Source organism: Anomaloglossus baeobatrachus, chromosome 6 (genome assembly GCF_048569485.1).
Source record: "Anomaloglossus baeobatrachus isolate aAnoBae1 chromosome 6, aAnoBae1.hap1, whole genome shotgun sequence".
NCBI lineage: Eukaryota > Metazoa > Chordata > Amphibia > Anura > Aromobatidae > Anomaloglossus > Anomaloglossus baeobatrachus.
In genome coordinates this window covers 10,626,737-10,770,915 of record NC_134358.1, presented here as the reverse complement: position 1 = coordinate 10,770,915, position 144,179 = coordinate 10,626,737, and the positions used below count along the sequence as shown (strand labels likewise).

Below are 144,179 nucleotides of genomic sequence, written 5' to 3'. Positions count from 1 at the left end.
AATAATGGCGGCGATGGGGAAAATGGCCGTGACATGCACAGCCTATGACACATGCCCTTGCTTGTCTGGCAAAAATCCACTTAGCTGTGTGTGTGTCTGTGATTTGCTGACAGCCTGGCCCGCCCCACTGTACGCGCGGTTAGGAAGGAAAAAAAAATGGCGATCAGCATTCTCTCAGCACTCAGCAGCACTGATCTAAACCCCGTCCCCCTGCACACTATACGCTGAATTTTGATAATATCATGATTCACAGTGACTCACACTATCACAGTTAGAAGCCAGCTAGTAACTAGCTAGGCTTTTTGGTGATCGAACCGTTCTCGAACGTATCTCAAACTACCGAACTTTTACCAAATCGTTCGAGGTCGTCGAACGACTCAAACACCCCCCAAAATCACTCGAACATGAAATTGGCGAACCTCGAACATCGCTCATCTCTACTAAGAAGTCTGACACATAGTGAACGACTAGAGAGGATGGTGCAGAAGTATTTAGAGCTCAATATCAATGCCATAAGGGGGAATTGGACCCTTTGGCATTTTAGTGTTCAAAAATGGAGGATTGGCCAGAGCTCATCAGTCATGCCTTGGAATATTTTACCTGCCCGGCAGCCATCGTTCTCTCAGAACGTGTCATCAGCGCTGCTGCCGATGTATTCACAGATAAGCACATCCAGCTGTCCTCTGAAAGCCTAGACTGCCTAACTGTCACCAACAGGGGGAAGCATATTGTATATTTCAAGCAAGAACTCAAGATGGTTCAAGCAACAGAGTCTCACGCTTCCGCTGCTCCACTAGGGATTAGAATATTCAGGACTTCGGGGCTTCCAGGGCCAACTATATCAGTCCAGCAGCACCCCGCTTTTGGCAGGCACCCACTGAGAAGAGATGGCAGCAAGCTTAGAAAGCTGACTGAGTACTGCAAAATATGTAGCAAGGTAACTGAGTATCCCCAACCTGGGTTCTCCGAGTGAATTTGTGGGCAGTGGTGAGCAGAGAAGCAGCTCTGTGTATTTTCAGCTGCAACCTTCCATCCTAAGCTGAAATCCTGTAGAATATCCGAAGTGAAGCAGTTCTGTGTTTCCTCAGCTGGAACCAAAGCTCCTCAGCTGAGATGATGTAGAATCCTTTTCTCTGGTGACAGAAACAAGGTAGTTTTATAGCTCTCAGTTCTCAATTCAGGGTATTATGTCTTACAGGACTGGAGATGACTGCTCTCTCATTGGTCGCAGGTTCAGTCCGACTGCGTAATTTTCCTCTGAGCTAGTTAGTCAGAAGTAGAGTTGAGCGCGGTTCGTGGTTCGTGGTTCTCCAGTTCGCGGCTCGAGTGATTTTTGGGCTGTTCGAGATCGAACTAGAACTCGAGCTTTTTGCTAAAAGCTCGATAGTTCTAGATACGTTCGAGAACGGTTCTAGCAGCAAAAAGCAGGGCTTTTTACAGCTACAGTGAGCAGGAGCCATCGCTGGCAGCCTGCCACAAGCTGGTAACCAAGATAAACATCGGGTATCCAAGCAAAGCGCTTTGGTTAGTAACCCGATGTTTATCTTAGTTACGTGCAGGAAGCCCACACTTTCCCGCTCAGCTCGCTCCACCCCGTCCTGCCCGCGGCATGTACACATACATACACATACACAAACACACACACACACACATCCACCCCCCCCCCCCCGCCGGCCCCCCCCCCCCGCCCGCCCGCTCGCTCGCTCGCTCGCTCGCTCGGCTTACCTGCGGTGATGAAGTCCCGCCATCCCGACCTCAGCGCTGTCACTGTCCTCCATGGCCGCCGCTTGTCACATCACCTATCGCTTCCGACCCGAGACTGACTAGCGGTGACGTCACGGACCTCTCGCGATACTTGATGTGAAGGCGCCGGTCATTGACCTCAGTGACAGGGGCTGTCAGTGTGCTGGAGATCAGCGCAGGTAATGTACCTCACTGACAGCAGCACTTGTCACCCCCCTGCAGTGACCTGGGCTGACCCATTGATGTTAGCTCAGGTCACTGCACTGCTCTCCCAGCCAATGGGGAACATCCTGCTCTTCATTGACTGGGACAGTGTGCATCGTCATGGCAACCCCTTGGATTTCACCAGACCTGGATTTGTTTTTCAATCTAATAAATTGGTTAAAGAGGGAATGTTTTGGGGAGTGTTTTTTCAAATAAAAATGTGTTTGTCGTGTATTTTTTTTTTATTACTGACTGGGTTGGTGATGTCGGGTATCTGATAGACGCCTGACCTCACCAACCCCAGGGCTTGATGCCAGGTGACATTACACATCTGGTATTAACCCCAAATATTACCCCGTTTGCCACCGCACCAGGGCGCGGGATGAGCTGGGGCGAAGCACCAGGATTGGCGCATCTAATGGATGCGCCACTTCTGGGGCGGCTGCGGCCTGCTATTTTTAGGCTGGGGAGATTCCAATAACCATGGACCTCCCTAGTCTGAGAATATCAGGCCCCAGCTGTCTGCTTTACCTTGGCTGGTGATCCAATTTTGGGGGACCCCTACGTGTTTTTTTTTTTTAATTATTTATTTAATTTAAAATAACAGCGTGGGGTGCCCTCAGTTTTGGATTACCAGCCAAGGTGAGGTTGCCAGCTGTGGTCTGCAGGCTGCAGCCGTCTGCTTTACCCTAGCTGGCTACAAAACTAGGGGGAACCCTATGTCATTTTTTTTTCATTTTTTTGGCTAAATACAAAGCTAAGCACCCCTTAGTGCCACATGAAAGGTACCAAAGGGTGTTCCACTTTTTCTCCATTTTTTTCTCCACTTTCTCTCCACTTTTTCTCCACTTTTTCTCCATTTTTTTCTCCACTTATTCTCCACTTTTTCTCCTCTTATTCTCCACTTTTTCTCCACTTTTTCTCCACTTTTTCTCCTCTTATTCTCCACTTTTTCTCCACTTTTTCTCCACTTTTTCTCCACTTTTTTCTCCACTTTTTCTCCTCTTATGCTCCACTTTTTCTCCACTTTTTCTCCACTTTTTCTCCACTTTTTCTCCTCTTAATCTCCACTTTTTCTCCTCTTATGCTCCACTTTTTCTCCACTTTTTCTCCACTTTTTCTCCACGTTTTCTCCACTTTTTTCTCCACTTTTTCTCCACTTTTTCTCCACTTTTTCTCCACTTTTTCTCCACGTTTTCTCCACGTTTTCTCCACTTTTTTCTCCACTTTTTCTCCTCTTATGCTCCACTTTTTCTCCACTTTTTCTCCACTTTTTCTCCTCTTAATCTCCACTTTTTCTCCACTTTTTCTCCACTTTTTCTCCACTTTTTCTCCACTTTTTCTCCTCTTATGCTCCACTTTTTCTCCACTTTTTCTCCACTTTTTCTCCTCTTATGCTCCACTTTTTCTCCACTTTTTCTCCACTTTTTTCTCCACTTTTTCTCCTCTTATGCTCCACTTTTTCTCCACTTTTTCTCCACTTTTTCTCCTCTTATGCTCCACTTTTTCTCCACTTTTTCTCCACTTTTTCTCCATTTTTTTCTCCACTTATTCTCCACTTTTTCTCCTCTTATTCTCCACTTTTTCTCCACTTTTTCTCCACTTTTTCTCCTCTTATTCTCCACTTTTTCTCCACTTTTTCTCCATTTTTTTCTCCACTTTCTCCACTTTTTCTCCACTTTTTTCTCCACTTTTTCTCCTCTTATGCTCCACTTTTTCTCCTCTTAATCTCCACTTTTTCTCCACTTTTTCTCCACTTTTTTCTCCACTTTTTCTCCTCTTATGCTCCACTTTTTCTCCACTTTTTCTCCACTTTTTCTCCACTTTTTCTCCTCTTAATCTCCACTTTTTCTCCTCTTATGCTCCACTTTTTCTCCACTTTTTCTCCACGTTTTCTCCACTTTTTTCTCCACTTTTTCTCCTCTTATGCTCCACTTTTTCTCCACTTTTTCTCCACTTTTTCTCCACTTTTTCTCCTCTTATGCTCCACTTTTTCTCCACTTTTTCTCCACTTTTTCTCCTCTTAATCTCCACTTTTTCTCCACTTTTTCTCCACTTTTTCTCCACTTTTACTCCACTTTTTCTCCACTTTTTTCTCCACTTTTTCTCCACTTTTTCTCCTCTTATGCTCCACTTTTTCTCCACTTTTTCTCCACTTTTTCTCCACTTTTTTCTCCACTTTTTCTCCTCTTATGCTCCACTTTTTCTCCACTTTTTCTCCACTTTTTCTCCACTTTTTCTCCTCTTAATCTCCACTTTTTCTCCTCTTATGCTCCACTTTTTCTCCACTTTTTCTCCACTTTTTCTCCACTTTTTCTCCACTTTTTCTCCTCTTATGCTCCACTTTTTCTCCACTTTTTCTCCACTTTTTCTCCATTTTTTTCTCCACTTATTCTCCACTTTTTCTCCTCTTATTCTCCACTTTTTCTCCACTTTTTCTCCACTTTTCTCCTCTTATTCTCCACTTTTTCTCCACTTTTTCTCCATTTTTTTCTCCACTTTCTCCACTTTTTCTCCACTTTTTTCTCCACTTTTTCTCCTCTTATGCTCCACTTTTTCTCCTCTTAATCTCCACTTTTTCTCCACTTTTTCTCCACTTTTTCTCCACTTTTTTCTCCACTTTTTCTCCTCTTATGCTCCACTTTTTCTCCACTTTTTCTCCACTTTTTCTCCACTTTTTCTCCTCTTAATCTCCACTTTTTCTCCTCTTATGCTCCACTTTTTCTCCACTTTTTCTCCACGTTTTCTCCACTTTTTTCTCCACTTTTTCTCCTCTTATGCTCCACTTTTTCTCCACTTTTTCTCCACTTTTTCTCCACTTTTTCTCCTCTTATGCTCCACTTTTTCTCCACTTTTTCTCCACTTTTTCTCCTCTTAATCTCCACTTTTTCTCCACTTTTTCTCCACTTTTTCTCCACTTTTACTCCACTTTTTCTCCACTTTTTTCTCCACTTTTTCTCCACTTTTTCTCCTCTTATGCTCCACTTTTTCTCCACTTTTTCTCCACTTTTTCTCCACTTTTTTCTCCACTTTTTCTCCTCTTATGCTCCACTTTTTCTCCACTTTTTCTCCACTTTTTCTCCACTTTTTCTCCTCTTAATCTCCACTTTTTCTCCTCTTATGCTCCACTTTTTCTCCACTTTTTCTCCACTTTTTCTCCACGTTTTCTCCACTTTTTTCTCCACTTTTTCTCCTCTTATGCTCCACTTTTTCTCCACGTTTTCTCCACTTTTTTCTCCACTTTTTCTCCTCTTATGCTCCACTTTTTCTCCACTTTTTCTCCACTTTTTCTCCTCTTAATCTCCACTTTTTCTCCACTTTTTCTCCACTTTTTCTCCACTTTTACTCCACTTTTTCTCCACTTTTTTCTCCACTTTTTCTCCACTTTTTCTCCTCTTATGCTCCACTTTTTCTCCACTTTTTCTCCACTTTTTCTCCACGTTTTCTCCACGTTTTCTCCACTTTTTTCTCCACTTTTTCTCCTCTTATGCTCCACTTTTTCTCCACTTTTTCTCCACTTTTTCTCCTCTTAATCTCCACTTTTTCTCCACTTTTTCTCCACTTTTTCTCCACTTTTTCTCCACTTTTTCTCCACTTTTTTCTCCACTTTTTCTCCACTTTTTCTCCTCTTATGCTCCACTTTTTCTCCACTTTTTCTCCACTTTTTCTCCACTTTTTCTCCTCTTATGCTCCACTTTTTCTCCACTTTTTCTCCACTTTTTCTCCTCTTATGCTCCACTTTTTCTCCACTTTTTCTCCACTTTTTTCTCCACTTTTTCTCCTCTTATGCTCCACTTTTTCTCCACTTTTTCTCCACTTTTTCTCCACTTATGCTCCACTTTTTCTCCACTTTTTCTCCACTTTTTTCTCCACTTTTTCTCCTCTTAATCTCCACTTTTTCTCCACTTTTTCTCCACTTTTTCTCCACTTTTTCTCCACTTTTTCTCCACTTTTTTCTCCACTTTTTCTCCACTTTTTCTCCTCTTATGTTCCACTTATTCTCCACTTTTTCTCCACTTTTTCTCTACTTTTTCTATGGTCGGTCTACCCATTAGCTCTGCCATGCATAGTGTAGCTCTACACCTACTGCACATGTTACTTTATGATTGACATCTCTTTCGTACCAGAGCTGTCTAAGTCTACTCTGACCCCATATTTGTCATTACTATATTGTCCTTGTACTGTATTATGACATTTGTATCATGTGTTTCATTTCTTGCTGTGTTGCAATTTTTTTGCTGCATCCCAATTGTACCTCTACATTGTTCGAGTTTATGTTATTGTTCTCTCACTCTTATGTGATACTGATTATTGTCATTTTTCATGATTACATGCAGATAAGTCCAATCTGACGAAGGCTCAGGCCGAAACGTCATTTGTAACTTGTTTTGGACAAAAACATATATGGTTATGAAAAAAAAAATTTCTTAATACGGACCAATAAAGAGTGATTTTGCATTACTATCCGTTGTGACTTACTGACTTAGTCTGGGAGATATAGAGTGCCGAGGTTACTCACTAATTTTATCTATTATTACCTCTGAGCACCTATATACCAGTGAGCAGAGCTTCCTCTACAGTAGTTCTCCTGATTAGGCATGCCCTTACCTCATGAGCAGGGCATTGCAGCTTTGGTAGCAACCATTACGACATGGACTCTGCTGCTGTGGACCCGGGGAGAGTGAGTGCAGATTCATTGCACCCACACTCCTCACATGAAGGGTCCGCACTCCTAGAAAATGGGGGATACGTTCCCTGAGTGTCTCCCCCCCATATTCTAGACGGTCCAGAGTCGTCGTGGGACCCCTTTATTTTTTTTCTTACAATAAATTGGTGAAAGAGGAAATGTTTTGGGGACTGTTTTTTCAAATAAATTTCTTTTGTCGATTTTTTGTTTTTGTTAGTACTGACAGTTTATGATGTTGGGTATCTAATAGACGCCATGACATCACAAACTGCTGGGCTTGATCTCAGGTGACTTTACAGCTAGTATCAACCCGATTTATTACCCCGTTTGCCACTGCACCAGGGCACGGGATGAGCTGGGGTGAAGCGCCAGGATTGGCGCATCTAGTGGATGCGCCACGTCTGGGGTGCCTGCGGCCTGCTATTTTTAGGCTGTGAAGGCCCAATAACTATGGACCTTCCCACCCTGAGAATACCAGACCACAGCTGTCCGCTTTACCTTGGCTGGTGATCCAATTTGGGGGGTCCCCTACTTTTATTGTGTAATTATTAATATTTATAAAATAATTATAAAAAAGAGCCTGAGGGGACCTCCACATTGGATCCCCAACCACGGTAAAGCTGCCAGCTGTGGTTTTCAGGCTACAGCCGTCTGCTTTACCCTAGCTGGCTATCAAAAATGGGGGGACCCAACGTAATTTTTTTTTTTAACTATTTTTTAAATAGAAAAAATTAATGGGCTTCCCTGTATTTTGATTGCCAACCAAGGTAACGGCAGGCAGATGGGGGTGGCAACCCATAGCTGTCTGCTTTATCTGCGCTGAGAATCAAAAATACCGCGGAGCGCTACGTCATTTTTTTAAAGATTTATTTTTACAGCACTGTGATGTCCAGCAATCAAAATACAGGGAAGCCCATTTTATTTTTAGTTATTTAAATAAATAATTAAAAAAAATATATGTTAGCTCCCACTGCATTTTTTGTATTGCTAGCTAAGGGTAATCCAAGCAGCTACTGGCTGCTAACCCCCACTGCTTGGTGTTACCTTCACTGGCAATGGAAAATCCAGGGAAGCATTTTTTTTTTTTTTGCCAAAAAGCTACAAAAAAAGGACGTGAGCTTCGCCATATTTTTGTATGCTAGCCAGGTATAGCAGGCAGGTGCTGGAAGAGTTGGATACAGCGCCAGAAGATGGCGCTTCTATGAAAATGCCATTTTCTGAGGTGGCTGCAGACTGCAATTCGCAGCAGTGGGGCCCAGAAAGCTCAGGCCAACCGGTGGTGCGGATTCCAATCCCAGCTGCCTAGTTGTACCTGGCTGGACACAAAAATGGGGCAAAGCCTACGTCATTTGTTTTCTAATTATTTCATGAAATTCATGAAATAATAAAAAAAGGGCTTCCCTTTATTTTTGGTTCCCAGCCGGGTACAAATAGGCAACTGGGGGTTGGGGGCAGCCGTACCTGCCTGCTGTACCTGGCTAGCATACAAAAATATGGCGAAGCCACATAATTTTTTCAGGGGGCAAAAAACTTCTGCATACAGTCCTGGATGGAGTATGCTGAGCCTTGTAGTTCTGCAGCTGCTGTCTGTCTGTATGGAGAAGAGCAGACAGCAGCTGCAGAACTACAAGGCTCAGCATACTCCATCCAGGACTGCATGCAGAAGTTTTTTGCCCACCAAAAAAATGACGTGGGCTTCGCCATATTTTTGTATGCTAGCCAGGTACAGCTGGCAGCCACGGGCTGCCTCCAACCCCCAGTTGCCTATTTGTACCCGGCTGGGAACCAAAAATATAGGGAAGCCCGTTTTTTTTAATTATTTCACTTATTTCATGAAATAATTAAAAAACAAATGACGTGGGCTTCGCCCTATTTTTGTGTCCAGCCGGGTACAACTAGGCAGCTGGGGATTGGAATCCGCAGCACAGGTTAGCCCGAGGTTTGTGGGCGCCTCTGCTGCGGATTTCAGTCCGCAGCCGTCCCAGAAAATGGCGCTCTCATAGAAGCGCCATCATCTGGCGCTGTATCCAACTCTTCCAACAGCCCTGGAGCCGGGTGGCTTGTTGGGTAATCATGAGTTAATACTGGCTTTGTTTTACCAGCCAGTATTAAGCCAGAGATTCTTAATGTCAGGCACGTTTGACCCAGCCATTAAGAATCTCCAATAAAGGGTTAAAAAAAGACACCACACAGAGAAAAAATACTTTAATAGAAATAAATACACAGACACATTAGAGACTCCATCTTTATTACCCCTGTCAGCCCTCCACGATCCTGCTCTTCTGTCTTCTTTCTTTCTAGTGTAGTAGTAGTGACGATTGTAGTGAGGGGCATCACTTGGGGCTGGGGAACCTCCATCCTCACTACAATGCTCACTACAATCGGGAAGCAGCATGCAGCCTTCACTCCGTGAGTGATCACTGCTGGCTGCTAGCGGTAACAGCGGTAACGCTGACAGACGCGTTACCATAGCAACGGTGCTCCCGGAGCCGCGGTTAGCGGTGACGTCACCGCTAACTGCGTTGCTATGGCAACGGTGATCTCCGTTAATGACCGGCTGTGTCAGCCGGTCCCTAACGGAACGGGGAGTCGACCGTGTGCTAGAGCATGTCGCCGGTACACGGCGATACACATATGTGCACCGTGTACCGGAGAGATGCACTCGCAGGTCCTACATGACGTGTCATAGTCATGTGACCAGTCTGTAGCCAATGAGATAATAGCCACGTGACTGGTCACATGGCTATTTTGACGTCACGATAGGTCCTGCTTCTCTGCTGGCAGTGCAGGTCACCGGGAGGATTCAGCGATCATCGGATGGAATAGCGGCAGGAGACAGAGTGCAGAAGGGATCGCGAGGACCGGTAAGTGTTATGGCAATGTTTATTAACTGTTTGTGTACATTTATAATGCATTTTTATGTGTTTGTGATTGCCTCCCATTCTAGCCTATTGGTTCTAGTTCGGTTCGTCGAACGTTCGACGAACCGAACTCGAACGGGACCCCCGTTCGGCGAACCGGCCTCGAGCCGAACCGGGACCGGTTCGCTCATCTCTAGTCAGAAGGGTTGAGGGAACACACATTTACCGACAATAGCAATCAGTCTGTAAAGAGACAATGGTTAACTTCTCTTGATTTAACAAACAATAGGACCCATACAGTCCCTGACAGAAGTTCTGTCGCTTCTCCATGTAATGTAAATAAAAGCTTATAACCTGACTTTAAATTCATCCATCGGTTTTATAAATTACTCTTTTGAAAGCTGAAACCCTTCCAAATTTGGTTTAGGTTATGAAAATAAAGTTGCTGCAAAGCTAAAATATTGATCATCTAATGAACACAGAAAGGTGACATTTTGGCAAGACAAAAGTTTTGTCATCCACAGAAAGTAATGTGTTCACCAAAGAGAAATGGAAAACAAAACAAAAAGCGCTCCGATCTAAATGTAGCTGTATAGATAATTTGTAGGTGAATGTTATATTTTCATACACTCACCTTTAGCAAGCCTTGTTAACTTGCTTATCGATCCTTTAGGACCTCAGATCTCAATTCAGAGTTTCTCCTTCCCAAATGGTATGCTGCAGACTCCAGGTGGCTATTCTGTAACTCAGCCCAAGTTACCATAGGAATAATATCAATGTCAAATCCTCCAGGCTGTGTGCGCTCCCAAACAATTTGATCATACAGGCTGTAATTATTTCCTGAACAATTTTTTATTATTTTTACAAGAACAAACAACGCGTTTCGACAAACAAATGTCTTCCTCAGGTATATTGACATTTGTTTCTGTCGAAATGATCAAATTGTTTGGGAGCGCACACAGCCTGGATGATTTGACATTGACAGAAAGTAATGTGAAATTCAAACAAATAATTAACTTCTAATACAAAGATATGAAACTCAGCAAAATTAGTGGTACTAATCCAATATTTTATTTAAAATGATTTATTTTATTTTAATCCAAAACAAAACCAAAATTGCATGTAACTGTGTGATTTGGGTTCTGTCGTATGTGCGACTCCTTATACTGTGATCTTCTTGCTTCATTTTTTAATGATATTTTATGTGTTTTGGATTAAAATAAAATAAATCATTTTAAATAAAATATTGGATTAGTACCACTAATTTCGCTGACTTTCATATTTAGATGGGTGGTTTTCCATTATGTAGTTTACATAGGTCCTGTTTAGTGACTTATAGATCTATAATACAAAGATATGTTGCATAACATTGGTGAATGAAGTTGTGCTGCTATTAAAGCCATCTATATATATAATTGCCTTATTCTGTCTGTCTGTCTGTCTGTCTGTCTATCTGTCTGTCTGTCATGCTCCAAAATTGTGTCCTTATGGTGACACAAAGCTGATTGGCCGCTGGGCTCGCCATGGCCCCGCCCCCCCACACCGATTGGCCGCTCGCCCAGGCTGCGCCCCCACACGGATTGGCCAGCCGCTCGCCCAGGCTCCACCCCCCCCACAGATTGGCCTCTCGCCCCGGCACCCTGCAGGCATTGGCAATTCGGCCCCGCCACGCCCCGCCCCCCTCACGCAATGCACACTAGCTCTGGCCCCGCCCCCTCCCTCCCCCCGCGCATTCCCCGAACTGACACGGCTGTCACGGAGGTGAGTACTGTACTCCCCCCCCACCCCCACCCCCCCCGGCCCCCGCTCGCACGGGAGTGGTGTGGATACGTTGGTAACCATGCTCGCATGGTTACAAGCGCATCAAGGTCCTGCTGCGGCGGAAGATCCACACGCACACACATAACAGCACACACACAAACATACACACACATCAGATCACACTCTCATCTCACACAAATCTCACACACACACCTCACACACACCTCACACACACATCACATCGCATCCACACACTCACAGCATCCGGCGATATCGCTTGCTTCTCGGCCTCGATACTGTGCTGTTGTGACCTTCCAGGACCTGACGGAGGATCACATGGCCAGAGGCATGTGATATCTCCGGATGTTGTGAGTATCAGCGCGTATGTGCGATATCGTCAGTGTCTGTGTGTGTGAGTGTATGCGATCGGGTGTGTGTGAGTGTATGCGATCGGGTGTGTGTGAGTTTATGCGATCGGGTGTGTGTGAGTGGATGCGATCGGGTGTGTGTGAGTGGATGCGATCGGGTGTGTGTGAGTGTCGGCAGAGGAGCACGGCGTGCTGGAGGAGGCTGGGAGCAGAGAGGCTGATCATGGGGAAAGCTGGGAGGGGGAGGCTGATGCTGGGGGAGACTGGGAGGGGAAGGCTGATGCTGAAGGAGGCTGGGAGGGGGAGGCTGGGAGGAAGGAGGCTGGGAGGAGAGAGGCTGATCCTGGGGAAGGCTGGGAAGGGGAGGCTGATGCTGAGGGAGGCTGGAAGGAGAGAGGCTGATGCTGGGGGAGGCTGGAAGGAGAGAGGCTGAGGCTGGGAGGAGAGAGGCTGATGCTGGGGAAGGCTGATGCTGAGGGAGGCTGGGAGGGGAAAGCTGATGCTGGGGAAGGCTGGGAGGACGGAGGCTGGGAGGAGAGAGGCTGATCCTGGGGAAGTCTGGGAGAGGGAGGCTGATGCTGGGGGAGGCTGGAAGGAGAGAGGCTGATGCTGGGGGAGGCTGGAAGAAGAGAGGCTGATGCTGGGGGAGGCTGATGCTGGGGGAGGCTGGGAGGAGAGAGGCTGATGCTGGGGAAGGCTGGGAGGAGAGAGGCTGATGCTGGGGACAGAGAGGAGAGGCTGATGCTGGGAGGAGAGAGGCTGATCTGGGATGAGAGAGGCTGATGCTGGGAGGAGAGAGGCTGATGCTGGGGGAGGCTGGGAGGGGGAGGCTGATGCTGGGGGAGGCTGGGACGAGGGAGGCTGATGCTGGTGGAGGCTGATGCTTGGGGAGGCTGATGCTGGGGAAGGCTGGAAGGAGAGAGGCTAATGCTGGTGGAGGCTGATGCTTGGGGAGGCTGATGCTGCGGGAGACTGGGAGGGGAAGGCTGATGCTGAGGGAGGCTGGGAGGGGGAGGCTGGGAGGAAGGAGGCTGGGAGGAGAAAGGCTGATCCTGGGGAAGGCTGGGAACGGGAGGCTGATGCTGAGGGAGGCTGGAAGGAGAGAGGCTGATGCTGGTGGAGGCTGATGCTGGTGGAGGCTGATGCTTGGGGAGGCTGATGCTGGGGGAGACTGGGAGCGGAAGGCTGATGCTGAGGGAGGCTGGGAGGGGGAGGCTGGGATGAAGGAGGCTGGGAAGAAGGAGGCTGGGAGGAGAGAGGCTGATCCTGGGGAAGGCTGGGAAGAGGAGGCTGATGCTGAGGGAGGCTGGAAGGAGAGAGGCTGATGCTGGGGGAGGCTGGAAGGAGAGAGGCTGAGGCTGGGAGGAGAGAGGCTGATGCTGGGGAAGGCTGATGCTGAGGGAGGCTGGGACGGGAAAGCTGATGCTGGGGAAGGCTGGGAGGACGGAGGCTGGGAGGAGAGAGGCTGATCCTGGGGAAGGCTGGGAGAGGGAGGCTGATGCTGGAGGAGGCTGGAAGGAGAGAGGCTGATGCTGGCGGAGGCTGATGCTGGGGGAGGCTGGAAGGAGAGAGGCTGATGCTGGTGGAGGCTGATGCTTGGGGAGGCTGGGAGAGGGAGGCTGATGCTGAGGGAGGCTGGGAGGAGGGAGGCTGGGAGAGGTAGGCTGAGAGAAGAGAGGCTGATGCGCACACACACACACACGCGCGCGCACTGCACAACACACCACACACACACACACACACTGGGAACCACAAACTGCCCTACACAGACACCCACACACACAGACAACGCTGCACACACACAACACCCAACACACAAACACCGCGGCACACACAAATATACGCACATACCGCACAACACACACATTGCACAAAACATACCTCCCCCAAAACACACCACACACACACAACGCTACAGACACACAGCGCTCCACAAACAACGCAACACACACAACACACATACAACACCACTCTCACCCCCCGTCACACCCAGACAACACCCAGAACATGTACAGCGCCTACACAAACACTTGGTAACTACACACAACAACATCTCTCTCTATATATATATATATATATATATATAACAAAAATCATACATGAACTACACAATACGTAAATTCTAGAATACCCGATGCGTAGAATCGGGCCACCTTCTAGTATTTAATATTTTGTGTGACTTCCATGAGCTTGAAGGACGGCATCAGTGCGGTACAACAATGATTCATACAATTTATTGATGAAGTCATCAGGAATAGCAGAGAATGCATCTTACATGCCTCCCAGAGCTCATCTAGATTCTTTGGTTTTGTCTTCCAATCTTCCTCTTTCATCCTACCCCAAACATGCTCAATGATGTTCATGTCTGGTGACTGGGCTGGCCAGACTAATTAACCGATCATTTAGTGAGCACAGGTGAGGATGGGTGCAATATATGACAAGGCGACAACTTTTGTCTTGCCAAAATCTGACCTTCCTGTGTTCATTAAATGATCAATATTTCAGCTTTGCAGAAATTTTATTTTCATAACCTAAACCAAATTTGGGAGGGTTTCAGCTTTCAAAAGGGTAATTTATAAAACCAATGGATGAATTTAAAGTCAGGTTATAAGCTTTTATTTACATAACATGGATAAGCAAAAGAACTTCTGTCAGGGAGTGTGTGTGGCCTAATTAAAAAAAGTTCACCCCCCCACAAGTGGCCAAATACTGAGACATCATACGCTTTCCACATGTTATCACTCAGGAGATGTGTTGTGTCTCAGGAGCCTACATTATTACCTTCGCCACCGGTTTACATTATTGGTGACTGTTAGGGTCCTGAGGCCCCTCGTATAAGGGGAGTACTGTCATGAATGTCTCTCATAATTAGGAGATGTATGACACCTCTAGGATCTGATTCTCACATTGCCCTGTGAAATTCTGTGTTTTTAAATTTGTTTGCTTTCTCTTGGTGCAGCAACGGTTAATGCCGTCTTCCTTTCTAGCAGCTTCTGCTTAGTTCTCCTCAGATACAGCCGGATTGGGACCGCTCCCATCTCCTTTAAATAGTCACAAGTTCCATAGCATGATGCCGGTAATAGAATCTCATTCTTAACTGGCCACTTTGGAAGAAGGAAGCATCTAGGCGCTGCTGATAATCTGCTGCTAGAGACTTGTTGTTCGAGTTCTGTTAGTTGCAGCCCTGGTAGCTGGCTGCAGTAGAGGAAGTCGTTTGTATATCCTTTTGTCGATGTCCCCCTGTCTGTCCTCCTCCCCCTATTTCGAATTACCATTTTTAGTGACATCTAGTGCACCCACCAACCTTGGCACTATACAGGATGTGGGGACAGTTAGGGATTAAGCATGTGATGGTGAAGAGAGGAAGGACTCTTTAAGGGACCTTAGGGGAGCTTAGGGTACAGACACAGGTAGTATCAGAAGGTGTCCCGACTCCCACTCCCTATCCTCAGGACCTTCTTCTTCCTTACCATTCACATTCAAACATGTGTATTTCACCATGCGCTGGACAGTCGTTGGTCCAAGCGTGTCTATCACACTGTGTGTTCAGTCTGAGCATGACAGCAGGTCTTTGAGTGGTGGTATCTCAGTAGCCAGGAGTTTGTGTGGTAGTATCTCAGTGGGCAGGAGCGCTTGGTTGCTATGTCCGTAAGCAGGTCAGGTCGTAGTGGTATCTCAGTGGACAGGATTTTATGTGTTGATATCCCAATAGGCAGGTCTTTGTGTGATAATATCTCAGTTTGCAGGTCTTTGTGTGGTGCTATGTCAATTGGCAGGACTTTGTGTGGTGGTATTGCAGTAGGCAGGACCATGTGGATGCTATATCAGTAAACAGGTCTTTGTGTAATAGTACCAGCAGGCAGCAGGTCATTGTGAGGTAGTATCTCTGTAGGCAAGTCTCTACATGGGGATATTTCAATAGGCTGCAGGACTTTTGTGTTGATATCCTAGGAGGCAGGTCTTTGTCTGAAGGTATCCAAGTATGCAGGTGTTTGTGTTGTGGTATTTCAATAATGACTTCTTTGCGTGGTGGTATCTCAGGAGGCAGGACTTTGTGTGATGGTATCTCAGTATGTAGCAGGTCTTTGTGTGGTGGTATTTCAGTAGGAAGGTTTTTGTGTGGTGGTGTTGTCGCGGGCGGGGAGGAAGCCGCCGCCGCTGCGCTCTCACTGGCGCTCGGGTCCGGCGCTGCTGCTGCTGCTCGGTGGCTCGAGAAGTGAGCCGGATCCGGGGACTCGAGCGGCGCTCCTTGCCCGTGAGTGAAAAGGGGTGGTTTGGGTTTGGGGAGTTGGTCTGTGATGCCACCCACGGTTTGTGGTGAGGTTGGGACACCACCGCTGCTCTGGACGGGGATCCCGGGAGCGATGACAGGGAGCAGCCGAGATGTTTCTCTCCCCTCCGTGGGTAGGGGGGTTGGTGGTCCCGGGGCCCTGTGAGGTGGGACGGGGAGGCAGGGTTGGTGAGGTGCAGGGTCGCGGGGGCAGTGCGGTGCCAGATGGCACAGTGGTACTCACTCAGCCAAGAATGGATACAGAGTCTCCGGTAAAACAAACGGCTGCTGTGGTTACTCCCGGTAGGTTGGTGGTGGCTGCCTTTCCCTGCACCTGTTGTGTATCTTCGGTCCTGATGGCTTCCCACCGGTAACCCGCTCCCCAGCTTGGATATGGGCCGGAGGAGCTCCTTTTGCCCGCAGGCTCTGGCCCTGGGAATTCTAGCCTTGGTGGTGGCTGTATTTCCCTTACTCGGTTTGGACGGTTGCCTTCAGTCGGGTCTTTGCTGCTAGGAAACCCCGGAGGTTCCGGTCGCTAACGGATTTGACCGGTTTAACGGCGACTCCAAGCCTGATCGGTGTCCATAGGCCCTGCCGGTTTGTGCTGGCTACTCTTCGCTCCCCGGTTCGGTACCGGCGGGCCACCGCCCGTCCCCGGTCCTATGGTTCCGCGTTGATTGGCCTCTCCTGCAGACGGCCACCACCGTCTGCCAACCTTGCTCTTGGTGCCCGGGCCATGTACCCGGACACGGTCAGTCTGCTCCTCTACTACTCCTTCTTACTCCTTCTCTTTCACTCTCCCTAACTTGACTGCCTTCCTTTTCCCGCCTCCAGGACTGTGAACTCCTCAGTGGGTGGGGCCAACCGCCTGGCTCCACCCCACCTGGTGTGGACATCAGCCCCTGGAGGGAGGCAACAAGGATTTGTGTGCGACTGGTGTGCCTATCTCGGGGTGTGGGGTGTGTTGTTGCAGTACCTGTGACGACCTGGTTTGCCCAGGGCGCCACATTCCCCCTTGGTTAAATGCAGACCGTCCGCGGGCTGCCCGTCCATCACCGGTTTTATTTTTGTAAAACTGTAGAAAAAGGTAGAAAACATTTAAACAAAGCATTTTTAGGTACCTTCCCTTAACGGGAGGCACGGCACTTAAACATTACTAACAGTAGTCACTTTTATTAAAACATACGGCTTCCGCTCTCTCCCGCCCAAACAACCTGGCCCTGATGCTGCCCCTAAGAAGTGGGCAGCACCCCTTGACCCCAGTCCATCTCCAGGCTGCCCAAGCGGGTACGGGTACGGTGTTTCGCACCCTACGCGCTTTTCAGGGGACCCACGTCCATGGGGAACCCCTGACCCCCGGAGGATCGCCACCGGTTACGGTAGTGGCGGGCCTGGGCCATCTCTTTCCTCCATGCCCATCCTCCAAATCAGCCTCTCCGGAGGCGGTAACGGATTTATGCCAAATATTTTTATTTCCACTAGTTTGTGGTTGCCCTGCAAGTTCTCGGGCGTGTCCGTAAGCAGTTCCTTACGCATGGTGCAAAGGGTCCCTACGGGGACAACTTGCCGGCAACGGCCGGTTCAATCACGGTTGACAATCAGGTTAACTTCTCGGTTGATTACTTTCATTCATTTACTCATTTATACAATCAGTGGACTGCACCCCTAAATGTCGGTTTCCCTGTACCTAAGCGGGGGCCTGCCTAGGTTGGAACGTGTGGACCTACCGGGCCCCGTGTCAGTGGCAATAAGCGAGGGGACAGAGGAGACAACCGGTTCCTCTTCCCGTACATCGTGTGGGGCAGACAGAGGCATAGGGGAACTAGGTACAGGTGCATCCCTGGGCACTGGTTCATCATCAGCTACTTCCATCTCTTTTTCCTCCACGGGTTGTGGGAACAGTATCACTGGAAGAATCACTGTGCCATTCTGCGTAGGCCAATCTGCCGGGAAATCGCCCATCATGGTGTGGATTACCCCTTTGCCTTTCTCTTCAGCCGGTCTGGGGGCCGGAGCCTCAGTTGCTACCCTCAATGGTGGTGGGCACCTCTTCAGGTGGTCCCTGGAAACCGTGGCCAAGGTCTTCCCCTGGTTACGACTGATCTGGTAGGCCTTCCCGTTCTCCCATTCGGTGGGTTGGATAACATACGGGGTCTTCTCCCATTAATCATCCAGCTTATGGGTTCTTCTCTTCCGCTTCAGCACTACATCCCCAGGCGGGAAGGACCTGCAGGGGCCTTCCTGTTGAAGCACTGCTCCTGCTGCTCTCGACTCCGGCACAAGTTCTTTTCTACGTATTCTTGAACCTGTCGGTGCTGCGCCCTTCGCTGGGCATCCCATCTAGCAGTCGAAGGGAGGGCTTCTGGGGCTTCCAGACCCATTTCCAGGTCCACCGGCAGCCGACCGGGCTGAGCTCTCATCAGGTACGTCGGGGTGCACTTCGTAGAGCTGGAAGGGATGTTGTTGTACATATCGACCAGGTCAGGTAGCCTTTCTGGCCACAGGTTCCGCTCTTCCAACGGTAATGTCTTGAGGAGGCCCAGGACCAGGTGGTTCATCTTTTCACACATGCCATTGGTCTGGGCATGGTAAGGCGTGGTCCGAATTTTCTTGCAGCCGTACAACTGGCAGAATTCCTGAAACACCTCCGCTTCAAAAGCCGGGCCCCGGTCAGTAAGCACCCTCTCCGGGTATCCATGCGGTCGGCAGAAATAAGCCTGGAATGCTCTAGTGGCGGTACGGCCGGTCAGGTCCTTGACTGGGACAACCACCATGAATCTTGAATAGTGGTCTACAATGGTCAGAGCGTAGGTATACCCACTTCGGCTAGGGGTGAGCTTCACGTGGTCGAGGGCAACCAGCTCCAGTGGTGGTAATGATTGGGCGCAGCGGGGCTTTCTGACTGGCCTCGTCCCTTCTTCTCAGTGCACAGGGACCACATTCTCGGCACCAGGCCTCCACAGACTCCCGCATCACACTCCAGTAAAACTGCTCCCTCAGCAGCATTTCTAGCTTCTTCCACCCAAAGTGCCCGGCACCATCATGGTATGCCTGCAGGACAGTGGGCACGTTAGTCTTGGGAATCACCAGCTGGCGAACCTTCTCGTGGGTCTTCGGGTTGATCGATTCCCGGTACAGCTTTCCCTGGTGCAGGTACAGCCGGGCTCGTTCCTTCCACAGTCGTTGGGCCTCGGCGGGGGCAGCAGGGTCTATCCTGGCGGAGCCCTGTTCCACCAGGGTCTTGACCAAGCGGATGGCAGGTGCCCGATCCTGGGCTTCTTGTCACCCTTGGCTAGCCAGCAGGTCTAAGTTCACCTGTTGTTGATGGACATGTAACTTCTCGGCTGGTGGCCGGTGGAACGCAGGCAGCTCAATCTCTTCGAGGTCATCATCATCCGGCCCTTCTCCCAACAGGTGGGGCATCCGGGAGAGTGCGTCTGCATTAGCATTCTTACGGCCGGCTCGGTACTTGATGGTGAAATCATAATTAGCCAACCTGGCCACCCACCGCTGCTCCAATGCACCCAGCTTAGCTGTATCCAGATGGGTTAGCGGGTTGTTGTCCGTATAAGCGGTGAACTTGGCCGCTGCTAGGTAATGGCGGAATCGCTCGGTGATGGCCCACATCAGTGCTAAGAGGTCAAGCTTGAAAGAGCTGTAGTTCTCAGGATTCCTTTCCGTAGGTCAGAGTTTCCTGTTAGCATAAGCGATCACCTTCTCTTTTCCGTCCTGGATCTGGGACAAGACCGCTCCCAAACCTACATTACTGGCATCGGTGTAGAGGATGAATGAGAGACTGTATTCTGGGTACGCTAGGATTTCTTCCCCAGTCAAAGGCGTCTTCAGCTGACGGAAGGACTCTTCATGCTTTTCCTCCCACTCCAACGGGGTTCCAGGGGACTTGCCACCCTTGGTCGGTCCCACGAGGAGGTCTTGCATGGGGGCAGCCATTTTCGTGTATCCCTTAATGAAGCGGCGATAGTAGCCCACCAGACCCAAGAACTTTCTCACTTCTCTCACCGTGGTCGGCCTCGGCCAGTCCTGAATGGCAGTAATCTTTTCGGGGTCTGGGGCGACGCCTTCCGCGCCCACCACATGTCCGAGGTACTGCACCCTGGGCTTCAATAGATGACACTTTGAGGGCTTCAATTTCATCCCATACTTGGCAAGGTACGCGAACACCTCAGCTAGGTGCTCCAGGTGGGCCTCATATATCTGTGAGTACACAATTACATCGTCCAGGTACAACAAGACAGTCTCGAAATTCAGATGTCCCAGACAGCATTCCATCAGCCGTTGGAAGGTTCCAGGGGCATTGCACAGCCCGAATGGCATGCTGTTGAACTCACAGAGTCCCATGGGGTATAGAAAAAGTACATATACGGTGCTACATAGAGAAAAAGGTGAATTACCACACATAAGTGGGAGAGCAAAGGTGATGACACCCCAAATAGACATAAAGGGGCAAAGGGTCATACATAAATATAGATGGCTGGCTAGTGACTATGGCGCCTCTGTCTTAGTAACAACCATAATTCTATATAGCCCAATCAGCATAGATCCATAAGGCAGGACAGAGATTTGCCAAATATCAGGCTAATCATGAAAAAAGTCACAGAATGACTAACAAATATGGCGCCCTCACCCTGGCTGGACACATGAGGTAGTGTAGCCAAATCGGCATAAGTCCGTTTTATGCCGGATAGGGATCGCCAGTACAAAGCCAGTCACATAGAGAAGACCCTAAGAACCCATAACTTACACATGGTTAAGAAGAGGGGCGAACACCAGAGCGTCCCAGGACAGTGCCACGAGCCTTCCTACGCACGTTTCGCACGGTTTACATCTGCTGGCTTCATCAGCATTACCTTCCCTGATGAAGCCAGCAGATGTAAACCGTGCGAAACGCGCGTAGGAAGGCTCGTGGCACTGTCCTGGGACGCTCTGGTGTTCGCCCCTCTTCTTAACCATGTGTAAGTTATGGGTTCTTAGGGTCTTCTCTATGTGACTGGCTTTGTACTGGCGATCCCTATCCGGCATAAAACGGACTTATGCCGATTTGGCTACACTACCTCATGTGTCCAGTCAGGGTGAGGGCGCCATATTTGTTAGTCATTCTGTGACTTTTTTCATGATTAGCCTGATATTTGGCAAATCTCTGTCCTGCCTTATGGATCTATGCTGATTGGGCTATATAGAATTATGGTTGTTACTAAGACAGAGGCGCCATAGTCACTAGCCAGCCATCTATATTTATGTATGACCCTTTGCCCCTTTATGTCTATTTGGGGTGTTATCACCTTTGCTCTCCCACTTATGTGTGGTAATTCACCTTTTTCTCTATGTAGCACCGTATATGTACTTTTTCTATACTGATCGAAACCATTTTAATATAATATGAATTTTGTATAATAAAAACTTGGATATTTTTACATTAACAGCCTTGTAAGCTCCATTTCTTCTTCCTAATATTATGTGCCATATGGAGTGGCTTTGATTTTTGATGCGAGATGTGCTTTGGTTCAATGTTCTTGTGTCTCAGAGTCCCATGGGGGTAGCGAAGGCGGTCTTCTCACGGTCTTCAGGCGCCACGGCCACCTGCCAGTACCCACTGGTGAGGTCAAGGGTAGAGATGTAGTTAGCGGTTCTCAGCGCGGCCAGGGACTCCTCAATACGGGGCATTCTTATGCGTTATCTGGTTAATCTTCCGGTAATCCACACCCATCCTCATGGTGCCATCCTTCTTCTTGACCAGCACCAACGGGGCAGCCCAGGGACTACAGCTATCCCTAATAACCTCCGCCTCCTTCATGTTCCTCAACATGTTTTTGGCGCATTGGTAGTGTGCAGGGGGAATAGGTCTATATCTCTCTTTAATAGGGGGATGTTCACCGGTGGGGATGTGGTGTTGGACCCCTTTAATCCGCCCAAAATCTAAGGAATGTTTGCTGAAAACTCGCTTATACTCCTATACCCCCTCTTTGTGATGTGTAGGGGTATCATCAGTGCCTACGTGTAACTCTTGACACCACTTATCTGACCGCCCCGGGGACGGGTGAGGACTGGCAGTAGGCGGTGAGGTCGGAGGAACGGCCTCCTGGATGGTGTGGGGGTCTTAGGTGAGCAACTTGGTGAGGGTAGCGTACCGGGGAAGCCTAACCTCTTCCTCCCCACAGTTTAACACCCTTACGGGCACCCTCCCCTTCTTGACGTCCACCACCCCTCGGGCGGCCATTACTGTGGGCCAGTGTTCAGAGGGCATGGGCTCTACCATGGCGGGGTAGTCTCGCCCCTGGGGACCTACCGCTGCCCTACACCAAATCATCATCTCGCTCCTGGGAGGCACAATCAAAGGGGCCGCATCCATCACTCTCACTCCCCCAATCTCCCCTCCTGTTGAGTTCACTTGCTGCCGATACATCAAGGCCCGGATCTCACGCTGCACTGCTCTCTGTCGGCCTCTGTCGGCCTCCCGCTGCGGTGGCAGCTAGCTGCGGCAGTAGAGTCAACACTTCACTCATGCAGTGTTCCATCACATTAGTCCCTAGCACTACCTTCGGGTTATGATCGCTGGGTTCATTCATTATCACAATTATCCCCTGGTGCTGCAGTTCAGCCCAGTCATGGCCACTTGTTTGTACCCCACTTGGGTCAAGGGGAGTCCATCGGCCGCGACCAGTGTCATGCTACTGTCTGGAAGGGCAAGTTCATTAGTTCCCCAATACCGCTGATACAGTATCGTAGTTACCTGGGATCCAGTGTCCAGGAGTGCCATCAGCGGGACGCCGTCCACGGCCAGGGGGATGATGGGCCGGGCCCCAATGTACCGGTCCCGCCAGTCGGGGGGGCCACTGGGTTCTACTCCTGAGGATTGGCCCGTGGCCCCAGGGGTTGCTCGTTTAACGGACACCGTCGGGAGTAGTGGCCGGGCTTGCTGCACCTGTAACAAATTGGAGGTCCATACCGTGAGTCATTGGCCCTTCTCTGCTGCATCCAGGGGACGTCCTCCAGGCTGTCGGCGAGCTGCATCCTCCCCGGGGGCTTGGGTCTTGTCGGAGGCTGGAGTGCGGCGAGGATCTTGGCGACGTCTCCATCCATGCGACGGACCTGGGCCGCCAGCTCCTCCATCATTCCGCCAGGGGCGGCCGGCGTCAAGGGGGCAGGGAGAGAAGGGGCCACCACGATGGGAGCCGTCTCAGCTGGCCATGGGGCCGCTTCAGGTACGTCAGATGCTAGGGGTTGCAAAGCTTTGATGGCCCGTTCTTTCAGCACGGCGAAGTCCATGTTAGGGTGTTCTAGGGCCCACAGCCGTAGCTGCTTGCGGTCCTCCAGGGATCCCATCCCCTGCACGAACTGCTCGACTAACATTTTGTTGCTGTCCGCATCATTAATGGTATCCACCCGCATCAGTGTGCGGAGGGCGGTTTGCAGGCGCAAGGCATAGTCTCTAATATTATCTGCAGGCCGCTGTCGGCATTGATAAAACTGCATCCGCAGCTCGGCTTCGGTGTGGGTCTCGAAGGCAATCTGCAGCTTCTCAAACATGGTGGCCACAGAGGACCGGTCCCCCTCAGCCCAGGTCTCCGCCTCCTTCTCAGCTGCGCCGGTTAGCTGCCCCAGCACTACTGCTGCACGTTGCTTATCGGTCAGGGGGTACAATTCTAGGACCGGGTTAAGCTTCTTCCGGAAGACCTGTAAGGCATCAGGTTTCCCGTCGTACTGCGGCAACCAGGTAGCTCCGGGCACATAGGGCAAGGAGAACGGCATCATCTGAGCAATGGCGGGGGCCGCGACCTCACCTGCTCGTGCGGCCGGAGCACGGCCGGGCCCATTCTCATTCGCGGGCGCCGCTGCGGGTGCAACCGCCACTCCTCCAGCGGCCTCGACGGGCGCAGACATCTTGCTTCCGCCCCCCTTGGTCTTTTCTCCGCACCTCCTCTTCAGGGGCGGAGCTTCGGCTTTCACGCCTCCACTGCTCGAAAGGACGCTCGAGCGGGAAAATCTTCGCGCCCAAGCTGGCGGATTCTGAAATTTTTCGGCCGGACACCGCCGGCGGGACACAAGGCGCACTTCTACCAGCCGGTAGAATGGTAAGCTCCTGTTCGTGACACCAAGTTATGTCGCGGGCGGGGAGGAAGCCGCCGCCTCTGCGCTCTCGCTGGCGCTCGGGTGTGGCGCTGCTGCTGCTCGGTGGCTCGAGCAGTGAGCCGGATCCGGGGACTCGAGCGGCGCTCCTCGCCCGTGAGTGAAAAGGGGCGGTTTGGGTTTGGGGAGTTGGTCCGTGACGCCACCCACAGTTTGTGGTGAGGTTGGGACACCACCACTGCTCGGGACGGGGATCCCGGGAGCGATGACAGGGAGCAGCCGAGATGTTTCTCTCCCCTCCGTGGGTAGGGGGGTTGGTGGTCCCGGGGCCCTGTGAGGTGGGATGGGGAGACAGGGTTGGCGAGGTGCAGGGTCGCGGGGGCAGCGCGGTGCCAGATGGCACAGTGGTACTCACTTAGCCAAGAATGGTACAGAGTCTCCGGTAAAACAAACGGCTGGATGGACGGGTCCCGCAGCCGGCTGCTGTGGTTACTCCCGGTAGGTTGGTGGTGGCTGCCTTTCCCTGCACCTGTTGTGTATCTTCGGTCCTGATGGCTTCCCACCGGTAACCCGCTCCCCAGCTTGGATATGGGCCGGAGGAGCTCCTTTTGCCCGCAGGCTCTGGCCCTGGGAATTCTAGCCTTGACGGTGGCTGTATTTCCCTTACTCGGTTTGGACGGTTGCCTTCAGTTGGGTCTTTGCTGCTAGGAAACCCCGGAGGTTCCGGTCGCTAATGGATTTGACCGGTTTAACGGCGACTCCAAGCCTGATCGGGGTCCGTAGGCCCTGCCGGTTTGTGCTGGCTACTCTTCGCTCCCCAGTTCGGTACCGGCGGGCCACCGCCCGTCCCCGGTCCTACGGTTCCGTGTTGATCGGCCTCTCCTGCAGACGGCCACCACCGTCTGCCAACCTTGCTCTCGGTGCCGGGCCACGTACCCGGACACGGTCAGTCTGCTCCTCTACTACTCCTTCTTACTCCTTCTCTTTCACTCTCCCTAACTTGACTGCCTTCCTTTTCCCGCCTCCAGGACTGTGAACTCCTCAGTGGGTGGGGCCAACCACCTGGCTCCACCCCACCTGGTGTGGACATCAGCCCCTGGAGGGAGGCAACAAGGATTTGTGTGTGACTGGTGTGCCTATCTCGGGGTGTGGGGTGTGTTGTTGCAGTAGCTGTGACGACCTGGCTTGCCCAGAGCGCCACATTATCTCAGTAGGTAGGACTTTGTGTGATGGTATCACAGTTGGCAGCCTGTTTTTCTGCGGTGCTATCTGTCACACAGAGATTTTTACAAACTTTGCCGACTGTTGTGGAGCTGTTAGAATCTGTTCAGACTACAGATTATGATACTCTGCCCAATAACTTCTCTGGTGTCTGTCATAAACGCAGGCTCGACCGTTGAGCTCTAGAGTGGTAGTTCATAGGCAGGCTAGCAAGAGTTAATATCTGCTAGTCTGCTTATTAGTTTCATTTGATAGCATGTTGTAGGGGAGGCAATCACATCACCTCCTATATATGCTGGTTAGATCCTTCCTTCTATGCCAGCTATAGTTTATCCTAGCTGGTCTGGTGAAGTGTTGTAATACTTGTTGCTGAGTGCAGTTGTGGAGATATCTCTTTAGCTTTTTGTTGCTACTTTCCTGCTCGTCCTTTTCTCCTTAATCTCTCATTGTCTATTCCTGTGTGTGTGCGCAATGTTTTATAGTTTTGGTTTCCCCTTGTCTGTCTTTATCTGTTTCCATTTCACTCCTGTCCCATCCTTCCCGGGTGGGAGGGAGGATTCAGAATAGTTCCGGTCAGGTGCATGGCCAGGCATGGGACTTGGGCATCCCTACCATTAGGACTAACACAGAGGTTATGTATAGCCTAGGGTCCCATAGAGTGAGTGACAGAATAGGATCCCCTGTCCCTTGCTATTCTATATTCACATCGGGACATTTTATCTGGCCCTACTTACAGTTATGGCCGTACCTGGACTTCCGGGAGCTTACCCAAATAATGGTTTGAGACCCACATCCTCTACCATTCATTCCTGACTTATTTAATCAGATTGCCGGTGGTAAATGGGTCTATAAACGTCACCGTAGGGGGGCCTATAATCTGATCAATATTAAACAGGGGGATGAGTGGAAAATGGCTTTCAATATGCTGGAGGGACACTTAAAAAATCTGGTGATGCCATTCAGTCTTACCAACGCTCCTGCTGTATTCCAACACTTTGTTAATGATGTGTTTTCTCATCTTTTGGGGAAACCTCTAATAATTTACCTGGATGACATTTTCATATATTCAGTGGATTATGAGTCACATATGGAACATGTTAGACAGGTTTTGCAAATGCTCAGAGAGAAATAATTGTACTGTGACCTGTAAAAGTGTTTTCAGATGGATCCCAATAAATTACAAGCTATATAGAAATGAGACCATCCTGAGAAGCTTAAAGATCAGCAACGATTCTTAGGTTTTGCAAATTATTACAAAAATTTTATTAAGACCACAGCAAGACCTGTCACTGACATGACTAAAGAAGGTACAGACTTATCGAAATGGTCTGAGAATGCTTTGAGTGTTTGACTGTCTTAAAAAAGGCATCTTGTCGGCACCCGTATTGATACAGGTTTATGTATTTCAACGTTTTACAGTGGAGGTTGATGTGTCAGAAGTGGGGGTGGGAGCTGTGTTGTCTCAGGGTCCGTCTCTTGGTAAAATAAACTGCGTCTATGTGCCTTCTTGTCTCAGAAATTATCATCGGCTGAACATAATTATAATATTGATAACAGACAGCTGCTAGTTTTCAAATTAGCATTTGAGGTATGGCGTCACTTCTAGAGGGTGCTATCCATCCTGTTACAATAATTACTGCTCATAAAAATCTTTTCTACCTTGAGTCAGTTAAGCATCTTAAACCGATACAACCTTGGTGGTCATTGTTTTTCAATAGGTTTCATTTTTTCGTAATTTATATGCTATGTCCAGAAGTTTTCCGGGGATAGGGAGTGAATTCTGTGGTATCAGTGGTATCAGTGCTCAATACAGCTTTTTTAGTGAGCTGTCTGCTCATGTAGTAAGAATGAACTTTTGTATTCAAAGTGAAGGGGGAAAAGACCCTTACGGATGCCTGTAAAGTAGAGGTCATGTCATGGAGTCTCTATTGCCAAAAGGGCACGCAGCTCACTACCTACTGAGCTTAAGGCATCTCCGCCATTAAGAGTAACACTGAGGTTAGGGATAGCCTTGGGTCACATAGCGTGAGAGACTGCATAGGAGCCCCTGTCCCTCGCTGTCCTACAGTCACATCATGACAGTATCTCAGTAGGAAGGTCTTTGTGTGGTGGTAGCTCAGTAGGAAGGTCTTTGTGTGGTGGTAGTTCAGTAGGAAGGTATTTGTGTGGTGGTATCTCAGTAGGAAGGTTTTTGTGTGGTGGTAGCTCAGTAGTAAGGTCTTTGTGTGGTGGTATCTCAGTAGGAAGGTCTTTGTGTGGTGGTATCTCAGTAGGAAGGTTTTTGTGTGGTGGTAGCTTACTAGTAAGGTCTTTGTGTGGTGGTATCTCAGTAGGAAGGTCTTTGTGTGGTGGTATCTCAGTAGGAAGGTTTTTGTGTGGTGGTAGCTCACTAGTAAGGTCTTTGTGTGGTGGTATCTCAGTAGGAAGGTCTTTCTGTGGTGGTAGTTCAGTAGGAAGGTCATTGTGTGGTGGTATCTCAGTAGGAAGGTTTTTGTGTGGTGGTAGCTCAGTAGTAAGGTCTTTGTGTGGTGGTATCTCAGTAGGAAGGTCTTTGTGTGGTGGTAGTTCAGTAGGAAGGTCTTTGTGTGGTGGTATCTCAGTAGGAAGGTCTGTGTGTGGTTGTATCTCAGTAGGAAGGTCTTTGTGTGGTGGTAGTTCAGTAGGCAGGTCTTTGTGTGATGGTATCTCAGTAGGAAGGTCTTTGTGTGGTGGTAGCTCAGTAGTAAGGTCTTTGTGTGGTGGTAGTTCAGTAGGAAGGTCTTTGTGTGGTGGTATCTCAGTAGGAAGGTTTTTGTGTGGTGGTAGCTCAGTAGTAAGGTCTTTGTGTGGTGGTATCTCAGTAGGAAGGTCTTTGTGTGGTGGTAGTTCAGTAGGAAGGTCTTTGTGTGGTGGTATCTCAGTAGGAAGGTTTTTGTGTGGTGGTAGCTCAGTAATAAGGTCTTTGTGTGGTGGTATCTCAGTATGAAGTTCTTTGTGTGGTGGTAGGTCAGTAGGAAGGTCATTGTGTGGTGGTATCTCAGTAGGAAGGTTTTTGTGTGGTGGTAGCTCAGTAGTAAGGTCTTTGTGTGGTGGTATCTCAGTAGGAAGGTCTTTGTGTGGTGGTATCTCAGTAGGAAGGTCTTTGTGTGGTGGTAGTTCAGTAGGAAGGTCTTTGTGTGGTGGTATCTCAGTAGGAAGGTTTTTGTGTGGTGGTAGCTCAGTAGTAAGGTCTTTGTGTGGTGGTATCTCAGTAGGAAGGTCTTTGTGTGGTGGTATCTCAGTAGGAAGGTATTTGTGTGGTGGTATCTCAGTAGGAAGGTTTTTGTGTGGTGGTAGCTCAGTAGTAAGGTCTTTGTGTGGTAGTATCTCAGTAGGAAGGTCTTTGTGTGGTGGTAGTTCAGTAGGAAGGTCATTGTGTGGTGGTATCTCAGTAGGAAGGTTTTTGTGTGGTGGTAGCTCAGTAGTAAGGTCTTTGTGTGGTGGTATCTCAGTAGGAAGGTCTTTGTGTGGTGGTAGTTCAGTAGGAAGGTCTTTGTGTGGTGGTATCTCAGTAGGAAGGTCTGTGTGTGGTTGTATCTCAGTAGGAAGGTCTTTGTGTGGTGGTAGTTCAGTAGGAAGGTCTTTGTGTGATGGTATCTCAGTAGGAAGGTCTTTGTGTGGTGGTAGCTCAGTAGTAAGGTCTTTGTGTGGTGGTAGTTCAGTAGGAAGGTCTTTGTGTGGTGGTATCTCAGTAGGAAGGTTTTTGTGTGGTGGTAGCTCAGTAGTAAGGTCTTTGTGTGGTGGTATCTCAGTAGGAAGGTCTTTGTGTGGTGGTAGTTCAGTAGGAAGGTCTTTGTGTGGTGGTATCTCAGTAGGAAGGTTTTTGTGTGGTGGTAGCTCAGTAGGAAGGTCTTTGTGTGGTGGTAGTTCAGTAGGAAGGTCTTTGTGTGGTGGTATCTCAGTAGGAAGGTCTTTGTGTGGTGGTAGCTCAGTAGTAAGGTCTTTGTGTGGTGGTAGTTCAGTAGGAAGGTCATTGTGTGGTGGTATCTCAGTAGGAAGGTTTTTGTGTGGTGGTAGCTCAGTAGTAAGGTCTTTGTGTGGTGGTATCTCAGTAGGAAGGTCTTTGTGTGGTGGTAGTTCAGTAGGAAGGTCTTTGTGTGGTGGTATCTCAGTAGGAAGGTTTTTGTGTGGTGGTAGCTCAGTAGGAAGGTCTTTGTGTGGTGGTAGTTCAGTAGGAAGGTCTTTGTGTGGTGGTATCTCAGTAGGAAGGTTTTTGTGTGGTGGTAGCTCAGTAGTAAGGTCTTTGTGTGGTAGTATCTCAGTAGGAAGGTCTTTGTGTGGTGGCATCTTATTAGGAAGGTCTTTGTGTGGTTGTATCTCAGTAGGAAGGTCTTTGTGTGGTGGTAGTTCAGTAGGAAGGTCTTTGTGTGATGGTATCTCAGTAGGAAGGTCTTTGTGTGGTGGTAGCTCAGTAGTAAGGTCTTTGTGTGGTGGTAGCTCAGTAGGAAGGTCTTTGTGTGGTCGCATCTCAGTAGGCAGAATCTCGTGGGTGCTATATTAGTGGGCTGGTAAAATTTCAATCAGCAAGATCTCAGTGTTTATATTTCAGCGAGCAGGATAGTACTTCTCTGGACATAGCTACAACATAGCAGATGGGATATTAGTGGACAAACCTAAAATTGGGACAGGATTCGATGAGGCTTGAATGGCTGCTGGCTGGATTTTAACATTGCACATATGTCCATTTATTGTTATTGGAATACAGCTTATAATGGGGGGGGGGATTTTAGAAACCCCCCTTAATATCGGAATTCTTTATTAGCAGAATTGAAATAATCATCGCGTCTTCAGTACGGATATCATTGTAATTCTGCAATTCTCTAAACCACTTCTCGTGTCGGTTCTTTGCCACTTTCATTGTCCTTGTTTGCAATCAGTGAATGGAAACTCTTGCTCATCTCCAGACATTTAATTTTCTTCCTGGACTAGTCCTCCTTTCACAGCTGACATTTTGTTGCATTGTATCAGAGTAGATAGGAGCTAGTAGTCTGGAGTCCAGCACTGCACTGCTGCGATATTTTTAGCTCATAGAGGATTGTCTACTCTGATACATTGCCACAAGTCTTCAGCTGTGTGATTAGGACTGGATCCGGACAGGGTATATGATGTGTGTAAGAATGGTTCCCATTTGCTGTGAGCAAGCATAAATCTTGAAAATGACGAATAATTGAAATTTTTCATTTCTATTATACAATAGTGAAACTTTATCGGCACGCGCCATTTCCATGTGTAATCTGGAGGAGCCGCTCGCCCTCATGTCTTCTTTTAGGTGGTGGAGGACACAGCCCGAGGTTCAGCACAGACCTCAGAGAGGAACATGGCTTTGAACTTGTCCTGCTTTAGCTTATTCCAGTCCTGACGTTCTGTTCCTGGGGGGAGGGTGAAGGTGAACTTCTGAAGCAGAGCGGAGAAGAGGAGGAAGATTTCCATGCGGGCCAGGCCCTCCCCGGCACAGATCCGTTTCCCTGACAGAGAGATTATACGCAGCTGATTATTCTTAGGTGTAACATATTAATACATCCAGGAACATTACCCGACCCTCATCCTTGTATCAATTAACTCAAATTTATAGGAAACGCCTCACCTGCAGAAAAAGCCATGAAGGCTGGTTTTAGCTGAAACTGTCCCTTCTCATCCAGGAAATTCCCAGGATTGAAATCTTCTGGGGTCTCCCACTGGGTGGGGTCAGACAGCACTGATGATATGAACGGGATCACTGCTGTCCCCTAAAGATAGAAGCATTATATAGTGAAAGGAAGTTTTATCGGGTCAGTGAGTTCTCTCATATGCTGGCCTGGCCTGGTCTTCAGAAAGATCGCATGGACCAGGGCTCATCCCACTGAATGCCTGATTTCTTTCCCCATGGGCAGAACACTACTGACAACAAAGGGTGAAGGAATCACACATTGGTAAGACTATATTGGTCCCCAACAGGCAAAAACATATTGTACATTCCCAGCAAAACACAAAATGGTACAAGTGACAAAATCTCACCCTTCTGCTTACCCTCTAGTGCCAAATATTTCAGTCCAGCAGCATCCTGCTTTTGACAGGCGCCTACTGAGAGGAGATAGTTGCAAGCTTATAAAGCTGACCAAATACTGCAAGACATGGAGTTGTTTCAACCTCTGTTCTCTAAGCATATTTGTGAGCTCAATGTTGAGCCATGAAGCAGTTCTGTGAACCTGCAGCTGGAACCATGGATCCTACGCTGAAATCCCGTACAATTAATCTTGAAGCAGTTTTCCCCCCAGCTGGAACTGTAGCTACTGAGCTGAGGTCATGTAGAATATATCCATCTGGTGACAGAAGCAAGGCCCTTTTATACCATTCAGCTTTCAATTCAGTATTGGGTCTTCCAGAAGTGGTTGGAGATGGCTGCTTTCTCATTGGTCGCTATTTCAATCTGACTGCATCATTTTCCTCTGAATTATGTGGTCAGAAGCACTGAGGTAATCCACATTTACAGACGATAGGGCTCTGATCAGTCTGACATGAGACAATGGCTAACTTCTCTTCATTTATGAAAGAAACCACACATCTGGCCTAATTAAGAACAGTTCACCCCCCACACGTGGCCAGACGCTGAGTCTTCTATCTACTAATGAGTCTATTGAGGGTGTCTCTGAATGTGCCCAAATGGGGTCTATAACTGAATGTGTATAATGGGGGGTCTATCTCTGATTGTGTATAATGGGGGGTCTATCTCTGAATGTGTGTAACGGTGGGGTCTATCTCTGAATGTGTATAATGGAGAGTCTATCTTTGAATGCGTATAATGGGGGTGTCTATCTCTGTGTATAATTGGGGGGTCTCTCTCTGACTGCGTATAATGGGGAGTCTATCTCTGACTGTGTATATAAAGAAATTTAAATCTCCTCATTCAGATGAGTTATACCGCAGGTATTGAAGGAGATAGCAGAGGAAATTGAAAAATCTTTGAAAGTTTCTGGACAACAGTAGACGTCTCAGAAGACTGGAGAATAGTAAATGTCCCTATCTTCAAAAAAAGAAAGAAGATGAAGCCAGGAAATTACAGACCAGAGAGCCTTACTACTGTGGGATTGACAAGGCTACGGTTGAGTTGATTCATAACTGGCTCAGTGATTATAAGTGGAGTTGTAATAAATGGTTGTGCATCCAATTGGCCCCAGTGTTGTTCAACATTTCTATAAATCTAGATAAGGGAAGTGTAAATAAACTAATCAAATTTGCAGATGATGCAAAGCTAGGGGGGATATGGGACACTAAAGACAGGGAAAGGATTCTGAAGAATCTAGATAAGGAATTAAACTAAAGGCCCAGTCACACACAACGACTTACCAGCGTTCCCGAAAACGATCTGACCTGATAGGGATCGCTGGTAAGTCGCTGGTGAGATGTCACACAGTCAGATCTTACCAGCAATGCAGGAACAATACAGGTCGCAGTAGCGACCTGTATAATGATCTCAGCAGTCACTGTGACCCTGTCACACAGCGTCAAACACAGCGATGTGTCCTGCCCAGCAGGACATCGCCTTTGAAGAAAATGGCCTGGACCATTCTGCAACGACTAGAGATCTCACAGCAGGGGCCTGATCGCTGGTAGGTGTCACACATAACAAGATCGCTAACGGGATCGCTACTGCGTCACAGAAACCGTGACTCAGCTGCGATCTCGCTAGCGATCTCGTTATGTGTGACAGTACCTTAAGCAACAGCACAAGGAAAAACAACTTGAGTATACTAATAGATTACAGGCTGCAAAGGAGTCACCAGTGTGATGCAGCAGCAAAAAAGGCAAAACACAGGTCTGGGATGTATTAAGTGAAGCATAGAATCTAGATCACAAGAAGTCATCCCCCTCTGGCTGTCCCCTAATTTAATCCTGTAATAATATGTAACCATAGGTGTAGGTCACTATAAATTATACTTATCAAGTTTAAGATAAGAATCACTAGAACAATAGTGTTGGAAGGGACCTCCTGGGTCCAACCCCCAGCTCAATGCAGGATTCACTAAACCATCCCAGACAGATGTTAATTCAGCCTCTGTGTGAAGATTTCCATTAAAGGAGAACTCAACACCCCTTGTGGCCACCTGTTCCCCTCATTGATCACTCTCACTGTCAAAAAGTCTAATCTAATATCTTATCTGTATCTTCTCCCTTTCAGTTTCATTGCACTGCTTCTAGTCTTTCCTTGTGCTAATGACAATAGGGATGATCCCTCTACAGTGTGGCTGTCCTTCAGATATTTTTAGACAACTATTAAGTCTACTCTTAGTATTCTTTATTGCAAGCTAAACATTCCCAGTCTTTTAACTGTTCCTCGTAGGACATTGTTTGCAGTCTAATCAAAATCCTGGTCACTCTTCTCTGAACTTGCTTCAATATTTCGATGTCTTTTTTAAAATGTGGTGCCGAAACTGGACACAGTATTCCAGATAAGGTCTGACCAGAGAGAATCAGAGGCCAATGTCTCGAATCTCATCCAACATTGGGCCATGAAGAACTATAACTGAGTGACCCTGGATCTGCATCCCCTTCATGTGAGTCCATCGACTTCAGCTACAAAAACTGGGATGAGAAATAGCTTGAAGAGCAGCCTAAAAACATTAAATATATGGGTCATAGTCCAACAGGTTCTGTACCTTAGGGATGGTGTATCCTCGGAATTGGGTCTCCTCGGTCACCGCATGAGGGTGAGCCACCGGTGCCAAGTCCATGATCCTCTGTATTTCATGGACGACAGCATTGGTGTACGGCATCTGTGCCCTGTCCATCATCTCAGGAGCATGTGCTGACCCAGTAACCTCATCGATCTCCTGCTGGACTTTAGCTGGAAAAACATAGAAACAATGCAAAGTCTAGAGATAGATCAGCAATAAGACACCGTAGAGAGTGAAGGTTCTCAAGGCATTTACTTCATAGAAAAAGGAGCAATTTACAATGTTTACAAAGTTATAGCACCATGAGGCGGCTCATGGGCGGAGCCAATGACGTAGCAGCAAGTGAAAGTGAGCTCCCTTGGATTTCCTCAAAAGCAACGATATTAAAAATTTCAAGACTGTGATCCTTCTACATTAGTGACTCCTTGGACTTTGGAGATCCCCAGGATACTGTTTAAATTTACCTTGTCAAAATCGGAGCTGGGATAGCTGAGATATTAAAGACAGAAGTTGGTGAGGTGATGTAAGTGTAATTGTACTACACTGTAATTGTCTTCCTACTGCTTCACACCCCCCTAATAAAGCTCTGCTCTGGTCTCACTGAAACACCGAATCTTCTCTAAAGCGGGCTTTACACGCTACGACATCGCTCACGTGATCTCGTTGGGGTCACGGAATTTGTGACGCACATCCGGTCGCTTTAGCGATGCCGTTGCGTGTGTCACCTATGAGCGATTTTGCATCGTCGCAAAAACGTGCAAAATCGCTCATCTGTGACATGGGGGTCTCAAATATCGTTACTGCAGCAATAACGAAGTTGTTCCTCGTTCCTGCGGCAGCACACATCGCTCCGTGTGACACCGCAGGAACGAGGAAGCTCACCTTACCTGCGTCCCGGCCACAATGCGGAAGGAAGGAGGTGGGCGGGATGTTACGTCCCGCTCATCTCCGCCCCTCCGCTTCTATTGGGCGGCAGTTCAGTGACGCTGCTGTGACGTCGCTGTGACGCTGAACGAACCGCCCCCTTAGAAAGGAGGCGGTTCGCCGGTCACAGCGACATAGCAGGGAAGATAAGTAGTGTGACGGGTCCGCGCGATGTTGTGCGACACGGGCAGAGATTTGCCCGTGACGCACAACCGACGGAGGCGGGTACACACGCTGGCGATATCGGTATCGATATTGCAGTGTGTAAAGCGGCCTTTAGACCAGCTGAAAAAACTTTTGTCTCACATACATACATAATTTAATGATTTTATTAACTTTAAAAGGCCCATTAAAGAACTGAGCTCGAGCTACAGCAAGCGTTGTTGCCATAACAACGCTTTGAAGTAAAGTGAAAGTAAAACTCATAGCTACGTTGGAAAGATGGCAGCCTCTTATCAATAAAGAATATATTACCACTCATCACTATTTACAAAAGAGCTTAAGAACAAGTGTGACAGTCAGTAAAAGTCATTAATAAATTGTGTAAACCTCTGCCTCCTATCCAATATGCTGCGGACTTGGTGGTGTCCAATGATATGTGGCAGCCAGAGGATCTGATATAGCTGATAGCGGCAGATATCCAGGAAAGCACTTTACATTGGATCTGACAGCTCAACTCAACGTAGCTAGGCTGATCCAGCTCCTACACTAGTAAGAGGACGTAATAAAAATATTAAAGGAACCCCGCCTCATACCATAAGGTTACGAAATAATCCATATATTTAAGCCAATATTTAAAGGGGCTCTCATTCATTCTTGCCTGGATTATTGTAATTCTTTACTAATTGGTCTCCCTGTTACTAAACTCTCCCCTCTCCAATCCATTCTGAATGCCGCAGCCAGGATCATTTTCCTCTGCAACCGCTTCACTGATGCCTCTGCTCTGTGCCAGTCATTGCACTGGTTGCCCATCCGCTACAGAATCCAACATAAACTTATCACTCTCACTCACAAAGCTCTCCACGGTTCCGCACCGCCCTACATCTCCTCCCTCATCTCTGTCTATCACCCCACCTGTGCCCATCACAGTTCTGCACCGCCCTTCATCTCCTCCCTCATCTATCACCCCACCCGTGCCCTCCGCTCTGCTAATGACCTAAGACTGGCATCCTCAACAATTCGAACCTCCCACTCCCGTCTTCAAGATTTCTCACAAGTTGCGCCTATGCTCTGGAACACACTACTAAGAGAAATCCGATTAATTCCCAACATTCACACCTTTAAGCGGGCCCTAAAAGCGCATTTCTTTAGACTAGCCTATAACCTCACTGCCCTGATCTAATCTAGACCCTTTCTGCCCTTCATAAAAAATTTACTTCCAGTTCTTGTCCCCTGTACCTGTCTAAATTCTGGCCGATGACGGGTTCATGCAGCTGGTTTTGAATTCCCTATTAAATCGATGGCCGGACCATATATAACAAGCTTTTCTCCCCCATTCACCTTTTGTGCCTCCCCTATTTCCTCATAGACTGTAAACTTACGAGCAGGGCCCCCCTCCTCCTGGTATCTTAATTTTTGTTTTTTTTTGTATTGTCTCAAATTGTCTGTACATGTCCCCTGTGAATTGTAAAGCTCTGCGGAATATGTTGGCGCTATAGAAATAAAACTTTATTATTATTATAAAGGGGCAGTACACCAAAACATATTAAGATGGATAAAGACACTAAACAGAAAGTGAAACCAGTATATATTCCAAAGAAAACCTTCAATCTAAATACGAGTAAAAAACTCCAAAAAAATAATCCTAGTCCTAGGATTAACACCTTAAAGGCAGACCCAAGAGATTTCGGGATTAATTCAAATATGGTAACCCAAACAAACAGTGACTCTTTTAAAGGAACAACTTTGGAAGGAGAAATATCTCATAAGAAAACACAAAACAATCATATATCCCCGCACCATCAAGACTGTTTAAAACAAAACGAGATAATAGGTAAAATCAACATGTCACACCAAGATGGGGGGGATGTCAAATGATAGTAATAAACAACAATACATTAAACCCACTAAGCTGATTCCTTCTACATATGACAATCTGGACACATCGACCTCTTTCCATATGGATATGGACACATCAGGTTCACTCAAAAGAAAAGCAGGAGACAATGAAGAAAACCCTTCCACAAAACATGTTGCTACTTATAGCTCAATCTCAGATTCTAGTGATGACTCAGAAGTGACAAGCCCAGATAAACAAAGGCTAAAGGCCCAGTCACACACAACGACTTACCAGCGATCCCGAAAATGATGCGACCTGATAGAAACCGTGACTCAGCTGCGATCTCGTTATGTGTGACGGTACCTTTACAATAGACTCTATTGCTTCTATGTCTCCTGCCAGGGATCCTCTGACATTGGCTAAACTGGATAGTATTCTTGGATTCGGAAACAACGATATCAAGGTTTTCTTTGGGAGCCTACTCAACACCATTAATGAGAATATTGATTTGGCAATCAGCAAACAGACAAAAATGTTACAAGATAGCCTTCAGGCGGTCAACAATAGGATATCGGACAATGAAAACAGAATTGCAGAGGTCAAAAACAAGACTGAAGAACTCTCTAAAAATCAAAGTGACATCCAGAGTCAATTAACAACCCTAAAAAATAAAGTGGCAGATCTTGAGGATAGATCTAGGAGAAACAACATAAAACTGAGGGGCATAGCGGAAAACATATCGAATAATAACCTAGCAGACTATGTTAAAAATCTAATCCGTAAAGCCATTCCTGGATTGTCAGAGCCCGAATTAACAATCGATAGAATACACAGACTTCCAAAACCCAGAACTGTACCATCTGATCTACCTAGAGACGTTATATTAAGGCCATGTGCCCACGGGAGCTCGTACCTGCGGATATATTCGCAGGTACGGCCGCATGTTTCCCGCAGCTGCCCACCGGCATCCGCAGCTGTTTTTAGCTGCGAGTTTCTAGCGGAATAGCTGCGGGAAACATGCGGACTTGCACGCGATTTACCTGCGGACGTCCCGGCCTCTATCTCCATAGCGGAGGGCCGGGATCTCCGCAAGTAAATCCGCATGAATAATTGACATGCAGTTAGGTGCGGCTGAGGGATCTCCGCAGGAGATTCCGCAGCCGCACTTTCCGCAGCGTGGACACAGACACTCCCCATGTCCCATAGGGTAACATGGGGAGTGCCTGTACATACTAGAACCTGCGGACTTATCTGGAAAATCCAGATAAATCCGCAGGTTTTCCGTGGCAAACTCCGCAGCAAAAAGCTCCCGTGGGCACATGGCCTAAGACTTCACTACTTTAGTACCAAGGAGATTCTTTTGAGATACTTGAGAAACAACAGATTTCTTCCGGAGTCATATAATCAAATAAAGGTGTTCATTGACTTATCTAGAGAGATAATTGCGTCCCGGAGAGAGAGCTTTTACAGATACTACAAAACGTTTACAGGAGTGGGGAATTCTGTATAAATGGGGTTTCCCCACAAAACTCCTGGACTGGATTAAGAACAAAATGACTCCAATTTATACTCCTGAGGAAGGTTTAAGGCTTAGTGCGACTCTACGGGGTACTTTGCACGCTGCGACATCGCAGGCCGATGCTGCGATGCCGAGCGCGATAGTCCCCGCCCCCATCGCAGCGGTGATATCCTTGTGATAGCTGCCGTAGCGAACATTATCGCTACGGCAGCTTCACATGGACTCACCTGCCCTGCGACCGTCGCTCTGGCCGGCGACCCGCCTCCTTGTTAAGGGGGCGGGTCGTGCGACGTCACACGGAAGGCGGCCAATCGGAGCGGAGGGGCGGAAATGAGTGGGATGTAAACATCCCGCCCACGTCCTTCCTTCCGCATATCCTACGGAAGCCGCAGTGACGCCGGTAGGAGATGTTCCTCGCTCCTGTGGCTTCACACACAGCGATGTATGCTGCCGCAGGAACGAGGAACAACATCGGACTGTCGCGTCAGCGTAATTATGGATTACGCCGACGCTGCACCGATGATACGATTACGACGCTTTTGCGCTCGTTAATCGTATCATCGAGCCTTTACACATTACGATGTCGCATGCGATGCCGGATGTGCGTCATTTTCAATTTGACCCCATCGACATCGCACCTGCGATATCGTAGTTTGCAAAGCCTGCCTTAGTGAAGATCCACAGCACAAAACCTGATTCTCACTGAGATGCTTTTCAAATGAACCTGGAAATATTAAAATTATACTACACCAAGGATTATAAATCTGCACAATTCACAAAAGAATTTTGTAACATAAATTTTTCAAATACTGTCTTATTTTACAAGGACTACTTGTCTATAAGAACTTATCCTGATTGACTACCATGGTCCTATTGTTGGAATACAATTACCCACTTTTCTACAGTCAATCGACTATAAGAAGATTGTCGGATGGACACGCAGTAGGCCTTCCATTATTCCTTTTAGGATGCTCATCTTCAAGAGGACTCCCCAACGTATCCATAGGAAACTATTATTGGAATATAATCATCTACATCACCATAGTCAACTTAATAGGACAGGATTTCTGAATGAGCTTATACTGGAGCTTCATTAATTATTTTTTTAAAAATAAGTCATTATCGGAAAGGGGGAAAACCTATTTTTATCCTCCTTTCTTTCCACGAACTATTGCCTACTTGAGGTTCCTTTCCACCTTTTTTTTTGGAAACAACCCTAAAGGAATTTTTTTTTTTTGCTTTTTCTTTCCACGATTATACCCTCTATAGGTGTTTGATACTTATTGTTGTAAACTTATAGGTAAAATACTTTATTAACCTGTTTGTATTGACATATCTATTTACAGTGAAGGAAATTACTAGTTGCTAAGGAAATTTAATTTTAAATAAGGTTTTTTCTTATACATTTTTTTCGCTTTTAATAGATCTTATATCTTCTGTTGTAATTATAGTTTCTTGTTATCTTTTCTTTCTCTCTCTTTTCTCTCTTACTCCGCCTTTGTTTAGTACTGACTCTCTACCCCCCTCTACCCTTCTCTCATACTTCATTCATCTTTCATCCTTCCAAATTCTCTTCCCCATGTTCCCTTACTACTTTAATTTTTTTTAACTTCGTTTTATTAACAATTTCAAACATGTACAACTGACATTTGCCATATAAAAATAGCTCAGTATATAGATAGTAATATTTGAATATAACAATGAAAAGTCATATAAAGTCCATAATATCTTTAGTAGTTAAGATAGAACAATGTTATTATCCATACTTCTTATCATTTGCATATATAAATATATATATATATTATATATATATATATATATATATAATTTTATATTGAGCATAAGAACAGCTCTATCCATCAGCATGACCATATTTTGAAAACAAGATAGAAATAGGAAGAGAAAAAGGAAGAAAGAAAGAACAACAACAAGAGCCACATTGCATTATTATATCTCAATATACCGTTGGACAAGGGTTCATATCCCAACATCTAATGGGAACCATCATTATCCGCATAATCTCCATCCAACCTCTGCAAGTGTGTCTGGAGAAGAATTCCACAAACCCCAGATTTTGTTAAATTTTCCCGGGCACCCCCTATTATAATATACCACCCGCTCATAGACTATGGTTGCATTGACTAGTTTGACCCAGGACCGTACAGTTGGATTCGAATCTCCCATCCACCTCAAAGCTATTAATTTCCTAGCCAGAAACAATGCCTCTCTGAGGAATATTGTCATGTAATGATCCCAGGACTCTTCCTCCACCCCCCAAACAGGCATATCAAAGGGTCACACAAAACAGGAATCCACACATCGATGTCAGCAGAGATGTCACTCCCCTCCAATACGAGGATATATTAGGACAGCTCCAGATCATATGTATGAAATTTGCCCCTGAGAGATGACGCCTCGGGCACTCCGATGTACGAGAATGGCCCATACTAAATAATCGAGTTGGAGTAAGGTATGCCTGGTGGACAATGTAGCATTGAATCACCTTATTATTAACCGACGGGGATACCGCAGTCGGAGATTCCAATATCTCTTCCATTCCTCTCCCTGTAGAGAGGGAATTAGAGATTTCCATCTATCCTGGGCTGGCAAGGGGTCCGACTCCACCCCCACCGACAACAGGTAAGTATATATAGCTGAGATGAGGCCTCGAGGTCCTTGTGATTTTAGAATACCTATCATAGGAAGTGATGATATCAATTTCCTCACTCCAATGTTCTGTATGTGGAATTGAATCGCTGTGCGAATCTGCAGGTATCTAAAGAATTGTGATCTTGGAACATTATATTCAATCTGGACTTGTTCAAAGGACTTGAAGGTTGTGGTTCCCGGGACAAAAAGATCACCTAATGCATTGACGCTGTGAGTGGCCCAGAATTGTGCTGAGGGGTGATCTCTCAGAGTATGGAAGTGGCTATTCCCCCATAATGGGAGTTCCGCCACCACCCCTTCGAAGTGTACCACCCTCTTGGCTTGTCTCCAGACTAATCTTGCCACCTGTGGAGGGGTAATTGCCGTGGTGTTCTCAGTCCATCGGATTCCAGAAAACCCATTAAACAATCAGTCCCAGCCGCGTGTGCCAAGTGACTCTCAGAGTTTGGCAGCTGACATCCAGGCATCCAAGTCTCTAGTGCCCCTTACTACTTTATTACTCGAGTGTTTTGATAACGCCATGACAACAAAGATCTTGTCATACAATGTGAAAGGTTTAAACTCCCCAGCAAAACGTTACCTGACTTGGAAAGAGATTAAATCCTCTAATGCAGATATTATCTGCATTCAAGAATCAAAATTTGCCAGGATGAATCATCCAAATTTCTCCCACAAGAACTATTCAAATATCTACTCAGCCTTGAAGGACAAAAAAAAAGCAGGAGTCATCACTATAATAAAAAATTCCCTAAACTTTAAATTCCTTTCAGAAGTCAAGGATGACAAACGCAGATATCATATCTTAACATGCCTGATAAACAACAACCGGTGTACTTTAGTTAACCTCCACTCCCCAAATAGCGCACAAATAGGATTTCTAGATCGTGTGATAGATAAAACACAAGAGGGTAAGGCCCCGTCACACTAAGCAACATCGCTAGCAACATCGCTGCTAACGAACAACTTTTGTGACGTTGCTAGCGATGTTGCTGTGTGTGACATCCAGCAACAACCTGGCCCCTGCTGTGAGGTCGTTGGTTGTTGCTGAATGTCCTGGGCCATTTTTTAGTTGTTGCTGTCCCGCTGTGAAGCACAGATCGCTGTGTGTGACAGCGAGACAGCAACAACTAAATGTGCAGGCAGCAGGAGCCGGCTTCTGCGGAGGCTGGTAACCAATGTAAACATCGGGTAACCAAGAAGCCCTGTCCTTGGTTACCCGATATTTACCTTTGTTACCAGCCTCCGCCGCTCTCACTGTCAGTGCCGGCTCCTGCTTTGTGCACATGTAGCTGCAGGACACATCGGGTTAATTAACCCGATGTGTGCTGTAGCTAGGAGAGCAGGGAGCCAGCGCTAAGCAGTGTGCGCTGCTCCCTGCTCTGTGCACATGTAGCTGCAGCACACATCGGGTAATTAACCCGATGTGTGCTGTAACTAGGAGAGCAGGGAGCCAGCGCTCAGTGTGCGCTGCTCCCTGCACATGCAGCTCCGTGCGCTAGTAACCAAGGTAAATATCGGGTTGGTTACCCGATATTTACCTTAGTTACCAAGCGCAGCATCTTCCACGCGGCGCTGGGGGCTGGTCACTGGTTGCTGGTGAGCTCACCAGCAACTCATGTAGCGACGCTCCAGCGATCCCTGCCAGGTCAGGTTGCTGGTGGGATCGCTGGAGCGTCGCAGTGTGACATCTCACCAGCAACCTCCTAGCAACTTACCAGCGATCCCTATCGTTGTTGGGATCGCTGGTAAGTTGCTTAGTGTGACTGGACCTTTAGAGTGGGGGACCTGATAATTGTGGGTGATTTCAATGTGGTTCCAGATAATAACATAGATTGAACGGCACCTAATCGACTCAAAAAACAATCTCTTAAGCAATGGATGATTTGTCAGGAAATGCTCGACGTATTTAGGTGCCTTAACACATCCTCCAGGGAATATACTTTTCACTCAGACTCCCATAATTCTTTTTCACGCAAAGATCTCATATTAAATAATTCCCTCTCTATCACCAAATTCAGGAAAATAGAAATTAACCCTAGAACATTTTCGGACCATTCCTCTGTCCTGTGTGAAGTGACCCTGGGACCCTCTCCTCAAAATAATTTTCTATGGAAATGTAACCCCTTTTTGATTAACTCGCCAACTTATAAACCCCAATTTGAAAAACTAATAAAACTATATTTTAAAGAGAATATAACCAATGAAATCTGCCCAACAACAATCTGGAACGCTCAAGTAATGAGGGGTAATTTCATCCAAATGGGGCCTATCCAAAAAAGAAAACAAAGAGAAAATATATATAATCTACAGACAGAAATAAGTAAAAAAGAAAGTAAGTTACAAGGATCCCATATTAATTCTCCTACCATTCATAAAAATTTTTTAGCTCTTAGGATAGAACTGAAAAAAGTATTATTTAAAGAGTTTGAACGTTTTAATTTTACCATGAATTCAAACTACTACTTATCTGTAAATAAACCCTCCAAACTTATGGCCCAAAAACTAGTACAACTTAAGGCTACTTTACACACTGCGATATCGGTCCCGATATCGCTAGCGTGCGTACCCGCCCCCATCTGTTGCGCGACACGGGCATATCGCTGCCCGTGCCGCACAACATCGCCCACAGCCGTCACACATACTTACCTGTCCGGCGACGTCGCTGTGACCGGCGAACCGCCTCCTTTTTAAGGGGGCGGTCCGTGCGGCGTCACAGTGACGTCACTGAAACGTCACTGAAACGCCGCCCAATAGCAGCGGAGGGGCGGAGATGAGCGGGACGTAACATCCCGCCCACCTCCTTCCTTCCGCATAGCGGCCGGGAGGCAGGTAAGGGGAGCTTCCTCGTTCCTGCGGCGTCACACGGAGCGATGTGTGCTGCCGCAGGAACGAGGAACAATCTCGTTACTGCTGCAGTAACGAGATTTGAGAATGGACCCACGTGTCGCCGATTAGCGATTTTGCACGTTTTTGCAACGATGCAAAATCGCTTATCGATGTCACACGCAACGGCATCGCTAATGCGGCCGGATGTGCGTCACCAATTCCGTGACCCCAACGACTCCGCATTAGCGATGTCGTAGCGTGTAAAGCCCGCTTTAGAGTAAAAAGAAGAATTCATCAGATAACAAAATCAGACGGTCCAATAATAACCCATCCCAAAGAAATTTCAGAAGAATTTGCCAAATTTTACGCTAAATTATATAATCTAAATAAAGACTCTCTTACTCCCCAGCTAAGTGAACTTTTGATTAAAAATTTCCCTGATAAAATTAAACTACCCCGACTCTCCCAAACTCATCTTGATAACCTCAATGCCCCATTCACTGTAGAAGAAATCAACAAAATAATAAGCGTTCTTAAAAACAAAAAATCTCCAGGGCCAGATGGGTTCAGTAATGAAAATTACAAATTATATTCCCATAATCTGTCACCCCAACTGACCAAGGTTTTCAACAAAGTAGCAAAAATGGGCACATTTCCTGACGAAATGCTTGAAGCAACGATTTCTGTCTTGCCGAAGCCCAATGGAGATTTGGACTCTGTAAAAAATTACACATCAATCTCGCTTATAAATTCGGACGTTAAAATATATGCGAAATTGATTGCCGAAAGATTAAAAACTATTTTGCTGAGAATAGTAAACAACGACCAGGTGGGATTTATACAGTCATATGAAAAAGTTTGGGCACCCCTATTAATGTTAACCTTTTTTCTTTATAACAATTTGGGTTTTTGCTATTTCAGTGTCATATATCTAATAACTGATGGACTGAGGAATATTTCTGGATTGAAATGAGGTTTATTGTACTAACAGAAAATGTGCAATCTGCATTTAAACAAAATTTGACAGGTGCATAAGTATGGGCACCCTTATCAATTTCTTGATTTGAACACTCCTAACTACTTTTTACTGACTTACTAAAGCACTAAATTGGTTTTGTAACCTCATTGAGCTTTGAACTTCATAGGCAGGTGTATCCAATCATGAGAAAAGGTATTTAAGGTGGCCACTTGCAAGTTGTTCTCCTATTTGAATCTCCTATGAAGAGTGGCATCATGGGCTCCTCAAAATAACTCTCAAATGATCTGAAAACAAAGATTATTCAACATAGTTGTTCAGGGGAAGGAAACAAAAAGTTGTCTCAGAGATTTAAACTGTCAGTTTCCACTATGAGGAGCATAGTAAGGAAATGGAAGAACACAGGTACAGTTCTTGTTAAGCCCAGAAGTGGCAGGCCAAGAAAAATATCAGAAAGGCAGAGAAAAAGAATGGTGAGAACAGTCAAGGACAATCCACAGACCACCTCCAAAGACCTGCAGCATCATCTTGCTGCAGATGGTGTCACTGTGCATCGGTCAACAATACAGCGCACGTTGCACAAGGAGAAGCTGTATGGGAGAGTGATGCGAAAGAAGCCGTTTCTGCAGCATGCCACAAACAGAGTCGCCTGAGGTATGCAAAAGCACATTTGGACAAGCCAGTTACATTTTGGAAGAAGGTCCTGTGGACTGATGAAACAAAGATTGAGTTGTTTGGTCATACAAAAAGGCGTTATGCATGGAGGCAAAAAAACACGGCATTCCAAGAAAAGCACTTGCTACCCACAGTAAAATTTGGTGGAGGTTCCATCATGCTTTGGGGCTGTGTGGACAATGCCACCACCGGGAATCTTGTTAAAGTTGAGGGTCGTATGGATTCAACTCAGTATCAGCAGATTCTTGACAATAATGTGCAAGAATCAGTGACGAAGTTGAAGTTACGCAGGGGATGGATATTTCAGCAAGACAATGATCCAAAACACCGCTCCAAATCTACTCAGGCATTCATGCAGAGGAACAATTACAATGTTCTGGAATGGCCAGACCTGAATATCATTGAAAATCTGTGGGATGATTTGAAGCGTGCGGTCCATGCTCGGCGACCATCAAACTTAACTGAACTGGACTTGTTTTGTAAACAGGAATGGTCAAATATACCTTCACCAAGGATCCAGGAACTCATTAAAAGCTGCAGGAAGCCACTAGAGGCTGTGATTTTTGCAAAAGGAGGATCTACAAAATATTAATGTCACTTTTATGTTGAGGTGCCCATACTTTTGCACCGGTCAAATTTTGTTTAAATGCGTATTGCACTTTTTCTGTTAGTACAATAAACCTCATTTCAATCCAGAAATATTACTCAGTCCATCAGTTATTAGATATATGAAACTGAAATATCAAAAACCCAAATTGTTATAAAGAAAAAAGGTTAACATTAATAGGGGTGCACAAACTTTTTCATATGACTGTAGAAGGAAGGCAAGCATCAGATGGTACAAGAAAAATCCTAAATTTGATTTCTCGTATAAATGAAAAAAAGATACCATTCCTGATTATATCTCTTGATGCAGAAAAAGCCTTCGACAGAATCAATTGGATGTATCTAAAATTAACCCTTCTTAAATTCGGCTTCAACCAACAAATTATTGATACCATCCTGGGCCTATACTCCAACCCCACCGCAAAAATTTACTCTAATAACCATCTTTCCAGTTCCTTCAAAATATCAAATGGAACCCGTCAGGGATGTCCTTTATCCCCTTTACTATTTATACTAGCTATTGAACCCCTGGCAGAATATATCAGATCTAACCCAGCAATAAAAGGAATTCAGACCAGAGCTCGACATCACAAATTAGGTTTATTCGCTGATGACATAATTCTCACTCTCCGACCCGATAAACTCCTTAATGGAACTACGAAACACATTGGAATTATTCACCAAAATTTCATACTATAATCTACATTCTGAAAAATCTGAAATCCTTCCCTTTTTTCTAAACAATCGGGTCATTAGCAACATAAAAAAATCAGTCATCTTTTATGTAGGTAGAGGGGTCCTTGAACTACTTGGGTATTAAAATTACAAATCATTTCCAATCTCTAATAGACATAAACATGAAAGATTTAATTGATAAAGTCCAAAAAGAAGCAACTAATTTACAAAAAACATGAAATCACTTGGTTGGGGAGAGTTAACGCATTCAAAATGATGATTTTACCAAAGATATTATATTATTTTAGATGCATTCCCCTCTTAATCCCCCCTATTACTTGAGTAAATTACAAACCATCTTGAAATGCTATGTCTGGAACTACAAGAGGCCGCGGATTGCTAGGCATGTTTTATTGAAACACAAAAAAAGAGGAGGTTACAGTTTACCAAATATATTATTACAAAACAAACATAATTAGACAAGGCATATACTGGATTCAGAACAAGCGATTTCTCGCATGGATGGACCTGGAACTAGATTATAATAACTATGCATCTCTAGGCCATCTTATTTTACGCCATTTGCAAAATACTAACCTTCCTCTCCCTGCACACCCCACCCTGGCCTCTACAATCGCGATCTGGAAAAACCTTAAGGGAAATAATCTTAAACTGGAAACTACTAAATTTGAGCAGATAAAAGTTCCCTCTTACATTCCTGGCCTATATAGCCAGAGAAAATATCCCCCCAAATTGGAGAAAACAGGGTCCAAAAAAGTTAAAAGATTTATATAACGGAATAGACTTTATCACCTTCTTGGATATCAAGATAAAATATAATATCTCAGACAATGACTTCAGGATAATTATTGCTTTACGATCCAACATAAGAAAAACCTACTAGCCTTCACACATCCAATTCCAGAAATTGTTAGTATGTTACACAGTAACACGGATAATAAGCAAATATGGAGCACCAGGAGCATTTACAACAACTTCAACCAAGATATTAAGGCCGCTTTACACGCTGCGATATCTGTACCGATATCGCTAGCGTGCGTACCCGCCCCCATCTATTGTGCGACACAGGCTAATCGCTGCCCATGGCGCACAACATCGCCCAGACCCGTCACACATACTTACCTGCCTAGTGACGTCGCTGTGGCCGGCGATCCGCCTCCTTTCTAAGGGGGCGGTTCGTTCAGCGTCACAGCGACGTCACAGCTACGTCACTGAACCACCGCCCAATAGAAGCGGAGGGGCGGAGATGAGCGGGACGTAACATCCCGCCTACCTCCTTCCTTCCGCATTGTGGCCGGGAGGCAGGTAAGGAGAGGTTCGTCGTTCCTGCGGTGTCACACGGAGCAATGTGTGCTGCCGCAGGAACGAGGAACAACTTCGTTACTTGTGCAGTAATGATAATTGAGAATGGACCCCCATGTCACCGATGAGCGATTTTGCACGTTTTTGCGACGATGCAAAATCGCTCATCGGTGTCACACGCAACATCGCTAATGCGGCCGGATGTGCGTCACAAATTCCGTGACCAAAACGACTTCGCATTAGCGATGTCGCAGCGTGTAAAGCCCCCTTTAGTTTTAAAAAAATGGACTACATGGTTAAATGGGAACATAGTTTAAAACAACAATTTTCTGAAAGGGAATGGGAAAAAGCCCTAAAAGCGACTTATAACGCAAACATTTGTGCTGCACGAATCCTACTATAAACTCCGGAGCCATTGGTGCTACCCCCCCTCAAGAATAAGAAAATTCAACAAAAACGTGTCTCCTCTCTGCTGGAGGGAGTGTAACCAAATAGGTGATATACTCCATATTTTCTGAAAATGCCCAATGGTTAAAACTTTATGGTCTGAAGTTTTTAAATTGCTGAACCGAATTACAAAATCGAATATCTCCATTTCTCCACATTTGGTCCTGTTGTCTCTAGGAACTGAAAATATCGATCCATCCCATGTTCCCATCGCCAGCCACCTCTTTTTAATTACTAAAAATGTAATAGCAGCAAAATGGAAAACGAAATAATGCCCAAATATTAATGAAATCATTAACATACTCTCCAGCCATCATAAGTATGAAGAAAGACATGCAATTATAAACAATACGTTCTCCTCCTACCACAAACGCTGGAGTCCATCGCTCAGTGACACAATCGGCATTTCCTGATTTATAGGCAACCTTTCTGCAATGATATTTTAATCTAAGATTTGAATTTTAATTCCCCCTCTTCCCCTTGCTGATTTCCCTTTCTTTCCTTTTCTTTACTTTTCTCCCTTTTCTGTTTTCTCTTATGTTCTTTTATAGGCCTTTATAGAGTTAAGAGTTATATTATGTATTTTAAACAATTGTTTGTTAATATTAATAAGCGATCATAACAATATTTTACATGAACTATATAAGCAGGAATGTTTCCCCAACCTCCTTCCCTATTACCCACTTACCTTATTCTTACCCTGGTTTCTCCCATAATAAAATATTCTTACCCCTCTCATCCCTCCCATCTTTGAATTTTCCCTCATATAAAATAAAATTATAAGCATTTATAAGATATGAAATATAAGTATTGAAAGTTTGAAGCCAATTCATAATTCATGAATATTGTTAAATATACGTTCTACATGTAATAAAACATTATTGAAAACAAACTTATAGCACCATAATATCACATGGGGTTCAGTACCCAAAAGTCTGATGACAGGTTCCTTTTAAATGAGTAAAGAGAGACAAGGAAGAGTGCTAATCTTCGGAGAGAGTGATGTCACCGTGACGGAAGGAGATTTATCAAAGTCTGATCTTCACAAAATTGTGGAAATGTATCATACAGTATGATCAAAGGAGATTTCTGAGAACATCAGAAGAGTTGTTGATGCCCCTCAGGTTGGAAAAGGTAACAAAACCCTCTGTAAATTGTTTGCACTACATGAAACCTCAGTCAAACAGATTTTGTACAAATAAATGAAATTCAAGACCATTATTACCTGCCCCAAGAATGATTGAAAAACAAAGATCCCTCCAAGAGCAAGATGTATAATAATCCACAAGGTCAAAAAGGAACCCAAGGCAACTTCTAAACAACTAAAGGCTTCACTTACATTAATGTTAATGTTCATAAGATCACAATCAGGAGTTCATGGCACTATGGAGTGCATTACAGGATTGCAATTTCAAAGCCACTTCTATCTAAAAGTAACATCGCTGCCCATTACTTTTCCAATGGTGACGTGGAGAACACAGAAGGTTAATGGAACATGGTGTTGTGGACGGATGAAACCCAGATTTAAACTAAACGAAGTTGATTAAGACTATAGAGAAGAAGGGGAATACACAAAGCAAAAAGGCAAAACTCCTAAAATCAGTAAAAATATGAACATAGACAAAATGGTATCCACCCACCATATCTCACCATCACAACCTCTCCCCCCCTTCGTAAGTGAGTACACCGTGAGGTCTACATAGATCTCTGGCCACCTCTCTTTAGTCCAGATTGCTCAACCGTCAATAGTTCCTTGTACAGCGGTAGTGTAGGTCGGCCTGAGGGAGTCTATGTTTCTTCTTGCCGGGACAGTCCAGTTCTGGTGTTGGCTTCCCCGTTTGTATTGGATGGAGAAGCTGTAGGGTTGTAAAGACAAGCTCCATCGCAGCAATCGTGTATTACACTCAGCTTTATATATTAGATGTATAATAATTTTTAATTTTTTATTGCGTACTCATCCGATAACCCCTTTACGACAGCCTTACAGAAAAAAATGGCGGGAAGAAAGGGTACTTATTCTGATCCACCATTTTAAAACATCGGCAAGAAAAAAGTGAATTGCGTCCCCCAGCGTCAGAAATTTTCCAGGCTTTCAGCTACCAGGGTTAGCTAAGACCCTGGAGATTACAATTTGGGCCGTTTTTTTTCGGTCCCCGGTCACATGATCACCATTATACACCATATAAAGATGGACACATTACAGTAAATAGCGGCGGCGCTAAAAAATTATTTCTCTCCCACCTGGCATGATCAAACATGTCAGATAGGAGAAAAATCTCCCCCCTCCGTCCCCCGGTGTCAACAAAGTGCCCCTTCGGCCCCCTTCCCCTTCTCGATCATCACAATGGCGGCGCGCAACGAGCATTCATCCTCTTCTCACTTCTGTCACATGTGATATGTCAGATGCATCAGAAAAGTCCTCACATCCAGCCAGGTTACCCATTGTCAACATATAAAAAAAAAGTTGTTATTCAGCTCACCACAACCAGGCTGGTATATCCAAGACTCACTTTCTTCAGCAATGCACGGACCAGTCAAAGTCCCAGGTGAAATCAAGGCAAGATGAGTAAGGAGGGTTTGTCCAACAAATGCAGAAATAGAAAAATCCACTATCTTCTTATTTAAAAAAAATCTCCACTATAGTAAAGGCATATTAAAAAAATGTAAAACCATCCATAAGTCCCTTACGCGTTTCAAGCATTTGCAGCTCTTAATCGTAGTAACACCATATAGTCCCTGACAGAAGTTCTGTCGCTTATCCATGTTATGTAAATAAAAGCTTATAACCTGACTTTAAATTCATCCCATTGGTTTTATAAATTACTCTTTTGAAAGCTGAAACCCTCCCAAATTTGGTTTAGGTTATGAAAATAAAGTTGCTGAAAAGCTGAAATATTGATCATTTAATGAACACAGAAAGGTCAGATTTTGGCAAGACAAAAGTTTTGTCACCCACAGAAAGTAATGTGAAATTCAAACAAATAATTAATTTCTAATACAAAGATATATTGCATAACATTGGTGGATGATGTTGTGGTGCTATTAGAGCCATATTTGATATTTTGTGTGACTTCCATGAGCTTGAAGGACTGCATCCGTGCGGTTCAACAATGATTCATACAATTTATTAATGAAGTTATCAGGAATAGCAAAGAATGCATCTTACATGCCTCCCAGAGTTCATCTAGAGTCTTTGGTTTTGTCTTCCAAGCTTCCGCTTTCATCCTACCCCAAACATGCTCAACGATGTTCATGTCTGGTGACTGGGCTGGCCAGTCCTTGAGCACCTTGATCTTCTTTGCCAGGAGGAATTTTGTTGTAGAGATGGATGTATGAGATGGAGCACCGTCCTGCTGCAGAATTTGACCCCTTTTATGATTGGGAATGTAAGAGGTAGCTAATACTTCTTGATATTTTAGGCTATTGATATTGCCTTCCACCTTGCAGATATTTCGCACCCCCCCATACTAAATGTAACACCAGACTATGATCTTTCCACCACCAGACTTAATGGTTTTCTGGATCCATACGGGCTCCAGTAGGTCTCCTGCAGTATTTGTGGTGGCTGTGGTGTAATTCAACTGAAGATTCATCATAGAAATACACCTTCTGCCACTTTTCCAGCATCCATCTGTTTAGCAGGCGGTGGGACTTGGCAAATGCCACACGTTTTTTTAATTGCCTTTTGTTTAGTGCTGGCTTCTGGACACTGATTCGACCATGGAGGCCATTTCAAGACAGAATCCTACAAACTGTTCTCGTTGACACAGGGACTTGAGTTGACCAGGCCTTTTGGAGCTCTGTTGCTGTGGAAGAGGGGCTGGCTTTGGATTTTCTAACCAACAAACTTTCCTCCTGAGCAGTTTTCTTGTGGGGTCTGCCAGACCTGGGCTTGTCAAAAACATCTCCAGTCTCTTCAAATCTTTTTTTAATTCTTTGTATTTGATGCTGAGACACATTAAAGGTGCCAGCCACCACTGCAGTGGATCTGGTCTTCAGCCTCTTGATAATCAAGGCTTTGGTCGCAGGGTGGATTTTTGGCATGTTTTCAGAGGTCAAGTTGCAGTTCAAGTGAAAGTCTGGGGTGCTGGGTCTCTTTTTATACACACCCACTAATTAACCGATCATCTAGTGAGCACAGGTGAGGATGTAAACTAGGATTGGGTGTATTATATGACAAGATGACAAAACTTTTGTCTTGCCAAAATCTGACCTTTCTGTGTTCATTAAATGATCAATATTTTAGTTTTGCAGAAACTTTATTTTTATAACCTAAACCAAATTTGGCAGGGTTTCAGCTTTCAAAAGGGTAATTTATAAAACCAATGGATGAAATTAAAGTCAGGTTACAAGCATTTATTTACATAACATGGATAAGCGACAGAACTTCTGTCAGGGACTGTATACTGTAGCTATTAACAGTTCTGATATACACTTCTATCCACCATGACTCCCCATAGAAATAAACACCTCCCCCAGTTAGACAAATGAACAATTCGCCACACATGTTGAAAAAATGTAACCCCATATAAGCACAGTCTATCCACAACTCCAAGATTAACAATTAGGTTTTACAAAAAATAAACCCACATGACAAATTAATGCATCATATAGTAGAGGTAATATCCAAATAACATGACCATACATAAACAATCTAAAAAAACAAATAAAAAAAACCCATGTAAAAATGATACATAATATCAGTTTTGTAGATCAGACCCAAAGGCATACTAGTCTGCATCTTAAAAATCCATTGTGCCTCTCGTGCTCGCAGCAGAGAAACCCAATCTACACCCAGTCTCTGTCTCTTAACCACTTCAATCATGGACACTGCCAAGCTGCCAGTGTTCCCCTGATGTTGCTCAAGAAAGTGGCGTGATAGACCAGACAGATTGTTTTCACAGGTTAGGATTATTCATAAAGTAATTAATATGCTCAGACAATCTAATTTTTAGTTTATGTACCGTACTACCGATATATTGTACTTTACAATCCATGCAACTAGCTAGATACACAAGATAATTAGAGATACAGTTTATAAAGGGTTTAATTTTATAACTGACACCTGTACTAAATGATGTTACTGGTGAGGTGTTTGAGGTGTGGCTGCTATGAGGTCCTCAGTGACATGGCGGTTCTGGATAGGCCGCTGGTGATGTCACTGATGACATGGCACTCTGCTATTGACTCCTGGATGTGCCATTGGGGTCCACCCTGGGGTTGTGGCGGACCCTAGGTAATAAAAGGGGCTGGAGACAACATGGAGGTGCGCTTTCTTCTCATATGCTTGTTGTGAGCACACCTCCATGTATAGAGCCCATTGCGGCTGCAGCCTGTTAGATTGGAAGCAGTAAGGTAGGGATAGGTGTCCGGTGCCAGCCACGTCAAGACACCAGTGGCTGGGCACGATAGGGTCAGGCGCCGCGCTTCCCTCCTACTGTCCAGGCCTGCTAGTGCAGCCCAGTGGAGTTAACTGGGCTGCGGCTGCTGCACCACCTGTCCTCTTCGAATCGGCTTCCCAGTCAATGCTACCGGTGTGACCATCTGGCCTGACGTGTCCTGTACACACGTGGCTAGTTGAGAGCCTCAGTGTTCAGAAACGCTAATTGGGAGACCGCTCAGTCTGACGTGTCCTACATACATGGCTGACAGGGCGCTTCGTGGTCTTCGTGGTCGTGGTCAATGCTACCTGGACACCACCTGGCTTGAGGTGTTCTCTGCCCACGTGGTCGGTGTAGCGCCACAGGCACACCGAAACGCTAACTGGGTTGTCGTCCGGTCTGACGTGTCCCTACACACGTGACCGGTTCCCAGGTCTCCAGTGTTATTTCAGAGCCACCAAGCTCTGCATTTGCCGCCTAACCTTTGGGTTGCCAGCAGCTCCTTTTCCATCTGGGAGCACGGTGGACCCCGACTGCCAATTGGGAATACACCACCTTAACCTAATCCGCTAGTCCCCCTGTAACACCTTCCTATCAGCAACCTAGCATAATTTTGGGGGCTTCATATCTTACAGAACTTAGATAGTGGCTTGCTCTTATTAAAACACAGTCTCAGTGTTACCAAATTTTTATTAATACTCGGTGTCAGTGGCACTACTTCTGCCTGAAGACCAATACCTTCATAGCACCAAACTAGCATTCTGGTGGTGGCATCTTCATATCTTACAGAACCTAGATAGTGTCCTGCTCTTACTAAAACACAGTCTGAGTGACAAAAACCAATACTAAAATAAAAGTGGTGTCAAACCCTGTTTTCTTTTAGGGCTGAAAGACATTCACAACATCTTTGTTGACTCTTCCAAGTGGCACTTTGTCCAATAAAGGTACTTTGCGGTTTTTAGACTTACAGAAACGGCTATCGTGAGAAACTATTAACACAAGTTTAACAACCCGGCATAAGTGTTGTTCCACTGCCTGTAGAAAAGGTCACGTTACAGTATTCACCTTCAAATAATCAAACCAAAAAAATAGGAAAAAGAGGCGGTAAGGGCCGTGGACGAGGTGGTAGTGACAGTGGTGGTCGCCCAAGCAGTGTGACCGAGCCAATGAAAAAGGTTCCTGCTTTATCTACCTCTTCCTTCCTATCCCAATTTTCTTGTCCATGTGGGAAACCAATCTTGCGCCCTGAACAGTGCGAACAGGTAACGAGTTGGCTAGCAGAAAATACCTCCAGTTACTTGTCGAGTAGCAAATCCCAAGGGTCCACACAGACAGACTTCAGTAGCCCAGAGGCTGGCCCATCGAATCCTCAGCCTGGTCCCCCTTCCTCACAACATCAGTATTCTAAGCAAACATATGACCCTAAAGCATGTTACTCCGAGCAACTGTTTACGGGACCCTTTGACCTTTCTTGCCTCTCACCGCGCAACACCACCAATGCAGGTGAGGCCGTGGTGTGCAATGATGCACACATCTTTGAGCACTGAAGGCCAGAAGAAAGCCATGTTGTTGGCCGTGACATGTTGGGCAATCAGGTGGAAGTGTTGGACGATGATGAGACACAGTTGCCCTCAAGTCAGCCTGAAACCTCCATTACCGAAGATCTTGACCTTCAGGAATTTGAAGACGACCTGGCCGATGATGAGGTGACTGAGCCAACATGGATGGGTGGCATGGATTGCGAGAGCAGCAGTGCAGAGGAGCATGTGCCCATAGTCCGCAAAAAGGCTGTAAGACATGGGGTTTCGAGCACTGCAAGAAGTCAATCAACTGTGCACATAACACCACCACCTGTGGCATCTCAGAGTCCAAGGGTCCGTGGTGCGATTGTGTGGGAGTTTTTTTCCAAGAGTCCTTCGGACCAAACGGTTGCCATTTGTCAAATCTGTCAGACCAAGCTTAGCAGAGGCAGAAATACTTCCAGCTTGGGCACCTCCAGCATGAGAAACCATATGTTAGCCAAGCACACCACTAGGTGGTTGACAACTCTAGGTGAAAAATACGATTTCCAGACTCAAAACTCTGCCACTTCCCCTGGGCTGCCTGCTTCCCAAACTCCTGTTCAAGAAGGTGGCGCTGATGCCTCCTTCTCCCAACCTGATGTTGGCAAAACTCAATCATCAACGACCACATCCGCTTCGGTGTCCCAGCATTCTGTTCAGTTGTCCATACCACAGACCTTCGAAAAGAAGCGAAAATACCCATTACGCACCCAAGTGCAGAAACCATAACTGCACACATTGCATGATTGATAGTCCTTGAGATGTTCCCGTATCGGCTTGTGGGAACAGAGGCTTTCCACGACCTTTTGGCGGTGTTAGAACATCGGTACTCTGTGCCTAGCCGCCACTATTTTTCTCGTTGTGCAGTCCCCGCGCTCCACAATCACGTGTCCGTAAACATCAAACGGGCTCTCACCAACGCCATAACAGGGAAGGTCAACTTAACCACAGACACATAGACAAGCGGAAGTGGACAGGGATGCTACATCTCACTGACGGCACACTGGGTGAACCTGGTGGCGGCTGGTACAGAGTCTGAGCCGGCAATATCCCATATACTTCCCACACCCAGAATAGCGGGGCCCACTTCAATCACAGTTTAAGTAGCCTCCTACACAGCAACAACTCCATCCTCCTCCTACTCTTCATCTGGCTCCTGTGCATCCTCCTCAACATTCGCCGGTGTCCAACCGTCAACATCATTCCCCAGCTGGGATCTCTGCAGCACTGTCTCGGCTAAGCGATAACACGCTCTACTGAAGCTTATCTGTATCGGTGACAAATTTCACACGGCACCTAAGCTTTTGAAAGCAATAACTGAGCAGACAGATGAGTGGCTTGCGCTGTTGGACCTCCGTCCAGGGATGGTAGTGTGCGATAATGGTCGTAATCTGGTGGTGGCTTGAAAGCTTGTACACGTTCCTGGTATGGCCCTTGTTGTAAATTTAGTAGTTCAGCACTTTCTGAAGATATACCCTGGGATACCAGACCTACTTACCAAGGTACGATGTATTAGCGCCCATTTCTGCAAGCCATCTCCCTCTTTTGCTGGCCTGGCAGGGCTGCAGCAGCACTTACACTTGCCTCATCACAGACTAATATGTGACCTCCCTAAGAGATGGAATTCAACCTATCATATGTAATCCAGGATCCATGAGCAGCAGAGGGCAGTATCCTAATTCCAGCTGGAACATGCCCGTCAGACACAGCTGCCAGACATAAGTACTGCCGAGTGGGTGTGAATTGCAGACATTTGTCAGGTCTTGGAGAATTTTGATTACTGTACAAACATTGTGAGCAGTGATGATGCTGTTATCAGCATTACCATTCCCCTGATTTGTTTATTGAAACGCTCTCTGGATGGTCTGACTGACCAAAGTGTTCATGCACCCGAGTTGTCTGTGGATCCAGGCTTCACAATGGTAGCTAGTAATCCACACAACCTCGGCCAACAAGCTCAGGCCACCCTTGCTCAGCATCATGAGGATGAGGAGGATGATTAAGAACAGGAATGCTTTGAAGTTGGTAACCAAGGGATTGACAACCCAAGCTTCAGGGCTGCTGTCCAGCATGGATGGCCTGAGGAGGAGCAGGAGGAGAGAGAGACTGAGGAGGAGAGGAGTTATACGGAGACAGAATGTATTCTTAGCAGTGACACACAAAGGTTTCCAGTTCGGAGTCTGGGACTCATGGCACAGTTCATGTCACACTGCCTTTCTCATGACTGTCGGCTAGTCCACATTTTGGCAGATAACAAATACTGGCTATGTACCTTCCTTGACCCATGCTACAAAGACAAATTTGCTTCGCTACTTGTGGAGGCAAATAAGGATTGTACTATGGAAACATTCAAGAGGGCTATAGTGGAGCAGTTGATGAAACGATTACCCTCAGATCATGCTGGCGTCAGAGGTAGCATGTCATCTCACGCAACAGGATTACAAGAGAGGGCTATGCATAGTAGGAGCAACACAGGCGAGGGACTAATGTACCAAAACTGGTCCATTTTCCACAAGCCGTCAACTGCGAATCAGATACCGGTTGGGGGAACGATGACAAGGAGGGAACAGTTAAGTAAGATGGTGAGGGAGTATGTAGGTGACCGTATCAGCGTGCTTTCCGAGTCTACTGTTCCCTTTAACTATTGGGTTTCCAAGCACAACACCTTGCCAGACCTCGCCTTATACGCTTTGGAAGTATTAGCTTGCCCTGCTGCGAGTGTGTTGTCTGAGCGTGTTTTCAGCTCAGCGGGGTCAATAATAACAGATAGTCGCACACAACTATCCATCCACAGAAGTGCAGACAGTTTGACCATGATCAAAATGAACCATAGATGGATTGCCCCAGAGTATCTCAGGCTGCCTGTTAACAAAACCCAATAATAAGTGTAGCCCCAAAATTTGGATTTCTTAAGTTCAAATAAGTTCCATTGTTTCTCATTCAAGACTATTTTGTCTTCTATCATCTAATGACACCGCATGACTAATGTAAGTTGATATGCTGCTGCCATGTAATTGTTTGGCCCAATCACCCAATCGCCTTTGTACAATACGCACTGGCACAAGCACTGTCGAGGCTACAATGTCTAGAACAATTGGTCAGGCAGTCTCTATTTGTGTTCTTTATTGATGCTGTGCTCCACGGTGTGTTACACATGGCCCCTTGTGGAGTCAGATTTTTTTTTTTTTTAGATTTTTGGCATGTCATGCCCTGTTGCAAATCCTACCAATTTTTTTTTAAAAAAAAAAAAAGCTGTTGGGAGTACCTGCTGATGTTTTGCTACATGGTGTTTCAACCATTATCCTCTGGAGAAACTGAATGTATTAAACTCCTTGGCATGTTATGCCCTGTTGCTTATCCTACCAATTTTTTTTAAAAAACCTGTTGGGAGTACCTTCTGATGCTGTGCTACATGGTCTTTGAACCATTCCCCCCTGGGGAAATGGAATTTTTTGAAATCCTTGGTGTTAGCTAGTGGAATAAAGCCTGAGTTCCAGAGTGAAACAACTGCCACTTCCACGGTGCTGCATGATTCACAAACTGCGGTCTAGGAAGCAGGCGATGACACCTCCTGCTCCCAACCTGCTTTTGGTCAGATGCAATCATCATCAACGATATCAGCTTCGATGTCCCAGTGTGGCGTTCATTTGTCCATAAAACATACATTACTGAATCATTTGAATAGAATTTGAATAGAGGGCCACTGGGGCCGGTAGTTTTGGTGGAGGAGGAGGAGGAGGAAGATGGTAAGGCCAACATCCAAATGGCCACATTGGCAATAGCACTGTAAAGTGTTATGGAGTATGGATTCCAACTTTCACACTAATGATATAGGGGACGCAGAAAACTACAAATGACTACCATCCCTCCCCAATGTAAGTTACAGGGCCCACCTGAGAGCCCTAAGAAGTCTGAGATTTGAGGACAGACAGTGGCCCTTCCTACATTTGAGTAGAGGGCCACTGGTGCCGGTGGTGCTGGTGGAGGAGGAGGAAGAGGGCAAGGTGAACATCCCAACGGGCACATTGGAGCTGACCTTTAAAGTGCTGTCAAATATTTCCCAAAAAAAGAGGTGCGAGACAGACACCAATATAATGTACAGTGCCTACAAGTAGTATTCAACCCCCTGCAGATTTAGCAGGTTTGATAAGATGCAAATAAGTTAGAGCCTGCAAACTTCAAACAAGAGCAGGATTTATTAACAGATGCATAAATCTTACAAACCAACAAGTTATGTTGCTCAGTTAAATTTTAATAAATTTTCAACATAAAAGTGTGGGTCAATTATTATTCAACCCCTAGGTTTAATATTTTGTGGAATAACCCTTGTTTGCAATTACAGCTAATAATCGTCTTTTATAAGACCTGATCAGGCCGGCACAGGTCTCTGGAGTTATCTTGGCCCACTCCTCCATGCAGATCTTCTCCAAGTTATCTAGGTTCTTTGGGTGTCTCATGTGGACTTTAATCTTGAGCTCCTTCCACAAGTTTTCAATTGGGTTAAGGTCAGGAGACTGACTAGGCCACTGCAACACCTTAATTTTTTCCCTCTTGAACCAGGCCTTGGTTTTCTTGGCTGTGTGCTTTGGGTCATTGTCTTGTTGGAAGATGAAATGACGACCCATCTTAAGATCCTTGATGGAGGAGCGGAGGTTCTTGGCCAAAATCTCCAGGTAGGCCGTGCTATCCATCTTCCCATGGATGCGGACCAGATGGCCAGGCCCCTTGGCTGAGGAACAGCCCCACAGCATGATGCTGCCACCACCATGCTTGACTGTAGGGATGGTATTCTTGGGGTCGTATGCAGTGCCATCCAGTCTCCAAACGTCATGTGTGTGGTTGGCACCAAAGATCTCGATCTTGGTCTCATCAGACCAGAGAACCTTGAACCAGTCTGTCTAAGAGTCCTCCAAGTGATCATGAGCAAACTGTAGACGAGCCTTGACATGACGCTTTGAAAGTAAAGGTACCTTACGGGCTCGTCTGGAACGGAGACCATTGCGGTGGAGTACGTTACTTATGGTATTGACTGAAACCAATGTCCCCACTGCCATGAGATCTTCCCGGAGCTCCTTCCTTGTTGTCCTTGGGTTAGCCTTGACTCTTCGGACAAGCCTGGCCTCGGCACGGGTGGAAACTTTCAAAGGCTGTCCAGGCCGTGGAAGGCTAACAGTAGTTCCATAAGCCTTCCACTTCCGGATGATGCTCCAAACAGTGGAGACAGGTAGGCCCAACTCCTTGGAAAGGGTTTTGTACCCCTTGCCACCCTTGTGACCCTCCACGATCTTGTCTCTGATGGCCTTGGAATGCTCCTTTGTCTTTCCCATGTTGACCAAGTATGAGTGCTGTTCACAAGTTTGGGGAGGGTCTTAATTAGTCAGAGAAGGCTGGAAAAAGAGATAATTAATCCAAACATGTGAAGCTCATTGTTCTTTGTGCCTGAAATACTTCTTTAATACTTTAGGGGAACTCTGGTGGATTGAGGGGTTAAATAATAAATGATCCTCTGAATAAACTTTTCACCATTTAAAAAAAAAAAAAAAAAAAAAAAGAAATAACATTCTTTTTTGCTGCATTTCACACTTCCAGGCTGATCTACAGTCCAAATGTCACAATGCCAAGTTATTCCGAATGTGTAAAGCTGCTAAATCTGCAGGGGGCTGAATACTACTTGTGGGCACTGTATAAGTTACAGCCCTTTCTAATCGAAAAAGAAGGAAAAGTGTAAAAAACGAAACGTGTGAACATATGCTAAAGTGTTTTGTTTGGGAGGTCGGGGCTTGATTTGACATTTTAATACAGTTATTAGGCACTACAAACTGTTTCTTAGCAATTTCCCCTCTTTTACTTTGGTTTGAGAGCTGTTCTGGAGACTACGTAAACGCCGCGTGCTGCTCTGACCACGTTATTCAGAGACACCAGAAATGCAGTGAGTCCCCTTTTACAGGCTGTGCTTATACTGTGCAGCCTTTCCCCATCCATTTCAGCCTTTTCCTCAGTCACCACAGGTCACCACAGGTCACCACAGCTCACCACAGCTCACCACAGGTCATCACAGGTCACCACAGCTCACCACAGCTCACCACAGCTCACCACAGGTTACCACAGCTCACCACAGCTCACCACAGGTCATCACAGGTCACCACAGCTCACCACAGGTCACCACAGCTCACCACAGCTCACCACAGGTCACCACAGGTCACCACAGGTCACCACAGCTCACCACAGCTCACCACAGGTCACCACAGCTCACCACAGCTCACCACAGGTCACCACAGCTCACCACAGCTCACCACAGCTCACCACAGGTCATCACAGGTCACCACAGGTTACCACAGCTCACCACAGCTCACCACAGGTCATCACAGGTCACCACAGCTCACCACAGGTCACCACAGCTCACCACAGCTCACCACAGGTCACCACAGGTCACCACAGGTCACCACAGCTCACCACAGGTCACCACAGCTCACCACAGCTCACCACAGGTCACCACAGCTCACCACAGCTCACCACAGGTCACCACAGCTCACCACAGCTCACCACAGCTCACCACAGGTCCGACGTAATATTATTCAGGTTTCCCATAGACTTACATTGGGGGTTGAATATTCGCGAATACTCGAATAGCGGCAAAGTATTCACCAGATATCCGTCGAAGTGAATAATAGGGTATTCCATCATCCCTAATTATAACTATCCTGAACTACAATATGTCAAGAAAAAACAGTGTCAGAATCACCGGGATCCACTGAAGCTCCAGAGTTATAACCTGTGAAATTGACACTGGTCAGAATTGTATAAACTGGCCTGGACATTCAGCATAAAATGGTCTTCGTCCTTAAGGGGTTAATGACCTTCATCAATGGTCCATTTATAAACAAATACATGTGCCCCCCCCCCCACCTTCTTTTACTCCCGGATTCTGGGAACGTAGTGGTTGTAGCCGTTGCCCAGTGGCTGGATATGACATAGAATGCCGGACATTTAAATAGCCGCAAAATTCATTACTCATCAGCGCCCGTATTTCCTACAGCGATATACTCACGTATAAAGGGATTTTTGGGATTTTAAGACACACTTTTCCTCCCAAAAATTTGGGAGGAAAATGAAGAATGCGTCTTAAAATCCAATATGTGGAGCAGGGCGGTGTGGCGGGTGAGATGCTCTGTCGGCGGTGCGGGGCTGTGCTGGCTGCTGCGGTGAGATGCTCTGTCGGCGCTGTGGGGCTGTGCTGGCTGCGGTGGGCACTGTGTGGAGAAGGGCAGTGCGGTGGGTGAGATGATCCATCGGACATGTGGGGCTGTGTTGGCTGCAGTGGGCGCTGTGTGGAGCAGGGCAGTGCTGCGGGTGAGATGCTCCGTCGGACATGCGGGGCTGTGCTGGCTGCAGTGGGCACTGTGTGGAGCAGGGCAGTGCGGTGGGTGAGATGATCCATCGGACATGCGGGGCTCTGCTGGCTGCAGTGGGCACTGTGTGGAGCAGGGCAGTGCTGCGGGTGAGATGCTCTGTCGGACATGCGGGGCTGTGCTGGCTGCAGTGGGCGCTGTGTGGAGCAGGGCAGTGCTGCGGGTGAGATGCTCCGTCGGACATGCGGGGTTCTGCTGGCTGCAGTGGGCGCTGTGTGGAGCAGGGCAGTGCTACGGGTGAGATGCTCCGTCGGACATGCGGGGCTGTGCTGGCTGCAGTGGGCGCTGTGTGGAGCAGGGCAGTGCTGCGGGTGAGATGCTCCGTCGGACATGCGGGGCTGTGCTGGCTGCAGTGGGCGCCGTGTGGAGCAGGGCAGTGCTGCGGGTGAAATGCTCCGTCGGACATGCGGGGCTGTGCTGGCTGCAGTGGGCGCCGTGTGGAGCAGGGCAGTGCTGCGGGTGAGATGCTCCGTCGGACATGCGGGGCTGTGCTGACTGCAGTGGGCACTGTGTGGAGCAGGGCAGTGCTGCGGGTGAGATGCTCCGTCGGACATGCGGGGCTGTGCTGACTGCAGTGGGCGCTGTGTGGAGCAGGGCAGTGCTGCGGGTGAGATGCTCCGTCGGACATGTGGGGCTGTGCTGACTGCAGTGGGCGCCGTGTGGAGCAGGGCAGTGCTGCGGGTGAGATGATCCATCGGACATGCGGGGCTGTGCTGGCTGCAGTGGGCGCTGTGTGGAGCAGGGCAGTGTTGCGGGTGAGATGCTCTGTCGGACATGTGGGGCTGTGCTGGCTGCAGTGGGCGCTGTGTGGAGCAGGGCAGTGTTGCGGGTGAGATGCTCAGTCGGACATGTGGGGCTATGCTGGCTGCAGTGGGCGCTGTGTGGAGCAGGGCAGTGAGGTGGGTGAGATGCTCCGTCGGACATGCGGGGCTGTGCTGGCTGCAGTGGGCGCTGTGTGGAGCAGTGCAGTGCAGCGGGTGAGATGCTCTGTCGGCGGTGCGATCTTCAAATAATGGCACCAAGATTGACGCGTTCGCCGATGGAACTCTCGGATTGTCATTGAGCCGAGCGCTCAATTTGCACAGCCGCCGATTGCGGGCAGCATTGTTTGAAGATTGTACCGCTGACAGAGCATCTGGGACACCCGCCGCACTGCCCTGCTCCACACAGCCCTGTTCCACACAGCCCTGCAGTGCAGACAGAGCATCTCACCTCTGCACCGCCCTGCTCCACACAGCAGCCAGCACAGCCGGGCACACAGCAGCCGGCCACACAGCAGCCGGCCACACAGCAGCCAGCACAGCCGGCCACACAGCAGCCAACATTGCCCTACTGCAGCACCCCCCCTGCCTCCTGTGACCCCTGCCAGACCCACTACTGCTGTCGCCCCCTATGGCAACACACCAACGGAGTGTAAGACGGACTCCATTTTTTTTTACCTTTTTTATCTCTAAATTTGGGCTGCGTCTTATAATCTGGTGTGTCTTCTAAAACGAAAAATACGATATATCATGCGCTGCTTACTGCTAAAAGCCACCACTGAACACTGATTCCGGTAAGAACACATTTAACAAATGCATCCTTCTATTTTAGGCGTTAGATGTTGTGTATTTGTCGCGGGCGGAGGAGGGGACGCTGCGCTCTCCCACTGCTCGGGTCTGGCTGCTGCTGCTACTGCTCGGTGGTGGCTCGAGCGGTGGGCCGGATCCCGGGGACTTGAGCGGCGTTCCTCGCCCGTAAGTGAAAAGGGGAATGGTTTTGGGGATTTATTGTCCGTGACGCCACCCACGGTTGTGGTGAAGTTGTGACACCACCGCTGCTCTGAACGGGGATCCCCGGAGCGATGACAGGGAGCAGCTAGGATGTTGTTTTCTCCCCTCCGTGGGTAGGGGGTTGGTTGTCCCGGGGCCCGGTGAGGGGTAGGGATGGATGGCAGGCGGGTTACGGGGCCTGGTGAGGTGCAGGGTCGCGGGGGCAGCGCTGTGCCGCACGGCACGGTGGTACTCACTCAGCCAATGATGTACACAAAGTCTCCGGTAAAACAAACGGCTGGATGGATGGGTCCCACAGACGGCTGCGGTGTTTTCCTCCCGGCAGGTTGATGGTGACTGCTTTTCCCTGCACCTATGTAGAATGTATGCTTCCAATGGGTTCCCACTGGTAACCCGCTCCCCAGCTTGGAGGTTGCTGAAGGAGCCCATTTTGCCTGCAGGCTCTGGCCCTGGGAACTGTAGCCTTGGCGGTGACTGTGTTTCCCTCTCTCAGTTGGACGGTTGCCTTCTATCGGGACTTGGTTGCTGGGAAACCCCGGAGGTTCCCTTCGCTAACGGATTTGACAATTTCAACGGCGACTCCTAGCCTTGTCGGGGTCCGTAAGCCCTGCCGGATGGTGCTGGCTTCTCTTTGCATACCGGTCCGGTACCGCCGGGCCACCGCCCGTCCACGGTCCTTACGGCTAGCTCCAATAGGCCTCTCCTGCAGACGGTCACCACCGTCTGCCAACCTTGCTGTACCGTCCGGGCCACACACCCGGACCAACTTCAGATCGCTCTACTACCACTTCACTTCTCTGCAACTAATCTGAAACCCAACTTCTCTGTTTTTCCCGCCCATAGGACTGTGAACTCTTCAGTGGGCGGAACCAACCGCCTGGCCCACCCCCTGGTGTGGACATCAGCCCCTGGTGGGAGGCAACAAGGATTTTTGTTTGACTTTGGTGTGCCTGACTGGGGGTGTGGGGTGTGTTGGTGTAGTGCTTGTGACGTCCTGGCTTGTCCAGGGGGCCACATTCCGCCTTAGTAAAATGCAGACCGTCCGCGGGCTGCCCGTCGATCACCGGTTTTATTTTCACAGCTGGAAAAGACAATAAAACGGTAAAACACATATATACATTTGCAATCTTCCCACATCGGGAGGTACATACTTAAAGGTTACTAACGGTGTTGGCTTCCGCTCTCTCCCACCCAAGCAACCTGGCCCTGATGCTGCCCCTAAGCAAATGGGCAGCACCCCTTGACCCCAGTCCAGCACAAGTTGCCCGAGCGGGTTCTGTCCTTTTCAGGGGACCCACGTCCATGGGGAACCCCTGAAACCCCCAGAGGATCGCCACCGGTTGCGGTAGTGGCGGGCCTGGGCCATCTCTTTCCTCCAGGCCCATCCTCCAAATCAGCCTCTCCGGAGGCGGTAACGGTAAATGCCATAAACATATTTATTTACAAACCACAAGTTCGTTGTTGCCCTGCCAGTTCTCGGGCTTGTCCGTAGCAGTTTCTACGCATTGGTCTCAAACAGTCCCCACGGGGACAACAGTTGCCGGCAACGACCGGTGCAAATCAAGGTTTGTAAATCTGGTGACATCTTCGGTTTATTCTTATCATTCATCAACTTTCAAAACGGTACTTTCAACACACAATACTGGTGGTCCCAACGGGGACAACTTGCAACGGGACTCCGCTGCCCTTTCTCCGACTCTTCTGCTGAGGCGGCCTCATCCTCTGCCACCAACATATCGAACATGCAGTGGCAGGCCTGCTGTGAGAGGGGTGCCCGGTATCCGTTCCCACCGGTGCGCGGAGTGTAATAAACCACCGACTCCCCCTCGTAATGGAGACGCTCACTCGCCTCCTCGAGCTCAGGGGTGGGCTCGGCGCCGGGGCCAGAGTCGTTATCCTTCATCCCTGCGCCAGGCGGGTTGCCGCCAGCTGCCGCAGTCTCCAGGCCCCCGACATCCAGCACATCAGATTCAGCTGTAGTAACACGGGGCAGCAGATCGGGTTGGTCAACACTGAGGTGCCTCATAAGTAACGGCAGGGACGATGCGAGGGCCGAGATGGGACCGGGCCCCCCAGCCGCAGTGGCCGGTCCTGGTAGGACATGGGGACGTGGGTTACCCATCGGCTCCGTCACATCTGCTCCCATCCCATACATTGGGGCAGTTGCAACCAGCGTTTCCACCTCATTGGTCCACTGCTCCATCATGAGGTATATCTGATGTTGCTGGCGTCGGTTGAACTCGACTACTCTGGCCTTCATCCACGCCACGGTCCCGGGCTCGGGCACAGCGCCTGGTGCCATCCTGACCGGGGCCTCTGATGCATCTTCATGAAGGGGCCGCGGTCTCGGCGGTTCCCACAGGAGTGATTCAAGGCGGCCCTGCGCGTCTGCAGCCAGTCGGTCCGCCGGGGCGGATTGGCAGGGTATCGCTACCGGTTGGACGGGTAGCGGGCCTAGTGGCGGGGCGGCAGCAGCTAACACGGGTAGCGGGGGAGGAGGCAGGGTGAGCGGGTGCAGGCCGGGCCCCTCAGCCGCAGTGGCCGATCCTTCGGGAATACTGTGGCGTGGGTCTCTTACCCGCTCCTCCAAATCCTCCTCCACCTCGCATCTCCGCATCGCAGCCACCACGTCCGCCATGTCGGTCTCCCACTCCTCCAGGAGGAGCTGCACGTGGGCCTGCAGACGGTCACTCAGCGGGGCGGTCCGGTCCCTCAATCACGCTGCCGTGCCGGGCGCGGGGGCTTCATCGTTGGGAGTTGGACTGTGCATCTCGGCAATGAGGTTTTCCAGGAACCCAGTATCGCTGCAGAGTCCTGGCGTCCCTGCTTTTATAGCCGCGGTCTACATGCGGCCAGACGCCATCAGTCCCCCTTAGTCTTTTTCCGGCTCCTCCTCTACAGGGGCGGGGTTTCAGCTTTCGCGCCTCCACTGCTCGAGGAGACGCTCGAGCGGGGATTTTTCGCGCCCAAGATGGCGGCTTCTCAAATTTTTCGGCTGGACACCTCCGGCAGTCACAAGGCACACCTCTACTAGACGGCTGAGCGGTAAGATCCTGTTCGTGATGCCAAGTTGTTGCGGGCGGAGGAGGGGACGCTGCGCTCTCCCACTGCTCGGGTCCGGCTGCTGCTGCTATTGCTCGGTGGTGGCTCGAGCAGTGGGCCGGATCCCGGGGACTCGAGCGGCGTTCCTCGCCCGTGAGTGAAAAGGGGAATGGTTTTGGGGATTTATTGTCCGTGACACCAACCACGGTTGTGGTGAAGTTGTGACACCACCGCTGCTCTGAACGGGGATCCCGGGAGCGGTGACAGGGAGCAGCTTGGATGTTGTTTTCTCCCCTCCGTGGGTAGGGGGGTTGGTTGTCCCGGGGCCCGGTGAGGGGTAGGGATGGATGGCAGGCAGGCTACGGGGCCTGGTGAGGTGCAGGGTCGCGGGGGCAACGCTGTGCCGCACGGCACGGTGGTACTCACTCAGCCAATGATGTACACAAAGTCTCTGGTAAAACAAACGGCTGGATGGATGGGTCCCACAGACGGCTGCGGTGTTTTCCTCCCGGCAGTTTGATGGTGACTGCCTTTCCCTGCACCTATGTAGAATGTACGGTTCCAATGGGTTCCCACCGGTAACCCGCTCCCCAGCTTGAAGGTTGCTGAAGGAGCCCATTTTGCCCACAGGCTCTGGCCCTGGGAACTGTAGCCTTGGCGGTGACTGTGTTTTCCTCTCCTGCCGGATGGTGCTGGCTTCTCTTTGCGTACATGTCCAGTACCGCCGGGCCACCGCCCGTCCACGGTCCTTACGGCTAGCTCCAATAGGCCTCTCCTGCAGACGGTCACCACCGTCTGCCAACCTTGCTGTACCGTCCGGGCCACACACCCAACTTCAGATCGCTCTACTACCACTTCACTTCTCTGCAACTAATCTGAAACCCAACTTCTCTGTTTTTCCCGTCTCCAGGACTGTGAACTCTTCGGTGGGCGGGACCAACCGCCTGGCCCACCCCCTGGTGTGGACATCAGCCCCTGGAGGGAGGCAACAAGGATTTTTGTTTGACTTTGGTGTGCCTGACCGGGGGTGTGGGGTGTGTTGGTGTAGTGCTTGTGACGTCCTGGCTTGTCCAGGGCGCCACATATTCATCCTGAATGCAGTAACACTCTTTATGGAGCAGTGTCCCCGCTGTTTACTGATGTGACAGGGGCTCATGCTGTTTACCCCAAGGGGTATAAGATCAGGGCTGGTCAGGATCAGGGCAAGGAAGACGGCCCAGATAACCTCACCATCGGAGGTAACTCTGAGATTAGGGATCCCTAGCCTAAGGGCCAGTCTAGGAGCCCCTGTCCCCTGCTCTCCACACTCACCATGACAACTTTATTACAAGGGGACATCCTTACCTTGGACTTCTGGATAATTACTGATTATAATCAGGCAGAAATTCAAGGTTCTACTGGTTGTCTCATTGCCAGCTCCCAGGACGGCCATGATGGTCAATATAAGGCTGGTCTCATTGAAATTACTCTCTGACCTGTTTTCCTCCTGTTAAAGAGATATAAGATGTCAGGATTAAATCAGTCACTGGTTAGGTACAATGTCGTCATCGAGAGAAATCTGAGGCTCCATAGATGATCCTTGTAAAAATGTAATCTTTAGTCCAAATAAAAAAAAATCACTATAACGATGAGCCAAAAGAAAGGCAACGTTTCAACCATATGGCTGTCACGAGGGTACCACATCGGAGTGTTCTCCCCTCTATTTCTGCTGTCTGGAGGGCACTTGCACATGTTAATACTGCTGGCAGTGCAGATTCTCTTAGGTCTGGTGCTGCAAGGGTTAAGTAGTACTTCTGATTTCCTAAATCAGGATGAAAAGCTGGACCTCAGCTGTTCTGAGTTCCCTATTCACCTCTATTACAAAGTCTCACCTCTCAGCTCAGGGAGTTGCCAGTGATAGGTTTGTTTAGCTAGCCTCAGTATTGAACCTGTGAGCTAAGGACCTTAAAGTTGTTTTGGGAGCATAGCCGGAGATTCATGTGTAGAAGTTGTGTGATGTTTTCCCTTCCTTTATGCCCATTTCAGTTTGCCTCACTTGCCCGTTCCCTTTACTCCTTCCTGTAATTTGGAGTGCCTTGTACGATTGCTTTTTCTTTTACCCTTGTCTGTCTCATCCTCTCTTTGTCTTTACCTAAAGTGGGTCTAGCTTTCCAGCTGCCATGCACACTAGACAGGACTGTGTCCAGGGAAAGACAAGGATTGGAACGTGATCACCTCACTGGGTGAAATAACCTATCTAGGGATGTCAGGGAGCTCAGGGCCGCGTAGGGTAAGTGTGAGGGGTTGCCCCCTACCTATCTTTTCCTAGTGGCAGGGCATCACTTTCACTGTCTCACCTTGCAACAATCTTGGTGGAGCGTGACAACCAGGAGCACAAGAGTCCAGACAGGATGGCAGGTAAAGAAGCGATGCGAAGCACTAAGGCCCAAACAGTTTGGCCAATAAATAAACAACGGGAAGGACCAGTCCAGGGCCCAGACAGTATGGCTAGTGAAGAAGCAATGGGAAGGACCAGTCCAGGGGCCAGATAGTATGGTCAGTGAGGAAGCAATGCGAAGGACCAGTCCAGGGGCCAGATAGTATGGCCAGTAAAGAAGCCAAGGGAAGCACTAGTGCTGCGACAATATAGCCAGTGAAGAAACAATAGTAAGTATCAATCCAGTTAACAGACAGTATGGCAAGTAAAGAAGCAATGGGAATCACCAGTTCAGAGCCCAGACAATGTGGTTAGAGAAGAAGCAATGTGAAGCACCATTCCAGAGACCAGACATTATGGTTAGAGAAGAAGCAATGTGAAGCACCATTCCAGAGACCAGATATTATGGTTAGAGAGGAAGCAATGTGAAGCACCATTCCAGAGACCAGACATTATGGTTAGAGAAGAAGCAATGTGAAGCACCATTCCAGAGACCAGACATTATGGTTAGAGAAGAAGCAATGTGAAGCACCATTCCAGAGACCAGATATTATGGTTAGAGAGGAAGCAATGTGAAGCACCATTCCGGAGACCAGATATTATGGTTAGAGAAGAAGCAATGTGAAGCACCATTCCGGAGACCAGATATTATGGTTAGAGAGGAAGCAATGTGAAGCACCATTCCAGAGACCAGATATTATGGTTAGAGAAGAAGCAATGTGAAGCACCATTCCGGAGACCAGATATTATAGTTAGAGAAGAAGGAATGAGCAGTGCCAGTCCAGGAACCAATCAGTATAGTTAGTGATGAAGCAATGGCAAGTACCAGTCCAGAGCCCAGACAGTATGGCCAGTGAGGAAGCAATGGGAAGCACCAATACAGGGCCAAGACATACGGCTCATGAAGAAGCAATGGAAAACACCAGTTCAGGGCTCAGCCAGTATGGCCAGTGATGAAGCAATAAAAGGGCCAGTCCAGGGCCCAGACAGTATGGTTAGTGAACAAGTAATAGGAAGCATCAGTCCACTGTCCAGACAGTATGGCAAGTAAAGAAGCAATGGGAAGCACCAGGGCCCAGACAGAATGACCAGTAAGGAAGCAATGGGAAGGACCAGTTGAGGGCCCAGACAGTATGGCCAGGAAAGAAGTTATGTTGGTAGAGATGAGCAAACTTGTTAAAGAAAGGTTCGCCATTCTCAAATTTGGCACAAGCCTTGGCTTGTTCAGGTCAGGATTGGATTCATAAACACTTTTCTTAAAAATCGGCAAAGTTTTGCTTTGTTGGGTAACTTTTCGTGTTTACACTATTGCAGAACCATCAACTTCCGGCCCCATCACAGCCATGTCAAGTATTTACCTGGCTGTGATTGGCCAGGGAAAACACTCTAAAAAAAAAAAAGGAAGCAAAATGTTTAAAGCAGGACATACTAGTCTCCGCGTGGCTGTAACACTACTTACAGGTCCGCTCATTAACCCTGTTATTGGTTGCAGTCAGACCGTGCCCCCACCCTGTGTGACAGCGTTTGTGATTTATTGGAATCAGCCATGCTATCTGCGTACCTCTAGTGTAAAAATAAATAAATAAATTACCATAGGGTCCCTGTTACGGGGGGCTGTCTGATAATAACTTAAAGGAGTATCAGACAGTCAGGGTCCACCGTGCAAAGACTCTGCTGCAGACTATGGCAGAGTGCAATACCTCTGTTAACTCACAGAAGGATATAATAAGTAAGTAAAACAATTCCTCCCTTACTTGGAGGGTGTGTGGAATGATCTCTGTTAATAATCACAGAGACAAAGGCAATGTGTGCGAAATGGCACCTACCTAGGTCCGCTCTTCTAGTGGTGCAAAAGAGACGAACAGCAGCGTAAGCCGCACAAAGCTCCTACCTGCGTTCGCTCCACTAGTGTGCGAGGACACGAACCACTAGATATGGCACCTGCCTAGGTCCGCTCTTCTAGTGGTGCAAAAGAGACGAACAGCAGCGTAAGCCGCACAAAGCTCCTACCTCTGTTCGCTCCCCTAGTGTGCGAGGATACGAACAACTGCCAGACGCAGTATAAGGAACGTTACCCTAGCGGCAACGTCCACCTACGAGTCGAACCACAAGGCCCAGCCAGACCATGTGCCTCAGGCACCTGCCTATGTCCGCTCCCCTAAGAGGTAAGGATACGGACAGCAGCCGAAGCTGTAAGGTATAAGAACGCTACCCTGCCGGTAGCGCTCACCTAGCATAGACAGAGGAATGCCTAGAGGAACGCGCACAGAGCGTCTACTCTTATGCATGAACCAAGAGGACTGAGCGCCATGCGGCGTGTGTCAGGGTCTTATATAGACTCTGTGCCTCATCCAAGATGGAGGACACCAGAGCCAATCCGCTGCCAGAACGACAGGAGTGACGTCATGCTGGCCTATCACCGAGCAAGGCATCACAAGCACATGACCAGCGACCAATCGGCATAGAAGGTGTCAGAGACATGTGACCTCGTGTCAGCGATGATGTCACCCGCACATGTGCAATGGCTCCAAGATAGGACTTAGTCTCCGGCGCTCGCACATGTGCAGTAGCAAGAAATCTGGACTTAGTCTCCAGCGCTCGCACATGTGCAGTAGCAAAAAATCTGGACATAGTCTCCAGTGCTCGCAGCAACCGTAACAGTACCTCCCCCTCAAGGGCCCCCCTCCCGGCGACGCAGGTAATCGGCAACTAAGTCGGGAGCATGGACAGCCTCCTCAGGCTCCCAAGAGCGATGTTCCGGGCCGTAACCCTCCCAATCTATCAAGAAGAACCTGCGCCCTCTAACCATCTTAGAACCAACTATGGCTCGTACCTCATAGCTAGAGCGAGAGGAATCAGAGGCAGGAGAGTGCACTTCACGAGCGTGAGGTAAAATAGCCGGCTTTAGCAGTGAGACATGGAATTTGTCATGAATCCTAAGATGGACGGGTAACTTCAATTGGTAGACTACAGGATTTACCTGTCGAAGAACCTCATAAGGACCCAGGAAGCGAGGAGCAAATTTGACAGAGCTCACTCTAAGTCTCACGTGTTTTGCAGAGAGCCACACAAAGTCCCCTGGAGAAAAGACAGGAGCCGGGCGACGAAACCGATCGGACACCGTCTTCATACGGTCCTTAGCTGCTTGGATTGACTCTTGAGTCCGATCCCAAACCTCTCTGGCATTAGTTGCCCAGTCGGCCACAAGAGGAGAAGGTGCAGCAGCAGGAAACGGTACCGGTACCCTAGGGTGTTGCCCATTATTGAGTACGAACGGTGTCTGCCCAGTGGCCTCAGCCAGTAAATTGTTAAGGGCAAATTCTGCCTAGGGTAGGAGGGAGCACCAGTTATCGTGGTTCTCAGCAACAAAGTGTCGAAGGTATATAATCATAGATTGATTGGTACGTTCAACCAAACCATTGGTCTCCGGATGGTATGCCGAAGAGAGATTCAACTCAATTTGCAGAAGGCTACAAAGATCTCGCCAGAAACGGGAAGTAAATTGCGGGCCTCTATCACAAATGATACGATCTGGCATCCCGTGAAGCCTAAAGACATGCTTGAGGAATAGTTTGGCTAGTACCCTGGAAGATGGGATTCTCGATAACGGTACGAGATGAACCATCCGGGAGAAATGGTCCGTAATGACCCACACAAATCTATGTCCCTGTGAACATGGAAGATCACCCACAAAGTCCGTGCCTACCACCTCCCATGGTCTATCTGGCACTGGTAAAGGATGCAAGAGCCCAGCCGGTCTCTGCCGTAATGGACGGTTGCGAGCACACGAGTAGCAGGAACCGACATATCTCTTGACGTGGCTGGCTAAGTGTTGCCACCAATACCACCTCTCCAGTAACTCTCGTGTCCGCCTAATACCAAAATGCCCACCCACCTTTGAGGTGTGGGCCCATGACAGTATATCATTCTATCGATCAGGCGGAACAAAGGTCTTGCCCGGTGGGATTTGGTCTAACGTCACAGGGGAGAGCGTATGAAAAACCCTGGAGGGAAGGATAAGACGAGGTTCGTCAATCTCTTCCTGGGTAGAAAGCATAGAGCGAGACAGGGCGTCTGCCTTGTTATTCTTACTCCCAGACAGATAGTTGATGGAGAAGTGAAAGCGGGAGAAAAACAAGGACCAGCGGGCTTGGCGAGGATTCAGACGCTGAGCGGTTTGTAAGTACGTCAGATTCTTATGGTCTGTATAGACCTGGAAAGGATGTTTCGCTCCTTCCAGCAAGTGACGCCACTCCTCCAAGGCTAATCTCAAGGCGAGCAGTTCCCTATCCCCAATGGTATAGTTTCTCTCTGCCGGTGAAAAGGTTTTCGCAAAGAAGAAACACGGCCTTTTTCTACCTGCACCGTTCTTTTGATACAAGACCGCACCAGCACCCACTGAAGAGGCATCAACCTCTAAGAGGAAGGGCTTACTCTCATCGGGTCTTTGAAGAACGGGTGCAGTTGAAAAGTGTCTTTTTACTGCCTCAAAAGCCTGAGATGTCTCAGTAGACCAGGCTTTGGGATTAGCACCTTTCTTAGTCAAGGCCACCAAAGGGGCCACCAAAGTAGAAAAATGGGGTATGAACTGCCTGTAATAATTTATGAATCCTAAGAAGCGTTGCACCGCCTTCAAGGAATGAGGTTCGGACCATTGCAGGACAGCAGAGAGCTTCGCAGGATCCATAGCCAGGCCCTCTTGTGAGATAATGTAACCCAAAAAAGGCAATGAGGACTGCTCGAATACACATTTCTCGAGTTTAGCAAACAATGAGTGCTCCCTTAAACGGGAAAGGACACGAACGACATCCTGACGATGAGTCTCCAGATCAGGAGAAAAAATCAGGATGTCGTCCAGATACACCACTACTGAGGATAACAGTAAATCCCTGAACACATCGTTTACGAAGTCCTGAAATACTGCGGGTGCATTACATAACCTAAAAGGCATGACGAGGTATTCATAGTGACCGTCTCGGGTGTTAAAAGCGGTCTTCCATTCGTCACCCTTTCGAATTCGTACCAAGTTATACGCACCCCGCAGATCCAACTTCGTAAAAACTTGAGCTCCTCTCAGTCTGTCAAAGAGCTCCGAAATTAAAGGTAATGGGTATTTGTTCTTTATTGTGATTGCGTTGAGACCCCTGTAATCTATGCAGGGACGCAAATCACCCTCTTTCTTCCGAACAAAGAAAAACCCAGCTCCCGCGGGAGAGACAGACTTACGAATGAACCCCTTCTCTAAACTCTCTCTTATATAGGTCGACATGGCCTCCGACTCAGGTATCGACAGGGGGTAAACCCTGCCTTTAGGTGGAACCGAACCTGGGATAAGGTCTATAGCACAGTCATACGGCCTATGGGGTGGAAGAACCTCAGCACCCTGTTTGGAGAACACGTCAGCGAAATCCAGATAGGGTGTAGGTATGGGAGAGAGATCAGTAGATGCAACCGCAATGACCTTAGGTGGTAAGGGAAGACATCGGGACTGACATTTCGAACCCCAACTAATAATGCTGTCAGACTCCCAGTCAATGTGAGGAGCATGAGTCCGAAGCCATGGGAGACCCAGAAGGACGTCGTCTATACCCTCAGGCAAAACAAGAAAAGAAATCTCCTCTATGTGACCCTGAGACAGGGAAAGGCGCAAGGGAACTGTCCTCAATGTAATGGAGTCAGACAACATAGTTCCATTAACAACACGGACAGGAATAGGCGCCTCTAACATGATAGAGGGAATATTGTGTCCCTTTACAAATCCTGAGGACACAAAAGTCCCGTCAGCTCCGGAATCCACAAAAGCCATAATAGGCCATGTACTCTCAGATAACGAGAGCTGACCTGAGATACAACACTTAGACGTCTCAAGTAACCCCCCTCTAATGGTTACTAGGCCAGGGAGTTTCCCTGACGACTAGGACACTTGTTGGCATAGTGCCCAGCCTGACGACATACGTAACATATAGGAGGACCAGACTTGCGTAGTCTGGAGAACGTATGACCTAACTCCATAGGAGTGGGAGATGTTTCAGATGCTGAGGAAGATGGTAGTGGACCCTCAACAACTGGAATAGCCCGATGCTTAGGGCGTGAGGAAGAGACCTCGAGTCTACGTTCCTTATGGCGTACATCGATCCTCGTTGCTACTGTGATCAAGTCCTCCAGAGAAGCAGGGACCTCACGAGTAGCAAGAGCATCCTTGACATAGCCTGCCAACCCTCTCCAGAAGATAGGAATCAACACCTTCTCTGGCCAATCTAGTTCTGCCACCAGAGTTCTAAAAGCAATGGCATAAGAACTAGTGGATAACGAACCCTGAGATAGATCTAATAGTCTCAGGGCCGCATCATGGGTAACCTGCGGACCCATGAATACCGCCTTAAGAGCATCAAGAAAGTCTTGATGTCTCAGAGTAACCACATCAGAGCGCTCCCATAGGGGAGTCGCCCATTCTAAGGCTTTGTCCTGAAGTAAGGAGATGATAAAGCCTACTCTGGACCTCTCCGTAGAGAAGCGAGAAGAGTTGACCTCTAGGTGTATCTGACACTGACTAATGAAACCACGACATGATCTGGCATCGCCAGAATATCTGTTTGGCAGAGCAAGTCGAGGATCATGTGCAGATGTCACCATGGTCTGAGGTTTATCCTCTATACTCTTGAGCCGTGACTCAAGTACTTGTATGTAACGGTGTAACTGCTGATATTCTGCCATAACTGCCAGACCCTTGGCTCAGTCCTAATGTTATGGGGGGCTGTCTGATAATAACTTAAAGGAGTATCAGACAGTCAGGGTCCACCGTGCAAAGACTCTGCTGCAGACTATGGCAGAGTGCAATACCTCTGTTAGCTCACAGAAGGATATAATAAGTGAGTAAAGCAATTCCTCCCTTACTTGGAGGGTGTGTGGAATGATCTCTGTTAATAATCACAGAGACAAAGGCAATGTGTGCGAAATGGCACCTACCTAGGTCCGCTCTTCTAGTGGTGCAAAAGAGACGAACAGCAGCGTAAGCCACACAAAGCTCCTACCTGCGTTCGCTCCACTAGTGTGCGAGGACACGAACCACTAGATATGGCACCTGCCTAGGTCCGCTCTTCTAGTGGTGCAAAAGAGACGAACAGCAGCGTAAGCCGCACAAAGCTCCTACCTGCGTTCGCTCCACTAGTGTGCGAGGACACGAACCACTAGATATGCCACCTGCCTAGGTCCGCTCTTCTAGTGGTGCAAAAGAGACGAACAGCAGCGTAAGCCGCACAAAGCTCCTACCTCTGTTCGCTCCCCTAGTGTGCGAGGATACGAACAACTGCCAGACGCAGTATAAGGAACGTTACCCTAGCGGCAACGTCCACCTACGAGTCGAACCACAAGGCCCAGCCAGACCATGTGCCTCAGGCACCTGCCTATGTCCGCTCCCCTAAGAGGTAAGGATACGGACAGCAGCCGAAGCTGTAAGGTATAAGAACGCTACCCTGCCGGTAGCGCTCACCTAGCATAGACAGAGGAATGCCTAGAGGAACGCGCACAGAGCGTCTACTCTTATGCATGAACCAAGAGGACTGAGCGCCATGCGGCGTGTGTCAGGGTCTTATATAGACTCTGTGCCTCATCCAAGATGGAGGACACCAGAGCCAATCCGCTGCCAGAACGACAGGAGTGACGTCATGCTGGCCTATCACCGAGCAAGGCATCACAAGCACATGACCAGCGACCAATCGGCATAGAAGGTGTCAGAGACATGTGACCTCGTGTCAGCGATGATGTCACCCGCACATGTGCAATGGCTCCAAGATAGGACTTAGTCTCCGGCGCTCGCACATGTGCAGTAGCAAGAAATCTGGACTTAGTCTCCAGCGCTCGCACATGTGCAGTAGCAAAAAATCTGGACATAGTCTCCAGTGCTCGCAGCAACCGTAACAGTCCCCCTATATATAGATACCCATCGCAGATAAAGCATATGGCTACTGGCTGGAGCACTCAGCCATGTGTTTATCTTTGCTGTATATCAAAATAAGAGGGTCCCTATGCAGCTTTTTTTAAAAAAAAATAATTAAATAATAAACTGGCATGCGGTCCCCCTCAAATTTTAATACTCAACCATGATACAGCCAACAGCTGAGGGCTGGTATTCTCAGGCTGGAGACACCCAAGGTTATGGGCCCGGGCCCCCAGCCTATAAATTGCAGCCCACAGCAAACCAGAATTGGTCGTATCCATCTCGATTGTCCTTGCGCTGTGAGAATCGGGATAATATAAGGGATTAGTGACAGCTCACAGCTGCCACTAAGCCCTAGACTAGTAATGGGAGGCAACTATGAGACCCTTCATTTACTAATCCTATAAGTAAAAAGAAATCAACACAGACACCAAAATAATTCTTTATTTGAAATAAAATACAAAAAAACCCCTCTTTCTCCAATTTATTAACCCCCAAACATCTAGTTCTGATGTGATCTACATGAGGTCCCACGACGATCCTGGCTCTGCTCCATACTGAAGACACAGTGCACAGGCACAGAACATGAAAGCCCGCTGTGACTTCAGGCATAGACTGACTGACCAGCAGCTGTAAGCGGTGACAGCATTCAGTTTATCTCCGAACACAGCTGGAGGTTCCTCCGGTATTTCAACTGTGACCACAGGTAAAGTGACCTCAGGTAACTTCATTTAACTTAGTGACCTCACCTAAGGTGAACTCATTCAGTTAAATGAGAACTGCATCTCCTGGCAGAAAACCATGGGTTTTTTTGCCAAGAAATACAGATATGGTGCTAAAATTTATAAACCAAATTCCTGCACCAAATCTGCATCTTCTGGCAAAAAAAAACCCCACAAAAATGGTTTTGACTTGGTTTCAGTGCGGTTTTCTGCCAGGAGATGCAAATTTGGTAACGAAATCTGGTGCAGACATTTCAGCACCAAATTTGCATCTCCTGGCAAAAAATCACACTGATACAGCATCAAAACTGTTTTTCCACGTTCTTTTGCCAAGTGATGCAGATTTATTACTGAACTTTACATCCTATTCCTGCGCCAAATCAGCATCTTCTGGCAAAAATTCACATCAATGCGTTTTTTTTGTCAGAAGATTGAGATTTGGTGCAGGAATATGGTGTATAAATTTCAGTACCAAATCTGCATCTCTTGGCAAAAAAACCCACAGTTTTCTGCCAGGAGATGCAGGTCTGATTGAACTCACCTGAGGGGAGTTCAATGATTTATTTGTGGTGAGTTTTCATGTGGTCACAGGTGGGATACCGTGGGAATCTCCAGTTGTGACAACATATAAACTCAGTGATGTCACCGCTAACAGCTGCGGCTCAGTCTCTGCCTGAAGCCACAGAATGGGGTCATGTTCTATAATGTGCCCGCACGCTGTGATTTCAGTATGTAGCAGAGCCAGGATCTTCGTGGGACGTCATGTGGATTTTTTCGGATCTGGGTGTTTAGGGTTAATAAATTGAAGACAGAGGATCTGTTTTTTTTGTATTGTATTTCAAATAAAGGATTTTTTTGGTGTTTGTGTTTATTTCTTTTCCCTTCCAGATTAGTAAATGAGGGGGACTCATAGACACCTCTCATTACTAACCTAGACCATAGTGGCAGCTGTGAGCTGGCATTAGCCCCTTATATTATCCCGATAGCCACAACACCAGGGCAACTGGGATAAGCCGGTTAAAGTGCATATAATAAATGAGACAATTCTGGGTAGCTGTGGGCTGCTAATTTTAGACTGTATAACCATGGTCTCCTCAATCTGAGAATACTAGCACTCAATTGTCGGCTTTATCTTGGCTGAGTATCAAATTTGGGGAAGGACTACACACAGTTTTTTAAAATTATTTATTTATTTAAATAATTTAGAAAAAGCCGCATGGGTTCCCTCATATTTTGATACACAGCCAAGATATGCACACGGCTCGGGGCTGAAGCCTGTAGCCGTCTGCTTTATATGTGCTGGGTATCAATATACGGGAGACCATACACCAATTTTTTTTAAATTTAGTTATTTTTACACTCCATTAGGACACCCACACAGCGTTTGTGACTCCAAGCAATCACAGACGCTGTCACACAGGTTGGTTGCGCACTCTGACTGCTTACTAACATATACGTTTTGCCTCACATTAAATTCAATAGTGTTCAGATATGTTCTTTGAGCTGTTCGGAGAACACCAGGAAAATCTGTGAACATAAACCGAGCCAAACCTTGATAGGTTCGCTCATCTCTAATGGTAAGGTCCAGTAGAGAGCGCTGACAGTATTACCAGTGAAGAAGCAATGGGATGGACCAGTCCAAGGCCCAGACAGTGTGGTTAGTGAATATGCAATGGGAAGCACCAGTCCAGGAACCAAACAGTATGGTTTGTGAAGAAGCAATGCGAAGCACCAGACCAGGGCCTAGATAGTATGGCCAGTAAAGAAGCAATGAGAAGCACAAGTACAGGGCCAAGACAATATGGCTTGTGAAGAAGCAATATGAAACACCAATTCAGGGCTCAGTCTGTATGATTAGTAAAGAAGCAATGGGAAGCACTAGTCTAGTGCCAAGACAGTATGGCCAGTGAGGAAGCAATGGGAAGCACCAGTCTAGTGCCAAGACAGAATGGCCAGTGAGGAAGCAATGGGAAGCACCAGTCTAGTGCCAAGAGAGTATGGCCAGTGATGAAGCAATGGGAAGCACCAGTCTAGTGCCAAGACAGTATGGCCAGTGAGGAAGCAATGGGAAGCACCAGTCTAGTGCCAAGAGAGTATGGCCAGTGATGAAGCAATGGGAAGCACCAGTCTAGTGCCAAGACAGTATGGCCAGTGAGGAAGCAATGGGAAGCACCAGTCTAGTGCCAAGACAGTATGGCCAGTGAGGAAGCAATGGGAAGCACCAGTCTAGTGCCAAGACAGTATGGCCAGTGAGGAAGCAATGGGAAGCACCAGTCTAGTGCCAAGAGAGTATGGCCAGTGATGAAGCAATGGGAAGCACCAGTCTAGTGCCAAGACAGTATGGCCAGTGAGGAAGCAATGGGAAGCACCAGTCTAGTGCCAAGAGAGTATGGCCAGTGATGAAGCAATGGGAAGCACCAGTCTAGTGCCAAGACAGTATGGCCAGTGAGGAAGCAATGGGAAGCACCAGTCTAGTGCCAAGACAGTATGGCCAGTGAGGAAGCAATGGGAAGCACCAGTCTAGTGCCAAGACAGTATGGCCAGTGAGGAAGCAATGGGAAGCACCAGTCTAGTGCCAAGAGAGTATGGCCAGTGATGAAGCAATGGGAAGCACCAGTCTAGTGCCAAGACAGTATGGCCAGTGAGGAAGCAATGGGAAGCACCAGTCTAGTGCCAAGAGAGTATGGCCAGTGATGAAGCAATGGGAAGCACCAGTCTAGTGCCAAGACAGTATGGCCAGTGAGGAAGCAATGGGAAGCACCAGTCTAGTGCCAAGACAGTATGGCCAGTGAGGAAGCAATGGGAAGCACCAGTCTAGTGCCAAGACAGTATGGCCAGTGAGGAAGCAATGGGAAGCACCAGTCTAGTGCCAAGAGAGTATGGCCAGTGATGAAGCAATGGGAAGCACCAGTCTAGTGCCAAGACAGTATGGCCAGTGAGGAAGCAATGGGAAGCACCAGTCTAGTGCCAAGAGAGTATGGCCAGTGATGAAGCAATGGGAAGCACCAGTCTAGTGCCAAGACAGTATGGCCAGTGAGGAAGCAATGGGAAGCACCAGTCTAGTGCCAAGACAGTATGGCCAGTGAGGAAGCAATGGGAAGCACCAGTCTAGTGCCAAGACAGTATGGCCAGTGAGGAAGCAATGGGAAGCACCAGTCTAGTGCCAAGACAGTATGGCCAGTGAGGAAGCAATGAGAAGGACCAGTCCAGGGCCCAGACAGTATGGTTAGGGAAGATGGTTACTAAAATTTATTGCTGTGCGGGGACCCATTGGGTAAGAATATACATTGCCAGCCTATTAAAAGCTAACAGCTGACATCAGAATGTGGTGCATAGCTGGGGAGGAGAGTCATATATACTGGGAATGGGCTCAGGATGTGGGACATATACACCTAGAAGAAACCAAAAATGGGGGCATATATAACAGAAAGGGTCTAGGAATGGGGACATATATAACAGGATGGGGCCCAGGATTCAACATATATTCCAGGAAGGAAACCAGGATGGGGGCATATACAGTTAGGTCCAGAAATATTTGGACAGTGACACAAGTTTTGTTATTTTAGCTGTTTACAAAAACATGTTCAGAAATACAATTATATATATAATATGGGCTGAAAGTGCACACTCCCAGCTGCAATATGAGAGTTTTCACATCCAAATCGGAGAAAGGGTTTAGGAATCATAGCTCTGTAATGCATAGCCTCCTCTTTTTCAAGGGACCAAAAGTAATTGGACAAGGGACTCTAAGGGCTGCAATTAACTCTGAAGGCGTCTCCCTTGTTAACCTGTAATCAATGAAGTAGTTAAAAGGTCTGGGGTTGATTACAGGTGTGTGGTTTTGCATTTGGAAGCTGTTGCTGTGACCAGACAACATGCGGTCTAAGGAACTCTCAATTGAGGTGAAGCAGAACATCCTGAGGCTGAAAAAAAAAGAAAAAATCCATCAGAGAGATAGCAGACATGCTTGGAGTAGCAAAATCCACAGTCGGGTACATTCTGAGAAAAAAGGAATTGACTGGTGAGCTTGGGAACTCAAAAACGCCTGGGCGTCCACGGATGACAACAGTGGTGGATGATCGCCGCATACTTTCTTTGGTGAAGAAGAACCCGTTCACAACATCAACTGAAGTCCAGAACACTCTCAGTGAAGTAGGTGTATCTGTCTCTAAGTCACCAGTAAAGAGAAGACTCCATGAAAGTAAATACAAAGGGTTCACATCTAGATGCAAACCATTCATCAATTCCAAAAATAGACAGGCCAGAGTTACCTTTGCTGAAAAACACCTCATGAAGCCAGCTCAGTTCTGGAAAAGTATTCTATGGACAGATGAGACAAAGATCAACCTGTACCAGAATGATTGGAAGAAAAAAGTTTGGAGAAGAAAGGGAACGGCACATGATCCAAGGCACACCACATCCTCTGTAAAACATGGTGGAGGCAACGTGATGGCATGGGCATGCATGGCTTTCAATGGCACTGGGTCACTTGTGTTTATTGATGACATAACAGCAGACAAGAGTAGCCGGATGAATTCTGAAGTGTACCGGGATATACTTTCAGCCCAGATTCAGCCAAATGCCGCAAAGTTGATCGGACGGCGCTTCATAGTACAGATTGACAATGACCCCAAGCATACAGCCAAAGCTACCCAGTAGTTCATGAGTGCAAAAAAGTGGAACATTCTGCAATGGCCTAGTCAATCACCAGATCTTAACCCAATTGAGCATGCATTTCACTTGCTTAAATCCAGACTTAAGACGGAAAGACCCACAAACAAGCAAGACCTGAAGGCTGCGGCTGTAAAGGCCTGGCAAAGCATTAAGAAGGAGGAAACCCAGCGTTTGGTGATGTCCATGGGTTCCAGACTTAAGGCAGTGATTGCCTCCAAAGGATTCGCAACAAAATATTGAAAATAAAAATATTTTGTGTGGGTTTGGTTTATTTGTCCAATTTCTTTTGACCTCCTAAAATGTGGAGTGTTTGTAAAGAAATGTGACAATTCCTACAATTTCTATCAGATATTTTTGTTCAAACCTTCAAATTAAACGTTACAATCTGCACTTGAATTCTGTTGTAGAGGTTTCATTTGGTGGCATGCAGAGCCCAACTCGCCAAAATTGTGGCACTGTCCAAAGATTTCTGGACCTAACTGTATATCAGGAAGGGGCCCAGCAGAGGGGAAATATATACCAGGAACGGGCCCAGGATGGGGAGCATATATAGCATGGGGGGGGCCCAGAATGGGGGACATATATACCAGGAAGGAGCTCAAGATGGGGGGTATATAACATGAAGGAACCCATGATGGGGGGATATATACCAGTAAGGTGCTCATTAGGACATATATACCACAAAAGGGTCCAGGGTGAAGGACACCTGGAAGAAGCCCAGGATAGGGAATTGTAGAAGATGGAAGGCATTACTACTAGGGATGATCGAATACTGCAAATATTCGGCAACACCCATATTCGCCGAATAGGTCGCCACTATTCGACAATTTGCGAATATTCGATGCGCAATGTAAATCTATGAGAAACCCGAAAAGTTGTCGAATAGCAACTATTCGGGCTTCCCATAGACTTACATTGCACATCGAATATTCACATAGCAGCAAACTATTCGTCAGATATTCACGAAGCCGAATATTGCCGAATATTTGTGATATTCGATCATCCCTAATTACTACATAATCAATGGGGGCAATGCAGCTGTCCTTATAGAATCTATAACCCTACAAGGGTCATACATGTGTCCAACACGTGTGGGGAGAGAGCCCAAGACAATATGGCTGCTGCATTCCCTGCTTCTTCTTTGAAACTGGCTTTGCATTTGCCCCCTGATTCGCTGCTCAATACCATGTGATATGAAAGCTGCAAATCCATATGATGACGGTGCTGAATCAATGGATTCCACTGACTGATGCAATCTGTGAAATGTCGGTGGACATTAAAGGCGATTCGTGCAAAGCAGACAGCATATTGTTGGCATTTGGCAGCTTCATTGAATTCCTATGAAATTGACATGAATTCTATTGGATTAGAATAAATTTGCTCGTCTTTACCTCTGTTGCATAGATTGAGTCTACAGTGGTCATCAGTGTCCACCCGGGGGCAGCACCGGTCTGTTCCTTGCTGTAAATCTTAAGACCATATGCACACCTTAGCTGTGTCTAGCTACCATGATGAACTCATGGACACAGCGCTCTGTAGCAGATAGTGTGTGCATTTCACATTGAAGAGGACAATAAAAGTCACAACTCACAGGATCATAGGGAGAACCTATAGGATCAGAGGATCAGAGCCCCATCCAACACTTCTACCTCAGTAGGGTCAAGCACATATTTTCCCTACGCCACTATGGTGTGTCGCCAGTGCACAACTCCTGGAGCACAGTACCATAGAATGACACACAATGTGGCGGGATCGTGACCACAGCGACCCGTGTCTCCCTAGCTCAACTCACAAGCACCCACTGACCCCAACTCCTTCCCTCATCTTTCCCGCCCTGTGATGACCGTGTGTCAGTAAGCATGCTCCTTCTTCAGTGATGGATATTACTCTTATATTGAGTGATGTGACCCCCTAACCCTGAATGTGGGATCTCGGCATCAGTACCTCTTTAATCTTCAGCAGGAAGTAGTCAATGAAGTCTCGGGGGGCGGCTGGGTTCAGACTTCGCTTGTGCTCTTCAATGTATTTTTTAACAAATGATTTCATTGCAGAACTTTCACTTAAGATTTTCTCCCGGAGAAATGGGATTTTGAGGAGAACTGGAAAAGTGTTTACAATCTGCAGGATGAAAAATAGGTAAAAATGTGTGAGCTGCATCATATGGAGACCGTTCTGCACATGCAACATTCACCATGAGGAGGTCGGATCAGGAGCCCGGAGACTGCAGCGGACATTGGAGTTTACTGTGTGTAACACCGACAGATACAATGGCGATAATGAGGATTCCCACCCCCTGAAGCCACAATCATAACTGTATATATTGATGTACAGAGTCATGTAACTGTAGTGCCCCTGAGACCATCAGGGCGCTACAAGGTTCTGCATCCCCACCAGGATGCAGAGCCTACCCCCTTAGGGACCCAGAACCCCAGTGCCGGTAACACCAAGAACCCAGGTAATCCCAGTTTTCCCCAACATTCCCCCATATAATGGTGCTTAGCTACGGTGGGACCAATGGATGGCAGCCTAGAGGTGGAGCCAATCCAGTCCACTAGTTGACCAGGTGGAAGGGGCAGACTGTGGAGAGCAGTTCAGTTGAAAGTTGACGGTGAAGTGTAAAGAGGTGACTGAGCAACATCCTGACTCGGGTTGACGGTGACCTGGTACCCAGGTGAGGTGGTTGCCGGTGGAGTACGGTGGAGTACTCCTGGAACTACGCACCGACTGGGTACAGGACCCTAGGACAGGAAAGAGCTTCAAGCCGACCTGTTAACACCTGCACAGCAAAGGGGACCATCAAGGACCTTGCTGAGCCCAAAGAATCTGAAGACTCAGTAGCAAAGGGAGAACCGGACACAGGACCAGAGACTCTAACCCCACAGGGTTCACGCTACCATCAGGCGGACAGAAGTGGACAAACCACAGCACGGGGACCCCCATTGTTCCATACCACGGGGACCCACTTACCAGAGACAGGGGCAGGAGAAGAAGGTACCAGAGAACCAGACTGGCATTGGGATGAAGGTGACCTGGAGGCGAAACCAGCCGGCCTTGGGCAACCAGTTAACACCCCAAGAGTGAGTAAACCAGTTGCACTGAATACCTGTCTGGACTCCTTTCGACGCCCACCGCACCATACACCTGCTGGGGCAAAACCCTACTTGCGCAGGGACTACCATACTAGCTGTTAATACCATCAGCCCCAGTAGAGACATTCTGCAGCGGTGGCTCCATATACATAGCCGGCAACACTGCAAGTGGCGTCACCAATAAACTCTATTCACAAATCCCCTGTAAATATCCCCATTACAAAAAGGGCCCAGGGCACGGAACCGGGTAACAGCCACCATCGTGACATTCCCAATAGAGACACTGCCCAAAACCGAGTACCCCATATTCCTGGGTGCCACATAACAATGCAAACTATATTGTAAAGGGAAGATATTGCCATCTAGTGGCCGGTTAAGATAGTGCTTGTAGAAAACGGGTGATAGAGATGTCAAACTGCGGGAGTAGGCCTCAGGGGAAGAGCTGCTTTTTGTGGTTAGAAGAGAGACTCCATCTTAGATATAGCTGAAGCTAGGGCCATAGAGAGCTAGGTGTGGCAAGGTGTGCCCGGTCCAAAATGGGCAGGACTCCCAAAACTATCTGGCATGAAGATTTCTAGATGTTTGGAGCATAAGGCTCATGTCACGTGGTATGTACTGACAGAATAGGGGCTCCTAGGCTGCCCCTTAGACTTGAGACCCTGTGCTGTCACATATCTAGAAGGTAGGCTTGATGGTAGCCAGGTCCGAAACCCTAGTGTGACCCTAACTCGTGTCCGAGCCTTGATCTTACTCCCCCCCATCCGGGGAGCGGGCCAGAAACCCAGTATCTAAGCCATACAGAAATGATACGGACAAGGGAGAACGAAACCTAATACACGCTGCACTCAAACAAGTACACTCGTACAAAAAAGGACATCTCGTCTGAAACACGTAGCTTTGTATTATTTTTCAGCTTGTTTTCCTCTGGGAATTTTGCAATTTTTTGTTATCTGGATTGTAGCCCACTTTGGAATAAAGTGCCTTGTATATCACTGGAATTTTCTCTCCTACTACTGATTTGCACCTGCAGGGTGTTATCCATGCTTCTTCTCAGGGGATTAGTTCCTATACAGGTGAGCTGGCAAAAATTATTTTCTCACTTGTATCAGAATTGATACCTGTGTTGGGAGCGTGGACGTGGTTTTTCCATGTTTTTTTTTTTGGGTTGCACACTACAGCCGATAACGCTGCTTTTACCCCCAGTGTGAGCTGTCCAAACATGGCTCACACTGAGCCAAACACTGAGTGTATCCGAGCACCAATGCGTAGCTGAGCACCCACCATACCTGAACACAGAATGTACCCAAGCATGTAACAGGGTGTCTAATGCCCTGCCGCCCCTAAAGAATGTTATGATAAATTGATGTATTTTAGTGAAATATGACAGTAATGTACTGTATTGTTATGTGTTTCCTCTGTGTAATTTGGCCAGCCACCACCAGGTGTCACTAGGTCCAGGTCCCTCAGTGTAAGGGAGTAACAGAATGGCATGGGGTAAAAGGGGGAGGACAGTCCCCAGTACAGGTGAAAAAATAGGGAAGAGAGCTTCCTGTAGCAGGGAGATAGGGAGAAGTATCAAAAAGGGAAAGGAACTGCAGGGTCAGATGTAGCAGAGTGGAGTGGGGTGGTGTGGAGGAGTCAGGCAGGAGAGAGGGAGAGTGAAGACAAAAGAGAAAGAGTCAAGGAGATTGAAGTGAAGTGTGAGCCCCCTCAGAGGCGAAGTGTAATTCTAGTAAGACAGAGGACAAGGAGGAGAGCGTCCCTTTCATAGGCAAGCAGCTGTATGTGGAACAGACAGAAGGCCTGCGGAGTCATTAGCACAGTAGGAGCCTAGTCAAAAGGAGTCTTCTCACTGCTAAAGAGCTGAGCTATGAGACCAGCCAGCCTGCTAAATGGTTGGGTCAAGAAGGAAAGGATAACACAGTGTGGGGAATGTAGTAGGGAGGGTTTCCTGGTTTTAGTTAGATAGGGATAGAGCGTGAAGCAATGTAGCAGAGTGGAGAGAGTGGTGCGGAGAGGAAAGAAGAGGCAGAAGTTTGTGCAGGAAGAAGAAAACAAGGTGACCAAATACACAGAGCAGCAGATAGGCTTCCTATAAGTATTGAGAGGGAACAATGACAACGCCCCCTTGGCAAGCATGCTATTGAGAATAGTGCGGTTATTAAAAAGGCCATTGTCCTCGGACAGCCACCGTCACTACTGGAACGGGATCCTTGAACTCAACCCGATGAGGTAGTATAGCCACTCAGAGGACAGCATAGTGCCACATTAAAGCGGGAAACCCTCATTCTCTTTGGTAGCCGGTGGGACTTCGACTGCGGCTGTTACGGAAGAGCCGAAGTGTGTTTAAGAGAAAATGCCTGGTAAGAATGTCAGCCTCTTTGTAAGAGAAGGACAAATGGTGTGTGAGTATTGTTAGAAGTAAACTTAATGCAATTGTTAAACAGTCTGAGCACATTACATGGCCTCATGGCCTCCGTTACCTCCTGTAGGGGCGAGTGTAAGTCAAAGACGAATTTCCTGGTGACGGTGATCAGCTCCTCTAGTTCTGGGCTTTTATAGTGGAAATCTTTGCCGAGCAGAATGTAGCTGACGATGTTCCCCACAGCGCAGCTCATGGGGGTAATGGGATTGAAGGGTTTTCCTAAAAAAGAAAGTAATAATTAGTAATGGGCGAGCACTAAATACTCAGATGCTCTTCTCAAGAAACAAGTATAATGCAAGTCAATGCGAAACTCCAGCATTTTTCCAGCAGACCCTCCAGGAGATCTGAGGGGTCTGAAAATCACTGAAAAGGATGGAAACAGCACAGGTAGACCCACGTAAGCCCCAAGACACTGCTGGGAACAATGTGGTCAGAGGATTATGCCACTTTTATGGAGCGATGATAAAACATACAAAACTGAAGATAACATGGATTTTACAGGAAAAACGTTAGAAAAGATTCTTTCCTGTATAATGATGTGTATATAAATTTAACTAGACAGAAAAAACACCTGCTCCACCCCTTTGGCTGGATTCACACAGTGCATATTTTGTGTGTTTTAGCACATTCATTGCTTTTAATGGTGGAAAAAATGCTGCAAGAACGCAGCAAAGATTGGCATGCTCCTTCTTCCAAAAATGCTTCAGTTTTCCAATTCAGTCACAGAAATTTCTTACATTTTTTTCTCATTCAGGAGTGTACTTGTAGACTGGTGAAGTCTTTGTACTAAGTACATGGCATATTAAAAATTGAAAGGAGGGAATGCAATACACCCTGGAAGACACATAGAGGAGAGTCTCAGAAAACATTTTTTCCCATTTGTAAGGTTTGGGCCTTCTAGACTGGTAAAGCGTATGCACTATGTACAAGGGCTACCAAAAATTAGAAGGAATCACTCCAATACAGCCTAGAGGGCCTCAGAAAACATTTACATTTAGAAGGAGTGAGACTTCTGTGGCCAATAACAAGGAATCCCAGAGGCCTCTACTCCGGGTACAACTGACACAACAAAGACCTTCAGGCATGCGACTCTGATTTTACTCCAGTGCCGCCATTTCCTCCTGTGATGATTGAAGCGAGGGTTTCCAAACTTTTTTTTATCTCCTTGTAGACCTTTGCCAAGGAAAATTCATGAACAATGTTAGGGGAATTTCTCCAACCCATTCCAGAGGAAAGAACACCACAAGTCCTTGTATTTTAGCCACTCACCCATTGTATAATTGCATCTTTATATTTTTTTAAAAATGGAATGGAGGTAAATTTGAGGCTCGCACCCCACAGTCACCGCTCACTACCTGCTTAAGTTTTTTCCATGGGTTTTTAATGCTGCCGAGGGCATAATAACTAATAAGCACATCCGCCTGGTAACTGAAAATGCGGACAGGCTGACTGTTCTCACAATGAGCAAGGCCTGGATTGGCACCGACTTCTCAACCCCAACAGATGACAGCAGAGGAGCATAAAGCCAATTCTATTTTTTTTTTCTGGTGTATTCCAATGCACCCCTTCCCACCCCAAAAAGGGTATACGGTTCAGGTTTTTTTTATTTTTCTTGTCCTCCTCCTCCGTCTCCACTATATCCATAGAGTCATCATTCAAGCGGCCCTCGCTTGTAATTTTTAGAAGGCCAGCAGCAAGCCTTCACTTATAATGTTTAAAAGTCCACCAGCCAGCCTTCACTTACAATTTTTAGAAGACCAGCAGCCGGCCTTCACTTATAATTTTTAAAAGACCAGCAGCTTGCCTTCACTTATAATTTTTAGAGGGCCAGCAGCCAGCCTTCACTTACAATTTTTAGAGGGCCAGCAGCCGGCCTTCACTTATAAGTTTTAGAGGGCATGCAGCCAGCCTTCACTTATAATTTTTAGTGGGCATGCAGCCAGCCTTCACTTATAATTTTTAGAGGGCCAGCAGCCAGCCTTCACTTACAATTTTTAGAGGGCCAGCAGCCGGCCTTCACTTATAAGTTTTAGAGGGCATGCAGCCAGCCTTCACTCATAATTTTTAGTGGGCATGCAGCCAGCCTTCACTTATAATTTTTAGAGGGCATGCAGCTAGCCTTCAGTCATAATTTTTAGAGGACCAGCAGCCAGTTTTCACTTATAATTTTTAGAGGGCCAGCAGCCAGCCTTCACTTATAATTTTTAGAGGGCCAGCGGCCAGCCTTCACTCATAATTTTTAGAAGGCCAGCAGCCAGCCTTCACTTATAATTTTTAGAAGGCCAGCAGCCAGCCTTCACTTATCATTTTTAGAGGACCAGTAGCCAGCCTTCACTTATAATTTTTAGAGGGCCAGCGGCCAGCCTTCACTCATAATTTTTAGAAGGCCAGCAGCCAGCCTTCACTTATAATTCTTAGAAGGCCAGCAGCCAGCCTTCACTTATCATTTTTAGAAGGCCAGCAGTCAGCCTTCACTTACCATTTTTAGAGGACCAGCAGCCAGTTTTCACTTATAATTTTTAGAGTGCCAGCAACCAGCCTTCACTTATAATTTTTAGAGGGCCAGCGGCCAGCCTTCACTCATAATTTTTAGAAGGCCAGCAGCCAGCCTTCACTTATAATTTTTAGAAGGCCAGCAGCCAGCCTTCACTTATCATTTTTAGAGGACCAGCAGCCAGCCTTCACTTATAATTTTAGAAGGCCAGCAGCCAGTCTTAACTTATAATTTTTAGAGGGCATGCAGCCAGCCTTCACTCATAGTTTTTAGATGGCCAGCAGCTAGCCTTCTCTCATACTTTTTATAGGGCCAACAGGTGACCCTTGGTTCTTGTTCCCCAGCCACCACTATTTTTCCCGGTGTACCATCCCTGCCTTACACCAACACATGACATATATTGTTACCCATGCCCTCTCTGATGCAGTTACTGGGAGGTCCCACTTAACAACCGATATGTAGACAAACACTTGTGGTCAGGAATGCTACATTTGTCTCACGGCACATTGGATGAACCTTTTGAAGGCCGGGACAGAGTTGGAAACTGGGATGGCATACATTGTCGTCCATATCAGCCGCAAGCTGGAATCACTGCAGCGCTGTCTGGTGAAGGGGCAACAGGCTATGGTGTCACAAGGAACTTTGTGCAGCCATCGCCAACTGTCACGATGACGACAAAATCTTGTGGAACTTCAGATTCCTGCATTCTGACTGCTAACTTCCCTCAAGTAAAACAAAAACAGGATAATTGTGGTGTACTCCGCGCTGCTGTACAAAGAAACACTCCAAGTAATAAAGCAATGTGGGTGGTTTTTTCTACGTGTTTCGAAGAGATATCCTCTCTTCTTCCTCAGGAAAATCCACCAATCAATTGGTGGATATTCCTGAGGAAGAAGAGGAGAAAGCTCTTCGAAATGCGTAGAATAAACAACCCACATTGCTTTATTACTTGGAGTGTTTCTTTGTACAGCAGCGCGGAGTACACCACAATTATCCTGCTTTTGTCTTGCTCCAGCCTTTGACATGTGGGATCGGCTGCAGCTGTTATATGTTTCTATATTGATTGTGAGACACACAACTAATCCAGGTGAACGGTTTTCCTCTACAGTCACCATATTATACATCGGTAAGACCCTATTGTGCTTTTTATATCCACAGCTTGTTCTTGTCAACTTCCCTTAAGTATGTGATCAGCGCAGGGTGACTCAGGTGTTGAGGCACAGACCTGTTGTTAATGGGTAGACTAGCTAGAGTTAATCTCTGCTGGATTGCTTGTTAGTCTTCTTGGTCACATGCTATAGGAGAGCCCGTCACGCTCGCTCTCCTTCTATATATTCTGGCTGATCTGATCTTATGTTACCAGCAATAGCTTGACTAAAGCGGGCTTTACACGCTACGACATCGCTAATGCGAACTTGTTGGGGTCACGGAATTGGTGACGCACATCCGGTCGCTTTAGCGATGCCGTTGCGTGTGACACCGATGAGCGATTTTGCATCGTTGCAAAAACTTGCAAAATCGCTCATCGGTGACATGGGGGTCCATTCTCAAAAATCGTTACTGCAGCAGTAACGAGGTTCTTCCTCGTTCCTGCGGCAGCACACATTGCTCCATGTGACACCGCAGGAACGAGGAAGCTCTCCTTACCTGCCTCCCGGCCGCTATGCAGAAGGAAGGAGGTGGGCGGGATGTTACGTCCCGCTCAGCTCCGCCCCTCCGCTGCTATTGGGTGGCCGCTAAGTGACGTCGCTGTGACGCCGCACGGACCGCCCCCTTAGAAAGGAGGCGGTTCGCCGGTCACAGCGACGTCGCCGGGCAGGTATGTATGTGTGACTGGTCTGGGCGATGTTGTGCGGCACGGGCAGCGATTTGCCCGTGTCGCGCAACAGATGGGGGCGGGTACCCACACTAGCGATATCGGGACCGATATCGCAGTGTGTAAAGCCCGCTTAAGTCTGGTCTGGTGAGGTTGTTATCCAGACTTACTGGTGTTTGAGATATTATTGTTGTGTGCGGTTGTGGTCATAAACCTTGTTGTTTTTTTGTTATTGCCTTTCTGCTCTTGCTTTTCCTTTTTGTCTCTTACTGTTTGTTCCTTTTAGTTTGCAGAGTGACTGAGTTTTAGTTATCCATGTCTGTCTAATCTGTGTTTCCATCACACTCCTGCCCCTTCCTTCCCTTGGGGGAAGAGGGGAACAGATCAGCTTTAGTACGGCATGGGACTCTGGCATCTCCACAATTAGGGGTAATACAGAGATGAAGGATACCCTAGGGTCCCCTAATGTGGAAAACAGCATAGGAACCCATGTCCCTCTCTTTCGTACAGTCAAATTGTTACATTTGATTAAACTAATTTTGGTAGGTGAGAAACCTCATACTGCTGCAGAGTTGTCAAAAGGTATAACAGAACAGACAGATCTGTGGCTCTCTCCGCTGAAACTCCAACCAGGAATGGTCATGTGTGATAATGGCTGTAACCTGATGGCAGCTCTTAAACTTGGCAAGCTCATACATGTAACATGTCTGGCCCATCTGTTCAACTTTGTGGTTCAGAACTTTCCGAAAACCTACCCAAATTTTCCTGAGCTACTTGTAAAGGTGAGCTTCGTGTGTGCCCCATTTATGTCTTCACCCGTGACCCTCACATTATATGCATTTTGGCCAATGGAGTTGACTACTTGTTCACCCTTCTCGACCCATACTACTGTCGCGGGTGGAGGGGCGCACTTGCTACGCTCGGGACCGGGGCTTCTGCTGCTGCTGCTCGGTGGCTCGAGCGGTGGGCCGGACCCGGGGACTCGAGCAGCGCTCCTCACCCGTGAGTGAAAAGGGGGTGGTTTGTTTAGGGAGATAGTTCGTGATGCCACCCACGGGATGTGGTAATGATGGCACCACCACTGCTGGTGACGGGGACCCCGGAGCGATGGTAGGGGGCAGCTAGGATGTTATCCCCTCCGTGGGTACTGGTTGGTGATCCCGGGGCCCGGTGATGATGTGGGAACCTTGGGAGTTCCGGTCACACCTGGATTTGACCTTTGCCGGCGGCTTCTAGCCTGGTCGGGGTCCGATGGCCCTGCCCTTTTGTGCTGATGCAGGTTCTGCTTCCCGGCTCGGTCACCGCCCGTCTACGGTCCTTCGGTTTCACCGACCTGCACCTACTCCTGCAGAAGGCCACCACCGTCTGCCGACCTTGCTCTCCGTGCCCGGGCTCCTTCCCAGACACCGGCAGCTTCACCTCTCCTTTACTTCACTCCACTTTACTCCTGCCCACCCCGGGGCTCCTCACTTCACTCCTCTCTCGCTGTCACTCCCTGACTAACTACTGCTCTTTCTCCCGCCTCCAGGACTGTGAACTCCTCGGTGGGTGGGGCCAACCGCCTGGCTCCACCCCACCTGGTGTGGACATCAGCCCCTGGAGGGGGCAACAAGGATTTTAGTTTGACGGATGGACCTGTCTAGGGGAGGGGGTGTGGGCGATGTCATGCCTGTGACTACCTGGCTAGTAGAGATGAGCGAACCGGCCGTGGTTCGGCTCAAGTTCGGTTCATCGAACGGAGGTCCCGTTTGAGTTCGGTTCGGCGAACGTTCGACGAACCACTCGAACCGCATAGGAAACAATGGCAGGCAATCACAAACACATAAAAACACCTAGAAAACACCCTCAAAGGTGTCCAAAAGGTGACAACTCACAACACAACACAAACACATGGGAAAGTGACAAGGACATATACTCATGCAAAAACAAAGGAGCTGGACAAGGAAAAAGAGGAGGAGACACAGATATGAGTATATGCAAGGGAACGTCGATGCCATTACTGTGCAGCTTGAGCCGTGCTCATTTTAGGCTTCCAATCTGGATAAATTGCCTGAGCTCACCACGTACGCCTTGGGGATCTTGTTGTGTCCCGCAGCCAGCGTTTTCTCGGAACGTGTCCTCAGTGCTGCTGGGGGTCTGCTGAGAGATAAGCACACGCATCTGTCCACTGACAATGTGGACAGACTAACGTTCACCAAGATGAACAAGTCAAGGCTCTCAGAGGACTTTTCTGAGCCAGGGGAGGTGAAAGGCACGCGTATTTTTGAGAGTGCTTCATGCAAAGGATCTTTTTCATCTTGAAAATGGGGTCAACTGATACCAGTCAAGTGGGGTGTGTGTGGCCCAATTAGTGGAAACGAGGGAGACTGTGGTTGGAGTCCCCTTGCTGTGTTTTACATGCTTTTAGAAGGGCATGACATGGCTTAGAGCTTGACTTTCAGCATCTGCAAACTGTTGGCTACCAAAATGCTTCCTTTCCAACCTTTTAAACCGAGGATTTTCAAGACCTTATGCCCATCGCAGTGCCCCAAGAGCCGATGCCCAGGCGCCACTCCTTCTCCAACAAAGGCGTGCACGCGCTACACCAGCATGTTGCACCAAACATCACCGCTTCTTTGAGAAACTGTGTGACAGGGTGCATTTCACCACAGATACTTGGCCCAGTAAGCATGGACAGGGGCCTTACATGTCGCTGACTGGGCAATGGGTTACTATGGGGAGAGATGGAGAAGGGTCTGCTGTACAAGTCTTGCTGTCCCCACGAGTTGTATCAATCCTTCCTCTGTATGTACAAGTTAATACACTGCTTCTGCCTCCTCAACCTCGTGTGGGTCCTTCACCTCGGCCCAAACCCTGTGTGGTCAGGGCACCCTTCCTTGTAACTGCGCCCAAGGAATCCCACACACCTCCTTACTATGCTGGCAGCAGAGGTCAATGCCATCATGCGGTAAAATGTTTACTTTGAAATGTATGGGAAATGTGAGTCACACCACTGAGTAATTGTGGACAGTTAGCTCTGGAGACCAAGTTTCATCAATGGTTGTCTCCACTCAACCAGCAGCCAGGGAAGGTCAGGTGCGACAATGATGCAAACATGGCAGCGTGCCTTCGTCAGGGCAATGTGACACATGTGACTTGTATGGCTCACGTGTTGAATCTAATTCTCCAGCAATTTTTAAAACACCATCCCGGCCTACATGGCCTTGTGCAGCGGGCACGCTCGCTATGTGCTCACTTCCATCGTTCGCACACAGCAGCTCAACAACTTTTGTCGCTCCAGAAGTCTTTAGGTCTGGTGGTTAAATGCCTGAAATGCGATGTGCCGACACGCAGGAATTGGAATCTGCACATGTTGCAGCGTCTGTGGCAGCACCGCAGAACCCTGCTGAAATATGTTATGACATATAGCCTGGCCTAACTTGATCCAGAGGTGGTGCAGATCACGCTGCTGGAGTGGTGTCAGATCAAGGACCTATGCACCCTTCTACACAGTTTACAAATGTCGACGAAGATGTTTAGCACTGGCGATGCCATTCTCAGCGTGACAATTCTGGTCATCTACATGATGGAGCACACTGTAAGCATTATTCGGAGTCAGGTGTTGGGACAAGAGGAAGGGGAGGAAGTACAGGAGGAGTCATATGCGGAAGGGATAACAAGATCTACGAGGTCCAGATGGTAAGCGGCACCGATGCGGCAGTCATGGTGGGGGAGAGGGATTAACAAGGGCGCATAGTATCAACAAAACAGTTGAGGAAGGTGCAGGAGCCCATGAAGAAATGGAGGACGAACTGGCGATGGGCATGGAAGACTCAGCAGATGAGTGAGAGCGTGCTCACATTTCGGTTGTGCGAGGTTGGGGGGAGAGGGCAGAGGAAGGAGGCACGATTCTCACCTCTCTGCCACCAACACACCAAGGACTTGGTCCTCCTGGATGCACAAGACACATGAGCGCCTTCTTGCTGCACTACCTACAACATGACCCTCGGATTGTACGAATTCGAAGTAATGCTAACTACTGGGTTGCCACACTGTTAGATCCCCGGTACAAGACAAAATTTGGTGAAATAATTCCTGCCATAGAAAGGGACGCACGTATACAGGAGTATCTGCAGAAGGTGGTACGCAATCTTAGATCTGCTTTTCCAGTAAACACCAGTGCTGCACAGAGTGAATCTCAACGCTTTGTCATGGATAGGAGGAAATGGTCTTTTACTTGTCCACATCTGAGGGACCGAGGGCTGGCTGCTGTGCTGAGATGGCGTTGAGTACGGTGTCCCTGCAGAGTTGCACTTTTGGTCATATACAAAATGAGTTGAAAAAGGACAGATGCTGGTGGAAAGGGGAACAGGTGTGTTGGAAAGGGGAAAAAAGTTTTTGTCCGTGGGTTTGGTGGTTAAGCAAAAGTAACATTTGATGAAGAAACACCATCTGTTACGGTGGGACTGGCAGATTTGGATTAGGTGGTATGTACTATGTTACCGCTATATAACGAAAATTAATAAGAATAGAAAGAGAAAGGTATATATCCCCATCAGCAGTCAGTGTGCACCGTGCTCCCAGATGGAAAAGGAGAGGTTGGCAACTGGAAGGTTAGGTGGAGGCTACAGAGCTGTGTGGCTATGAAACTAATAGTAGCCTGAACCGAGTTAGACTCCACTCGGATCTTGAGACTGGGAGCCCTGTTAACGTCACAGGGTCCACACGCCCACCCAGCCCAGGAACTCCCTGTTAACATCACAGGGGCCATTGAGTACGCTGACCGTGTGCATTGGGGCCACACCTGTGGACAGCAGGCGCATCAGCAGCAGCAGGCCTGTTAATGCCACTGGGCTGCACAAGCAGGACTGGTAAGACAGGAGCTGGTCTTAACCGTTCTGCGTTACCAACTGTGGTGGTGGCCTGCATCGACGCCCTATCCCTGCCTACCTCTGGCCTAAAGCCGCAATGGGTTCCACACATGGAGGTGTGCTCTTTCGGAGCATAATAGAAGACTGCGCACCTCCTTGTTGGCTCCAGCCCGTTTTATAACCTGGGTCTGCCCCAAACCAGGGTGGACCACAATGTACCTCCTGGAGACAAAAGCAGAGTGACACGTCATGAGTGGCATAACTAGCGTCCTATTTGGAACCGCAACTTCAATAATGACCTCATGGCTGCCACGACACAAACACCTCACCAGTCATCGTCTGACCATCAATAATGAGGTGACAAGTCATAGGGGCGGGCCTCTGCAAGCCATTTGGGAGTGGCCTGGCCACATCGTCAGGACACCTGATGCCCTGTGGTCTATATGGGCCCCCCACATCAGGGGCAGGGCCAAAGAGTTCATTACCGGACCTAGTCTCTGATACAGTAAGTGCTTGAGCATGCTCAGTAGCATGAAATACAGTCTCTGAAAAAAGACTATCAGCTTTAGCATGGTGTCTAGGCACAAAACAGGACTTAGACCCGGCACGGAATGCAAGTACCTGTGCAAAGAGGCTTTTCGCACTAAGTGTGGTAGCATGCGCTGTATCCCGACATGAAGACTTAGCGTCAGGAATGGCACAGTCAGGCTGAGAATACTCACTAGGCGAAACACTGTAGTTAGGCTGCGGCTGGGGTAAATCGGCACACGCATGCGCACTAGCTGCCTCTCCACACTTAGATGTGGAGGAGAAATTGCTCTTCGAGTGTGGACTTGGAGATGCTGTCTATGAACAGAAGAAAAAGCTAAAGGTGTGTGTTACAGCAAGGAGCCACCGCGGAAACACTTCGTTCAATTGTGAGGGGAGTCATTTTGGAGTTTGGTGAGGAGTACCGTAACGCCAGTGAGCAGCATCCTGTGCCACAGACCAACATTCTTACGGAGCTGTCTATACTGCTTACCATGAGAGGAGCGTAAAGTCTGTATTTCTGGCAACTGGACATCACAGTACCCGGGTACGGTAGGCTGTGCCCAGACAATAATGCGGGCACGCAACACTTTGTTTTATTAGCAAAACACATATCTGTTCTGGGTAGGCCGACTATTTATAGACAATAAGACTTGCTGCCTCTGCACTGTCAAATTGTCACATACAGTTTAAATCATAGAGGGACAGCGACACATGTTTGCATTGACTGTTGATTTTCAAGATTTCCATGACTGTGTTGCAGAGCTGTGTGGTTTGCATTCACACTGTTATCATCTGCCTTATCTGTGAGGCTTCAGCTAACAAGGGTATTCAGGGGGGGTAATGTGTTTTGTCTATGTTTAGGTAGATAACTGGGAAGCTCTTGTGATGCGCCACTGGTAAGTCGTGTTCGCACACACACACACACACACAAACACACAATTACTGCTACGCAGAGGGATTAGCAGGTAGTAGGCAACAGAATAGATTGTTCAATTATTTAAATTGTATGCATGGTTCTTATTGTTTATTTTGGTAAAGTGAAACAATCATTTATCAACCCAACTGCCTAGAGTCCTTTTCCTGTTGCCTGGTTTTGCTGCATACTGGGGAGCCCACCCTGTACACGACTTAAAATGAAGCATAAGTCGCAATGTGAATTTCACTGTGCTACAATGCAGCCTAGCGTGCCTGTGCAACCACCGCCTGCCCCATCAAGTGCATCTGCGTGCTCTTCATCCTCTGTGACTGGGGGGACAGCAGTCACACATGGTTTTTCACACTGAACTTCCACCCCTTTACACGGAGTGTGATTGGCAGGTCGTCACTTGTTTTGGAAGTGGAAACAGATGGTATTGTTGAGCTGTCAGACATCGAGAAAACCAACATTGGATGCAGGCTACATTATATCCACGCCTGCACCTTCGTCACAGATTGGCTGGACTACCTGCATTTAATAATTACATTCCAGAAATGGAAAGGAGTGTAGAATGCACATGTGTTGTACCTTGCTTGGCAGCAAAGGAACACTAACTTAGTATTCCAGACAATTTTAGGAAGGCAGAAAAAGAGTCAGCTCTTTGGGCAAATTAAATAGCGTGGCAAAAGTGGGCAGATGGGTACAGTGGCCGTGTTCTGTGGGTACCAGGACAGTAAAGGAAGCCTCACTTTCTATCCCTCCGAATGATCAAATGCAGCAAGGAATTCCCTGAGTTTGCTATAAAATTAGCATAGCAAAATGTGCATGAGGGTAGAATGCAGACGTGCTGCAAATAGCTTTTCACCAGAGGGGCACTAATGGAGTACAACAGCCAGTTCTATGATGCCACTAAATGGCAGCATTTTTTGCTATTATTATAGCTTATTAAAAACAGAGCGAGCAGGAGGGTGTCATGCAGAGGTGCTAGAAATAGCTTGGCACCAGTGGGACACTAATGGAAGTCCAACAGCCACTTTTAGGATGCCACTAAGTTTCCTCAGTGTTTGCTAGTATAATGGCTTACTAACAATGAGTTGGAGTGTGCAAAGGGCAGGAGGGTACAGTGCCAGGGTTGTGGGTCTGGGTAGAGGAAAGGAAGCCTCCCTTTCTATCCCTCCTAATGGGGAAATGCAGCGAGGAAATCCCTGACCTTAGCTACACAGATGCTGTCATCTTGTGTAGCTGTTAAAATCTGTTTTCACGGACCTGACTGTCACCTATGGCTCTGACCCTGCCGGTATTAGCCCTTACAAGGGCTAATAGAAACTTCTATCCCTATTCTGTATAGAGCTGTTTGTAGAGCGTACACAGCAGGATCGGCGACAGGAGCTGCGTCTGCGGCAAATGTCACCCAGACGCAGAAGGCAGATAATGGCGTCCAGACGGGCAGATGGCCGTATTTATAATGCAAGGACATGTGACATTGACAGCCTATGACACATGCCCTTGCTTGTCTGGCAACAGGTCCACTTAGCTGTGTGTGTGTCTGGGATTGGCTGACATGCTGGCCCGCCCCACTACACGCGCGCGCTTAGGGAAGGAAGACAAGGAAAAAAAAAAAAAATGGCGATCGCCATTATCCAAACAGCAGTGATCTGAATGCGCTGTTCCCGGACACTATACGCTGAAATTTCATAATAGTGTGAGTCACAGAGTGACTTACACTATTACAGCGGAAAGCCAGCTAGTAATTAGCTTGTCTTTTTGCTGCTAGAACCGTTCTCGAACGTATCTAGAACTATCGAGCTTTAGCAAAAAGCTCGAGTTCTAGTTCGATCTAGAACAGCCCCCAAAATCACTCGAGCTGCGAACTGGAGAACCTCGAACCGCGAACCGCGCTCAACTCTACTGGCTAGTCCAGGGCGTCACATTCCCCCTTGGTGAAATTCAGACCGTCCGCGGGCTGCCCGTCCATCACCGGTTTTATTTTCTGTAAAGATATAAACATCAATCAACAACAAATAAACAATATTAATACTTTATATCTTCCCTGACGGGAGGTACTTTCTTAAACGTTACTGAACGGCATAAAAACATTTTTAATAACAACGGACAGGTTCGTACGCTCTCCCACCCAAGTAACCTACACCTTGATGCTGCACCTAAGAAACGGGCAGCACCCCTTTCAGCAGCAACGGTTACCAGCCCAACAACTATTTACAAACCCACAAGTTCGTGGGTGGCCTGCTAGTTCTCGGCCTTGTCCATGAGCAGTTCCTCATGCGGGCATGGGCTTAACGGTTTCATTAACAGGGACAATTCCGGTCCCAACGGGGAACAACGGTTCTTTCTGAAAACGGACGGCAATCAGGTTACAACTCGGATGATTGGTACTCCTTCATTCACAACTGGAACAATCAACATGCTAAGGGTCCCAACGGGGACAACTTTGCTGCAACGGAGGGCCACTGCCTTTACTTGAGGTCACACTCATCAAGGACCTCCTCCAGCTCGACATCCGGACGACACGGTGGGGGAGGGGGCTGGGGTCGCACCTGCACACCGCGGCTTTCCCTCTGTTTCACGTCTAGGGCATTCCAGCCCCTCTCCCCGCAATGTCGGGTGTAGGTCACCAGGTCGCCTGGCAACAGATTGCGACCTGGGTGGCCCGTTGGGAGATGTGAGTTCACGTCGCGGCGGGCCACAAACAATTCGGCCTCCAGGCCCGGCTCGTATATAAAGCCGAACCCCCTTCGCGGGTCAAACTTCCTGACTTGGCCCTCGTAGATCGGGCCCCGCACCCGAAAGGTGGCGTGCCATAGGTGGTCCTTTTCCCGTATGGTACGGGTCACCACGTTGGCTATCTCACGCTCCTTGGCGGCTATCTCCTGGCCCAACGGGTTCACCTGTTTGTCCCAGTACGGGGCGTTGGCGTACCCCTGCGCTCGGGTCGGGCCCCGCTGGATTGCCCCCAGTCCGGCGGTGACGTGGCCTGCGGTGCTGCCTTGCAGCGACGACCCGGCGCAGCCTCAGCCGAGGCAGGGAGTTCAGGGACAGATGGCCTCACCGGTTGGGCCTTCGGGCCCGCAGCGGCCGGTTCTACCATGGCCGGGCGGACTCCCGGAGCCGAGTCATCTGTGGGTGCGACCACTTCCGGGGCCGACGGCTTCGCTTCTCGGACGGGTGCCTCCGAAGGGACCTTCCACGGCAGTGGAAACGGTGCGGGCCATCTCCGGGTAACGCCCACAGGCCGGTCCTCTATGGCGGACGGGTTAGATTCCGCTACCGATGTTGGGGGTAGCGGACCGAGTGGAGGGGCAACAGCAACCGGTACGGATGGCGGGGGAAACAGGAGGGTGAGTGGACGCAGACCGGGCCCCTCAGCCGCAGAGACCGGTCCTTCTCGGACACAGGGGCATGGGTCGCTTACCCGCTCCTCCAACACTGCCTCCACCTCGCGTCCCCGCACGGCCGCCGCTACTTCCTCCATTTCGGCCACCCAGCACTCCATCAAGAACCTGATATAGAAGGGTTAAATAGTTTCTCTATTTCTTTATTAAAGATATTTTATTTCATTTGTAAGTATATCTGGTGGTAGTTCATAGTCAGAGCCTTCGGAATAAGAGACAAGCTCAAGGATTATTATTGTCTCTAAATGTTCTTCTTATCTTCTTCTTATCTCATATGCATGACTCTACATTTTTGTTTTGCTAAAACTTAAAGGTCATATGAGCAACTTGTAAAGTCCAGCTAGAAGCCTTATTTGCAATATCACATTGATCTGTAAATGGTATAAATAAACTGTACCTTAGCTAAATAAACAGAAAATTGATCATGCTCACATGGATGCAGGTCTTTTTCTCCGAGCGCTTGATCTTGATTAGGTCCTCTGAAGAGGCCTAATTCAGAGGACCTCACTGGTGATCCCATAAGCTGACTTGTGACAAAACAGAACAGCTACAACAAACCGGACCTGGGTCTGCAGGCGGCAGCACATTTGTGCGGTCCGGGCTTCTACCCACGCCGCCGTTCCTGGCTTGGGCTCGGGAATTTCGGCATCACCGGACGGGACGGACATGCTGCTTGCAGGCTTCCAGGAACCGGATATGTTGCAGAGTCCTGGCGTCCCCGCTTTTTATGCCCTCGGCTACATTAGGCAGGCTTTCACCCGCCCCCCCTTGGTTCTCTCTTGCACTTCCGGCTTCAGGGGCGGGGCTTTGTTTTCGCGCCTTCACTGCTCGGAGAAGACGCTCGAGCGGGAAATCTTCGCACCAAAAGATGGCGGAACTTCGAATTTTTCGGCCGGACACCGCCGGCGGGGAATGCAAGGCGCACTTCTACCGGTAGGTAGACTGGTTCTATCCTGTTCGTGACACCAAGTTGTCGCAGGCGGAGGGGCGCGCTCGCCACGCTCGGGATCGGGGCTTCTGCTGCTGCTGCTTGGTGGCTCGAGCGGTGGGCCGGACCCAGGGACTCGAGCAGCGCTCCTCACCCGTGAGTGAAAAGGGGGTGGTTTGTTTAGGGAGATAGTTCGTGACGCCACCCACGGGATGTGGTGATGATGGCACCACCGCTGCTGGTGACGGGGACCCCGGAGCGATGGTAGAGGGCAGCTAGGATGTTATCCCCTCCGTGGGTAGGGGTTGGTGATCCCGGGGCCCGGTGATGATGCGGGGAGGCTGGATGGCTGGGGTGCAGGGTTGCAGGAACAGCACGGCGCGGTGCCGGACGACACTGTTGTACTCACTCAGATACAAATGCACAAAGTCCTCGGTAAACCAAACGGCTGGATGGACGGGGGTTCCGGTCACACTCGGATTTGACCTTTGTCGGCAGCTTCTAGCCTGGTCGGGGTCGGATGGCCCTGCCCTTTTGTGCTGATGCAGGTTCTGCTTCCCGGCTCGGTACCGGCGGGTCACCGCCCATCTCAGGTCCTTCGGTTTCACCGACCTGCACCTACTCCTGCAGACGGCCACCACCGTCTGCCGACCTTGCTCTCCGTGCCCGGGCTCCTTCCCAGACACCGGCAGCTTCACCTTTCCTTTACTTCACTCCACTTCACTCCTGCCCACCCCGGGGCTCCTCAATTCACTCCTCTCTTGCTGTCACTCCCTGACTAACTACTGCTCTTTCTCCCGCCTCCAGGACTGTGAACTCCTCGGTGGGTGGGGCCAACCGCCTGGCTCCACCCCACCTGGTGTGGACATCAGCCCCTGGAGGGGGCAACAAGGATTTTAGTTTGACGGATGGACCTGTCTAGGGGAGGGGGTGTGGGCGATGTCATGCCTGTGACTACCTGGCTAGTGCAGGGCATCACACTACAAGCAGAACTTTCCATCTCTACTTCCTTAGGTGGTTAAGGGTAGTAAAATGGGGCAATACCAGTAAGCCCTAGATCAACAATTCGTACAGAAAATTCCCATCTGTCAAGACTGTCGGCAGAGGTCATAGTCCTTGGGCAACCAAGGAGAAGAGATGAGGGAGACACACACCAGGTCCAACAGATGCAGGAGAACAAGATGAAAAGTCTGGGACAGTTTCATTAGATCCACCCAGAGCCCAGGCCCTGATTAGGGGGTAGTCTGACAAGGAGGGAAAAGTTTACGAAAATGGTGAAGGAGTACATAGCTGACTGCACCAGTGTCCTCCGTGATTCCTCTGTGCCGTACAACTACTGTGGGACATATTGCATGACCTGTCCCTCTACTCCCTGGTGGTGCTGGCCCTCCCTATCTCTAGTGTTTTGTTAGAATGGGTTTTTAGTGCCGCCAGTGGCATAATAACTGAAGAACTGCAGATGCTGACAGGCCGACTTCTCAACCCCAGTGGATGACAGCAGCAGAATACAAAGCCACATCAAGTTCCTTTTTTTCCTGTTGTATTCCCTTGCACCTCTTCCCACCTCAAAAAGGTATACAGTTCATGGGTTCTTTTGTTCTGTCCCGCCTCTTCTTCTTACTACACCATATCAACTGTGTTATCATGCAGCCATCGCTCTGTAAGGTTGAGGATTTGGTCGCGTACCCCCTGAAATCATTGCTGGTTTTATTGCTATTTTTATTGCTAATGTGTGACATGTTACAATGTACGGTGGTTATTTCTGATATGCAATATTGCTTACAGCCATTAGATGCCGCTGTTTCCTGGTTTCAGTGGGGTGGGGTAAGGGAACTGATATGGGGCGTTGTCCTTCCTGCTTCGAGGCAATGTTTGTAGTATGTGAGAGATAATACAAAGCAGACGGAGGCAGAAGTAGAAGACATAAAAGACATCAGGATAAGAATTAGGGGTTAACTCTCCAGAAGTGACAGGTAAGGGGTCTCATACCAGCAAGCGTGTGAACAGTGTGGAGACAGTGTTGGCCAGTGTAGAACGGGAACCTTGAGAGTGAAGGAGACGCCCTTCTGAGGGACATTGACATGAGGGCATCAGCTCAATGAGAAATCATGAGAAGTAACAACTGAGCGCTAAAGATGAGCAGTCATAGCGTTACACCTAGACTCGTATGGCTAATTACCAGTAGTGTGCAGTAGCATCAATATCCCCTGACTCTGTGGCGGCTTCTGTGATTGAGAATAAGAGATTGTTTAATACCCATGCTAAAGAGTGGGTCTATGTTAGCGTGAAGAACGGAAGGATAAGGCTTTGTGAAATCCTGTGTTTGATGTTATCTGCAAGTGAAATGAAAGAAGTTTTTAGAGTCTGTTGTGGACTTTCTCTGAGCAACCTAACCTTAGCGATACCAAACTCTGTGCAAGAGAAGAGAAGCAGGAGGCATCCGGACTAGAGGTACCAGTCCAAAGGAGGAATGTTGCCACACACACACACACAACCGTTGTCTGTAGCATTCTGGGAAGAGAAGAGCGAGGCCCTCAACCAGGACAACCACCCTTGGCACGTTCAGAGATCTACATTTTTTAAGGGCCATCAGCCTGCCCAGACTTATAATTTTTAGGGGGTCATATTCTGACTGCTTGCCCTGGAAATGTTGCTTTTAGGCATGTGGACTCTGCGGCTTTACGCAACCTGATGGCAGTTGCCATCGTGTAGTACTTAGCTCCCAACTGCCAATATATTCCCCTGTGTGCCATCCCCGTCTTATACCTGCACGTGTCCCATAATATCACCTATGTGTAGCACCCCTGCAGTACCATGTGCCACAAAATGTAAGTGGAAACCCAAACCCCAGAATATCCATGCCAGTAAAGACACCAGCACCTTCAGGCTACACAGAACCCCAACACCAAACTGGGAAACTGCCTAGTAACAGGTAAAAGGGATGGCCACTGGACTGGATAGTCGCCACCCACTCTGTAGGGAGAGACCCAGCAAGGGGAGGGGCCAGTGGTCAGTTGGAAGGGTTGCGGGAGGAAGTGGTGTTCAGTCTGAGGGAAGTCAAGTTGGAGAAGGAAGTCAGAGGAAGGAGTGAAATAGTGAAAGTGCAGAAAGAAAGTAAAGACCTGAAGTAACACCGGAGTGCTGTAACAGGAGTGAGGCTGTGGAGTAAGGAACTAGTACTCCAGGGACCGTGGGTACTTGTGGAAGTGTAATACTCCAGGAACCGCGGGGCGCCTGTGGAAGTCTGGAACCAAGGCTCACAAGACTCAGTACAAGGCGGGGTACAGACCCTAGGACAGCGGGGCACTTTATGGTCAACTGTTAAATCTGCCAGGTGAGAAGATCTCCATTGCCAACCAAAGAGTCTGAAACATCAGCAGCAAAGAGGGGACCCGGGATTGACCCCCTTAAATATTCCAGGCTGCCTGCAATAGGAGCAAGACTGAAACGGAGGGGTTCCCAAGTAGCTCTAGGTCACGGGAGCCCAACAAAAAATGAGAGTGCATGGAGGACAGCTACCCCCAGGTCACAGCTGGCACGGAGAATAAGGGGAGCGGGAACACCTGGAATTGGCACCAGCGGGTCCAAACACTGAAACCAAGTAAAGACAAGGCAAGTTAAAACTACAATACTTGTGAAATGACCAGCCAGGGAGGCCTCTGGCTGTGTAGTCGTGGCAGCACTGTATTCAAGGCACATCCCTGGCTTCATCACTTCTTTAATGTTGAGAGAGTGTATGTCGGTGTCTTCATCGGCCGATGCACAAAAAGGCTGCAGGCAAAAGTCCAGATGCAATAAAAACGACATTTATTCTCAAAGATAAAACACTCCGGTCAGCGGATTCCGGCAATATTAGTGGAGCTGGGGACAACCTGCCCAAACGCACCCTCTGGTGGGGATATGCCCAAAGTACTCTACTTCCTCCGGGCTCCCACTCTTCAGCCAAGCATACACCGGACCCACACCGGCAGAATAGGCTCTGAGGTTACGTCCACCTCCTGATCTCCGGTGTCCCTTGATGGTCCGCTCACACAATCGCACTTGCCGCTGCAGATGTGCACTCTCCGCTGCCCCGGATCCTCTCTCCCTCACACACATTCAGACCTTGCCTAGATATCCGGCCGACTCCTCCTCCCCGGTGGCAACAGCCGTCCCACCCGGCCACTAGGGGGTGCCCTAACACATCATATAACAATAGTAAAACATTTTTAATAACAACAGTGCCGGGTTATCTATGCTAGACTAGTAGGGGGTAGGCCCACCCACTACATGCCTCCCCTCTTAAAATCCGAGCCTCCCGGCAAGGCTCTTAAACACATAAAAACATAAACACATAAAAACCTTTCGGTTCAGTCCTCAACAGCGGCACCAGTTCAGCGGCGCTCCCGGTCTTGAGGGGCGCTTGATGGCGCAACAGCGCTCCCGGTCTCTGGATAGCGCCCGGAGGCTCAACAGCGCTCCCGGTCTTAGATGGGTGCCCGGAGGCTTCAGTAGCGCTCCCGGTCTTCGCTGGAGGTGCCCGGAGGCTTCAAGAGCGCTCCCGGTCTTTGCTGGGGGCAACAGGCCCGTAAAACTTTACAACAACAGAGGAACTTTCTGCCGGTCTGGAACAACACCGGTCTCGGCAAGTGCTGGAGGCAACAACTTACTCTGGGGGCCAGGCTCTCTTCCATTCTTCCGCTTGAGCCTGGATGTAGGCCCCCAGAGTTTGTCCCGGTTGGCGGCGGATTCGCCTGAAAGACACCGGGGCGTAGGACGGTTCCTCCGGCACAGCTGCTGCAGCTCCTCTTGGCGGTGACGGTGTTCCTGCCCGGGATGGTGGTGGTGCATCCAGCATAATGACCGGCTTATTAGTCACGTTTTGGGTCACCGCTACCACGGCTGGGAACTTCTCCGGATCAGGAGCCGGTTCCATCACTGCTTCCGGGGCAGCAGCCAGGACGCGCTGGGGCTGAGGAGGCGCGGGCGGGAGCGGTTTGGCATGGCTCCGGCGCCGCTCTTGCTGCTCCTCCCACTCTATCTCCTCCTGCCACTGCTCCGCTTCCCGGGTGGTCGGCATGCGGGAGACGCAGACGGCAAACAGGCCGCGGCTACCGGCATCCGGCAGGAAGGTGACTTTTTCGCCCGGCCAAAGGGTGTGAAGTCGCTTAGGGAGTCCTTCGATGTCGAGATGAACCCGGTTATAAAAATAATCATCCCCGGTCTCTACTTCTCGGATGAAGCCGTATCCCTCTTGCTGATTAAACTTGACTACCACCCCGGTCACAAACTGCTGGGCTAACTTCTCGCCACCGGAACCGAACAGCATTTCCCGGGCAACAGTCTCAGCCAGGAGCCGTTCTTGGACGGGGTCAGGCTTCGGGGGCGGAACACTGGGGCGCGACTCCTCCGGTGAGACGATGACTGGGTCCCAGAAGAAGCCCAGGTGGTCCTTCTCTAGACGCCCGGCTAACTCCTCGGCCGACTCTGGCGCCGGAACAAAGGGTGTGGCGGCGGCGTTAAGCTGCGGGGTGTCCCATGGGAAGACAGCAACCCCCGGACGGCTTGGCATGGGCGGGGTAGCATAGGTCGCCTTCACCTCTGTGATGGTGCTCCCGGTTTGAGCATCCCATGAGGTCTTCCAGGAAACTTTGTCTGGCCTCGTAGAACCTCCCGGTCCAATGGGAAGGTCCGCTATCGCGGCCTCACTAGCAGGGGCGAACCGAGGTCGGCCTCGACCGAGGCTGATGAGGGCCATCGTCGTCGCCAACTCCGCAGGTTGCCCAAAGTTCTCCATCTCGGTTTCCGACAGAATCGCTATTAATGGCGGTGGTGTCGACGCTGAGGCTGAAGGAAGTGGAGGCGGGTCTTCGTTTCCCGCTCTTAAACGGACTCCACCCCCAGCCTCACGCATCATCTTGACTCCTCCGCTGAGGTACTTCTTTTTCCTTTTCTTCTTCCGTGCCCTGGAGCTGGCGCCTCCCCTCTTTGGGCGGAGTACTCCATGCTTTCTCTTCGGCACCGGCCAGCCCCAGGCTCTTCTTTCGGCGCCAATTTTCCGCGCCTTTTCTGTTTCTTCACAGACGTCGGCCATCTTGCCGCCATCTTGTGCCCGGTCCAACGCCTTGGGCACTTCTTCCTCCCACCATGGGACTGGGAATCTTCTTTCATCGTCCGAATTCCGTGCTTCAGGCACTACTTGGTCTTCAGACTCCTGGTTCTCCGGCAAGGGACTCGGATCCTGCCGACTACGCCACTTGAAATGACCAGCCAGGGAGGCCTCTGGCTGTGTAGTCGTGGCAGCACTGTATTCAAGGCACATCCCTGGCTTCATCACTTCTTTAATGTTGAGAGAGTGTATGTCGGTGTCTTCATCGGCCGATGCACAAAAAGGCTGCAGGCAAAAGTCCAGATGCAATAAAAACGACATTTATTCTCAAAGATAAAACACTCCGGTCAGCGGATTCCGGCAATATTAGTGGAGCTGGGGACAACCTGCCCAAACGCACCCTCTGGTGGGGATATGCCCAAAGTACTCTACTTCCTCCGGGCTCCCACTCTTCAGCCAAGCATACACCGGACCCACACCGGCAGAATAGGCTCTGAGGTTACGTCCACCTCCTGATCTCCGGTGTCCCTTGATGGTCCGCTCACACAATCGCACTTGCCGCTGCAGATGTGCACTCTCCGCTGCCCCGGATCCTCTCTCCCTCACACACATTCAGACCTTGCCTAGATATCCGGCCGACTCCTCCTCCCCGGTGGCAACAGCCGTCCCACCCGGCCACTAGGGGGTGCCCTAACACATCATATAACAATAGTAAAACATTTTTAATAACAACAGTGCCGGGTTATCTATGCTAGACTAGTAGGGGGTAGGCCCACCCACTACACTTGTGTGGACTGTTTCCTTACCGCCTCCGTGCACATACACAGACTGTTCCCTACTCCAGTCCCCATCATCCACTGCTGGGGCCTAGCCCTGCTAGCGGAGGGCCCACAACACCTAAGCTGCCCTACTCCATTAGCCTCAGCAGGACCCTGCAGTGGCGGCCTCAATAACCTGGCCGCACACTGCAAGTGGCGTAGTCGATAAAAACTCTTTATTTTTATTTCTCCCTTTTCTTTTTCTTTTTACCCCCCTTTTTATTCGGACCGACCCCCGGGGTCATGGAACCAGGCATCGGCCGCGACCACGACTCCCCTGAGTGTCATACACACCTGGGACCAAGTACCCCACAGCCCTGGGGCGTCACACATGCCCTGACCAACGCAGTTAGGTTGCAGCAGCATTATACTTATAGAAGGGCTGTAATGCAATATATCCTGACTATATGCCTCTGATCCAAAACATTCACTCCTCTAGTAGCTGTCTCTGCACTGAATGCAGCTATTAACGGTATTAATAGGCAAGAGAATAGATGTAGGCCTGAAAATGATTTTCTTTTTAGGTTGAAGCAACAAGCTCTGTGAGGCTAAAATCCTGGCCTCCATGCCTCTAATACACTATCCCTTCTCCATAAGCTTGCCCTACACAAAATGCTGAGGAATGTGGTGTCATTATAGAATTAGCCATAAAAAGCACTGTTGGTGTACTGTTGTACCAGCAGGTACTGTAAAGGGTACTTTACACGCTGCGACATTGCTAACGATTTATCGTCGGGGTCACGGTGTTTGTGACGCACATCCGGCGTCGTTAGCGACATCACAGCGTGTGACACGTACGAGTGACCTTCAACGATCGCAAAAGTGGTAAAAATCGTTGGTTTTGGAGAGGTCGTTCAAACACCAAATATCGTTGTTTGGGCAGTAGCGATGTTGTTCGTCATTCCTGCGGCATCACACATCACTGTGTGTGACACTGCAGGAGCGACAAACATCTCCTTACCTGCGTCCACCGGCAATGAGGAAGGAAGAAGGTGGGCGGCATGTTCCAGCCGCTCATCTCCGCCCCTCCTCTGCTATTGGACGGCTGTCGTGTGACGTCGCTGTGATGCCGCACGAACCGCCCCCTTAGAAAGGAGGCGGTTCGCCGGCCAGAGCGACATTGCAGGGAAGGTAAGTCCGTGTGACGGGTGTTAGCGATGTTGTGCGCCACGGGCAGCGATTTGCCCGTGATGCACAACCGACGGGGGCGGGTACGCTCGCTAGCGATATCGGTACCGATATCGCAGCGTGTAAAGTGCCCTTTACACTGTCCCTTCTCCAGCAGAACCTCTTCCTAACTATTTCCGGGTAGAATGCTCCGAGCATGGTGATACAGGGTATTATTTAGACCTGATAATGTGGTGCAGCTGGCCAATCAGAGTAATGCCAGTAACTAACATGGCTATGGGAGTACCATGATGGACAAGCAATCCATGCATGTAAATGCAACACAGCTGGAGAAAAAGACATGAACCGCATATCCAAAAATCATCAGTTGATCTAATGCCACTGGCCAAAAATTTATATATCTGAACATGATGTTCTTGGTTCAACATTTTGATCAGACTGAATGAAGCCCACTGGCATGTGACGGCAAACATCTCAGTGGGACCCTAACTTATATGAAGCCTTAAAGGTGCGACGCCACGTGTCAACCACCACCGCAGTTACAGTGCACTAGCAGGGCTGGTGACCTGGTGCCTGACAACACCCATGCTGCAGTGGCTTTGTGTTGGTGGGACGGTGTGGCTTGGAGTCATGGGGACTCATCCTTGCACCAGGTCACCTGCCCTGCTGGTGCACTGTCGCTGCGGTGGTGGTTGGTGCCGCACCTTTTAAGGCTTCATATAAGTTAGGGACCCACTTAGAGGTTTGCTGTGATGTGGCAGTGGGCTTCATACAGTCTGAATGTTGAACCAAGAACCTGATGTTCATTAGATCAACTGATGATTTTTGGATGTGCGGTTCATGTCTTTTTCTCCAGCTATGTTGAATCTCATCTATAGCACCTGGAAAACAATCATGGGGACTCGAGCATGGCGCCCTAGTAGTAGGATCCTCTGCCGAGTACCAAACATACCGAGCAGCCCGATGCTTGATGGAGTACAGAGCAGTGCGGAGCACGCTCGTCCGGCACTAGTGATTATCTCATCCATTTCCAGGGGGGCAATAAAATAATAATTCAATATTAACCCCTTCTTCACAGCAGAATTTACCCATAGACCTCTCTAGACGGCCACACATATCGGGAATCTACAATCTGGCAGCCATTATGAAGACATCTTGATCACACATTACTGCCTCCATTGTGGAGTCCATCGCTCCCTGCACATGCGCTCTTATTTGTATAATCAGAGATGTCTCATCCTGTAACGATACGAATAAGCGCTCACCTGATGTCTCTCTCACGGCTTCGATGAGGTTCTTAGATTCATCGAACACGCATCTTTCCATGGACTTCTTCCCCATACCGCAATTTCTCAAGGAGGTGATAGTGAACCTGCGGAGCTGCTGAAATCTTTCTCCGCTTATACTGGGGAAACCTGTGGAGCGGAAGAGGTAAAATATAATTTCAGTTCTTCATGCAGCATTGCTAAAAAGGTCAATAAAGCGGAGAGCTAGAAGAAATTAAGAGTTTGAGATCTGCAGAGGGTCAGAGATCATAAGTGCTGAAAAATTAGCATTAAAATCTGTGAAATCACCAGACTGAAGACGAAAAGAGCAAGAAACACCAGGAGCTCGGGGAGTAGAGTCTTAAAACATAAAGTCTGTGAAAGGTCCTCACCACCATAAGAAAGTACAGAGTGGATCCAGCAGTGGCCCTGCAGAGTTGTGTTTATTAGAGATGAGCAAAATTGCTGAGCGCCTTACAGAACTGTTTTGAACCGTGTTTCTTGAAAAAGACAGTCGCCATTAATCATTCCGCACGGGAAGAAAAGGGGGTGTGCTGTCGTGGGTGGCACCCCAAAAAGTGCTCAAACAGTGGCCCCGCTGCTGGAGGAAAGTAATACCCACCCGGGGGTCCACGCAGGAACGGAAGGAAAGATCTTGTTGATTAAGACAGAAGACCAGGATGATCCAGACACTGCACCCGTGACACCTGAGCTGCCAGATTCAAAGATTTGTACTTCTGGAGAGGAGTGGGCACCGGGGTGCTCAGAAGAAGCAATCCTGTTGAGTCTTGGCAGGGAAGAACTCCGGGATCTGTCAAAAGCATGCCCTTCGACCAATGCTTTCCCGATGGCCCCCTTCCCTGGGGAGTCCAGCGTTGGCCGTATAAACCATTAGAGCCCCACGATGGAGGAAAGACTGAGGTGAATCCGATTCAGCCCATGCAGAGTGTTTTACTGGGAGAGTGCTCCAGAGCTGCTCCTGAGGAGAAATCAGCTCCTGACACCATAGACATCCTAATACTGGTTTGTCACTGTTGCAAGCGGGCTGCTGGACACTTTGCTCGAGGATGTCCCTTGAGTGCCCCCAACAACCAAGTCCCGATTGAAGGCAACAGCCCAACCCGTATTGGAGAGACACCGCCACCGCCACGGCACAAGTTTCTCAGGGCCAGCACCTGCGGGCAAAGTGTAGAGCTCCTCCGGCCCAGATTGCAGCCGGGGAGCGGGTAACCGGAGGGAATCCACCGCTACCATCAGTCAACACAGGTGCAAGGAAGAGAGACATCACCGTCACCTACCGGGAGTGCAGGTGCAGCCGTCTGTGGGACCGTCCTACCAGCCGTTGGTTTACCGTACAAACTGTGTCCGTGTGTCAGGCTGAGTGAGTACCATAGTGCCGCAAGGCACAGCGCTGCCCCCGCGTCCCTGCGCCCTCCAGGCCCTACACTTCACATCTCATCACCGGGCCCCGGGATCACCAACCCCTACCCACGGAGGGGCAACACAACACCTGGCTGCTCCGCATCACCATCCCCGGGACCCCCACACTGAGCAGCGGTGGTGCAATCACCACAACCGTGGGTGGCGTCACGAACTATAACCATCCCCACACCCAACAAACACCCCCTTTCACTCACGGGCGAGGAGTGTCGCTCGAGAAACCCCGGGATCCGGCCCACCGCTCGAGCCACCACTGAGCAGCTGCCGGACCCGAGCAGAAGGGGTGAGCGCGGTGTGCTGACACCCTCCTCCCCGCCCGCGACAACTTGGCGTCACGAACAGGATCCTACCGCTCTGCCGTCAGGTAGAGGTGCGCCTTGTTACCGCCGGAGGCATCCGGCAGGAAAATTTCAGAAGCCGCCATCTTTGGCGCGAAAAGTTCCCGCTCGAGCGTCTTCTCGAGCAGTAGAAGCGCGAAGGCCAAAACTCCGCCCCGAGAGAGGAGGGGCCGGAAAGAGCTAAGGGGGACGCGATGGCGGCTGGATGCATGTAGCTGCGGCTATAGAAGCAGGGACGCCAGGACTCTGCGGCCAGTTACTGGTTCCTGGAAGAAGCCGCTGCTAAAGATGCTGAGTCCGACCAACAACACCGTGGTCCCCGCGCCTGGCATCGCGGCGCGGGTGGAAGTCCGGACCGTCCAGCTAAGCAGCCGTCTGCAGGTCCGCATGCAGCTCCTCATGGAGGAGTGGGAGGCCGACATGGCGGAAGTGGTGGCGGCCATACGGAGACGCGAGACGGAGGGAGTCTTGGAAGGGAGGGTAAGTGACCCACGCCCCTGTGCCCCTAGTGGGTCGGTCATCGCGGCTGAGGGACCTGGTCCATACCCGCTCACCCTGCTACCTCCCCCGCTACCCGTATTGGCTGCTGCTGCCCCGCCACTAGGCCCGCTACCATCACCACCGGTAGCGGTACCCTGCCAATCCGCCCCGGCGGACAGACCTGCAGCAGAAGCTCGTGACCACCCTGAACCGCTTCTATGGAAGAAGCCAAAGGCTGAGCCCATCAGCAAAGATGCACCGGAGGCACGGCGGGGATGCAGCTGCCAGGAGGCAGAGCAGGCCATGTCACAGCGGGGTCCCTCATTACTAAAGGTGCCGGTCGTAGCCAACACGGAGGGACTCTGGCTGGGCCCGTCCCTCGCACACGCTGAACCGGAGCAAACAGAAAGTGCTCCCGGCTGGGAGCGACGGCAACAGCAGCTGTGCAGGGAGATCGATGCCCGAGAGGGGTGTAGAGCGGATGTGCATGCCCGCATGAATATGGAGGAAGATGACCCGCAGCTAGCTACCATCGGAGTCCACGGCGGTGCACCATGTGAAGGTGGCACTAGAGCCCCACGATTGAGGATGGACTGCTAAGCCGGCGGTCCTCCGCCTAAAAGTTGTCCCCGTTGGGACCAGAAGTCAATGTGGTTGTTTGAAAGTTTTGAAAAATGATAAGTGAAATGATTACCGAGTTCTTCACCAGATTTGCTTTGTGATTTGTAACCGGCTGGAGCCGGCACCGTTGTCCCCGTGGGGACCGTTTAAAGTTTATTTGCATGGGAACTATCCATGGACAAGCCCGTGAACTTGCAGGGCACCACAAACGTTAAGTGGCTTGTAAATAGGTTGGGTACCGTTACCGTTTCCGCAATACCGCCTCCGGAGAGGTAGGTTGGAGGGAGGGCCCTGAGCAGAGCAGGCCAGGGCCCAGCCACCAAAGGAATCGGTGGCCACCCTCTGGAGGGGAAGGACAGATCCCGCTCGGGTAACTTGTGCTGGACTGTGGGTCAAGGGGTGCTGCCTGGGTTTTAGGGGCAGCATCAGGGCCAGGTTGCTTGGGTGGGAGAGAGCGGAAACCGTGACCGTATACCGTTGCAACGTTTAAGTAAATGTGCCTCCCGTCTTGGGAAGAGTTTTGATTAAAAATGTATTTATGTTTTGCTTAACCTTGTTGTCCCCTTTTTACAGAAAAATAAAACCGGTGTAGGACGGCAGCCCGCGGACGGTCTGCATTTTGCTAAGGGGGAATGTGTCGCCCTGGGCAAGCCAGGGGACACAGGTCACACACCACCACACCCCACACTCCAGGTAGGCACATCACAGCTAACCACAAATCCTTGTTGCCTTCCTCCAGAGGCTGGTGATCCACACCAGGGGGTGGGCCAGGCGGTTGGCTCCGCCCACCAAGGAGGTCACAGCTCTGGAGGCGGGGGAAACCAGGCAGTTAGCTCAGGGACGAGCTTGAGTAAAGAACAGAGTTCTGTCAGGGAGGAGGAAGTGGAAGGAGTGAAGTGAAGCCCAGGCAGGGCAAGTGTGAGGAGTTAAGGAAGAAAAGTAGTAAAGGAGAAAAGCAAGTAAAGTGACAGAAGAGAAAGACAGCCTGAAGGGTCCAGCTTTGTGAGGGCCAGAACAGCAAGGTCAGCAACGGCGGTGACTGTCTGGAGGGGGACCGTTTGGAAGTTCCTGGAAGGACCCCGTTGGCTGTGTGCCCGGTGGTCTGGAGCAGTGTTCCGAAGGACAGTCAGCACCAGGGCAGGGGCCTCTCGGACCCCGGCAAGGCTAGGAGTCGCCAAATTTGCCAAATCCGTCAGTGACGGGGACGCAGATCCCCCAACAACCAAGTCCCGATTGAAGGCAACAGCCCAACCCGTATTGGAGAGACACCGCCACCGCCACGGCACAAGTTTCTCAGGGCCAGCGCCTGCGGGCAAAGTGTAGCGCTCCTCCGGCCCAGATTGCAGCCGGGGAGCGGGTAACCGGAGGGAATCTACCGCTACCATCAGTCAACACAGGTGCAAGGAAGAGAGACATCACCGTCACCTACCGGGAGTGCAGGTGCAGCCGTCTGTGGGACCGTCCTACCAGCCGTTGGTTTACCGTACAAACTGTGTCCGTGTGTCAGGCTGAGTGAGTACCATAGTGCCGCAAGGCACAGCGCTGCCCCCGCGTCCCTGCGCCCTCCAGGCCCTACACTTCACATCTCATCACCGGGCCCCGGGATCACCAACCCCTACCCACGGAGGGGCAACACAACACCTGGCTGCTCCGCATCACCATCCCCGGGATCCCCACACTGAGCAGCGGTGGTGCAATCACCACAACCGTGGGTGGCGTCACGAACTATAACCATCCCCACACCCAACAAACACCCCCTTTCACTCACAGGCGAGGAGTGTCGCTCGAGAAACCCTGGGATCCGGCCCACCGCTCGAGCCACCACTGAGCAGCTGCCGGACCCGAGCAGAAGGGGTGAGCGCGGTGTGCTGACACCCTCCTCCCCGCCCACGACATCCACATTACTACACTCTGTGAAAGTCCACATTACTACACTCTGTGAAAGTCCACATCACTGCGCTCTGTGAGAGTCCACATCACTGCGCTCTGTGAGAATCCACATCACTGCGCTCTGTGAGAGTCCACATCACTGCGCTCTGTGAGAGTCCACATCACTGCGCTCTGTGAGAGTCCACATCACTGCGCTCTGTGAAAGTTCACATCACTGCACTCTGTGAAAATCCACATCACTACACTCTGTAAGAGTCCACATCAATGCACTCTGTGAGAGTCCACATCACTACACTCTGTGGGAGTCCACATCACTACACTCTGTGGGAGTCCACATCACTGCACTCTGTAAGAGTCCTCATCACTACACTCTGTGGGAGTCCATATCACTACACTCTGTGGGAGTCCACATCACTGCACTCTGTGACAGTCCACATCACTACACTCTGTGGGAGTCCACATCACTACACTCTGTGAGAGTCCACATCACTACAGTCTGTGGGAGTTCACATCACTACAGTCTGTGAGAGTCCACATCACTACACTCTGTGAGAGTCCACATCACTACAGTCTGTGAGAGTCCACATCACTACAGTCTGTGAGAGTCCACATTACTACACTCTGTGAAAGTCCACATCACTGCGCTCTGTGAGAGTCCACATCACTGCGCTCTGTGAGAGTCCACATCACTGCGCTCTGTGAAAGTCCACATCACTGCGCTTTGTGAAAGTCCACATTACTACACTCTGTGGGAGTACACATCACTACAGTCTGTGAGAGTCCACATCACTACACTCTGTGAGAGTCCACATCACTACACTCTGTGAGAGTCCACATCACTACAGTCTGTGAGAGTCCACATCACTACAGTCTGTGAGAGTCCACATTACTACACTCTGTGAAAGTCCACATCACTGCGCTCTGTGAGAGTCCACATCACTGCGCTCTGTGAAAGTCCACATCACTGCGCTTTGTGAAAGTCCACATTACTACACTCTGTGGGAGTACACATCACTACACTCTGTGAGAGTTCACATCACTACACTCTGTGAGAGTTCACATCACTGCACTCTGTGAGAGTTCACATCACTACAGTCTGTGAGAGTCCACATCACTACACTCTGTGAGAATCCACATCACTACATTCTGTGAGAGTCCACATCACTACACTCTGTGAGAGTCCACATCACTACACTCTGTGAGAGTCCACATCACTACACTCTGTGAGAGTCCACATCACTACACTCTGTGAGAGTCCACATCACTACACTCTATGAGAGTCCGAGAGTCCACATCACTGCACTCTGTGAGAGTCCACATCACTACACTCTGTGAGAGTCCACATCACTACACTCTGAGAGTCCACATCACTGCACTCTGAGAGTCCACATCACTGCGCTCTGTGAGAGTCCACATCACTACACTCTGTGAGAGTCCACATCACTACACTCTGAGAGTCCACATCACTACACTCTGTGAGAGTCCACATCACTACACTCTGAGAGTCCACATCACTGCACTCTGAGAGTCCACATCACTGCGCTCTGTGAGAGTCCACATCACTGCGCTCTGTGAGAGTCCACATCACTGCGCTCTGTGAGAGTCCACATCACTACACTCTGTGAAAGTCCACATCACTACACTCTGTGAAACTCCACATCACTGCACTCTGTGAAAAATCCACATCACTACACTCTGTGAGAGTCCTCATCACTACACTCTGTGGGAGTCCACATCACTACACTTTGTGGGAGTCCACACCACTGCACTCTGTGACAGTCCACATCACTACACTCTGTGGGAGTCCACATCACTACACTCTGTGAGAGTCCACATCACTACAGTCTGTGGGAGTCCACATCACTACAGTCTGTGGGAGTCCACATCACTACACTCTGTGGGAGTCCACATCACTACACTCTGTGAGAGTTCACATCACTACACTCTGTGAGAGTTCACATCACTACACTCTGAGAGTCCACATCACTACACTCTGTGAGAGTTCACATCACTACACTCTGTGAGAGTTCACATCACTACACTCTGAGAGTCCACATCACTACACTCTGTGAGAGTTCACATCACTACACTCTGTGAGAGTCCACATCACTACACTCTGTGAGAGTTCACATCACTACACTCTGTGAGAGTTCACATCACTACACTCTGAGAGTCCACATCACTACACTCTGTGAGAGTTCACATCACTACACTCTGTGAGAGTTCACATCACTACACTCTGTGAGAGTCCACATCACTACACTCTGTGAGAGTTCACATCACTACACTCTGTGAGAGTCCACATCACTACACTCTGTGAGAGTCCACATCACTACACTCTGTGAGAGTTCACATCACTACACTCTGTGAGAGTTCACATCACTACACTGTGTGAGAGTCCACATCACTACACTCTGTGAGAGTGCACATGATGGCAGCACAATGCAGCTTTTTATAGGTCAGATTCTGTGCTCATACATCTTGTGATTTGCAGGTCATGCCCGTTCCAGTGGTGTATGCCCCAATTGCTGCAGACCATGCGGCCACTATGGGGCTTGTGACTCGGAGTGGCCCGATTCCAGCGCTGGCACTGCCCCTCCCCCGCCAGGCGTTGCACTTTCAACTGTATCGGTAGAAAGCAATGATAAAAGAGGGAGCTATCTGCCTGACGCTTCCTCCTCCGCGATTCCCCCACTGTGTCTGCACTCGGATATCTGAGCACAACAGGGCGCGATGATGTCACTACTGCGCACCCGCTATGCCAACATGTTCAGAGAGGCAGGACTCACCCTGAGGAGACCGGGGAGGAGGAGACCGGGGAGGAGGAGACCGTGGAGGAGGAGACCGGGGAGGAGGAGACCGGGGAGGAGGAGACCGTGGAGGAGGAGACCGGGGAGGAGGAGACCGGGGAGGAGGAGACCGTGGAGGAGGAGACCGGGGAGGAGGAGACCGGGGAGGAGGAGACGTGAGGATTTTTTTTTACATCAGTAAGTATATTGGTGGAGCACTATGGGGGGTGGATTATAAGCTTTGGAGGACTCTGTGGGTACATGTATTATAATACATGATGGACTGTGGAGTGCATTATAATATATGGAGGACTATGTGGTGTAGTATAATATATGGAGGACTATGTGGTGTAGTATAATATATGGAGGACTATGTGGTGCAGTATAATATATGGAGGACTATGTGGTGTAGTATAATATATGGAGGATTATGTGGTGCAGTATAATATATGGAGGATTATGTGGTGTAGTATAATATATGGAGGACTATGGGGTGCAGTATAATATATGGAGGACTATGTGGTGCAGTATAATATATGGAGGATTATGTGGTGCAGTATAATATATGGAGGACTATGTGGTGTAGTATAATATATGGAGGACTATGTGGTGCAGTATAATATATGGAGGACTATGTGGTGTAGTATAATATATGGAGGACTATGTGGTGCAGTATAATATATGGAGGACTATGTGGTGCAGTATAATATATGGAGGATTATGTGGTGCAGTATAATATATGGAGGACTATGTGGTGTAGTATAATATATGGAGGACTATGTGGTGTAGTATAATATATGGAGGACTATGTGGTGCAGTATAATATATGGAGGACTATGTGGTGCAGTATAATATATGGAGGATTATGTGGTGCAGTATAATATATGGAGGACTATGTGGTGCAGTATAATATATGGAGGACTATGTGGTGCAGTATAATATATGGAGGATTATGTGGTGCAGTATAATATATGGAGGATTATGTGGTGCAGTATAATATATGGAGGACTATGTGGTGCAGTATAATATATGGAGGATTATGTGGTGCAGTATAATATATGGAGGATTATGTGGTGCAGTATAATATATGGAGGACTATGTGGTGTAGTATAATATATGGAGGACTATGTGGTGCAGTATAATATATGGAGGACTATGTGGTGCAGTATAATATATGGAGGATTATGTGGTGCAGTATAATATATGGAGGATTATGTGGTGCAGTATAATATATGGAGGACTATGTGGTGCAGTATAATATATGGAGGACTATGTGGTGCAGTATAATATATGGAGGACTATGTGGTGCAGTATAATATATGGAGGATTATGTGGTGCAGTATAATATATGGAGGACTATGTGGTGCAGTATAATATATGGAGGACTATGTGGTGCAGTATAATATATGGAGGACTATGTGGGTACATGTATTATAAAACATAATGGACTGTGGAGTGCATTATAATACAGTTAGGTCCAGAAATCTTTGGCCAGTGACACAATTTTGGCGAGTTGGGCTCTGCATGCCACCACATTGGATTTGAAATGAAACCTCTACAACAGAATTCAAGTGCAGATTGTAACGTTTTATTTGAAGGTTTGAACAAAAATATCTGATAGAAATTGTAGGAATTGTCACATTTCTTTACAAACACTCCACATTTTAGGAGGTCAAAAGTAATTGGACAAATAAACCAAACCCAAACAAAATATTTTTATTTTCAATATTTTGTTGCGAATCCTTTGGAGGCAATCACTGCCTTAAGTCTGGAACCCATGGACATCACCAAACGCTGGGTTTCCTCCTTCTTAATGCTTTGCCAGGCCTTTACAGCCGCAGCCTTCAGGTCTTGCTTGTTTGTGGGTCTTTCCGTCTTAAGTCTGGATTTGAGCAAGTGAAATGAATGCTCAATTGGGTTAAGATCTGGTGATTGACTTGGCCATTGCAGAATGTTCCACTTTTTTGCACTCATGAACTCCTGGGTAGCTTTGGCTGTATGCTTGGGGTCATTGTCCATCTGTACTATGAAGCGCCGTCTGATCAACTTTGCGGCATTTGGCTGAATCTGGGCTGAAAGTATATCCCGGTACACTTCAGAATTCATCCGGCTACTCTTGTCTGCTGTTATGTCATCAATAAACACAAGTGACCCAGTGCCATTGAAAGCCATGCATGCCCATGCCATCACGTTGCCTCCACCATGTTTTACAGAGGATGTGGTGTGCCTTGGATCATGTGCCGTTCCCTTTCTTCTCCAAACTTTTTTCTTCCCATCATTCTGGTACAGGTTGATCTTTGTCTCATCTGTCCATAGAATACTTTTCCAGAACTGAGCTGGCTTCATGAACTATTTTCAGCAAATGTAACTCTGGCCTGTCTATTTTTGGAATTGATGAATGGTTTGCATCTAGATGTGAACCCTTTGTATTTACTTTCATGGAGTCTTCTCTTTACTGTTGACTTAGAGATAGATACACCTACTTCACTGAGAGTGTTCTGGACTTCAGTTGATGTTGTGAACGGGTTCTTCTTCACCAAAGAAAGTATGCGGCGATCATCCACCACTGTTGTCATCCGTGGACGCCCAGGCCTTTTTGAGTTCCCAAGCTCACCAGTCAATTCCTTTTTTCTCAGAATGCACCCGACTGTTGATTTTGCTACTACAAGCATGTCTGCTATCTCTCTGATGGATTTTTTCTTTTTTTTCAGCCTCAGGATGTTCTGCTTCACCTCAATTGAGAGTTCCTTAGACCACATGTTGTCTGGTCACAGCAACAGCTTCCAAATGCAAAACCACACACCTGTAATCAACCCCAGACCTTTTAACTACTTCATTGATTACAGGTTAACGAGGGAGACGCCTTCAGAGTTAATTGCAGCCCTTAGAGTCCCTTGTCCAATTACTTTTGGTCCCTTGAAAAAGAGGAGGCTATGCATTACAGAGCTATGATTCCTAAACCCTTTCTCCGATTTGGATGTGAAAACTCTCATATTGCAGCTGGGAGTGTGCACTTTCAGCCCATATTATATATAGAATTGTATTTCTGAACATGTTTTTGTAAACAGCTAAAATAACAAAACTTGTGTCACTGTCCAAATATTTCTGGACCTAACTGTATATGGAGGACTATGAGAAGTACTATGGGGTGCATTATAACATATGGAGGACTATGGGGTGCAGTATAATATATGGAACACTATGGGGTGCATTATAACATAGGGTGGACTATGGGGTGCATTATAATATATGGATGACTATGGGGTGCATTGTTATATATGGAGGACTATGCTGGTGCGTTATTATATATGGAGGATTATGGATGGTCTATAATATATGGAGGACTATGCAGATGCATTATTCTATATGGAAGACTATGGGGTGGATTATAATATATGGAGGACTATGCGGGGCCTATTTTACTATATAGATGACTATGGGGTGTATTGTAATATATGATGGACTATGGATGGCCCAATATAATATACAGTCATGGCCAAAAGTTTTGAGAATGACCCCACAATGCTATTTTCACATGATCTGTTCCCTCTGGTTTTTAATTGTTTGTCTGATGTTTACATCACATACAGAAATATAATTGCAATCATATTATGAGACCGGAAGCTTCTATTGACATTAGAATGAGTTACTGCAGCAAGTGAATATTTGCAGGGTTGACCCTTCTTCAGGACCTCTGCAATTCTCCCTGGCAGCTGTCAATCATCTTCTGGAGCAAATCCTGACTGATCGCGGTCCATTCTTGCATAAGCAATGCTTGCATTTTGCCAGAATTTGTTGGTTTTTGTTTGTCCACCCGTCTCTTGATGATTGCCCACAAGTTCTCAATGGGATTAAGATCTGGGGAGTTTCCAGGCCATGGACCCAAAATCTCTATGTTTTGTTCTATGAGCCATTTAGTGATCCCCTTTGCTTTATGGCAAGGTGCTCCATCATGCTGGAAAAGGCATTGTTGGGCGCCAAACTGGTCTTGGACAGTTGGGAGAAGTTGCTCTTGGAGGACATTCTGGTACCATTCTTTATTCATGGCTGTGTTTTTAGGCCAGACTGTGAGTGGTGCAATTCCCTTGGCTGAGAAGCAGCCCCACACATGAATGGTTTCCGGATGCTTAACAGTTGGCATGAGACAAGACTGGTGCTAGCGCTCACCTCTTCTCCTAATAAACTGTTTTCCAGATGTCCCAAACAATAGAAAAGGGGATTCATCTGAGACAATGACTTTACCCCAGTCCTCAGCAGTCCACTCCCTGTACCTTCTGCAGAATATCAGTCGATCCCTGATGTTTTTTCTGGAGAGAAGTGGCTTCTTTGCTGCCCTCCTTGAAACCAGGCCTTGCTCCAGCAGTCTCCTCCTCACAGTGCGTGCAGAAGCCTCACACCAGCCGCTGCCATTGCTGAGCTAGCTCTGCACTGCTGGTAGTCCCATCCCGCAGCTGAAACAGTTTTAAGATACAGTCCTGGCGTTTGCTGGTCCTTCTTGGGTGCCCTTGAGCCTTTTTGGCAACAATGGAAGCTCTCCCCTTGAAGTTCTTGATGATGCGATAGATTGTTGACTGAGGTGCAATCTTTGTAGCTGCGATACTCTTCCCTGTCAGGCCATTTTTGTGCAGAGCAATGATGGCTGCACGTGTTTCTTTAGAGATAACCATGGTTAACTGAAGAGAAACAATGATACCAAGCACCAGCCTCCTTTTAAAGTGTCCAGTGGTGTCATTCTTACTTAATCATGACTGATTGATCGCCAGCCCTGTCCTCATCAACACCCACACCTGTGTTACTGGAACAATCACTAAAACAATGTTAGCTGCTCCTTTTAAGGCAGGAATGCAGTGATGTTGAAATGTGTTTTGGGGGTTGAAGTTCATTTTCTTAGCCAATATTGACTTTGCAAGTAATTGCTGTTAAGCTGATCACTCTTTATGACATTCTGGAGTATATGCAAATTGCCATTAGAAAAACTGAAGCAGTAGACTTTGTAAAAATTAATATTTGCAGCATTCTCAAAACTTTTGGCCATGACTGTACAGTATGGAGGACTATGGGGTGTGCATTATACTATTTAAAAGGCAATGTGTGGCCCATTACACTATTTGGATCATACTGTGTGTGGGGGTACTGGGGAGGACTTCACTGTGGGGGGATCATAACGTGTTTGTGGGACACTTTTGTTGGCATCATACTTTATGGGGGCCATGAAAGGGGAATCCTGGGGCTTCAATAGGACGAAAATTACTTTGTAAGGCCTGTAAAGTTGTGTGATATGTTCTTATGTGACAAATATTATGTTTTTTGTTTGTTATATTTGGGGGGGAGGGCCTAGTTAGATCTTCTGCTATGGGGCCCCATGACTTGTATGTGCCCCTGGCCCGTTCTGATCCTGCCTATGTTGTAATCCACTGCCTGCAGTTTTGGAGCAGCTGCACTATGTCGGGGGTGGGGGCCAGCTTCCCCGTCGTGGGGGCTGCTTGGGGAGATTGCGCTCGGATCCAGTGCCTTCTCCTCGGTGGTTCAAGCGGGCTGGACCCGGGGCTCGAGCAGCGCTCCTCGCCCACGAGTGAAACGGGGGAGGAATTGGACGTTTTGGGAGATATAGAGTTCGTGACGCCACCCACGGGCTGTGGTGATGGTGGGCACCACCGCTGCTGGTGACGGGGCTCCCGGGAGCAATGGCGGGGAGCAGCTAGGTGTTGACCCCTCCGTGGGTAGGGGCTGTTGGTCCTGGGGCCCGGTAGGAGGGAGGCTTCCGCAGGATGGGTTTTGGTAGGGTGCAGGGTTGCGGTGCAACGCGGTGCTGGATGCCACAGGTGTACTCACTCAGACACAGATGAAAAGAGTCTCTGGTAAACCAAATGGCTGGATTGACGGGGCCCGCAGCCGGCTGCGGTGTTCTCCCTGGATGGGTTGATGGTGGCTGTCGTTTCCCTGCACCTGTGTTTTGTATCTTGACTCCAATGCCTGGGCACCGGTAGTCCGCTCCCCGACGTATACGTGCCGAAGGAGCCCGTTTGCCCACAGTCGCTGGCCCTGTGGATCTCTGGCCCTTGGCGGTGGCGCTTATCCGGAACGGTTGGGCTGTTGCCTTCAATCGGGACTTGGGTGGGAATGAACCCCTGAGGTCCAGACCGCAATCAGTAAATTTGACTAAAGGTTGGCTTCAAGCCTAGTCGGGGTCTGAGTACCGTGCCTGGTGCTTGGCTCCAATCAGCTCCCCGGTTCGGTACCGGCGGGCCACCGCCCAACCCCGGTCCTACAGTTACGCTGATCTTCACCAACTCCTGCAGACGGCCACCACCGTCTGCCTACCTTGCTGGAAGTGCCTGGGCTCCGACCCAGACACCAACAGTTCCACTCCTCTCGCACTACTGTCCACACTGGACTCCCTAACTCCACTGCGTGTTTTTCCCGCCTCCAAGCCTGTGAACTCCTCAGTGAGCGGGGTCAACTGCCTGGCTCAGCCTCACCTGGTGTGAACATCAATCCTGGAGGGTGGCAACAAGGGTTTAATGTGTGACTGGTGTGACTTGTCCAGGGAAGGGGTGTATGGTGTTGTGTTTGTGACCACCTGGCTAGGCCAGGGCGTCACACACTACAATGTGACTGTCCCCAGGTGACGGTGAAGCCTCCCTCTCCTCCCACCATGGATGGTCCCTGGGGGATAACGGCACCTTCTCTCACACAGAAGGGAATTGCTTAGAGCGTTTTCCCAGTCAGTCAGAGCAGATGGTTGTGTTTGGTTCCTTGAAGCAGGATCACAAGGATGTTACTGTAACTTTCTATATGGAGCAGGTGATGAAGACCCCAGAGACCACCATGTTTCACTCTCGTAGTGTCAGCACAAAGCAGAACTTAAGGTGACAGTTCTTACTGTATCCTTCAGAGTAGAGATCAATGGCTGGTGAGGAGGGACGGCCGCTGAACTCCTCGCTTTGATTTAATAAGGCGTCCTTCACCGCTTCATAGCCATAGACGACCACAATTGGATCCGTCAACTTCCAGATGGTGAACACCGGACCATATTTTCTGTAAAGCTTTAGACAAAACATAAAAAGGTTTATAATGGGGTAATGGAACAAGTGACCTAATCTCCCCACACCAGGGTCCAGAGGGGCGATTTCCCTGACCATACAGAGGTCTTACAGGGCGAGAGCCAGGTATCTGCGTGCAGCGGCCTCTAGGGGGAATATTTTATTAGAACACATTCTATGACTATTATTTTGGCACTATATGGCAGTATTTCTGCACTGGAGGACACTATTAATGTACCTAATTTGGACGTGTCCGTGTGTCTGTGCGCAATGAGTCATCCACATCCCTATGTTGCTGAGGCAACACTGTGAGACAACATTGTGAGGCAATATTGTGAAGCAATATTGTGAGGCAATATTGAGGAAACACTGTGAGACAACAGTGTAAGGCAATATTGAGGGAACACTGAGGCAATAGTATGAGGCAAACACTGTGAGACAACATTGTGAGGCAACACTTTAATAAGGCAACTGTTATGATCCGATGTTCAATGACTACCATGAACACAATTCACCAGAGTCGTTGGTAAATAAGAGGCGACCGCAAGCCCTGAACCTAACCCTCCACTAGAAGTAGCCGGGCAGCATGCCTAACAACCTAGATGCCTCAAACCTAGGCGGAGGACTACATAACCTACAAGCGAAAAAAAAGCGAACAAAACTGTGGGAAGATAAGGCGCAAATAGGGTCTTACCCGGTATGACAATGGGAGGTGAATGTTTAGCAGGAACACTCACCTAATGTGGTTGTGCCAGTCACAACCCCTTTGACAGCATGAAAGTAGCGTGGAAGGCAGTGGTCCCGCAAAAACGGAGTGATTTCAGACAGCAGGGGAAAAGCAGGTTTAAATACCGCGTCAAACCACAGGAGTCCAGATGAAGTTAGTAAATCTCTTTTCTTTAATTTCACAGGTCTACGCGTTTCAAGGACATGTCCGTCCTCTTCCTCAGGACAAAATGCAGAGAATACTTTAGCCTATAGTCTATAGGCTATAGTATTCTCTGCATTTTGTCCTGAGGAAGAGGACGGATATGTCCTTGAAACGCGTAGACCTGTGAAATTAAAGAAAAGAGATTTACTAACTTCATCTGGACTCCTGTGGTTTTGCGCGGTATTTAAACCTGCTTTTCTCCTGCTGTCTGAAATCACTACATAACTTACAAGGCAGAAAGTAGAAAATAAACTATCTTGCCTCAGAGCAGTTTTCCCCAAAGAGAATAGGCAGCCACCCACATGTACAGACTTTGAGCAAAGATGAAAAGACACACAGTAAGAGCAAGATGGAGCAAAGAGAGGCCACTCTATACTAAATACAAAAGACAGGATAGGGAACTCTTGCGGTTGGCATGAAAAACCCTATCAAACTTCCTACACGGAATGTGCAAAAAGGAAGAGTAATCTAACACTCGCACGTTCACACTCCGTAACAGACTCTGGTGAAACTGTAGGAAAAAAAACTAACAATTTTCTTGTCGACTAAAGCTAGGGTCACACGTAGCGACGCAGCAACGATCACGACTGATGACCTGACCTTATCAGGATCGCTGCTGCATCGTTACATGGTCGCTGGTGAGCTGTCAAACAGGCAGATCTCACCAGCAACTAGTGACCAGCCTACAATCCACACCAGTAGATCAAGATCAACAAGAAAAAAATCCCCTGTTGCAGTACTATGCATACAGGCTTGCCATTCCTGACCAGTTCAATCCCCTTTTAAATGTTGGGAAGTTGACGCAACAATTTATTGTTGACAGTTACGTCAAAATTGAATCCGACAGGATCGAATATATAAAACAAAATCAAAAGGCATTACACGTCGCCAGTTATGCCGGCATTATGGGTCACATCCATAATGCTGCGTTACACCAAGGGCTAAAAGCTCGAACACCAGTAATTTTAGCGTCCAGTTTCATTGGAAGCCCAAGATAATATTGAAACATGCGTCGGGGTTGGATGCACCCCGATACCTGCGCTCGGCACCTCTTATCATGGGTAAGTTAAAATGATGGTGGTGATAGTTCTTTAGGGATGCGTTCAGACAGTCTTCATTGTGTGTATTTTAGGTGTATGAATGCTTCTTGAGCACCATCTCGTGGCTGTCTGTGGTACATTGGGTTAATTCCATTTTGAACTTAAGATCACCAGGGTTTTTCATATACTGTCACGCTCCCCAGCTCCCGTGCCATGCTCCCCTGCCATGCTCCCTGGCTCCCCTGCCATGCTCCCTGGCTCCCCTGCCATGCTCCCTGGCTCCCCTGCCATGCTCCCTGGCTCCCCTGCCACGCTCCCTGGCTCCCCTGCCACGCTTCCCCGCTCCCATGTCACGCTTCCCCGCTCCCATGTCACGCTCCGCCGCTCCCGTGCCATGCTTCCCGGTCCCCTGCTAAACAGCCTCCATGCTCCCTCACCTGCGTCCTCCAGGCAACCCGGTCCCCGCTCCCGGCACCCGTCGGCAACGCTGAGCTAGCCCGGCACTCCTGCCTCCTGTGCACCGCTTCCTGCTCTGGCTTCTGGCACCCGGGCCTCGCGCATGCGGGCGCGCGCGCGGTCATTGACCCTCTCTTTAAGGGCCAGCGTCCTCCAACAGGATATTGAAGAATCAGGTACAGGGTATATAGGGGGTTCCTTTCCAAGTGGGCGGGGCCTGTTCTTCGTGTTTGCTAGGTAGGAGTCAGGTCTCCCTGTGCCTTGTCCCGTACTCACCTATCTCTCTTGTAGAGTCGCTCCTGTCTCGCCAACCGGTCCTGACGATTCCAGAAACCCGAACGATGACTGTCCGCCATCTCGTCAGTCCCTACCATCTCCGATCCATGGATCCGTGTGGTGACCCACCTCCTCGCTCCGTTGGTTCCGGATTCTGCCTGACATCATCTCGGCCTTCGAACCTGAGCTCCGTCACCCGGACTACCTTCAGAGACTCCGTGGTCCCAGGGACTTCTTCACCCCACTCCTCTGAACGGACTGTCCTGCTACCTGTAGTGCTCCGGCTACCGGGCACCTTGCCCTCGGTGAGGTGTTCAGCCCAGTGGATCCACCTCCTGGGCCTACCCGTCCTCCTGGTCCTAACATATACTCTGTAACTCCCCATGGAGGTGGTTGTTGCGCTCAGGTCTCGGTGTGTTGTCTCTTCATAGGGCTTATTGGGAGGTTCTCACATTTTCCTGCTCACCTTAGGCTAAGTTCACATTTCCGTTGATTTGTATCAGTCACATGCGTCGCTTGACGCATGTGACTGATGCGCTGTTCAACGCTGTACAATGGATGACAAAGAACAGAATTCTTTGTCGGATTCCGTTGTGTGCGGGGGGGGCGGAGTTCGGGGGCAGAGCCGAGCGGGGGGCGGGGCCAGGCGCTGAGGATGTCAGTGGAAGTGCTGCGGTCTGCATGGCTGGGGACAGGTGAGTGTATCTGTGAGTGAGTGAGTGAGTGAGTGTATGTGCATGTATGTATGTATGTATGTATGTATGTGTGTGCACATGCAAAGTGCGGGAGGGGGTGGAGCCGAGCGGGGGGCGGGGCCAGGCGCAGAGGATGTCAGTAGAAGTGCTGCGGTCTGCATGGCTGGGGACAGGTGAGTGTATGTGTGAGTGAGTGTGTGTATGTGCATGTATGTATGTATGTATGTATGTGTGTGTGCACATGCAAAGTGCGGGAGGGGGCGGAGCCGAGCAGGGGGCGGGGCCAGACGAGGGTGTCAGTGCTTGTCTGCATGGCTGGGGACAGGTGTGTGTGTGTGTGTGTGTACATACATGTGCGGAGTGCGGGAGGGGGCGGGGCCGAGAGGGGAAGTGTCGGCCTCCCTGCACACGTAACCAGCCTAAATATCGGGTAACAGCAAAGCACCCGATGTTTACCTTGGTTACCCGATATTTACCTTGGTTACGGCCTACACCGCTTAGCGCTGGCTCCTTGCACCGTAACCAGGGTAAATATCGGGTAACCAACCAAAGCTGGTGACGTGTGCAGGGAGCCAGAGAGCATGCGCAGCGAAATCCGACGGATCTCGCTGCTCAAAAAACGTTACATGCTGCGTTCCCCCCGCCCGGCGGTCAGTCGTTCCACGACTGATCAGTCGGGCGGAGGGTGCAACGCAGCATCATCAGTCACAATCCGCTGCTCATACAAGTCTATGGGAGCAGCGGAATCCGCTAAACGGATTCCGCTGTTTACAAGAGCAGCGGATTGTGACTGATAGATTTTAGCGGAAATGTGAACTTAGCCTTATTTGTTACTACGTGATGTGGTATATGTATGCCTAATTGTTAACGTCACATGGGATATATTTTTATATATTGAATTGTCTTTTTCTACCTTCATAAAATTATTGTGATTTCTAGACGGTTCTGGTATTTTCTCTTATTAGTGGGATTTTGATAGTCGGACAAAAAAAAACACCCTATTCCCTCTGTGTTCAAAATTACCAAGATGCCACGACAATTGTCTGAAAATTTGGAAAGCCAGATCTTTTTGTGATGATGACCTGTGACCCAAAGTGGAAAGAAATGACTGAAAGCTTAGAACCATGGCAAAGGCCAGAGTTCAGACCAGATTTGGCTGCACGAGTATTTAAACTCAAACTCCAAGCCGTGCTTAACAACATTTTGATAAAGCACGTTTGGCCGCGTTGGTGCCTATGTGCATGTAATAGAATTTCAAAAGCGGACTCTACCACACGCTCACATGCTCTTAATCTTCAGAGAGGAAGATAAACCGAGGGATATAGAAAGAATTGACAAATTGGTCTCTGCTGAAATCCAAAATGAGACCGCAAATCCAAAACTGCATGACGCAGTGATGAACCCCATGATTCATGGCCCATGTGGCGAGGATCAACCTGGTGCTATATGCATGGCAGATGGTCAATGCGCGAAACAATTCCCAAAGGAATTTTATGCAGAGACTAAGCCCAATGTTGATGGTTACCCACAGTACCGACGACGCAATACGGATAGCGCTATCGAAAAAAGAACTAATAGCACTATTCCCTCTCTTGTTCATAAACAAGGTAAGAGTGGCAGGACATGTACACCAGGTATTTATGTTTGCTGTTAGTCTGCACATACCCAGTCTGGTGCGTGGTTACACCCCATTATGAGGTCAGTCTGATGCGTGGTTACACCTCACTACGAGGTCAGTCTGGTGCGTGGTTACACCCCATTATGAGGTCAGTCTGATGCGTGGTTACACCCCATTATGAGGTCAGTCTGGTGCGTGGTTACACCCCATTATGATGTCAGTCTGATGCGTGGTTACACCCCATTATGAGGTCAGTCTGATGCGTGGTTACACCCCATTATGAGGTCAGTCTGGTGCGTGGTTACACCTCACTACGAGGTCAGTCTGGTGCGTGGTTACACCCCATTATGAGGTCAGTCTGATGCGTGGTTACACCCCATTATGAGGTCAGTCTGGTGCGTGGTTACACCCCATTATGAGGTCAGTCTGATGCGTGGTTACACCTCATTACGAGGTCAGTCTGGTGCGTGGTTACACCCCATTACGAGGTCAGTCTTATGCGTGGTTACACCCCATTATGAGGTCAGTCTAATGCATGGTTACACCCCATTACGAGGTCAGTCGGATGCGTGGTTACACCCCATTAGGAGCTCAGTCTGATGCGTGGTTACACCCCATTATGAGGTCAGTCTGATGCGTGGTTACACCCCATTACGAGGTCAGTCTGGTGCATGGTTGCACCTTATTACGAGGTCAGTTTGGTGCGTGGTTATGAGTCGCCCACCACAGTGCTGCAGCGGCCGCCTCCGGGACACTGCGGGGACTTCTCTTTAGGGACCCCTCTGGCGACAGGTGGTCAGGTTGTTTACTTCTGAGTCGTGACCCCACTCTCGGTTTTGCGGTCAGGGTGATGAGTGACCGCCACTGCAGTTTAACGAGCGTCTGGGGCTGATGGTATCTGCAGTTGGATGGTGTGGCCTCCCGAGAGTGAGGCTGGCCCCAGGGACTCGGGTGTATGTGTATGGAACAACAGGTCGCAGAAGAACTCAGTCTCAGTCCAAAATGTCTTTCAACATATTTACTCACGTTCAGCTGGTTTTGGGAGATAACCCAGGCGATATTGAGATATACCAGAGGGAACCAGGTATCCTTCAGGCTGGTATAGGGGTGACTGCTGACTCGCCTTCCTAGCACTTCTTGTTTCGGACAACCCCTGACTTAAAGTACCATGGGATTCATCCAGGGAAGTCGCATCTGCCTTTTCTCCCCTTTCTGGCCTGTTTGCTGGCAGCGTGGACCAAGGTGGATATCTGCTGGCTCGATCCTCCTTATGGGCCCCCTCGTTGCTGCTGATGCTCGGACTCTGTGTTGGTTGGTGTGGAACCTCTAGTCCCACCACCTGCAGGATTTAGCAGACCACTAAATGGATGTCTGGCTCTAGGGACCTGTTCCCCGTGCGTGCTTCATTACCAGGAGTCCCCGTACTCAACTGCCTGTCCTTTCTCTTCTGCAGGAGTCTTTCAGGCTGACTGTGTAGCAATGTACTCCCCCGTTAGCGGCCACTACACGTGCAGGGTCTGACTAGTGTGTTCGCTGTCCTGCGTCTGCACTTCAGACTCGGCTACCTCCAGCTCCTGTTCCCTTGACTGCCACTGCAACTACTCATTTCGAGCTTCTCCACTACACCACTAGCTGAGATGTGGAGGCCACGCCCCCTCCTGGGTCTACCCAGGGGTCCCCTCTAAGATGTGTGTGAGACCTGGTTACAATGTGTCTGTGCGTACACACCCTACTCAGCCTTTAGGATGACCTGTTTGCACTCACCCAGCATGGGTGCAGTACTCAGTGGTGCCTGACCAGGTCAGGGGCGCCACAGTTACACCCCATTACGAGGTGAGTCTGGTGCATGGTTTCACCCCATTATGAGGTCAGTCTGATGCGTGGTTACACCCCATTACGAGGTGAGTCTGGTGTGTGGTTACACCCCATTATGAGGTCAGTCTGATGCGTGGTTACACCCCATTATGAGGTCAGTCTAATGCGTGGTTGCACCCCATTACGAGGACAGTCTGATGCGTGGTTACACCCCATTACGAGGTGAGTCCGGTGTGTGGTTACACCCCATTATGAGGTCAGTTGATGCGTGGTTACACCCCATTATGAGGTCAGTTGATGCGTGGTTACACCCCATTATGAGGTCAGTTGATGCGTGGTTACACCCCATTATGAGGTCAGTTGATGCGTGGTTACACCCCATTATGAGGTCAGTCTGATGCGTGGTTACACCCCATTATGAGGTCAGTCTGATGCGTGGTTACACCCCATTACGAGGTCAGTCTGATGCGTGGTTACACCCCATTATGAGGTCAGTCTAATGCGTAGTTACACCCCATTACGAGGTCAGTCGGATGCGTGGTTGCACCCCATTAGGAGCTCAGTCTGATGCGTGGTTACACCCCATTACGAGGTCAGTCTGGTGCGTGGTTACACCCCATTACGAGGTCAGTCTGATGTGTAGTTACATTCCATTAGGAGGTCAGTCTGATGTTTGGCTACGCCCCATTACGAGGTCAGTCTGATGCGTAGTTACACCCCATTACGAGGTCAGTCTGATGCGTGGTTACACCCCAGTGCGAGGTCAGTCTGATGCGTGGTTACACCCCAGTGCGAGGTTAGTCTGAAGCGTAGTTACACCCTATTACGAGGTCAGTCTGATGCGTAGTTACACCCCATTACGAGGTCAGTCTGATGCGTGGTTACACCCCAGTGCGAGGTCAGTCTGATGCGTAGTTACACCCCATTACGAGGTCAGTCTGATGCGTGGTTACACCCCAGTGCGAGGTCAGTCTGATGCGTAGTTACACCCCATTACGAGGTCAGTCTGATGCGTGGTTACACCCCATTACGAGGTCAGTCTGATGCGTGGTTACACCCCAGTGCGAGGTCAGTCTGATGCGTAGTTACACCCCATTATGAGGTCAGTCTGATGCGTGGTTACACCCCATTATGAGGTCAGTCTGATGCGTGGTTACACCACATTACGAGGTCAGTCTGATGCGTGGTTACACCCCATTAGGAGGTCAGTCTGATGCGTGGTTACACCCCATTACGAGGTGAGTCTGGTGCATGGTTTCACCCCATTATGAGGTCAGTCTGATGCGTGGTTACACCCCATTACGAGGTCAGTCTGATGCGTGGTTACACCCCAGTGCGAGGTCAGTCTGATGCGTAGTTACACCCTATTACGAGGTCAGTCTGATGCGTGGTTACACCCCATTATGAGGTCAGTCTGATGCGTGGTTACACCACATTACGAGGTCAGTCTGATGCGTGGTTACACCCCATTAGGAGGTCAGTCTGATGCGTGGTTACACCCCATTATGAGGGGAGTCTGATGCTTGGCTACACCCAATTGCGTGGTTCATGATCCCACCGCGCACCCGAAGGGCAAGCAATCACTCATTATATATTAAGCTGGAAAAAATTAGAAGGAATACACTGGCCACTATTTTTCTCCTGAATGGTATAATGATGCTGACTAATAAACGCTTGTTTCAAGCATGGGGACAATTTGCAGCTTATTTTCACCTATTCAGGTGACTAATGTGGTCTTCAGAATGGATCTACCATCCGAGCTGCACCCAAAAGATCCAGAATTGTAGAACTGCAAATATGAAGAAAAACTGAGGCACTCACGGGTCTGTAGATATTTCACAATGCTGTGGTTTATTCAGGCATAGGGGGAGGGTGCAAGGATCTTGTACACACGGACAACGGCTGTTTCGCACCGGTTACCGATGCTTCCATGAGTCGTTATATATTAGTTTGGTAGTAAATGTACATAGCAAACATCTATTAAAATTATGTTTTAGGCTATAATGAATGAGATTTGGGCATCTTCTCACAATTCAAGTGCAGAGTATTGCATGGCGGTATTCTGAAACGTGATTTTCACATTACACAGCCCTTATATGTCTCTGTATGGTGTGGTTACTGTATGGTATGGGCACTATGGTATGGGCGGCTGCTGTATGATTAGGGCACTGTATGGTATGGTTACTGTATGGTATGGACACCATATGGTATGGGCAGGTGCTGTATGATTAGGGCGCTGTACGGTATGGGCACTGTATGGTGTAGGCACTGTATGGTATGGGGACTGTATGGTGTGGTTACTGTATGGTATGGGCACCGTATGCTATGGGCGGGTGCTGTATGATTAGGGCGCTGTATGGTATGGGCAATGTATGGTGTAGGCACTGTATGGTATGGGCACTGTATGGTGTGGTTACTGTATGGTATGGACACCGTATGGTATGGGCAGGTGCTGTATGATTAGGGCGCTGTATGGTATGGGCAATGTATGGTGTAGGCACTGTATGGTATGGGCACTGTATGGTGTGGTTACTGTATGGTATGGACACCGTATGGTATGGGCAGGTGCTGTATGATTAGGGCGCTGTATTGTATGGGCACTTTATGGTGTAGGCACTGTATGGTGTGGGCACTGTATGGTGTGGGCACTGTATGGTATGGGCACTGTATGATGTGGGCACTGTATGGTATGGGCTTTGTATGGTATGGGCACGGTTTGGTATGGGTGCTGTATGGCTCTCTATAGTGTACTTTGTAGAGACTACTAATATCACACTAGTAGCTGTAACTGGTCTACTAATTTGGAGATCTCCAAAATCCCATACCTCAGGGAAGTATTTGCAGGCAGCACTATCTCCGACATATTTGGGGGTACCCAGAAGTGGCAGAGGAGCAGGACCAGGTGGTAAGAGCTGAGATTTTTTCTGCTTTCTCCAAAAGAAGAGAAGGAAAAAGAAGATGAAGAAGACGGAGACAGCAACGGACAGCAGCGAGGAGACGATCATTATCCTGGAGGGTCAAGAAGGAAAAAATATATATATCACATGTGATTACAACATTGTATCCACTATACACAGCATCGCTCCTGCACCTCACAACTGCTACATACTGTACAGTCCTTGAACGGCAGCATTCACTATAACTTCCCTGAAGAAGCTGACATCATATTTCCGTGAAACGCGCGTTGGAGGGCTGTTTATATGATTGCAAGGGTTTTGAACATTTACCTTTGACTTATAGGTAAGCTGTTGGGCAATTTCTTTTGATTGTTTTGACCCCTTCTGTTATCGCTTTAGCGCTAGACTGATAGAGCCACTATAGGGGGACTGTGCATATATAGAGCCCTGCCTGTGTGGCTTCTTGTGGGTTCTTTAATTTATTCTCCATCCCTACTATAGCTACAGCTATTAACTCATAGGGCTATACATAGTTTCCCAAGGAATATTGCGCCCATTCAGACTTCCTGTATTAATTATTAGCATTCTATTTTCCCTTGCAAGCATATGGTGCTCATCCTGTTTGACAGCTAGCACTTTTTTCTATTTTTTCTATTTATTATATGTATTAATTGTCTGAATTATTTACATGCTTGTTATGGAGTGGCTTCAGTTTAGGATATAAGTTAATATACGAGATGTGTATCGGTCAATTTTTTGTGTTTCTGCTACATACAATGCCTTGCGAAAGTATTTGCCCCCCTTAAATTTTTCACCTTTTCCCACATTTCAGGCCTCAAACATAAAGATAAAATGTTAATGTTCTGGTGAAGAATCAACCACAAGTGGACACAATTGTGAAGTTGAACGAAATGTATTGCCTATTTTAAACTTTTATAAAAAATAAATAACTGAAAATTGGGGCGTGCAATATTATTCATCCCTGGAAGTGAATACTCTGTAGCGCCCCCTTTTGCTGCGATTACAGCACAAGTCGCTCGGGGTATGTGTCTATCAGTTTTGCACATGGAGAGGCTGAAATTCTCGCCCATTCTTTGTAAACAGCTGGAGCTGAGTGAGGTTGGATGGAGGCGTTTGTGAACAGCAGTTTTCAGCTCTTTCCACAGATTCTCGATTGGGTTCAGGTCTGGACTGTGACTTGGCCATTCTAACACCTGGATACGGTTATTTGTGAACCATTCCAGTGTAGATTTTGCTTTATGTTTGGGATCATTGTCTTGTTGGAAGACAAATCTCCGTCCCAGTCTCAGGTCTTTTGCAGACTCCAACAGGTTTTCTTCAAGAATGGTCCTGTATTTGGTTCCATCTTCCCATCAATTTTAACCATCTTCCCTGTCCCCGCTGAAGAAAAGCAGGCCCAAACCATGATGCTGCCCCCACCATGTTTGACAGTAGGGATGGTGTGTTCAGGGTGATGAGCTGTGTAGCATTTACGCCAAACATATTGTTTGGCATTGTGCCCAAATAGTTTGATTTTGGTTTCATCTGAGCAGAGCACCTTCTTCTACATGTTTAACTTTAAACGACACTTTTTATGGATATCTTTGAGAAATGGCTTTCTTCTTGCCACTCTTCCATAAAGGCCAGATTTGTGCAGTGTAGACTGATTGTTGTGCTATGGACAGACTCTCCCCCCTCAGCTGTAGATCTCTGCAGATCATCCAGAGTGATCATGGGCCTCTTGGCTGCATCTCTGATCAGTCTTCTCCTTGTGTGAGATGACAGTTTGGATGGACGGCCGGGTCTTTGTAGATTTGCAGTGGTATGATGCTCCTTCCATTTCAATATGATCGCTTGCACAGGGCTTCTCGGGATGTTTAAAGTTGTGTAAATCTTTTTGTAACCAAATCCGGCTTTAAAATTCTCCACAACAGTATCACGGACCTGCCTGTTGTGTTCCTTGGTCTTCATGATGCTCTCTGCGCTTTACACAGAACCCTGAGACTATCACAGAGCAGGGGCATTATACGGAGGCTTCATTACACACAGGGGCTTATATTTATCATCATCAGTCATTTAGGACAACATTGGATCATTTAGAGATCTTCAATCAACTTCTGGAGGGAGTTTGCTGCTCTGAAAGTAAAGGGGATGAATAATATTGCACGCCACAATTTTCAGTTTTTTATTTTTATAAAAGTTTAAAATAAGCAATAAATATCGTTCAACTTCACAATTGTGTCACTTGTTGTTGATTCTTCACCATAAAATTTAATTTTTTGATCTTACTGTTTGAAGCCTGAAATCTGGGAAAAGGTTTAAAATTTCAAGGGGACCAAATACTTTTGCAAGGCACTGTACATAATATTATATATATATACTGTATCTCTATGTAGATGAAGGAAAAAGGCATATTCTTTTGTTCTTATAAAACTACTATAAATTAGAGAAAAATTACAAAAATATAATTCTATTTTCATCCCCCTTTGAATCAATCCTGCAGCTTTCAAACACATAACATAGCTGGATATAAACTTCCATTGTACAGAGCCGTTCGGCCTCTGACTCCACAGCAGATTACACTGGACATAGAGATCCATTGTACAGAGCAGTGCGGCCTCTGACTCCACAGCAGATTACACAGGACATTGAGATCCATTGTACAGAGCAGTGCGGCCTCTGACTCCACAGCAGATTACACAGGACATAGAGATCCATTGTACAGAGCAGTGCGGCCTCTGACTCCACAGCAGATTACACAGGACATAGAGATCCATTGTACAGAGCAGTGCGGCCTCTGACTCCACAGCAGATTACACAGGACATAGAGATCCATTGTACAGAGCAGTGCGGCCTCTGACTCCACAGCAGATTACACAGGACATAGAGATCCATTGTACAGAGCAGTGCGGCCTCTGACTCCACAGCACATTACACTGGACATAGAGATCCATTGTACAGAGCAGTGCGGCCTCTGACTCCACAGCAGATTACACAGGACATAGAGATCCATTGTACAGAGCAGTGCGGCCTCTGACTCCACAGCAGATTACACAGGACATAGAGATCCATTGTACAGAGCAGTGCGGCCTCTGACTCCACAGCACATTACACAGGACATAGATATCCATTGTACAGAGCAGTGCGGCCTCTGCCTCCACAGCAGATTACACTGGACATAGAGATCCATTGTACAGAGCAGTGCGGCCTCTGACTCCACAGCAAATTACACAGGACATAGAGATCCATTGTACAGAGCAGTGCGGCCTCTGACTCCACAGCAGATTACACAGGACATAGAGATCCATTGTACAGAGCAGTGCGGCCTCTGACTCCACAGCAGATTATACAGGACATAGAGATCCATTGTACAGAGCAGTGCAGCCTCTGACTCCACAGCACATTTCACTGGACATAGAGATCCATTGTACAGAGCAGTGCGGCCTCTGCCTCCACAGCAGATTACACTGGACATAGAGATCCATTGTACAGAGCAGTGCGGCCTCTGCCTTCACAGCAGATTACACTGGACATAGAGATCCATTGTACAGAGCAGTGCGGCCTCTGCCTCCACAGCAGATTACACTGGACATAGAGATCCATTGTACAGAACAGTGCGGCCTCTGACTCCACAGCAGATTACACAGGACATAGAGATCCATTGTACAGAGCAGTGCAGCCTCTGACTCCACAGCACATTACACTGGACATAGAGCTCCATTGTTCAGAGCAGTGCGGCCTCTGACTCCACAGCAGATTACACAGGACATAGAGATCCATTGTACAGAGCAGTGCGGCCTCTGACTCCACAGCACATTACACTGGACATAGAGATCCATTGTACAGAGCAGTGCAGCCTCTGCCTCCAAAGCAGATTACACTGGACATAGAGCTCCATTGTTCAGAGCAGTGCGGCCTCTGACTCCACAGCAGATTACACAGGGCATAGAGATCCATTGTACAGAGCAGTGCGGCCTCTGACTCCACAGCACATTACACTGGACATAGAGATCCATTGTACAGAGCAGTGCGGCCTCTGCCTCCACAGCAGATTACACTGGACATAGAGATCCATTGTACAGAACAGTGCGGCCTCTGACTCCACAGCACATTACACTGGACATAGAGCTCCATTGTTCAGAGCATTGCGGCCTCTGACTCCACAGCAGATTACACTGGACATAGAGATCCATTGTACAGAGCAGTGCAGCCTCTGACTCCACAGCAGATTACAAAGGACATAGAGATCCATTGTATAGAGCAGCATTGCTGTGTCCTGTATTCTAGAGGGAGAGGAAAATATTTTTTTTCTTGTAATAAAATTAAAAATAAATAAAATGTAATTTTTATTGCGCATTTTTTAAAAAATAAATAAATATCACAAATCAGCAAATAACATGGACATATTTGTCTCCCTGTAATCATAACGACCAGAACAACACAGCGATCAGATTATTTATTGGGATCGGTAAATGGCGTAAAAAAAAATGGTGCAAATGATTATTTTTCTTTATTAAAACCCATAAAAAATGTAACTCTGGGGCCGTGTTCACACGTAGCGTAAATGCGGCTTTTTTCTGCAGGTGTCTGCACCACACAACACAATGACAATCCTCTCTGATTATTGTGCGTTTGCTGCATTTTTTATGCCTTTTCCCAGATATTTGATCCATGTTTGCTGCCGCTGTGAATCCGGGGCTTTAATGCTTTTTAATAGAACAGAAAAGCTTTTTTTCAGGCTCCACAAAGATGTCTATAGAGAAAAAAAAACACCAAAACCGCGCAGTTCAGCAGCATCTTTACACACTGAGGGCAGAAATTTCATGACATCTCATCCTCTTTGCTTGAACATTTAGGTCGTGTTCACATGTAGCATAAATGCTGCATTTTCTTGTGTTGTTTTTTTTTTGCACATAAATTCTGCTGTGTTGAATTATCCAAGTAAAGTGGATGTGATTCCATGAGAAGACGCCGCTGAACTCTGCGGGTTTTGGAGCTTTTTTTTTTTCCTAGAGGTTTCTATGTGTAGCTTAAAAAAACGCAGAAGAAAACTGCAGATCCTTTTATAAGAGCAGAATCCGAGCTTTACTCTGCTATAAAAACACTAAAAAACACAGAGTCACATCTGCACCAAAAAATAGGGAAAAGTCATAAAAAAATGCAGCAAAAATGGAATAATCAGAGAAGATTTTTATTGTGTAATGTGATGCGGATCCTGCAGAAAACAAAAAACACCGGATTTCTGTAACATGTGAACGCGACCTTATTATCACAAAACAGTAATGTCATATAGTGCAGCTTATATAAAGATGAGAAAGGTCTGGCTGATGTGAATGAATAAAAAGTCCAGGGCATCTGCTGAACATCCCTCACTGCCAAATGGGTGTGGCTTTGGGCGTGGCTAGGGGTGTAGTCAAACGTTTCCACGGTGTGTGCAGCGCTCCGAATACTTTATCCCTCTTTTTGTTAATCAAAAGTTAGGAGGTATGATTATACCCCAGAGCGTGGGCCTGAGAAAAAAGGCTGCAATGGAGGGGAAAGTGATGACACTGAATGGGGAGAGCCTGGAGAATACGCTGCATGCATTTCTGACTGATATATGGTTTCTGGGAATGAGGACTTCACAGTATTTCCCCACTTTTACAGATGCACAATAAAACCAACCAAACCTAACCTAAATTGCATTTTACAGGCCAAAAAGGTTAAGAAACAGTATTTCCTGCATAATCACCTGTATATAAGGCTAAATAAATCAGGCAGTACAAAATTCTAGTAGCACTGCTTTGTCTTTTGGAAGCCCACTACCAATGTATTAATGTGGCTGATGTGGATGGCACAAGCCAAGCTGTGACCCCAAATATAGAGGGGAAACAGGACCATAGAGTTCATTGTATCAGGCAACACAAAATGGTAGTAATACTGCTTTGTATTTGTCAAGCCCAGTAGCAAGGTATTAATGCGGCTGATATGTACGGCACAAGCCAAGGTGTGACCCCACAAATAGTGGGGAAAAATGACCAGTGCTTTTAAACAAGAGGCAGCAAATGACACTACTTTGTGTGTCAGAAAAAAAAGAGTTCTGCCTCTGGCAAGAGGTCTTCTTATATGGACACTGAAGAACAGTTTAACTTCTCCCTACCTAATCCACAATCTCTCCCTCCCTGTACTGTAAGCTTGTTCAGTGGTTTCAGCTCTTAAAATAATTTTTGTATTCTGGTACTATGGAGGTAGTGACAGGCTCTTTTAAACTCTGTCCCTGATCGAAAACATCTCCCTCTCTACACTACGCTGACCAAGTATACACTGCACCATGCCCTGAAAAGGGATTTTTTGTTATTAAGCGGTCTAAACACTCTCCCTAGCAGCTGCTCACTCTGTCCCTATGCTGGTACAAGGCTGGCTCGGACACAATGTGTAAAAATTGGCAGCGGAAGGGCTTTTATAGACCCTATGACGCTGCGCGGCCAGCCAGTCACAGTAATGCCACAACCAAGATGGCTGCAGCATTACTGTGATTGGTTAAGAAGCCCAGCATGTTTAGTGGCTGCAAATCAGGCGCCAAACCTACTGGGCGGGACATACAAATATCGCAAGGAGGGTCCCCAAAAACTCGCAATATAACGAGTAACCCGAATACCGTGCTATCCATGCGAATAGACATTAGTAACG

General features: G+C 48.3%; 1 protein-coding gene across 1 annotated transcript; it reads right to left on the bottom strand.

The window, feature by feature from the left end:
• Positions 1–29,687: 29,687 nt before the first annotated feature.
• LOC142316936 (cytochrome P450 2C8-like) lies at positions 29,688–137,619 on the bottom strand. Its single transcript, XM_075352719.1, has 9 exons — positions 137,439–137,619; positions 127,623–127,785; positions 113,182–113,331; positions 88,996–89,156; positions 85,368–85,541; positions 69,020–69,161; positions 33,852–34,039; positions 30,803–30,944; positions 29,688–30,683 (listed from the first exon to the last, which is right to left on the bottom strand). Exons 1-9 carry the CDS (start codon positions 137,616–137,618, stop codon positions 30,484–30,486), a joined length of 1,500 nt encoding a protein of 499 aa, XP_075208834.1. The 5' UTR covers position 137,619; the 3' UTR covers positions 29,688–30,483.
• Between the last annotated feature and the right edge of the window lie 6,560 nt (positions 137,620–144,179).

Coding starts and splice junctions, on each gene's coding strand:
- LOC142316936 (XM_075352719.1), bottom strand. CDS start 137,618: ATGATCGTCTCCTCGCTGCTGTCCGTTGCTGTCTCCGTCTTCTTCATC. Junction 85,542..88,995: donor TACACTCGCCCCTACAGGAG/GTAACGGAGGCC, acceptor TTCATCCTGCAG/ATTGTAAACACTTTTCCAGT. Junction 34,040..69,019: donor TAATTATCCAGAAGTCCAAG/GTAAGGATGTCC, acceptor ATGTTTTTCCAG/CTAAAGTCCAGCAGGAGATC.